The 144,179-nt window shown below is 37.1% G+C and overlaps 1 protein-coding gene across 13 annotated transcripts; it reads left to right on the plus strand.

The window, feature by feature from the left end:
* Positions 1-2,276: 2,276 nt before the first annotated feature.
* adgrl2a (adhesion G protein-coupled receptor L2a) lies at positions 2,277-115,814 on the plus strand. Of its 13 annotated transcripts, XM_036522912.1 has the most exons (26): positions 2,277-2,929; positions 23,537-23,714; positions 50,758-50,971; positions 64,337-64,446; positions 74,719-74,733; positions 75,758-76,558; positions 85,902-86,195; positions 87,723-87,826; positions 88,220-88,405; positions 89,383-89,421; positions 92,470-92,653; positions 93,899-94,021; positions 94,452-94,657; positions 95,362-95,535; positions 95,929-96,138; positions 96,966-97,186; positions 97,700-97,766; positions 102,291-102,382; positions 105,465-105,509; positions 105,818-105,844; positions 106,588-106,756; positions 108,888-109,016; positions 109,375-109,471; positions 111,163-111,291; positions 112,012-112,029; positions 114,423-115,814. In XM_036522912.1, the coding sequence occupies exons 2-26, from the start codon at positions 23,612-23,614 to the stop codon at positions 115,172-115,174; spliced, it is 4,509 nt and encodes a 1,502-aa protein (XP_036378805.1). In that variant the 5' UTR covers positions 2,277-2,929; positions 23,537-23,611; the 3' UTR covers positions 115,175-115,814. The 13 variants fall into 13 exon arrangements, with proteins under 13 accessions (XP_036378805.1, XP_036378800.1, XP_036378801.1 ...); XM_036522907.1 differs by lacking the exons at positions 105,465-105,509; positions 105,818-105,844 and adding an exon at positions 113,767-113,819 and having other exon boundaries at positions 114,423-114,489; XM_036522908.1 differs by lacking the exons at positions 105,465-105,509; positions 105,818-105,844 and adding an exon at positions 113,767-113,805 and having other exon boundaries at positions 114,423-114,485.
* The last annotated feature ends 28,365 nt before the right edge of the window (positions 115,815-144,179 follow it).

The following is a 144,179-nucleotide window of genomic DNA, read 5'->3' on the forward strand; positions in this document are numbered from 1 at the left end:
ACGCACGCCTTATGGTGAAATTTTGCCTATACACAAAATGAGGCCCCTGTTCTGCATCAACAAATTCTAGCTACACAGAAGCTAAAGAACCGATGCATGTGTACAACACATGCTGCAAATTTAATTCATTTAATTAAAGATTAATTAAACAATTAATTTCATTTTTTAGAATATGTCATGTATGAATACTAAAACGGAAGGCTGGCATTTCAAAAACTTACCTTACCTTAGACTTGTTGTTAAACAGGCACTGGTAGTGAGGTGGGACCTATTGAACACTATAGATAACAGTGTTGAGTGTCAAAGGAACTGTGTTTCTTACTAATGATGACTTTATCTAGGGCAACTTATATCACTTCATTTTTTGCATACGATCTATTTATACAACAGTCACCCTCAGGGACCCCTTTCCAACCTTATGGGTACAAGCTGAGAACCTTAAACACTGCTTCGCTCTGCCACCCACAAACACATTTGCCTACATGATTCATCTGTTGCAATGACTAGCTGTATTCCCTATCTACATCTTCTACTTGTCATATCCTGCCACCAGGGAAGTTATTGTGAAAAGCTAAAGCTACAAACCACCTGAAATACTAGTATCAGGCTGGATTGTGCAGTGCTCAATACTTCAAACCTGAGCTGCTTTTTCGTTTCATATACAGTAATGTTGACTTCAGCCTTGCTGTAAACCACAACATGGTCATAAGGCTTAGCTTAGTTATAGGTTAGTTAATGATGTTAGATATAATAGTTTTAACATTTTTTAGAGAGAGAGTGAGGGAGATAAAGTCACACAGACACAGAGAGAGATGCATGTTTTTGACTTGTAGTTGTGATTTCTTTTCTTAGGCCAATTGTATTTCTCATTTATCCCTAAAATCTATTAAACTTACCTCTATAGTGCTTTCAAGTAATCAAGAAGAACCATATGCACTGTATTTTTGTCAAATATCATGAAATATTCACACAGAAAATTATTTTTAGGTGTTTCCCATAGATATATGAAAGAAAGAAATGATGTGTATGAATTAAACATACAAAATTTTGGCCCTTAAAGGTTGATTTGATGAGACCACACGTGTTTTTACTTTCAGTAGTACTTATGCATAAACATTATTTCTCCAAATATGAATATCTGCCATTGAATGACCTTTATTACATCTGTTTTCTCTTATTGTGTTGAAAAAATGGCTCTATTATTATGTAAAATTATGCTTATGAAAACACAAGCATGCCCCACTCCTCCGCTCACCTTCACCTGGTGAATTTGTCTCAAATTCACATTTCCCCTCCACAGTTGCATGTCGCTTTTTATTAAAGCCAGGTGTACGCCAGCCTACCAACCTGGCATTGTTTGAGGATATAAAGATGAGAAGTTTTGATCAGCCTGTTAATCTTTATGTTGATGATATTTTGTAACTCCACTGGTGAAGAAAAGGGGAAATTGTTTTTTCCCCATTTCTCTTTGGCAAAATTGTCTGGTCATCAGAGCACACGAGTATCTCTTCGGGTGATCACATCTATTGTCTGTTATAGTCCGAGGAGAAAGAACAATGGTCAAGGTTAAGCATTAAAAAAAGACCAAATTATTTTCTAATTAAATTCTGATAAAATCTGAAAAAAAGTCTACATACATTATTTCCATTCATCTCAATTTTAAGAAAAAATGTCTTTTGTTTCAAATGAGAGCCTCCTTAGTCTGCAACATATGGTGTACTTGAATGCAAATGTAAAGAGAAAAAAAAGTTATAGCTAAACTGAGAACACAGATTCAGTAGCCAATCTAAGGTCCAGCTCCTCAATGGTAACTTGGTTTTACTCTCAGCATTGCTGCAAAGGCTTTTCTGAATTTATTGAGGCCAGCTGGAGAATTAGGTGTCTACACTTTTCCCCTCTCTTCAGTTCTCTCTAGTACTACTGTAAGAATGGGTCTCCAGTCATTGGTTGACTAGGCTGGACTGCCTACTGTGAGAGGGGTTGAGCAGCTGAAACCCAAAAGAAGGGCATGCATAAGTTCAAATGGAGTGGAAAATGGCCAACAGTGGCATATATTTATAGATAATCTACTTCACTTTTGCTCAGTTGTCTATAATCTTCTTTTTTCCAGCAGCGGGGCTAAAAAGCAGAGCTTTAGGCTTGCTGTACATGATAATATGTTTATATGATTAGTTGCTTTGGAGCTGGAGAAAGGAAAGCTCATAGTCTCTGTGTGTGACGGAGGAATCCATGTCAGGTTTTGACAGTAGCCCATTCAAAGGCAGCTCATGCAGAAGGCAGCCTGCACACGACTCACTGCACTGGCTCTGTTTACTGGGAGCCTGTTCCTCCGTTTCGAGCCATTCTCCGAATGCTGTGAGCAGGATCTTCTCCAAAAGCAAGCAGCTTGAAACTTAGCAGACAGTCTGAAGGCCACACTGTCATTCGGGGATAGCCAGAGTGGATTGACATCAGCGGTGAAGAGGTCTTTCCTCCATCCCCCCTCCCCATCCCATTTTCCTGCCATTTCAGACTAGAGCTGAACACAGCTCTCTGATTTTGCCTTTTTTTTCTTCTCTCTCCCCTCACGTTGCCGTGTGCTCTGCCTTTTCAGTGTGTTTTGACTTAAGCGGAAGAGGGGAGAAAACTCATCTGTAAACAGGACTGTTGATGAGTTTGGACTGAGTAGCAGCTCGCCATGGAGCAGTTTGTCCGGTCTACGGGAATGTGTGGACTCAAAGAAAGACCTGCTGTCTGATAAAGCACTATCTGTCCCAGATAAGTGGAGCATGCATCAGAACTGCAGAGCTTCTCTTTATGCTGCCTGCTGTGCGCTGAGCTGCAGAGGAGTTCTCATTACAAGCCTGCCTGCTTTCTGCTTTACTTCCATTGTATGATTGATTTTTCCATCGCCGTCAAAATATTTCCCGTGACCGTTTTCTCAAGAAAGGTAAGGATCCAAACAGCAACGTTCATTCTTCCCCGCCATGTGTGTTTAACTCAGTTTTCTGTCTGTGCCTTGTCCTAACAAGTTCGTTTTTAGTATCTGAAGTTGACGGTAAAGTCTGGTAACTCTGCACACTAGTACAGGAAATGGTCCGGCTAATTTATACGCGTTTTTCACCTAGCCACCTACATTTTTTTCGGTGAAAGCCATTAATTATTCCTAAAAGTTGTATATTTTTGTTTCCCGGAGACTTATCAACTTGAAAAAAAGAGAAAACATATAAAGCACCAATAAGCAGATTTCAGCATGAATTACACATTAAACGAACAGAACTGGACTGTTTGGAGTAATTTAATTGATCGAAAGGGTGCCATGTTTAATTGAAAAATGGTTAATCAAACACTACCAGATGTGGGTTGCCGTCTCTTTCAGAACTGGAATGAATGGAAACTATTAGTGTGTGTTGGCGGGGGTTAACTTTCACATGAACCAAAACAAGTAAAGCACAATTTAATTGGAATGCATACATTTAAATATATGTGTTGAATAGTTTGGGGGAAAATAACTGTTCATTTTCGGAATATTATAATGACTTTGTTGGAGAATGGGACTGTCTGTTAGCTAGAACCTGCGAACGGTGGATTTCTCGGTTTGCAAGTGTGGATGCGTTTTTAAAGAGCAATGAAGCATATCTACTTCATCCATTGCGACGTGAGGGCCTAGAATAAATTTTCTGCGTAAAACAGGTTTCAGGGTATAAGCAACGAATCATTTTGTTGGAAATACAGCCAAACGTACAAGGAAGAAAAACAAAGCTATTGTTATATGCTGACCGAAAGGATTTATCTTGATTTCTTCAATTCTCTCTACAATGTACATAGAAGAGGGGAAAACAGTAACAAAAAAAAAAAAAAAAAAAAATCAGGGTCACTGCGGGTTTGTCTCCTATGATACACTATAGCATGCGGTAGCAGTAAAATTAGATCCTTTTACTAGATATGCATTATTTACAATTATCCAAGCCTGCATGTCAACCATGTGTTAACGACTGAGGAAAAGGCACAGAGGCGTAGCGGGACTGTGCCATTGACTCGGTGAGATTAGCGTCCCCACGGCTGTTGAGAAGCAGGTTTGTGGTGCAGAGGGGCTTGTCGGTGGCTCAATTGATCGATCATTTGAAAGGATAAATTTAGCTTCAGTCAATGTCTTTCTCTGCTACTAGTGCGGCAGCACACCACGATACCTGGGACTTTCGTGAAATGCGCTGCTCACTATAAACGGCCATAGGAAATTCCTGATTGGATTTATTCTGAATGAGGCTTGATCATTAGCATTTGCTCTTATGTGCGACCATTGATTCTTTCATAATCCAATGACCTTTTAAAGGGAAATGCATCTCGGTAAAGATATAGAAATCGGATTTGAGATCAATTTCGTTATTGATTGATTAGTCAATATATTTAACCCCAGTGATGTTTCAGCGTAGACATATTTCCATTTATACGAATAAACAAACCCACAGAATACCTCAATTTGGCATATAGAATAGAATTTGTAATCTGTAAGGATGGAAGCATAGACTGGAGACAACTAGTAAAGTTTCTGAGTGGTTGCTACTCCATTCATTGATGCATGTGTAACTTGGAATAAAAGAGCAACAGCTTTCATTTCCAGCTTAAACAATTAAATGTCTTTGATATTAATAAATTGTGCCTTGTGAAATGTACATTTTTATTAACTTAAAAATTGATTGTGAAATGATTTCACATTAGATGGGTGTATATTGCACTCAGAATCATTGTAGATTTATTTAAAATTTGTGCCAAGTAACAGCAGTATTTTGTTTTAATGTGGCCAGTTGTGACTGAAAGGAGGAATTCAGCAGAACAAATGTGCCGTTGTTTGATTTCCTTGGCCACACTGTGATACACTCCTTTTGTTCTGCTTCTCTTAAAAGAGATGCCATTTCACATCATTCTGCACAAATTGTTTGAATTAATGCAAGTGCAAATTCTTACTGTTTGAAGGCATGGATTAGCATATCAAAGTAGTCACAGCTCCAGCTCAATGGAGGGAACTTCAGCCCTGTCCCCCATTTGTTTTGGCTCAGGCCAAAAGGGCAGGGAGAATGTGAAGGAGTAAAATGGGGAGGTGGACTTGGAGCCTGTCTCCACACTTTTTTGTGTTTCTGTGTGAAAACACACACAACATGTTGTCCTTTGCTTGCCAGCAGAACTACTTTTTAGATGCAAAGTTATTCAGCCGCCTCATTCCAAAGCAATTTCTTCCATTTTTTTTTCAAGGAACAGTTTCTCCCTTTCCACATTTTGGCATATTTTCATAAAACACATCTTTATATAAATACAACTGTATGCTTTCAAAAAAATGTGTCATGGTGTGACAATGTGTGGAATAATTATACTGAGAAACTTGAGCAATGTACCAAGTTGACTGCTTGCTTTGTGCTGTACTTAGAATTGATTTTGAGAGTAGTGTTCATTTTGGAAAAAAATAGAACTAATATCTTACCAAGTTGCTGCACGTTTCACAATATGGTACCTGAACTACATGTTTTATATCACAGTTTAAAGAAGTCCGTAAGTCAAAATGTTTGTACTCGTAACCTCCGTGCAGGTGGAAAAAAAAACCCTTTCATGTGCTCTTGGCTCATTGTTAAGTGCTGTAGAAGCTTACTTTAGATCTGCATCACAAATGATCTCATAAAACTCCTCTATTGCAAGATTATGGCTGGTGTCTTTTTTGGTACAAAAATAAAGCCACCAAATGACATCAACTTTGGTTTTTGCAAACCATTGTGATAATGAAAGCTATGTTCTCCATGCAGCAGTTGTGCTGGTGACGATATTTGAATTTAACACAGGCCTACATTTTCCCCTTTATGAGGGATTGAGGGCTTTTATCTTTGAGATTTATTTTTTGAGTGGACTTGTCTTTTTCTGCCGCTGCTATTAGCTGTTATTAGACTCAAAGAAACATATTACTTTTTCCTAGTCTTAAGCTGTTATGTGGCGAGAGAGATAACATGTTTATTTTCTGTGAACTGCAGCTGTTGTTTATCTGTCAGAACAAGGGATTGCTTCGCTTCTCTGTTCATTTCCACTCACAGATCAATAGCTCAATGCAGCACAGCATGGATTTTGGAGAAAACACAGATATAGCCTATATGATTAGTTTGGCTCTCTTATGGATGGCAGATGGTCACCAGATTTAACTTTGTTAGTCTAACAGATATTTGAATACAATATCCAAGACACATTTTCATTTAGTTATTCATGTGTTTTGTTCACAAAACTACAAATACGTCAAGATTTTTTTCCTCATCTCATGCACATTTATATGCAAGTCATATTCTTTAAAAGCCTGTAAAAGTACAGTGACGAACTGGAGGAATATGGCAAGGACAAAATAGTAGGTGGTTCCTTATAAGTTTGTTTTTATAGATTTAGGTGTATCTTCTCTCTTTTAGGATTTTCAAATAATTGGAAATTGAGAATTTTAGAGCTTCTAGTAAATTTGTTGGGACTGTAGAGAGTGGTTGTGGTGTCATAAGAACATGCATCATAATTACCATTATTGCACCAAAGCTTCAATTAACTGATCATCTCCGAAGTCAGAGTGCTGGTGAGAAACTACGTTAGCCGCTGTGCTCTCTGAGCTTTTCTGTTGCTTGTCCTGAAATTCTTGTGAATTTGGTCACACACAATGTTGACGCACTGCTAGAAGGTATATATTCAGGTGAGTGGAAAATTAAACCCGATGAGCGCTTCTCCTGACATACATAATTAGGACAGGTTGATTTTTCAGTTGTCTCTCTTTTAAAATCAGCCAAAGCGGCAGACAGTTCTGATGTGGAGAGAGATGATGAAATCAAATAAATGGCTTATTTTCCCAACAACAGGAGTGATGGTAGACAAGTGTGTTCAAATCGGCTAATTTTCATTGGCTTCCTTTTTTCCTCCACAATATTTCGGTGCCATGCTGTGCAGATAACTGCTTGTCGTCTTAGAGAATAAACAAGCTTGTTAAAAAAGGTCTATGGTAAATTTGGAATAATTCATCCACGGTACACGTCTTTGGTAGACCAAAATGCTGTTTTTACAATAAGAGTTTTACAGTTGTTAATCAGTGAAACACTGGGAGTCTGGGTTTTTCCTCAGAGCCATTTTGTGAAACATTTGTTTCCACTTGCCAAAGGCTTCTGTAGCAGTAGGGGGAATCCATGCCTCTTCAAATGGCAGATCAAACTTTCTGTGTATTAATTTCCCACTGGGACATTAAAGACTAGAGATAGGGACTCAGAAGGGCCATTTCTTCATTTTGCAGAAGACAAAGTGAGAGTATTTTACAAATTACTTGTATTTCTTGACCTTTCTTTACTCCTTTATTATGCTTATTTGTAATCACTCTTGGCTTGGCATTTGGATTAGCAAATAACCACCTCCAGTGTGGAAAAAGGCAGAAGCTAGTGTACAGTATAAATCTGTTTACTGTCAAAAGTGCACAACACACAATACAGCTGGCGACAAGAATGAATATTTCAAGGTGACTCTGTAAATAGCATGGGACTACATTTATTTTACTGTTTCTTTACACTGGAAAACAAAAAAATAAAAGGCCGTAGGTATGTGTGTGGTGTCTGCAGTTTAATTTTTAAACACATATCACCGGAGACATTAATCCCATGTGATGAATTGTCTGCAATCATATTAACATATATCTCAAGATTTGCAATCACCTATGAAATGTTCAGGTTTCCCTCAAAACATATTCACACCAGTGGCCTGTCACTAACGAGAGTGGTAACTGCCCGAGACTTGTGGAAAAGAAAGACGGCAATTCTTTTTTTTATAAGATTGAAATTTTTATTATTATTATAACGTTGATTTTTACTCTCATCAGATTTTCTGTGTTTAATAATGAGGTGTTTCTAATATTTACCATTTTGACAATTTAAATTAAAACATTTTGTTATTTTGCTGCGCCATTATTTTCTCTTGTACATTTTTTTTATGAGTATTTAATTTAAAATGTAATCATTTATTGTATATGTTTATTGTAAATCCAGACTTATTGTCACTGAAACTAACAATAAATGTTTTGATGGATAGGAATAATGCATAATTTTTCATTATAAAGTAATATCAGTATATTGTTCTTTATTAATGTGGGATGAGAGAGAAGGGAAATATGAGTATGTGAACTAAGAAACCAGCCACATAAACACATGCATGCACACACACACTCGCACACGCACACAAACATGTGAATGAGTCGCACCTTATCAGCGCATGGTGGAATCAGTGTTTGGGAAAATATTCTATTTCACTGCCGTAGAAGTCAGCCACGGTGGCAAGGCTTAAAATAAACGCCAGTGACTGCGCACCAGCCGTGGCAGCACAGAGAGGAGCCTTGCTTGAGAATGAGGATCTGCCAGGGAAACATCCATTCTCCACTGGATTATGAGTGAGTGTGGCGCGTCACCGCTTAAAAGGTCCGTTTTCAATGAGACAGGCCTGAAATTTTGCCATGGTATGAAGAGAACTTAGTGTGCAATTGCTCCTTGAAACAAGGTCACTCTCTTTTGCCAAAAAAAACAGTCATGGCCCAGGGCAAGTGAATAATAATTTAAAATAATTATGCATACCATAGTTGCAGTTTATTTTTCTATTGCCACACCTTTTTGTCAAGTCACAATATGGGATACATGATAGCCAAATTTCCATAATACCTTTGTATTTGAGATGTATGCATGTAGCAGTTTATCTGGCATTTGATAGGTGCAGTATTTCACAGCAAAAGTGTATACTGGTATCAGTTTGACACAAACTGATACAATCCATTTTTATCCAAGAAAGGTAAGAGATTGTACCTCATTTATCATTTATATATTTATATAACTTATAAATCACTCTAACACTTCATAAGCCATAAAAGGCTTTCAAGTCTGCTGACAGGTGATTGGTATAATATGACAGTCAGGAATGCTTTCTCCTAGTAATGTGCTGCACTGAATTCTTTTTTATTATTAGCTACTCCTGCTTAAACTTTGTGTGTGGTCTTTATGTAGTGACTTGTTTTTGTTTCCCTTAAGGCGAAATCAGAAGGTTAAGGTGTATTCTTGAAATGTAGAAATGAACTGTTTCTGGATGAAGGAAAATGCAGTATATAAACAAGTTTGTTCAGGTTTACAAATTATTTCTTTAATATAACAGTATAATCATGATGTTCCCGTCATATTTGTTGGCTTTTTGGCAAAGGATTTTCTATAACGGCATTCTCATCCTGTTTCACATCAGAACTGTACTATAGAGTGCTCTGAACAGTGGACCAAGACTTTGAAATCATTATATCGCTGTCTAGGGCACACAATAAGTTTGTATTTGCATAATGGTTTATAGCAGGATAGCAGGGACACCTTTGGCAGTTACTAAATAATTATTTTCAAGGTACTATAAGGCTGAGGGCTACGCATGATTAGATGTCCACACAATGACTCCCACCTGCAGGTGAAATACAGCCCACAGCGACACAACATTGATTTCTTTGGAGGCACGCAGCTAGCTTTGCATATAAAATTACACATAATTACCAACAAAAGTAGTTTGATAAACAAATGCAATCACTATTTATAGTGAAATGCAAAGCGAATTCCCACAGACCTTGTGGATTTGTGTTGATTTGTGCAATTACAAACATTGCTGAATAAAGAGCTCCTTTGTGTAAAAGTAAATACTAATAAGAGATGGGGAAATTATTGCTAAGATTTCTTAATTCAGCCATTGTGATTTTTATTTACTTATTACTCTCATCTAATGTCTCTCTTACGTGTTTACAGAGTTACTTGGCTTAACACTTAAGGTCACAGTTTAATATTTTAAAGTATCTGAGCATGTGTGATCAGACTGTCTTTTTGGTGCACCGTGTCATACTACAAATATTCATACGGAAATGGCCTGAGGGAAAGCTGCTCTGGACAAAGATGCTTTGTTCATGGAAGCCTATAAACCATTGCGCTGAATGGCTACATCTGTGATTTTCATCTCAACTACTGTGAGGGCCAGTAACAACACAGCAACTGGCACTGCTGCACCTGCTGGTGCCTCAGCAAGAGGTTCTCTGCAGAGCCCAGCGCAATATCGCTCTCCCGATCCTGACAAGTCAGAAGCAGTGGGCTGCGCTTGGGTCACACAGTCAACTTGAAGGAATTTGTGGAGAACGTATACCAAAACAGAGGACAAATGTCAGTCCAAATAGAGATGTTTAAATCAGATTTCTGCCCTTGGGGTGAAATTTAGTTCCATTTGAGCCTTGATATAATGTCTCCCTCTACAGAGTGCAGCATTAATCACAGACTGACAAGGGGACCGAGGACCTGGTAAAACGGGCCCCCTTTGGTCTTGTCATTGGTTTTCACAATCTGTTAGGGGCGCATTATTATCTTGAATGCTCACACCCTGGGATTGAGACCAAGACTTTAAAAGGGTGGGGGGATGGGGTGAGGTGGGAAGCTCAGGTTGTGTCGGTTTAATATGAGGGGTCTTGAGGGATACTTGTGATGGTCGCTTCGCTTCACGGCATTCCTTGCACAGCTGCTTGTGACTTGGCAGTCAGGTCACTCTGTTCATAAAATGCTGTTTTTGGCCACCTCTGTTGCCTGGTTTTTGGACAGTCAGCAGTGTTTTTCAACATTTCACCCGAGCTGTGACAGTTGATGTGTTGATACTTAATGTGAGCATAGACTTATTTAGATACTTCTGGAATGAGGCAGGAGGATTTTTAGAATTTTTGCTTGTATTCGTCTTAATGTACTTCCTTATTGTTGTTTGCAATGTTTGTATTGAATGACATTAAGTACACTCACACATGCACATTAACAAAACTGTGCTTACACACTGTATTTACAGATTTTAATTTTTTAATGTTTTGTTTTTAGGAAATCCTACACTTGTAGCTTTGGCTCTGTACTGCTACATTTTGTATTTTGGTGTTTATAATTTTTTATTTGTTTATACTTTTTATGTTTACATGACATTAGTTAAACATATATGTGTGTGTGTGTGTGTGTGTGTGTGTGTGTGTGTGTATGTTTATCATGTATTTGTGCATTAATGTGTGCAACACTGAAGTTATGTTATACATTAAAGCACATAACATGTCCATTTGAGAATCACAGTAATGGTTCATCATTTTTTTTTCCAAGAAGGAATTTGTCTGCCTTTGGTTAACTTTTTGGTTTGCCATGTGCAAATCATGTAGCTGATGTGCATTAACCTGTCTGACTCAATTTTGACTCAAATGCACCCTGAGTCATTTGATTAAAAAATAGCCTCCAAGTCATCATAAAACTTCATAAACCATAATGTGGTTTCAGGTCTACAGACAGGTGGTTTACATAATGTTATTCAGGAATGCTCTGTTCTGGTAATATGCACCATAACTTCACATTTCTATGCCTTAACTCATGTTTTTTTTAAATAAATAAATAAATTAAATAAACAGTGTAAAATTTGGAGGAGGCATTTTACAAAATATTTTTGTCTTAACCAAATAGCTTGAGTGATGCCATTTGTACCGTTACATTAAGTAGGGGTAAGGGAAACAAGCTACGAAGTTTTTGTTCAGATCCAAAAAGAACAACTACGTTATTGTAATTGTTCAGTTAAAGCCCAGCTATAAAAACACAGCCCCCTCACAAATATAACCACACAATTTGCACAACAAAGTGTAATGTAATGCAATACATCATTTTTAGCCTGCAGTTTTGTATTGTACAAATTAAAGTACAGCACTAATGCCACTTGTGATGATTTTTTTAAAAACAGTTAAAATTTAAACATGGTGTCAAAGATTTTTCTTCTCAAAATCGGCCATGAAGAGAGCTGGTAAATGTAAAAATCCTGTTGCATTGTTGAAAAACGTAAAAGATGTCAGTGCAGTTTCAAAAGCAAAGCTATTGTATTTCCTGTGGAAATGAAAAAAGTGCTAAAAAGGACAATAGGTTTAGCATTTTTGTCCTTGCAGAGCTGTGCTGGCTGCTTATAGCATTTCCATCATTCAGCACCTCGAGCTGATTACTACTGAATCTGGACCTAGCTGACAGGATACTACTCTAACACCCATTACCATCAGAAATAAGTCCAGCCAGCCCGAAGGCAGCCAAGGAGCCACAGTGGGAAAAAAAGTGTTCAAAGCATTTAATAGTTGCTTTGTTGTTCCTGATAACATCTAGCTGGATTTTAGCCTTTTTTCCCTTCCTAGTTTAGCTTAAAAATCTTCCTGTCGCCTGCCCTGCAATCCAAGTTCAGTTAAGGGTGATGGAGGCAAACCCTCCAGCATCAGGGTGCTCACTATTAAGGAAAGATGTGAAAACTTGTATCTCGTGCAAAACTGACACCTCTTTTCCAGTAAATTAGGCATGTCACCAATACAAATATGCAAGAAATTTCCAATCATCAAGCACAGGCCCCAGCATTGGTATTCACAAATGTTTTACCATTTTTTTTTCTTTTCGCACATGGTTATCGTTTGTGTTGTTTTGCTTGGGCATCTAAAAAATGTCCTATGAAATCTTTTTTTAATTGATAGTATGAACTAAACTGTGGCCTTCGCAGAGGGATTTTTACATGTTATAGTGAATATGAGATCTTTACGCTGAGAAAATGGTGCGTTTTTGTTCTTCAGATGGAAAAGATTTGTGCAGTGTTTGCTTCGGTATGGTCTAACATTTCAGCATGTTGCTGCAGCCTGCAACACAAGTGTTAATTGGAGTGTCACAGCATCAACTGACCTGCTGGCCTCTGAGGGAGGTGAGGGCACTTTTTAGAGCTATGCTCATTAATATCTTAACAAAAACAGAGGAGGCTTTGTCATAATTATTTTATTTTGTGTTGGTAAGAAGAGCTTTAGGATGGTCTCTCCAGACTTCACCATTCTTCACTTCATACCTGTAGGGGGAGCCTGTGACGTGAACTCAAAAGCCTGCAGATCAGATCCGACTACACAATGTACGCCTACACATTTACATTGCAATTTCCTTTCCACCTTGTTTCCAAAGGCAATATCTGCATTGATGTAATGTAATGCACACATCTCGCTAGGAATTTATAACCATCCAAGATGTGTAGTGATTATATGGTGCCAAATAATTTGTGTTAAAGCTGAATATCTCTACATATAAATGTATTCACGATACAACCCAGATACAACAGCCTTTGTTCACAGTTCTGTATTAACTATCATGTGAGAGTGAGATTATGATTTTTAAATTGCAATGGCTTTAATTAGAAAAGTCATGTTGCCTTTCTTGTATGTGCGCATGGTTGACAATCATACATGCTTGAGTGAATGATTTATTATTTTAGCCTGTGGTTAAATTGTAATAAAAGCGCTGTCTGTGCTTTTATATGCACAGTGAAGCTAAGAAGTTGTTTCTGATTCAAAGTTTATTTCTGTGCAGAATGTGACATTATTTATTTGCTAATATCAGCATATATCGGCTAACCTAGGCAATGTTAATACCTGCGCGCGCACACAGAGTTTTATGCTGGTGGATTTGAATAGCTTTGTTTTGCCATCTCAGGAATCCTGGATTGGCCATATTCTAAGAAATTACCTTTCCTAAAGCCACATTAGTCCTGTAATAAGATAATCTTCTCCTGCCTAGGCTCAGTGCATTCTGTGGCTCTGAATGGTTTCCCGTGTCAAGAAACAGTTAAGTAGATATCTTGGAGAGAGGCTGTTGTCTTACAAGGAGATTTCCTCCATCAACAAGAGCTATTGTCAAGGTATTACCTTCTCTCACAGCATGGTGCTGTGTTATCTGAATTGCTCCATATTCATTTTGAGTTTCTTACTCCTACTATTATTATTTTTCATATAACTTAGAGCATGTATTAGCTGCACCAATTACACTTTAGTGGATTACCTCGAAAGAGATAAATAGATGGAAATCTTTGCTTTGTGCTGGCTCCCACTATCAACTAAAATGTTATCAATTTATAGAACACAGTCTTGGTCAGCCTTTTAGGATTTGCTTGGGGATTGAAAATCTTTTGAAATTAAAAACAAAGGGTTATGACTGTGAGATAAAATGTTCAGCAACAAATTATCTCAGTTCCCTGACAGTTGCTATATCATCCTGTGTGTCTTTGACAAACTCTGTTCTGATTACTTCCCAATTTTTTTTTTTTTTTTGAAGTTATCAAAATGGAGCATCCGGTCCTCAGCATACACAAGGGGCTGAGGTAGTGATTGCTATATCTGTTGTCTTGCTCTGGGTGGAAGAAGCCGATAACATTTCCACTAATCCATTTGCATATGCATTTTTTTGCTGCAAGTCTCTGATTCTTTAAAATATTCACAGGGTTGTGAATTTAAAAGAGGTAAGTCTCAGGAAGGGAGGGGTTTGGTATGACTTTTGTTGCTGCAAAATGAAATGTAAGCTCAAAAAGTGTTGTTCAGTCATTTTTTGGGGAAATAAATAGGCCAGGGTACTGTTATCGTTTATGAATACTGCCGTTCTTGTGATCAGACAGTAATATGTATTTTTTCATTTGTGTTTATCCGTGACAATTAAAAGCAGTTGCACTCAGATGAGATAGTGAGATTTTTTTTCCAATTCACAGTGTGTTTATAACAGTCTTCACAACAATCACAATTTTTGTGATTTATGTTCATAAACAGTGTTTTTTCATGCCAGTCTAGTGTAAGTCTGACTAGAGACAGGAAGCACTGCGACAATGCCTTGTCTGCTTTTGTCTTGCAATGATTGTTTTTAACACTATCAATAATGGGAAGACAGTAGCAACACAATTGGGCTCCAGTGGCATGCTCTAACGGAGATGGGCGTGCTCAATGAGGCGATCCAAGGACATTCACATCACAATGATTCTGATAACACTAGTGCTTAACACATGTTAATGATCATGTAACAATCCAGGCAAGAGCACAGAATGGAGCTCTCTTGTGTGTCCTGAGACTCTGCACCTTTGGTATGGGAGCACTGTAATGCATTGAAGGAGGATCTAATTGAACTAAGCCAAGGAGAACTTCCATGCATTTCTGCATCGACCGCTGATTTCACATTTCCGTTATTACACACGGAAACCTTAATTGCTGTCCTTGGTATTCGTTTGAATTTTAGTTTGATGCTCATCACATGAAGTCGGAAAGCCAAAGCAGCACTACTGCAGGCTTAGAAGGAAATAAGATTATCGTGGTGCCATCACATCCCTGGCAGCTTTCTTGCTAGAGTCACACTGCATGGTTTCAGCTAGATTTATGCCAGATTTCTAATTTCACTAGTGTCATGTTGATTAGGAAAAATAGCTGTACATGCAGAAGAGTATTTATATAGTAGTTTTAGATTTAGCACACTGTAGGCAAAATGTGCCATTTTTTTCTGTTATTCTATTTGTATGTGTCATGATTATTTAAAGGATGATGTATTCCGAAACGTGTTTAAGGTTCACTGCACTTTAGGTGTTGTCCCGTTTAGGGTGAGGGGAAAGACATACAATTTGCCAGACTTACCAAATGTATTTGTCATTTGGCTAATAAGAACAAATGTAGACAACTGCTTTTAGAAAAAAAGGGATTACACCTGCTACTTTTGTCTACATCTCATTTGTTGCAGTTTCATAAGTCAAGGTAAATTGGGATGACATACTTTCTTAGATATAAGAATACACTGAAAAGGTGTTGTGATTCGTGGTGTGTATCATAGTTTATAAAGCAGCTAGAAATGTGGAGGCTTTGATGTTTGATGTGGGCTATGTCAATGACAAGTGTCCAGAGCTGCCAGGGCAGAATTTAGACTACACAGGCTTCCTTTGTGTGCGCTACCACTGGTGTCAGTTAAGGGATTATTTTCTAGCATTTGTTGAAAGTTTCATGTCAAGGTTGTGATCATATTATGCCAGCCTGAAACTTCCAAAATACCCAACTACTCACATAAATATATATATATATAACATATTTTTATTATATATATTTGTGTTGCCTTATCGCTAATCTGTTTTGAGGTTAAATGGGTCAGTTAATTAGTGAAACGATAAGACAAAAACAATAAGAGAAAATACATACATTGGAACATATGTGTATATATATATATATATATATATATATATATACACATACACATATGCAACATGGAGGAGTTACACTATGTATTGAGAATATTGTGAAATATACATATGCCAGAGAACAAGTGCCTTGTCTCTGCAGAGTATCTTGTCACAAATTGTTGGTAAAATTCTCTTTATTTTCTCTCCTTCTGCTTGAAATGCTGCTCTTACAAGTTGCCTCCTGTGGTACCTATTCTGTGTTTTGTGTTGCCACCCGCTATCTTAAAAATTAATCATCCTATTGAATAACGCCTCACGATCTTAGTGAATTATTGATGGACTGGTGCTTAATAGAGGGACAGAGCTGGCTATTTACTAGTACAGCTGCTGTTTTTTTTTTTTATTTCTGTTATAATGAGACATTACATCGCCACCCACTGGAACAATTTGGTGAAAAGGTGCCACACTTCAGGAGATTTGGCGGCAAAAAAATACAAGTGCTTAATGCTGTTGTGAAATAAGGGAGCGCCAATCTGTACCAACACCAAACACCTTGGAATGGCTGTAAGGTGACAATCTAGGGAGGTGACTCTGGTAAAGTGGCAAATTAAGTGCAGTGTGTACGCTGTGCTTGGGTTAATGACTCATGAAAGCAGTAAGCCGTTTTAAGAAACCCCTTTGGTTTTTAGCTGTGGCCCACAGGACTTTCAGACCAGGATATCTGTGGAATAATGCAGGGGTACGGCAGTGGGGGAAATGGAATACAGACCCTAGGGTACGTATGAATTTGAGAAGTGCGAAGACAGAAGGCCATTGATGCTCTGGCTTTTTAGTCCATGTGTCCGCTCCGTTTCTGTGGCAGCCCCGCTTTGTGTACCGTGCGAATGAAAAGCAACATTGATGCACTCTGTTGAAATTGAGACGATGAGCTTTAGAGAGCTTGTCAGACCAACTGCACTGCTTCATTTGCGATTCCTGATACGTTATGACCAATTTCGGCCCAGCATGGAAAAATCAGGATACTGTGTATGCTTCATATATGTATATATATATATATATATGTATATGTATATGTGTGTGTGTGTATATATATATATATATATATATATATATATATAATTTTTTTTTTTTTCATAATCTGTGTTCGTAATATTCACTTAGAAAATTTCTTCTAGAACATTGTCTTTTTTAATTTCTTTTTGGCTACAAATGGTTATAAAATACAGTACGTCAATTAATGACTGTATTGAGGAAATCAATATGAATGTGCTATATTTTTTGCAACTCGAAATTAATTCAATTCTTTCTTGTTTATTCTAGGGAGGAAAATGAATTATTCACTAATTCATATATCATTGAAGTCTTGCAGTTTGTAAAATCTCATGTACTTCTCTGTCAGTTATTGGTGTATATCAAGGACACAATGAGGTTTTCATCAATTGATGTATTTTTATGTATCTATTTAGTTCGCTGTTCTAATGAGTTAATTACCATAACAAGGTATATGTGTCATACTCCAGCGAGTAGGCTGGAAACAATGTAATTTAGTATTTCCATATTGACCAATAACATTTATATCACTAATATAATAAATACAAGTGACAGCACAGTTAATTCTATACAGAGAAGCAGAAGTGTATTCTGTGTCCTATCAGCCTGATTTCAAGGAGAATTGTAAACCGTGTCAAGGACTAATGTCAGAAGTTATATCAGTTGATTGGCAGGTACTGTCAGAGTGAGATGGTCATGTAATGGTGGTCCTTGCATTTTTTCTGACCTTCTTATACATCTGCCTGTATTAATGTCAGCCTATTTCTTCCTAAGCTGAGAAGAATTTGGTGAAGGCACCATTTACAGCTGTGGCAGAATTATTCTTATCGTCCGAGACTTGAAACGAATCGTTTTGTGTTATCAGTAAATGGAAATGGCATTTCAAATTTCATTTGCGATAATCCACTTCACTTCCACTAAAACATCAGGATTATTGCTAACAATGTATAAAACCTGTATTAAAACTTTGCTACCTTACAAATCAGTCCCCTTCTAATCCACATTGAGAGACAGGTACACTGTGGGTTTTCTGCAGTTTTAATATGATTTCTACTGAATGGCTAATGTGATTATGAAGGTAGCAATTTCTAGTTATATATATATATAAATGTATATGTATGTATATATAGTGTGTGTGTGTGCGTGACTATATATAAATAAAGTATGCCAATAAGTTTGCTTGTACAAAGTTGTGCAGGAATCCGCCTGGATTTTTTTAATGACCATTTTTATTATTTTCTTGATTTAAACATTTTATCAGTGCTGAAATAATTTATTTTGCAATTTATTTTTGAAATTTTGGTTGTTGTTTCTTGATATTTCACAGATTGAGTTCTACAACATGTATTAATCTCATGATTGAAAGTCCCTAATTTACTTCTCTTGAAAAATGTGTCTGTGTGTTTGTGCATATATATGCGAGTATGTGAATGTATACAGATATGAACACACGTACATACTGTCACACTTTGGCATCAACTTTTCTTTTTTTTGAAAAGCATAATTAACAAAATGCCTCTAAAAAAGATGAAAATCTTAACTTTAACTTTCCTTTTCCTTTTATTGATGGCCTACGGCATGACAGCTCGCAGGCCATAATTGTTTCATTTAGTCGCCATATGTTTGAGCCATTGGGGAATACAAGAATCGATTAATTGAATGGCTAGTAAAAATGATTTATGAGGAGCACATTTAGAGCAATGAGTGAAACATGCTTCAGCTTACAAATTGTTTCACTGTCTGTGTCTCAATATTGCTCTCCTGGAGGGGGTTATGTGGAGCAAGAGGGAAAGCCTGTGTCATTCTCCAGACTTCCTTTAAAGGTCCTTTTCTCCAAAAACTCACTGGGAAAATTTGGCACTGATGTTCCCATTCTGAAACGGTCCGGTTCAATTCAATTATGTACCTACGTTATGCAAGTTTTAGTCTTGGAGTATACAAAAACACCATCATTTTTGTTCCAAATTAATCAAATTTGGACTAGTCTGGACAAGAGACTATGACAGATGTAGAATAACATTTGCTTATGCAAATTTCAGTCTTATGCAAGTTTCAATCAGTATTTCAGTCTTGTTCATGTCTACACAGCTAAATATGGTTGTGTCTGGTCAGAAAAATGCTTTTGGCTGTGAAGATTGCAAAATTTTTACTACATGAAGGTGAAGTACAAATTGTCAATACTGGAATAGTATCTTACTTCATAACTGAAAAAATGGCATTTTCGGTTCAGTTTAGAGTCTCACAGGAATGTTTGTTATTATACAGAAAATCCTTGAATACAACATCAATTGGATTTTGCATTTAACAATGCACCCCTGTAAATACAAATTTACCAGTTAAGGTATGGCACCTTTTTCCTTTGTAGTTTCAAGAGCCAGCTCAGCCCAGAGTAGAGAAACTGTCCTTATTTTGTGTGCCAGTGTGTTGTTTTTTTTTTTTTTTTTTTTTTTTGTATTTGACCTTTTATGTCCAGGGTCACAGGCTGCACTGAAGATGGCAGCTGTCTCACTTTGTCAGTTGGTCGTGTAAGACTTGCTCTTCGTTCATTCCATGCTCTGTGCTCTTGTGTTGCTCTCCTTCACCTGGTCAGGGAAGGTCATAATCTGTGCCAGCGATCGGAACACAGTACGGTACACGAATCGGTAACCTCTCTCCGGTACATCTGTCCCTGTGAAATGCCAGCGCCTGGTCAGAGACCAGTCTCAGTGTGTCTTCTTCCTCGAGTTTTTAATTTTAATCATGTGGCACCCAGGGATGGGTGTCACAGAGTGTACAATGAGAGTGAAGAGGTGGTTTCTTTGGAGACAGGTTAAGTTTGCGAAACTGTACCCTTGTGCTAAACGGATATGCCATGAATTTCTAACATGTCTGACAATGTTACTTTAGAATAAAAATGCCTGGACTTGTTACTTTGAATGTCTACTTTGTACACCATTTCAGATTTGCTTTGTAAAATTCGTGCTGTGAAGTTTTTTTTTTTTTTTTGTGTGTAAATGTTTTGCTGTTTTGCAATGAAATGTTGACCCTTTTTCCGTCCTTGTGATGTGCTTTGAAAATTAACGTCGCAGTTCTTTCTTTAAGTCCGTTGAAAGCTTGGGGGCTAATTCAGAGGTCAGGCAAGGCTTGCAGGCTGTCAATCTTTTATAGTTACCTCCCCACCCTTCCCCCATTTAGTTCCTTTCTCTTGTCTCTTTCCTATTCATTCTGTCCCTCCCTTAATAGAATGGCCAGCTCTTCCTCTATTCTCTGGTGGCCCACTCACCAGCTTGAGAGGAACAACCGCAAGCTTTGGAGAAAGAATTCAGCGTACTTTCACATCTGCCTCAGATTTTACTCTAATTGTAAACTCTCTTTCTGGGTTTTTTTTAATAGCTCCTCTTCCTTTAAATAGTTTTCTTTTGTGCTTTTGACAGAAACAACAATTGTTCATTGCCATTTACCTTTTTCTAGCCTTAACACTGATTTGATGATAAATCCGTCCTCCATCTCTTCTGCAGAATACAGCAGATGTATGTAGTGTATATATGTTTTAACCCTTTTGGTCCATTCCCCCGTGGCTTTCTGTTTTTCACTTGTACTTGAACATCTGTCTGTACTGGGTTCACATTTAGTCAAACAGTGGTGTGCCTGCTGACATTTAGCAATCTGGTCTTAACATATACAGACCATAAGTACAGATTATGTTTCTCATAAAATATAAAAAGCTTACATGAGAGGCTGCAACTGTACAAGGGTTAAGAAATATGTACATATTCTCATTAATTTTGGAAAAAAATACCAATATTTTGGAATAGTGGTAATAACAAATGCATGTCCAGCTTTTCACTTACAATGCATCTGTCATCTTTTCAAATGCTCTTTGTTAATCGACAAAAACTTTGTCTTAAGTATGATCAAATCCGGTCGAAATCCATTAAAGAAAACAGTTTACAGATGATAATCAGTGGTTCATGTACAGGCTTAGGAGAAAAAAGTCTCCCACAGAGAAGGGAGACCCAACAATGTTTAATGAGGAGAATGGCAGTCAGGCAGCCTTTCCTTACTCTTTGCCTTTGGTGTCTGGAATGATCAGCATGTTAAACACTCCCAGCATGATACAAAGATATTAAAGTTTATAACTGTTATCATTGATTTTCAGAACACCCATCTCTATGTAGTGGAGATTAATTTATTTATTTTCTGTGCGGGGGAGCCAGCTGTCTCTGTGGTTTTACTGCTGTCAACGTTTCTGCCTTTTTCTACTGTGTATGTGAAGTGGAGGCTTGGGGTGGGGTAGGGTGCTAAATTACTACTTCAGTGTTGACTGAAATGAGACCAAGGACTAATGCAGCCAGAAGAAATGTATGCTTTTGGATTTTTTGGATCTTGTAAGATTAAAAGAAAATCCAAAACTGTGGATCCTCTGGTTTCTTTTTATTTTCTACTGTTGTGCTTTTGTTTTTCTTTCGCGATTGCACTTTCTCCTTTTTTTGGAATCTTGTCTGACAGTTTTTTTCCAAAATGGGATTTCACAGAGAGTTATTCAAGGAATACCACTTTAAATGAAGCGCTAAATTATTACATGCATGCGCACTTCTACACGAACACACACACACACACACACACAAACAATTTAAATTCTCCCTGTTTAAAATGTTAATTACCATTGAAATTTAAGTTATTTACCCTAAGTTATTTACAACTCACATTGTACTACCTCCAGATCGGAGGACATAATTCACTTTGAAGACTTAAACTGTAAAATAATTCACGTTTGGACAGCAGTACAATGATAGCAGGGTCTAGGGGACTTGTAATACTGATCAAATGCAAATTTGTTGCCATATTACAGGTGTTAGGTCAAAGAGAATGTGAAAAAAAAAAAAAAAAAGAAACTTACTTATGCCTCCTTCAGGTTATTCCCAATCATATATCAATGTGTACTGGGAAAACAGTCACACATGCATATTTCCTTGTTACAATCCAGTCATTTCCCACAAATAGGCATTGTTGAGTATGCCTTATTGGAAAAATGTTGTGATAACACCCATGCTATTGTGAGAACATTATCATGCTATTTTCAGTTGTTTTTTTGCCATTGCAAAAAGGACTGCTTCAGCAACTGTGACTTTTTATAGAAACAAGGTCTTTGGGTCAATTCCTAGGTGCATTGTGCTGTACTGCTTTTGACCTGTTTTAAATGCCTCGGAAATTTAAAAGTCTGAAAGTCCACTGAGGCATAATGTCATTTCAAATGAGTTTATTATACCAAGCTTAATTGTGGCTTTTTCTGCAAATGTGGAAGCTCCTTGTGTTTTCTGAATGATCAATGTGACAAGCAGTTGGTTAGTCAGACATGTGCTTTTGCATTAGTGCTTAGTGCTTACAATCTTAAGTGTATTCCTGAAATTACAAAATAATCAGGAAGTCTGACAACAGATACACTTCAAGCACAGCAGAGACACAATCATTTTTTGGAAAAGATTTTTAACTAAGGAATGTGGCAGAACTGGGGGAAAAAATAACCAGAGCGTAAAGTTTTGGGCTTAAGATTTTCTTTAGTTTCATCAGTGAACTGACGTCTTTTTTCAGGATTTGACAGTTCTTAAAAAGACTACAGAACAGATTTACAGCAGATTTTTATATAACGTGTGTCTGACAGCAACCTTTAACACAGACAAATCAGTCTGAGTTGTTTTTCTTCCCCTGAGTTAAGGACAAGACAGAGAGAAACACACAAAATGTCTTTAATGGTGTCCTGTGTGACTCGTTGCCAGAGTGACTGTGTTTTCCTGTGTGGATGTGATAATGGTTCATGCAGAGGAAAGTGTGGGTGCAGCTAGTCCGTGTAAACATGGAGACAAAGCAAGGCAGTACGGAGTGAGAAATACATTCCTGAGCTTGAAGGTAGATATCGGATTTCAACAGTAGCCCTGCCAGTTGTACGTTGTCTTATTGACCCTGCGCTTTTTCTACCGCAATTAAAGAAGGAAAAAAAAAAAAAGAAACGACACTAGTGAAGCAGGTATGAATGAAAAGTGTGGGTATAGGTGTGAGAATGTGGGTGGTACAGGTGATGTGGGTGTGTGATCATTCAGAACAGCTTATTTAGCTGCCCTGTGTTTATTTGAAGAAGATGCCTTTGTAAGCATCGGAGGCTCAGTTATGTGGCAGTGCAGGTCAGCCGTTCGGCAGTAGGTGGGGTGCTCTAAGCTCTGCTGCATGAGACTGCCAACATTTGCCTCCATTAAGGGATCTCTCCTCTTCAGCATTATTAACCTTCTGGCGTTTTAGGGATTTGTGGCATTTTGCAGTTTGTTGGAAGGATATTTTTTTCAAATTCCAACTTGGATGACAATATAAAAAGCAACACCAGCACCGCAACAGCAAACATTTTAAGAAACCATAACTGCAAAAATGAGAAAGAGATAAAGGATGAACATAGGTGTATCTTCAGTTTATCATACATGACCTGCTCTTTTCAATTGCCTTTCAGGTAAGAAGATCAATGATGAAGATCTTTGAGACCTGCAAGTTTGGACTTTTTTAACTACAGTCAACATTACCAGGCATGCAAAGACCATCCAAGCAAAGCACAATGGCAAGCTGTGTGTGGAAACTACCAACCTTCTGCTGGCTGTTGTTCGTAATAGCTCATTTACAGTGTTCTGATGGTAAGTTATCATTTACAAAGTATTACACTACAGTTGAAAAATGTAATGCGTTGAAGAATGTGTTAGGAATATAAGAAATATATTTTTGTACTGAGAAACAATTTTGTCTTCTTCAGTGAGATCTTCCCATAGAAATGGGTTTGTCTTCTTTGTATTAGTATGGATGAATAATTTCAGTATAGGGTTTTATCTCTGATCAGCATTTATTAGACTTTTTTGTATCCTCCACCAACAACATGCAGTAAGAGATAAACAAAGGTAAACCTTTAGGGTGAATCTCTCAGAGGGATTTAACTTAGCCAAAACAGCTCCTATGAGCGCATGCATTTCTTGCAAGTGAGAGAGCAGCTTTGAAGACCATGGCCTCTGAGGAGTGGGCTAATCTTGAGTGGTTTCATTAGTTGGTAAATTGTGATTCGTTAGAGATTTTATGCTTCTGTGCATTCTTAGCCTCTGGTGGCTTTAGATGTGGATACATATTTAGCTAGTTTTATTGAGAAGATCAGTTGGAAAAACAAAGAACATGGATAAAGGACGTGTTTAAAACATATTTTTCTTTAACTTTTGCCTTAAATACTTTGTCCATCATGTCTATATCTGCTAATACCACACAAAATTACTAAATATTTCTTATAAAATCCTTTGTCTATATTCAAGTGTAATAATGGCATTTCTGCATTTTGTTTTTTGTGTACTGTCATAAAAACCTCACTTTAATTATACAGTAGCATGCCAGACCTTGGCATTTATAACACATGGATGGATTTCTTTTTAAGTAAGATTTAGGTATTATTTAGATACATAATTGTTTTGTGTTGTTTTAGTTTTACTTAATGGAGTGGTTCAATCTTGTAAAGCCCTTAATTAAAGATGCGTATAAACATGGTGCTCCATGGACAGCAGTTGGCAGGTTTCCCATCCATGTTATGTACTACTCATAAAAAATGTATTTGATTGTATTCTCTGTATTTCTGTACTTTAGAAATTCAGAGGATCTTCCTAAAATGCCCCTTTGTGTTTATCAGAAACTGAAAGATTCATCCCTTTTGAAGTTCTGTGGCATGCTGAACATAATCGTTGATTTTTACAAAAATAAGAAAAACACATAGATTTACTCTACATACTGACACAGATGTCAAGTACAGAAGACTGTACTGTACAGGTTTTGCAAATCTGGTCCATGATGAGGTTAATGCATTTACTATGCAAAATAGTGTTTTGTATCAGTTCACCTGCAGTAAAAAATGTTTGAGCAGTTATTTTCTTTATCATCCTGTTTTAACTACAGCATTCACCCCAGAAAGGACTCACTATAAGCAGAATCCCTGCATAAACATGGTTCATTAAACTGCATCCTGTCTGTAATATCTTTTTAATGCATTTTTGTAATTGAATTAAATGGGTTACTGGCATGCTATAAATGGCTAGAAGTTTTCGTTTTGTTGAAGCTTGGCTTGAGATTGATGGCTTCAGGCTTTTCCCCCTCCTATTTCCACTGAAACTTCACATCTCATCTATCCTTTATTATCTTGTGGTCAGAGACATATTTTTTAGCATACGTTTAATTAGTCTCTGCTTTAAAATGTCGACTACCGCTTTTTGCAATGTCTTCATGATTATTTTTTTATTATTCTGCATGATAAAACACAGACTTATTTTTCTTTGGCTAGATATTTTGAAAGATGTTCTGTTAGCATGAAAGTAACAAAATAATAGAACGGCTTCTGGAGGGCATTTCTGTATATGAAAGCGGAGAATCATAGGAAATCTTAGGGGGTCTTTGTCAGATATAAGATTGACAATGTGGTATTTGTGACCAAAGGTGCATTGTGATTTTTTTAATGAAATTGAAATTGTTGTGATGTTTCACTGACCTTCCATCCCGTATTTTTCCTGTAGATGTGTGTGTATGTATATATATATATACATATATATATATATATATATATATATATATATGTATGTGTGTGTGTGTGTGTATAGTGTATAGTTACATTACATGACATTACGTTACGTCACTTCTTAGACGTTCTTACCCAGAGTGACTTCCCAAAAAGTGCATCACAATGCTAAGAGTAGTTGTCGAAAAGTACTACAAGAGGCCAGTAAAATACTGAATTTTATGTATGGATATATATATATATATATATATATATATATATATATATATAATGTGTATGCATATTTGGTTCAATATGTCTTAAAGAACATATTACATTTAAAAATATTTACAAATATATATGCAAACATTTTTTCACAAGGTTGAAGTTACACGGGAAAATGTACACGGGCAGTGTAAGAATATTATCCTTTCCCTTGAATAGTGGAACCTGTATGAACAAGCCTGCCATAGACAAATCCTTTTTATCCTTGTATCCTGAAACTACCACATTGTTCTCCTGTGAAGCTTAGCAAGTTTGGAGCACTTGTCACATCACAAGGGCAACACAGAGAAATGCCCTGTAATTTGCATGTTTTGTAGATTTTGTGACAAAACCTGATTGTCTCATTAGAATACAACATTCAGTTGAGAGATTTGCATGTTTTGTATAAGAACAGGGATGTATTATTTCCAGTGTATTAAATAGGCATTACATTGTTTCAGGTAGAGCATGCTTAATATAAGCACTGCTGCAGCAAAGGTGATAGTCTATGCTTTCCCATTGAAAAAGATTTCTCCCTTCTAAGGGTCTGTTAAAAACACCCTTGGATGCAGTATTCTTCTCATTGAAGGTGTTGTAAGGGCAGTGAATGAAGACGAGGGAAAGGCGTGTTCTTTTTCACACCTTTCAGTAAAGCTTTTCAGCTGGTTTCAGCGTTTGCCTCCCTGCAAGTTCTGACGTCGTGCTGGTATCGGTGGTAGACTGAAGAAACCAACTTCCCGTGGAGCTAAGCATGGGGAGGGCACTGTTTGGAGACTGGCTGTACTGCCCCGGCTTGTCATCAAATGTTGGCCCTGAGAGATGAGCAGATAAGAGCACAATGGCCTGACAACACGCAGCTGTAAGGTGTGACTGCATCCCAGGGACCCCACCCTGCCGAGTACTTTTAATCCCCATTAGGATTTTCAGTAAGGAAGGAGGGATTTAGATGGATTAAAGCTCATCACAGCTGGCTCCAGGTTTGTGTTTGTAATGCAAGAATCTGAATGACCGGAGTGCATGAATAACAATTCTCCCCAGTTCCTCTTGAAGTATTTTCATCTTGACTGATACTCTTAAAGTAAAGTCTTAACAACGGAGATAAGAGAATAGTGCCATGCAGACTGTGTTGTCACTCTGTGCTCTCAAATACCCCCTTTCCACCAACGTGAACTAGGTGCTAGTTCTGGGCTGGTGCTAGTGTTGATTGAGAGTTGATTCAACCTGCGGACCTTCTAAGAACCAATTTGCTTTTCCATGGGCTAGAAAGCCACCATAGAGCCACGTCATTATGTCACTGTATATGTCTCCGCTTGGGAACAAACAACACCAACAAAAACAAGAGAACAGTGCTTTAAAAAACAAACTTGTCCACTAAACTTTATACAATGTTAGACTTTTGTGAAGCCAAATGTTAAGTGACGTTGGTAGGTGAGTCAGTGGCAATGTTAGAAAGTAGCATACTAATGTTATCTACTGTTACCAAGGTTATGGTAGCTGGCTAGCTAGCTGTTGGTCAGCTAACATTACCCAAGCAAGCATAGCTACTAACATTCGTAACATTGATGTGAGAAATTAGTAGCTGGTTAAACAGCTAAGAAATACATAGCTGGCTGGCAACAAGACGAAACATTCGAAAAATAAAACTCTGGTGTTTCTTCTTCTTCTTTTTAGGCAGACTAGATGCTACACTAGCTGTGTTTTTTTTTTTTTTTTTTTTTAAATGGCAGTCACAAAGTTTTAGCTGGTGTTGTTGGTCACGATAATCCCGCCCCCAGCCCCTAACGTAAGCGGTTCTTGACCAGCAAAGTATTGGTGTTGCTCTCAAACCAGTTTGCCTGGCCGGGAGCCAGTTCTTTGGCTGTCGAAACACAAAGAACTGGTTCGAGAATAGGCACCAGCTCCAAACAAGTCCTCGAACTGCCTTGGTGGAAAAGGGGCAAAAGATTGTTAGAATTTCAGAATTGGGAATTTTTGGTGGCATCTCTTGCTTTATGAATAGTAATAGTAAACAGTTGCCTATGAAGCACACCACTAATAAAAATGGAGGCTTTGCTGCTTGATGGAAGATAACCAATGATTGTTTGAAGTTATTATTGTTGAATAGCTAATATCTCATTAAGATTTGTCAAGATGTCTGATGACCAAGGTGTTACATTCAAACGGTCAGAGGTTTTTTGTGAGATTTGAGTAGGGGTTCCTTATGCCCCCCATTTTCTAATTAAGGAGCAAAAGGAACGAAAAAAAAGTTGCTATGTTAGGACTATGTTTAAGGTTACAATCCCTACAGTGGCTACAAATAATGGACTTTTTGTCCAACAGATTAAAAAAAGACAGGATAGCCACCAGTTAAAGCTGTGGTTAGAGTCAGAAAATGCTCACATTTTTATTTGACACCTTGTTCCCTCTCACCCTTTTCATCTGGATCATTCCAATTTCTGCTTGCTATTCAACCTCTGCAGTCTCCCTTGATTGGTTTTCACATGCATTTTATTAATGCATAGCATTCTGTTTTTTTGTACTACATATATTTTCTTTTTAAATGCCTATTACATGTTTATCTTAATGTCAGTCAAGTACAGGTAAATCAGTGGTGCGTACTGTACACAGGGGAGCTGAAAAAACATTGACGTGCAGGATAGAAACCATGCAGAAAGATTAGTCATTCACCTCTGTCCTGTCTGTCTTGTTCCTCATCCTTTTATGCTTTGTCTTATTTGTTCTTGCTTTGACTGAATTATGAGGGCCTCAGACAACACTATCATGAATTATCAGCACAACATTGGGAGATAGATTGCAGCAATGTCTGGCTACCAAGAAAAAGTAAAGATATGACTTATCAACCTTTTGTACAGAAAGCCAAAAGGGAAATTATTCCTGGAACAATGTTTTTTCTTTCTTTTTTTTCCGTACACAATGCAGGTAGGCAGTAATCTGGCCACTACAGACATGTTGAAATGAGGGCACACTATGAGAACAATTCTTAATCTCTCTTAGACTTTATCAGTTTTGAGACACCATACTCTCATTTTGTGTTTCTTTTTTTTCTTCAATTCCATTGCTTTTCTTATTTATGTTTCACACTCACAGACATCTTAGTTTGAAAGTTTAGCGTGAAGGGGTATCCAGGCTCACTGTCACCTGTTTCATAGGTTTTGAAAAATGGCACATTTATCAAGGTTATGGCTGAGAAAGGATGTCTGTGTCAGTGTATAAAGCATGAAGGACTACTGCCTGAATGTAGTGCTTCTGATGAATCAGTGTGAGACAGTGGGGCCCTAGCAGACTATTGTTCACTTGAGAATTTTAAACTTACTGAAGGTAAAAAATGTATGCTCCTGTTCATACAACTGTCTGTCTGTATACAGCAGTCAAATGGGGAGGGGTCAAAGGGTAACTACAGAGCAGCTTCCTGTTTTCAACACTAATATTATGGAATTTTAAGGTGATTAGCCAGTCCAGGATTAGCGCTATATAAGCATTAACATTAATTTCATGTGACTTGTCTAGGCTTGCAGATGTCCACTCTATGCCATAGGGAAGCAAAAAAAAATTAAACCACTATGTAAATCACCTTAAAAATGCCAAAACTGTCAGAATTTCCTGGAAACAAACTGTACCTTTTTTAATTTTTTTCATTAATTCCTCCCCTAAAAGAACATATATAATGTATAATTTTACTCAAACTTGCATACATGCAAACATTCATGGCATGAATTTCAGAATTCATAAATTGGCAGAATTGCATACTGAATTATGACAGCTAGAACGGGGGCTGTTTGTTTTCACCAGCGCTGCCCCAGTGTGACAGTTTCTTTTCCACTGTTGCCAGGTATCGCTTCATTAGGCCCTTACAACTGCTGTTTAGAAGTAAATGGTCCACACGTTTTAAGACTGTGTCATTGGACAACAGAAAACCAGGTTCTTGTGTGCAGAATTCTCCACAGTCAAGAGGATTGTAACACTAGAGGTACATGCAATTTAAGCAGTAATTGAATTACCTTAAAACCCACTAATGGACAGACAAAGGCATTAGTGTGTTTGGTGTGTATTAGTGGTGTCTTTTTATCAGTTGTAAATGTTGGACTTGCTAACATTTGGAGGACAAGTTAACATGCTCACAAACCTGTGGGACCACATTTGAATCTTACAAGAGCCTCAGTTCACCACAAAAGACATTGTAAAATTATTGTTGAAAGGAATTATAGAAACACTTTTGTGGTTTTGCAACACTTCAGTGCAGTTCTTTAACATCTAGCCTGCCGCTCACTAGGAAGGAAATGTTAAAATGAAAGCAGCAGCTTAGTGATTTTCCATAGTTATGTTTATGTGCTCAAAATTAAGACATAAGGCATCTTATGTCTGCTGATATTACGCAAATGTGTGTTTGTATTTTTGTCACAAGAATAGCATAGAATGTCATGACAATATGCCCCCTACAGTGCTAAATATATACACAAAAGTGTTTTTATATCTGAAACAGACAAACCATTCATATTGGTTGTGAATCCTCTGCTGGCCTTTTAAGCTAATAAGTGACTGAGTCAGGAACACAATATTTCTTGGACTACATTTTCCTTGTTGCTGTTAAAACTCTCTCAGCAAAATATGAAAATAACTTTTTTCATGCTAAGGTTTTTTATTGTGATTTAGTGACCTTTAAAATGCAGAAGTAATGTTCTGCAGAAGAAATTAATCACCCATAATTTCAGAAATCATTAAGTCATTCTGTAAACATTTTAAAATATGATACAGTACGATAGAAGATACAGACTCTTCATCAGCAAACTAGAACTGAGCATCACAATTCACTGAATACCAGTCACAAAGGAATTATCAACATGAAGCTTACATACATACAAATTTTTGTCTTGTGTGTTCATCAGTGATAGATGTGAGTGTGTAAATTTGACACATTTGAAGGTCTGGCTGTTATTTTGAAGAAAGTGTGTAAGTAATAAAGTTTTATTTCTAGGTAACCCAAAGAGTAAACAGCACATTTACATTACATTATTGGCATTTAGCAGATACTCTTATCCAGAGTGACTTAGTGTTTTTACAGTGTTATCCATTTATACAGCTGGATATTTACTGAGGCAATTGTGGGTTAAGTACCTTGTCCAAGGGTACAGCAGCAGCGCTCCTATGGGGAACCGAACCAGCAACTTTTCGGTTACAAGTCCTGCTCCTTAACCACAATGCAACACTGCCGCACATTTAATCATACCAATAAATTAAATGAAATACAGTAATGAAGTACAGTAATTATCTCTTGACTATGATTAAGACTGAAATCCATGAAATTTATATCATTTGTTTTTGCTCAAACACTTTATATTATGTCAAGGACATTGGTTTATTCAGACAGACATTGCATTACTACATGGAGGACAATGAAATAAATAAAATAAAAACATGAATAAAATTATAGGCAAAAAACATGTGAAGACCTCATTTATAAACATGGTTCCAGTTTGTGGCAGATTGAACAGTTCAAATAGACAGAACTCTAAAGAGTAATATGCTGTATTGTAGGCTGAGGAATCGTGCCTGACAGCAATATAGTTTTAAGGCTCAATTTCTGATAGAGAAAACAAGAAATTCTGTAAAGAAGAGAATTGGTTAGGTCTGGGCCTTTTGTTTTCACTGATGATTTAGAGCAAGACATATTTCCAGAAGATGGTCGAGTAAACTAAACATAGTGATGGTGTTCTCATAAATATTGAGAATTTAGTAGGAGGGACTAACTTCCACGGCCTGCTTTGAGAGAGATATTTCAGACTTAGTGTTTGATTCCATTTTCCCAGGATTACCTCCTGCCAATGAAGAGCCTTCCACTTTACCTTGGCTTATTTTAGCAGTGATTAGTTACTTACAGACAACATCTTTAACAATGTTTAGTTTTATTTATTAAGCTCACATGTACTAAACAGGTTTCTGGCTCAGTGAAAAAATTGTAGCCAGACGCTCCCCTGTTGCATCAAGAAATCATCATGACCTCATCTTCTGACTCAATGACTGACCTTGTGTGAGTAATCTGACCTCTCTGTGCCTAGTCTGTCAGGGGTTTGAATAGAAGCTGGGGCCCATGTAGAACTTGGAATGGTCAAGAGTAAATTATTTCCAAGCAAACAATCATTAAGGAGTATATGCCTAATATCCCCAGTGGAAAGACACTGCCAATCAATATGAAAGCCTGAAACCCTTTAAAAACTTGCCATGTAATATAAGGCTCCTGACTGTTTGTGTATTGACTTCTCACAGCTGACAAACAGGGGCAAGGTATTGGTGACAATATGCCTTCATCACCAAACATTCAAGAGTAATTTGGAGATTACTAGAACTGTGGAGTTTGAGACAGTTCACAGTCACTAACAAAAAATGCATGTATAACCAGCATCTTATATTTTTACAAACTAATTCCATGTTTGTAGCCAGTAAGGTGTTATACACTATATACAGACAAAACCAATCCATTGTTTATTTTTAAAAAAAGAATAGTGTATTATATGAATGGCATCTCTCATAGTTAGTCTTTTTTATTTGTATCTGCGTAAATCATCAAGTAACTTGAGCTCTTTTTTGTGCCCCAGCTCACCATCCATTATCTCCTGTCAAACCCAAAAAAGCATTCCATGTTGTAGTCTTAACCCCACTGACTTGAAGATCAACGTGTGAAATCAAGTTTGTTTTAAAGTAGTTCCCTTCATTCGTTTGCATTGTTAAACTACACCTAGGTATTTAGCTCAACAGGATGAATGTTAGGCCTTTCATGTGAAACACTGATTTTGAATTTATTTGAGCTGTTTTTGAATTGATTTGAGCTTTCTTTGACAAACTGGAAGACCTGCTTAAGGTTCTGTTCCACATATACCTCAGCCTAAACTACAAGCACATGCACAGAAGCATGAATGTAGACACACACAAACCCACACAGACACACACAAACTCAGTCTCTGTGCCTTCAAAGGAATGCTAAGTAATCTACATGTGAGGTATGAATCCCAGAAAATATTCCCCCTCAAGTCAACAGCTAAGGAGTTTCACAGAAAACAGCTCTGACAGTTATGATCAACAGCATAATGCCACACAACAATTTCCAAAAACAAGACTTTGTCTCGCTTTTACAGCTTTGTTATGTGTACATCTGCTTGGATAAAGGATTCAGCTTATTCACTGGTGTCATCAAGCATGATTACCCCGTTGGTTCTGTAGATGCCACAGCAGGACGGGGTAGTGGGGTCAGTTCCTGCAAAGTCAGAGTAACCTATTTCAGATGTATACACATAAAATAAGGGGAACTTTTTTTGATCCAGAAGAAATAGAGGGGCCTGTGGAAAAAGTCTAGACGGAGCATAAAGATTACTTTGTTTGCTGCAGCTACCATCATTGACCCTTGTAGAATTGGCTGTTATTGAATTAGGAGCACAACAGCTTCTTGGGCAGAGATGGAAGTATTCTCTTTCCAAGGTCTTCAAATCAGTTTTTTATCAGTTGGCTCACTCCTCTCATTGACTGCTCTGCCAAATCCCACGGACACAGGAGTTGAGGAATGGCAAGGTCAGCACAGCAACTCAGACAAAACGCACTCTATTGCAATGACATTGTTGATGTATTCTCTTTGAGTTTGTTGATCACACCATTGATAGACAGTGGTTGAAAAGTAAAAGTTTGATTTTAAGCACTGATCGCAGTGTTAAATGTCATGAACTGGTAACCTTTAACCATTAAAATCAAAATAACAAAATAACATCAAAATAACATCCTTGGTTATGAAATGTTATGAAGCCATCATATTACACATTATACACAGGAACAGGAATTATTTGAAAAATAGTATTTCTTTTCACTGTGTTCCACAATTGGTATTGTAGAGTTTATAAATATGCATAATATTATTATTTTATTTCTTTTGCTTTTTATATATTGGATACATAATATTAGATAAAATAAGCAAATAGAAAGAAGGTTCATATATCTGAAACCTATCAAATTATATTTTAATCCATAATTTACAGTGTTGTAATCACACTGTTAGTTATATCAGTAATAAATTATTTTTTTAATGAAATTATACTGTTAGCTTTCCTATAGATTCAGCTGGTCTGAAAATAATCAATCGAGCATCTTTGTCCAACATTGTGCTGTTGATTGAATGACAGCATATCATAAACTCAAGGACGTAATTACTTTCCAGTCTTCATAATGGTAGGGTGTAATTATCCTTTGTCAATGATAACCCTCTGGTACGATTACACCTCTAGGGCTTATGGCTTAAAAAGTGCACTTGTGTAACCTCACGAAGTGTAATTAGAAAAAGTTGATCACATCTGAGCTCTGGTCAGTGGCAATTAAAGATTTCCTTTTAAAGCTGTAATGAAAGTTTTTTCTTATAGTCACTTAATGTGTCTGTCTTATGAGTATATTCCACTATTAGTAGTGGTACATCTTATAGTTTTTACTTTGTTATCCAAAGGTGTTATCTTTCCTTGTAAGTGGATCCCTTTGATTCATTGATGTGTTAAATTGAGGGTGGGACATGCTGCATAGATGCACACTGACGATGGAACTGGGTGATGTCATTTGAGGGCCAGCAGAGAAGGGTTCAGGGTCAAAAGTGGAATTCCTCTATACTGGTTAGCTGTACGTTAGTGTGAGTGCTAATACGTCAGTCTTAGAAGAAATCATCTGTCAGACAATTGAATTTATCAGGATGACTTACTTTAGAGAAGCTGTCTGCTCCCTTCCACTGTTTAAAGGATGATTTATGAAACTTTGCACCAGGTTAAGTTTTGAGAAATTCAAATCGAGTAAGAACAGTTCCCTCTTCTGGAAAAAGATGTACTTTCAATAATCACAACATTTCATGAGTTTGGTGGGTTGCTTGCATCAATAAAAAATGATGTGTAAGAAATAAGATTGACTCTGGCCTGCAGTGCTTTTCTCAGGTCTCCACAGCAAATGATTTTTCTTCTAGTTACTGGTGGAGAAAGTGGTTCACACCCTAGATCCTACTAACATCATTGTGAGAAAATGCAGAGTTGATACTATTCATCCTTTGAGTATTACTCTTCCCTAAGTATTTAGTGTTTGCAATGGTATGTTTATACAAGTATGCACGATTAACCTAGGGCAGCCTAACAGAAATGAAGCCTTTCTATGTATAGTATCAGGTAATTTTTTTTCATTGTGTTTCTGGTTTTTCTTTGGTTTATTCAACTGTTCAGACTTTTTCCTTATCAAAGAAGCAACAGCAAAACAAAGCAAAAATGTGTTTTACAAATGCTAAATCATAAATCATATAATGGTATAGTAAATTGTATTTGATTTCATTTTTTTTTTAAAATTGTCAACTTAAATTCACTCTTGGTAAATCTCAAAACAGAGACCACTGGGACTGTTAAGGTTCTTTTCAAGTAATGAACCAATTCTGCCATTAGGCTTTTCTTTGTGTGTGAGGGGTTTTTGTACTCTCCGATAAATGCACTGTATTCTAAATACAAAGCCCAAGTGAGGACTATTTTTATGGTGTTATAAAAAAGACTATTCATTTAGTGGCATGCGGGCCATGGTAGGATGTCCTTGCTTCTCTCTGTCCCCAAAATATGTCCCCCCAGGTTATCAGATATTGGACTGGGGTTGACATTGTTACTCTCTAAAGGCAGTCTACTAACATTTGGAGAAGACGTTTAGTCAATAATTTATATTAAAAAACTTGATGACCTTGATGACGCCCCACTGTGTTTAATTAGGCTTAAAGGCTGATCTGCATATAAGGAGGTGGGCAGACATATGAGATTGTATCTTTTCACACCGCATTCTCTGTACTCACACCTTAGCTTCTGTTTTCCAGAGTCATTTGAATGGTTTACATCATTTGGTTATTTCTTGTGTCATATGTTATATGTTCTTATACAGTGGGTTTGCCACATGATATTGAAATACTTGATTACTTGCTTTTGAAAAAGGAGTATGATTCTCTGTTAAATATTTCCACTTTGTAGTTGCAGCTACAACTTGCTGTCTCACTACTGGTTGACATTAGTGTTAATAATTTATAAACCTACTCGAAATGCACAAATGTATAGTTCTCCAACATAATATATGTATATGCACAATATATGTGCCTTTATCTGGGTGCTTGCACATGTTTCTGTGTGTGTGTGTGTGTGTGTGTGTGTGTGTGTGTGTGTGTTTGCGCATCTACAAGTGGGTTGATGTTGCAATTGCAGCATGCAGATGACATCTAAATATTCACTGTGACAAGCTAAATTTCTGTTTAAAGGGACCCACCTGAACAGTCAGAGCAAAACAGTGGGTTTTTTTTATGATGTCTATCCTGAGCTAAATGACAAGAAATTTTTTTGAGGCATGTACCTATATCAAAGATGCTCCTGATAGCCCACCCGCTGTTGCTATGGAAGGAAAAGATGTAAATGAACTGGAGCGAACTGTATGGTTGTGAATACAAATGAGGTTGAGAACCTGGTGCCCCAGTCTCACACAGAGTGTCTGGGAATAATGCAGCATGGAGAGGAACAGTACTGAGCCTTGCTTTCTCTACAGTTTTTCTTGAACCACAATGCATACTTGATTCTAAGATTTTAATAGAGCAGACTGGAGATAAATTTGCTTGAGCCTTTATTGTTGGTTTTGATCTCCATCCAGAATGATGGAACAGAATGGAAGGATACATGTAACTCCTAAAATCAGTATTTCTGTGTCCTCTTTGTTCAGATGTATATTTAATAACAGCTTGATATTTTTTAAAATGAATAGACTGTTCAGTATATTCCAATGGATTAAGTAGAGCTGCCTTTACTGTTGCAGTTTGACCAAAATATGTGTATTTTGCTGTTTGAACCAAATAGCATTTGCTTTTGAGAAGGACCTATTTTTCATCTCTCCAATCAAGCAATCATGCAATATTTGCCATTGAAATGTCATTGATTTGAACTTGGAACAAATGGTCTTCAGAAATTCAGAGAGATATCAGAACACTTTTGCAAGGAGTAAAGCAAACTTTTTATTTGTCTCTGGTCTATTGAAGGAGCATACTGCAAAACAGTTTGTCTATTTTCTTACAGTCTGATTTTTTTTTTCAAACTGAGGTATACAGATGTCTGATAGCACAGTAACCATGAAAAAAGGTAGATACATTGTAGTGTAAATGCTCTGGTGGCCCTTTCCTTTTGAAAGCATGCAATTCTAACATTTCATTCAATTCTGTTTTAGGTAGCATATAGTGAATAGATTCAACATACAACATAAAACACAAATTGGCATAATTAAGAAAAAAATTATCATTAGATCTTTGTTAGATTTTATTCTTCCTTTCAGATTAGCATGTGGTAAAATTGGAAAATGACCTTTTCCAGATATATTCTGATTCTTTGAAAATCTGTGTATAGTAGTGTGTTGTAAGGAACAATATTTTCACATCAGAATTTCTGGAGAAATTCAGATCTCTTAGTAACCTTTCTTTGAGTGCTTTTATGATGTTATTTAGGTGCCAAAATGGATGGTATTCCAGTAGCAACAAAGCAATGCTTCTTGGTGTTTCGGCCTCATGAGCATGTTACACATTGAAATATGCTTTCATTTTTTCCTTTTTTCCTTCCCCTGTGAAAACCTGACTTCTTAAGACAACATGCTCTTGTAAAGGATATCACCGGATTATAGCATCAGCGCTGTGGGAAGAAGCTTGACTTAAAGGTTCCTTTTCCCTCCTTAGACTTCCTCGACTACGGCTAAACAAAACAAAAAAAATGAAGGTCTCAAGCTGCGTTTCCTGCGGTTCCAATCTAATTCTATAGGCCACGCTCTCCTCTCCCCCCCAGATCCCCTCAGCAAGCGACCTTGTCAACCGAGAGTGCAGGATAATGGCAGCCAACCTAGGGACCATAGCTCATTTACAAGCAGCTGTTTGCCTTTGTCAGTACAAAGGCAAATCAAAGCTGTATTAACATTGGAAGACAAGCGTCATGAGCGTCGGTGCCCCCTTTTTAGCCTCTCCTGCAAAATTATCTGGTTTCAGATCAGAATAACTTAACAGCACTTTTGTACTGAAACTTCAATGGACATGGTTTGTATGGTTAAATGAGCCTTTGCATTGATTTTAAACTTTTGATCAGGTGGATCTTGTTATGGTCCATCATGGAAAATTTACAGATATTCCTTTGGCCTTGTACACAAAAAAAAATCCTTTTTTGTACAAAGCTCTGAAAATATCTGATGCATTCATTCAGTCAGTTTATTTAAAATGTAGTTAAAAACATTTTTAAAACTGGTTTTGCATTTCCAGTTATCGTGGTTAAATTCTATTCTAGTAGAGAATCAGCAGGAGTAATTTTTTGTAATTTCTATTGTTGATAGCTAGCTATCTATCAGATTGTACCACCAAAAAAATCTATTTTACAAGCAAGCACTAAGAGGTTACAGTTGAGTTACCTAGCTGGCTAGTCATCATGTGTTGTTTACACTTGAAGAAAGCAGTGTCTTACAGCTGCTTAAAATAGTCGTAGGTAGGTAGTTTTGTTGTGGCCCTGCGTGAGGATGCCCTTGTTTTAGATTTCATTGACCCAGAACGTTTTGGACTGGCCCTTCTGTTCCTTTACAGCACTTCATTGTTCCAGTAAGCTTTTGCCAGGTGCCAACTCAAGCAAGTAATGTGGGTTTTATATGCCTCCAGTGACAAATCAAATAATTAGAAGAAAAGCGTGTCATTGATATGGTAAAAAATTGCTGTTGAGAATGTTAATATAGTTACCACTATAAAGTGTTCTTAATTCTTTTTAAGATATAATTGTGTACTTTTTATGATGGGGCATGGTCTTACTGTCCCTTTATTATGAGCTTCAACAGTGTGTTCTTTTATGATACAGTACATTCTTTGAAACGTTGCCATAAACCAAATTATGAATTGATTCCTATTTTTCCATAGCTGCAATAAATCTGTTATAAATCAGCAGATCAGTATTATGTGTTGTAAAACAAAATGATTATTATGGCGGCATTTTGAAATAAACGTAGATCATTCTAAACTGGAAGTGTGCATGCACACATACAGACGCACACATGCATATACATACATATGCATGCTAGTTATGAATTCAGAATGCTTCACCTCTGTATGGTAATCATATTACTCTCCAGTAGTTTGTGACCAAGAAAGCTCATGCATTAATGCTGCTGATGTTAATGACTGTGTTAATGAGGAGGACATTTTGTTCATTACCCCCACTTCAATGGTATACACATTCCAGCAGATGGTCAGTTTCCAACTGGTTTGCCTTGTAGAAGAAATTGAAATATTATAGCACCAGGGAGACTATAATATACCCTTTTTGATTCAGCTGTTTTTTTCTTAAACCACTGCTTGTATATCCACAGAATATCTCATACAAAACTTGAACTTCAATGTAAAAAGCACCAAAGGAATCTGTAAACAAACACATTCCTATCAACCTTTACCTGTGTGAGCAACTTTTTAGAGGATTTGAACATTTTTTATAGCTATTATGTAGTCATTAAGCATAAATCAACCCGTTACATGTGAATGGTTCTACATATAGTCTGAACATTCCTGAATAATCAAAGTTCTTTATCTGATTTGATGTAACATAAACAGTTGTTGTAATCTTTTTGAATGCTCCCATGGGCAGAGTTCTCTCTCTGATGTAGTGGTCTTCATAGAAATATGCTATGTTTTATTCACTGGGGATTACAAGTTAATTACATTCTGCAATCCAGAAAAGGAGAGTTCTGAATGCTGTGTATTGTGCAGTGGCATGGGTCTCTTCACTTGAGTTTAATGCTGGCTACATGGCTGCCTGAGAGGAATATAAAAGCTACTTTCTCAGTTGCTGACCAGAATGCCTGATAAGGTGCAGTGTCAACAAGGCCAGGATGGGGATCACAGCAATTATGGTACTGTTGGACGAGTTGCCATGGAGATGGGATTGAGCATTCCTTGTAATATATTATTTACCACCTCAGATCCTCATTCCATCATTTAATTAGAAAGAGAAAAAAAATCTTTGGAGCCTTGTCACTTTCATATGTAGGACTGACGCCGCTTTGCTTTTTATATTAGCTTTTTTGTAGTGCTTCTGGCACATTATCACAAGCCTGGACGACCACACTGCAACATTTTAAGAATCAACCAAAGCAATGAATGAGAGATAAAACTGGCATAGTGCGCTCTAGAAACAAAAGCATTCTAGATTAAAGAAAAACAACACTTTTCATAGTGTTAGTTCACGCCAAGAAGTTAAGTACATCACAGCTCCCTTGGATCTTACCAAGGTCTGGGTTTGTTTTCTCTATTCCTTTACGCCAACTGAAAGGCCACACAAAGGCTCTGATAAAGTCTGGTTAAAAAAACATAAGCTTCATGACACAAATTATGGAAACAAGTACCACTAAAATTGTAAATATGTCACTGAAACCAAATCTCCACTACTACTCTTTTCAGGATAATGTAATTTCATGTAAATTTGTGTGTGTTGTGAATGCTAGTACCAACATACATTGTTTTTTTTTTTCTTCAATCTCACATGATCCACACTTTTATAATATGCTTTATATGCACATCATTGAATGGAATCCTTGGACTTTTTCAATGTATGAGTCAGATTATCCTCTGGTTACTTAATGTACAGTTACATTGAGTTTCAGTTACATTGGTTAACATACTTAATATTCAGCTCATGGGAACAAAATAAGCAAAACAATTTTTTGTGATGCAATAATTATCTGAAAAGATACGCTGAAAGCTAATGGGATGTTTTGCTCATTTACAGTTATATTTTCAGCTACAGATGATGCTGATACACATTTGGGGAAATATTATTTTTTGTTTACAAACATCGGGCCTAGATCCAGATTTGGCCTGGCAGAACCCGATCCTGAAACTGATCCAGCTGGTTACTGCAGATGATCTAGATTGCGTGAAAATGAAAGAAATATGGAAATCGTTTGTAATAATGGAAGAAGTTAGACTATCCCTTTGCTTGGATGAAAGTGAGTGGGTAAAATCTCAAATTCATGTACAACTCTATAGCAAAAAGTTGGCTAACATGACTCACATGGTCTGTGTCCTTTTATGGTGTTAGCAGACTAGGTGCTACCTGGTGATTCGAAGGCATGCAAAATATGAAAACAAAGCAAACCTGAACCACTGAAAGACAATGGTAATTTTTTTTTTTATTTTACCAGATTTCTTAGTTTATCCCCAGTGGTGACATATCTTGTAATGATTGAACCCATTCTTCTGTAGAAAGTCAATTGAGATGAATTCTGTTAAATTGACAGCACTGAAGACTCATATTGGCCTTAAATGGGCTTGTTGGCCTGTCCAGATATACCCTTCCATGTATTGATTTGCTAGTGTCACTCACCCCCTCGTCCTGAAAGATCATCCAACACTGGGGTGAGAAAGTAGTTCAGCCCCAGGCTTAATCAATTGAGAGGCTTCTGACAGTTGTTTACGAACAAGCCACTGCTCTGTGATGTATGAACTGAGCTGGTCGACATTTGGGGGAGTGCAGATGAGATCTTTCCATTCTTTTCCAGAAATCAGAGAAAAAAAACAGCATGCATTATAAACTTGTCATCCTAGCAATGGAAAAAAGGAGGAGTTGTTCATTAATCTTTGCAATGAAGTGGTGGGGAAATATTTTTTTTCTTTTTCCAAGTTGTACTGGTTTTTGTTTCAGAAGTGAGAGCGGGAATTGATGGTGGCCCAAATGAGAAAACCAGAAGCACGATTTTAGGGCTGTAGCACACAGCGGTTTCCACACACGCACAGACATGCACACACAAATGCAAAATAGACAAAAACCACAAGTCAGTTTTTCATTTATGTCTGCAGTTTTCATAAAACACAGATCATAGATGTTTTGGCATAACATTGGTAATTAAATTGTTGACAGCTGTGTGGATCCTCTGAATTAGACACACAACATCAAAGTGGGGCAGTGCAGACTAATGCAACCCAGTCAAATGTATGTGGCTGCAGCCTAATTGATCCATGCAAAGTCAATGTGTCCGTGCCTACCGAGTAACATGGAGATGTAAAATGTAGGCCACAGGAAGACTAAAACTGAAATCGCTTAAATGTTTTAAGGGGTAGTTCAGCAGAATTGTACTGTTCTGCTTACAAACCATGAAACTGAAAAGCAAAGAATTCATGTCTTGATTTCATTTGCCTCAGAGGAGCATATGTCTCAGAAAAATATATAATAAATGAATTGATTGGTGTTTTGCATAGTTTTTTTTGGTTTGTTACAGAGTGTGCATGACACTTGACTGAGCAGTACACGGATGCACTGACATTAAAATGAGATTGGCTGTCAAAACCTGCTCGTTTCATGCCGTGTTTTCATTCTTTCACTAAAGATTCTCTGACTAGCCAACTCCTGTGATGAATTGTGGATCTGCCAAAGAACACACTTTCATACTGCAAACTAAAAAATTACCCCTGTGTGTTTTTGTGGTGTGTACGTTTGTATAACATATCATATATAATGTATAATACACAGTATACAATATATAAATGATATAGTGAATATAAATGAATAGTGAGTGCAGGGTTTTGTACACATTTGGGGCTGGGGACCCTTATTAAGCGGTTTGTGTCTGTCCTGTGTTCCTCCATCCCCTTGTAATGTCCTGCATGTTTATTGGAGAAGTTTTACGGAGAGAGTATTAGTCCTGTAGTTTACTGAAACGGCATTTCTTTAGAATCTGCAGTTTACGTGCAAGTGGCCAGGTTCCAAATCTGATAAGGAATTAGGTTAGCTGCAGGGTTTGTATATGCAGCAGAAAATAAAACTTTTTAAGGAATTCTCAGGAACCTGCATTCTGTAACATTAAGCAAAATCAGCAGTACAATATAAGTATAATATGCGATTCACAAATAGCAAGCTAGTAATTTGTATGGCGTGGAGTTACCACAAATTATGATACGGACGTTAACATTGATATCAATGTTTATGTCCATTGACATATTCTTTACTAATGCAGGCAATGTGTACATAAATTAAATGTTCACCAGTAACTTGTATACAAAATAGTTTTCTTTACCTGAAGGGGTAGCAAGGTATTGATTTTAGAAAATTAGTGCTGTGACATCTTAACCTGCATTAGCATATAAAATGAAGTTCAGAGCAAAAGAGCAAGTGAAATAAATAAATAAAAACAAATAAAAGGGACACATTAATGTCACATATACAATATAGTGGAAAACTCCAGTGTTCAAAATTTGTGATTACATTTGATAATTGTAATTTGGTTTACAAAGTTTTATTTCATGAAATGACAATAATGTGACACCTTGCCCATTCAAAGACATACTTTTCAGCATTCACAATGCATCCTGTGATTGGTCTTGTCCAATGTTTTAATATATTGGCAGTTTATTTTTATGCCTGTGGCCCCATCCATATATGGTGTAAAAATCTGCTTCCCGATCAAGTAAATTGGATTGCTGTCTGATCAGGACCCCAAACATCCACACCTACTATAAACATGTGTACCATATCTGTCTCCTGTATCCACATTGTGATCAGATTTCACTTTCCCTTGCCATATGCAACTAAGTTATCTGTTCTGAGAGACTGTGACCACGGGAGCACAGGAGATTGTGGTTCTTCCCTTAATAAAGTACATTATATGTAATTGGAAGGGCTGTCTTAGACAAGTGTGACAATGGAGACAACAGTGTAAACTTGGTGTTCTCAGCAATGACCCATCACAGCTCGCAACCAAACTGACCACAGGGCCGTGTTGGCCTGGGATAAAAGCTGGGGCTGTCTTGAGAATTTTCACATGTGGAGGCACACGTCTAAACATATTTGTTAGCAGCTGCAACCTTACCTCATGCAGAAACACGCATTTGCGCACTCCGATATCTGGGCGTAGCGAGGAAATTGTAGATGACGTTCAATTGTATGCCCTTTTGATAGCCAGATGTGTCTGCACTCGGCAACATGGGCAAAATGCGTGCTTGTCCACTGCTGGAAGTGGTCACCAAGGTGCGATCACAGCCTGATCTCAATGTGTTTTTTGTGTCTGCGCCTGACCAGATCCGTGCAATCTCACTGTATGTGGCCCCAGTCTGATCTCAGGTGTAGATGGAGTAGGTAGTGCATCCGTTGAGCCAGTGCTCGATAGTCAGTTGTCAACCCCTCAAACGTAATGGAGGTTTTGTGGATTCTGATGTCATTCTGGCCATTTTAAAATCAGCTTCAAATACATTTAAACATTTCAAGATGCCATCTGCCCCTGAAGAATAATTCACATAGATAAGAGTCTCCATAAGAGACTTAATTCTTCAGTGACTAGATACGTTCTCACATGTCTTGATCAGTTCTTTGATTTTGACTTCATGCAACACAGTGGGCTGCAGCAGAGGCGCCTTGCAAAGTGGCTGATGTAATTGCTGCACCATTTATTACATGCTTGTTTAAAATGCACATAATTTTGGTTTATCCACGTTTTCAAGTGGAATATTTGCACAGGTGAACGCATCTGTCAGATGAACGGAAATGATCAACCAGTCTCTGACTTTGGTCCCTAATTTTGTGCTGGCACAATTTTAGGATGCAAGTGAGTTGCTAAACTTCTGTGTGAAAAATGCCTGCATTGAATCAAGTTACTACTTTCCGTCTCCAAAAATCATTGCACTTGCATGATGTCAGAGGAGAGGGGATACTGAACAAAAACAACTGCATGGTCAGTTGAAAGGGACCTAATCTGAGCCCTATTGCAAAGCACAAGCGATTTACTAATTTTGTGCTGCAAAAACTGGTGGTATGTGAGAAATGCCTCGCTTGGGCACAGCTGGTGATTTCCCTCTCCAAAATAATAGTGTTTGCACTGTGTGAGAGGGAAGGGAATGTCTGGTGCAAACGAATGTCTGGTCTGGTAAAAAGTGGTATATTCTTGCCAGCCTTGCGCTTGAGGCATAAAACCCTCAACAACCACCTCCTGGCACAAGCGCAACATTTTGATGCAAAAATGACAGCACAAAGCACTTTGTGAAATTACTACTAACATACTGTATTGCCAGCAGGAGAACATATGCACTGTCAATAATCACGTGTTTTGTGTTCATATTCCACTTCCCAAAGGAGTAAGGTAGTGAACAGCATCACTTTATTATTTTGTAAACCTTACATCATTCTACATTTTTATGAGGATCAACATGCAGTAGGCCCTGATGCGCCACCACAGGCAAAACTGGCAGCTGCGAGTGTAACTACCAAGATCCTCTTACCTCAACCTGTCGTCTTGAATTGCACCTGTCCCGATAGGTCGTGGTTGACATCTGTCATCTGATTGCAGTAGAGTGGGAGGCTGGTACAAAAGGTCCCTGCACTCTCCCTGTTGCAGTGAAATTCATACCTCTTCTTAGCTCTAGTTCTGCCTTATTCTCTCATTCCCTGTGGCTCTACTCACCCAGCAAACCTTTAACCACATACCCAGGTACCCAACCTACATCCATAGAATGAGTGTGTTTATGAGTGTGTTTAGATAAGTAATATAGAAATACACTAATAATAAGGATGGTACTGTTGCAGTTTATCAAAAGCTGACACGTTTGTCATTTCTTCATCATAAATAGCTAATTCAGTAGGTAGCTTCTCAGCAAAATTCAATACTTACTACAAACTCACACTCTAATCCACCAACTTTTCATTCAGCATTGTTAAATTAAGATGCCAAAGTTAATGATTTCATACCACCATTAGGAGCTATGCGAATTGGTTTGCATTACATTCATTTAGCAGACACTCTAATCCAGAGTGACTTCCAACACAAAAGAACTGTATCCATTCAAGGTGAATGGTTTGGTTTGAATTGAATGGCTTGTCACAGTATGCACAGCACTTGGGTGGACATTCACTCTCAGTGGAAGTAAAACAATATTTGATGTATGATGGGTATATTCTAGTGACAGGTCATTGTTTTCTTCTTGGCGGAGTGCTGAACTCTTACCCTTTGCTTATCTGTGTTTTGAACCAAACCGTAGCTGAAGAGTTTATTGCTTGGAAAGTGACATTATGTTAACTAACCAGCTCTTAAGTGCCACATGTTCTTTTCAGACTGTCCCCCATATGAACTATATGAAGCAAATGCACAAACTTGCATTGCCAGGACATCCATGCTAATACTGTTTGTGCAGCTGTTTGTTAAACAGAAATCACATTTGTAGGCACTAAAATCCCTATGCAACTATCTAACATTAGCCTCTTTGCTAGGTAGGTACATGCTTGGAAAGGGCCATTGAGGGACCGGTCAGCAACTTACCAAGAACAGGCACGGGTCTGCAGACTTGAGATTACGAAACACTGCTGCACATTGTTTATTCTTGATACTTTGTGTACCATGTTTACAGGAGCATTAGCAGGGACATATGTCATAATACATGTAAAATGTTTATTTGGAACATGACTGTAACCAGGACACATAACATACTTGGAATGCTATGTGCATATAAAAGTAGTCATTTTCCATGCCTGGACATATCCCATTTGTAAACTAACACAGTGAATCTAGTCAAACAGTGCCTCTTCCATGCTGAAAACTCAAATGGGGAATATATGAGGAAATTGGTCTTCACAATGTTCAGTCTTGAACATCCTGAGGAAGCTGAGTGGCCTGGCCAATGCAAAGGGTCAGACAATTGATTGAGGATAAAAGGGAGCCATTCTCCAAATCGCTCCGTAGGCTAAGACCACCACAAGCCGTCCCTGGTAGCCAGTGAAGGGAGATCAGGATTGGTGTTACATGGAGAAGAATGGAGTGAAGAGTGAGGGACATTGTGGACCAACTGAGCAGCAGTATTCTGTTGCTGTATGGTCCACATGTGTTAGATCAGTGTCAAGTGTCACCCCGAGGGTCTTGATAGTCCGAGAGGCTGACAATATAGTGTTTTCCAGATGGTCAAATCTGTGAATGGGGAAGAGTTGTATACAAAAGCTCACTCTTAGCCAAACTGAGTCTCAGGTGATGGTTAGGTATCCACAGGGTACCAAAATGGAATTACTTTTTTTTAAGTATATTATTGACATTTTAGCAGCCACTCTTATCCAGAGCAACTATCATCAGTTAACTGATGATAACCTGGATAACCCCAGAACACCTGATGTGTGACAAATCAGACTAGGACTATCAGATAGGGAAAAAGAGAGAAACAGTTGGGTGTCATTGGCATGGCAGTAATATGAAAAGCTATTGGAAAAAATGGCAGAGCCAAGAGATCCTGTATACAAGGAGAGCAGAATGGGGCCGTGGACCTAACCATGAGGGACTCCTATAGAGCAGTTGATGCGGCACCTCTTCAGGAAAACTGATAGGTGCTCCCTGAGAGGTAAGAGAACGGACCCTGAGATGCCCATTACTATCAAGAAAGACAAGAGAATATGGTGATTTACTATGTCAAAGGCTGTAAAAAGGTCTAGAGGTGTCAAGACAGCAGATTCAGAGACAGTCCTTGAGATTGAAAGGCGTTTGTAACAGAGAGAAGAGCCATTTCAGTGGAATGGCCTTGAACCCAGATTGATTGGGGTCATTAAGGTCATTCTGCATGTGAAAGTGTGAAAATTGATTAAAAAGCAGCACGTTCAATGGTTCTGGAAAGGAATGGGAGGAGGGAGACAGGGTGATAGTCTTGGGCAGCAGAAGGTCCGGTGTTGTTTTCTTGAACAGAGGTTTGACACAAGCCTGCTTGAAGACAGAGGGGCTACAGCTAGTGGTCAGGGAGTTGTTAAGTGACATAATGAGTGGGAGAATGTCAGATGAGATCTTCTGGAGAAGGGGATGGTTTAAGGAGCAGGTAGCTGGACATTGAATTAGTCTGGCATTTCTAGCTAGGTAAATATAACATTGACAAGGAACGAGGAATGCAATAAACACAGTAAACCAAAACTTTGCTGCAAATTGCACTTAACAGCACTTTAGGTGTGACTGCATTCACTGTATACCACAGCCTCTCTTGCCTTGTTGCTTTATTAACTGCCACATTACATCATCAAAATAAAAAAAAAAAATAGTATAAATCAGTAGTATAAATGTTTTTCAACAGACACTGTTCAGACAGGTTTTTCAAATTTCATTCTCTGTGTCAGTTGATACATAATGAAACTGAATCCAATTCCCTGTAATCTTGTGCCTCCCAGTTTGAGAAGCATTGGTTTACCGCATTGAATGGAATTGTAAGAGATTCAAATAAAACATTCTGAACTTGAAGTCTCTACACAGCAGGGTAACTTTTCTGATGTCTGTCATGATCGTAGTTGTGAGTATAGAGACAACCAACAAAAGACAATTTTGGGACAATAAGCAAGGAGTGTGCTATATGCAAACAATGAATCCTGGAATTCCCTTTTACACGGAAGCAGACCTGAGGATTGATGTGGTTGGACCCAGCTCTGGAACTGGGTAGCATTTCCAGGTCCAGTACCCTGGGAAGATCCATTCACACCAAAGGCAAACCCAGAAAATCCCTGACCCAGATTCCCAGGCCTGTGTGAAACAGGTCTGAAGAATATGCTGGTTAAGTCAGTATGTAGCTGGTTAACTTGTGAGCTAGCTACATCAATGGTCTGACTAGCTTGTTAGCCACATAAGCAGACCACCCAGTTTTGTACAGTGTACTTTGAACTTTTAAAACTTGTCAGCTAAGTTACTACTTAGTGGTGGAAAATATCTAGAAATGGGCAAAAAAGCAATTTCAACATACAGAAACATCAAGTTACTCACACTTATGAGGTACTTATTTAAAGTCAATAGAAACACTTGTAAAAATACGTACACTTTATCTGGGACACATTTTCTCACACAAACAGATCAAGCAGTTAACAATTAATAAGATATGAACGTAGTTCACTGTGAGCTTCAGACATTGTGAAAGAACAGTTGACTTGTGTAGTGACTGGTGTAAAAGGTCTTCAAAAATATGGAATAATGTTATTAAAGAGTGTCATGTTATACCTCTTGTGTTTCTTAAGAATTGAATTAATTTTGGAGAAGAGTAACCTCAGTTGTCCTTACTAGATGAAGCATCTAACAGGCAAAATTATCTCTGCATCACAACCCATTTTAAGAGGGTTTCAGGTAATCGGTCTGAGCAGTGTGCACTTGTACTTTTAGAAGTACAAACAATGTCATCCATGACAGTCAAAGGTTTGAGGTAATTAGCAAGAAAAGCACAAGAGGATCAGGCAGTGTTTTCAAGTGCCAATCTTACAAAACAAATTAGAGTATGAAAAGGAGTAATGAATTTTTTTCCAAGGCACCAGACTGTGAACATACTCATTAAGAAAGCACAGCACTGTAAACAGAAATGGCCTGCGCCTCTGCCAAGACAGAAATTTGCTGCTAACAACAGTGATTATTGACATTGCAGTGGAAGCGGTGCTCTTTTCACCATACAAATTTTGGCTGCTGTGTCTATGATCTATAAATGATGACTGCTTTGTGCCACAGATCTCTCTCTATGCGCAGGGACTGTCCGCTTTAAAAAGCGAATTTTAATATTGCAAACCAAAGCTGATGTGCCTGCTGCACCAATGGTTTTTCTCTTTTTTTTCCTTGCTTTTTTCTTTCATTTCCCTCTCTTTCTTTTTCTTCGTATAGTTTGACATTTTGCAGTGGAAAAAAGCTGTGTTTTTAAAATCATTTGTTGAGAGAGGAGAAAATGGAGCAAAATAGTTCATTTTACCCTAAGCGCAGCTATTTGGCAGTGTTCACATTTGCAGAGCACAAAGCCACAGTATTGATTTTTTTTTTTCTAGCTCAGCCTCCTGCCAGTCCTCTCTTCGATTGTCAGGGCTGTAAGATGGATTAAATTACACTTCATGTTGTTGAGATGCTTGTATTGTTGTTTCTTTACTGATAGAAAAAGATTGTAAATAAACCTAGTGATACCAATGATAGCTAGTTATTGCAAAATGTTTTGATTGTAGAACCATTTCATTTGTTTAAATATAAAAAGGCATGTCTGAAATGTTGAATAAGACCTATCCCTGAATGTTTCATAAAGTTAGAAAATAAATAACCAAACAAGCAGAAATGGAAAAATATAGGAAACAGTTTGGGACATAATCACTTCGCGAGACTGCAGATATAGTTGGGTAGGCAGTTGTAATGTGTTGCCGTCTTGCTCAAAAACAATCAAACTTTTAAGCTAAGAATAATAGCCATTGTTCACTTGCAGTAGGTAAGGAGAGGCAGTGTAATGGATGTTGTTTGTTGTTTAGCTGAATATTGATCTCAATCCATCTGAGTGCATTTCTATTGTGTTGCATTTTGTTTTCAGATAGTGCAATTCATGATGAAACAAAGCTATTGGTTTCCCCTCTCTCAGATGTTCACACTCTCAGATGTCCTCACAGTAAATGTACGAAGGTCACCTACAACTGTTCGTGGTTAACAGAGCCACATTAATTATCTAGACAGTGCATGAAATGTATCCTCACAGATCTGAGCACTACCTGAAGAACACAGAACTTAGTCAAACTTGGAACGACTGTAGACTACAAAGAGCAAAAACTACAAAGCAGAAATGTAGAGTTTCTCCTTTTCATGAATGCATTTAACTTCGTTTTCGATGTGCAAGAATAAGAGAGGGCCATTTCACAAAAAAAAGAAATGAGAAAAGATTGAGAAAAGAGGCCAAGAGTATGGAACAATTCCTCTGCGGGTACATAATATCCATGTCACATACAGTAAAAGTATGCTATGGATTTCCTTTCACTGATCAGAGTCAGTTCTCTGCATCCCTTGAAAATGACAATTACTATCCTACTTCTCTCTTCTCCCTTATGCTCCTTGTCAGAACAGTTAGGTTTTTTGTTCCCCTGTACTGATACAAGGTCTTCTTTCTCCCTCAGGGTTTAGCCGTGCAGCGCTGCCGTTTGGCTTGGTAAGGAGAGAGCTGTCTTGTGATGGCTACCCAATCGACCTACGCTGTCCGGGAAGTGATGTCATCATGATCGAGAGCGCCAACTACGGCCGGACAGATGACAAGATCTGCGATGCTGACCCCTTCCAGATGGAAAACATTAACTGCTACCTCCCTGATGCCTACAAAATTATGTCACAAAGGTAAACAAAGTAAAACAGCCTATTAAAATTTACTCAGTGCTTGAAGTGGAAGAAAAAGTGCCGGTACTCCCCTTATTCACATGTTGGCGTGTGTATCGGCTGGTATCAGCATTAAGTATTACATTCTGAATTTCTACAGTGAATAAAAGATACTAAGAGATATCGCTGATGTTCACAACATAAATGTATTTACTCAAAGGGACAACTATTTGCCAAATTATTAATTTTATAACATATAATAATAATTTATAATAATTTAATAATGTAATATCTGTATGATACTATATATTATGTGTGTGTGTGTGTGTGTGTGTCAGTGGTGGCTGGTGAGCTGGAAACAGGGGAAGCCCAAACAATACCTTTAAATCTATCATTACTTTCAACGTGTTCCCCTTTATCTTCCTTGATTAACAATAAAACAAATAATTCACAGAATAATCGACACCAATCGCATAATTAGAATAAATGATTATGCTCGTGAAACACCGTAGATTGTCTGAAATTTGTGTGCTATTGCGAAAGCTGCAGCATGAGATTGTTTAATTAACAAGGATGGCAATTTGAATAATTAAGTGGTAAGTAAACCCAAAGCTTTCTCTTAAATGTTTCACATTATAGCTTTCTTGTGTTACAAAATTCAAATTACAAAATGGAGCTAAATTTAGTTAAATCGATGTAAACTACTGAGAATAAACTTTTAGGTTAGGAGTGCAATGAACAGTAACGTTTAGAACACAGACCTCACAAAAGCTGTGATGTGTCATGAGCATTTAACATAATTTAAATCGCAAAATGCCATCCTTGGCATTGCCAGATGTATGATAATTATTGTATTTGTAATTGTATTATTGTATTAATAAAAAATTATTTGTATTAATAATTTTCCTCAAAATACGATAATTACCCACATAGTGCCCCCTGGGTAATGCAGTTTATATAGGGTCATTATGAAATGCCCACAACCTGATATGGAGAGGGCAGAAAAGGGTACCGGCAGCTTGTGAGAAGTGCCGGTACGTAAGAAAAAGTCACGGCACGCCAAAGAGTAAAATGTGCCGGTACTGTGTACCGGTGAGTACCGGCCCACTTCGAGCACTGAACTTACTGAATTGTTCCAGTTATGTAATCATTCACACTTTAGCACAAAATTTTACTTTTTTTAATAAATTAACATCAGGGAATTTACTGATATTGTCTTTAGCTGTGACTTCACATTGTCACATTGTACATCACGTGGAAAACACTCCTTCGTAAAAGAGATTACTCCGTAACAGAGTGATGAGTTCCTGCTGAGACTGGCAGCATTTTCATGTGTATACAGGTATACCTTGCTTAAAAGTCTAGATTTTTAAGAATTAAACCAAAAAGGTTTTTGATTTTTTAATCATGGAAGTCAGTTCAAAACAGTGAATACCCCCTCACCTTTAAAAAGTAAAATGTTGTTTACTGATGGGCTATTAATAATGTAGATAGAGATTTGCCTTTTCACTTTTAAAAGACAGCCGCTGTCTTACTTCTCCTTTCATCATTTCTCTTAGGTGGCAGTGATTAAGTAAATATAGCATGGAAATGGCCAGCTAAGTCATAAGGATCATAAAAAGGATACAATCAGGAGAAAAGTCAAGTGTTGCATTCAGTTTAGTTATCATAGTTGACATTGAAGACCATTTCAATTCAAGCAGAAAAGGTGACAACATCAATCCAACAGAATTAGCACACACGCAAAGAGGCGTTATGAATAAAATGTGAAGTATTCAGTTAGAATATATAGCACAGCACCTACAAGCAATCTCCTCTAGCTTCTGCAACGTATTTTCCCTTCAGTAGGAGGCAGTAATGATTACTGTGCCTGCTGTGAGTTTGTAAATTATCATTTGTAAATTATCATTTTCATTTGTCCATGCCAAATGATGGCTGTTCACCTCCAAACAAACGTGTAGATTAGGCTCTGATGTCTCCATCCTGTACAGTATGGGAGCTGCTCTGCTCATGGCAATGTCTAAGTGACTGTGCAGCAGTTTGGGATGTAGCAATATGTGGATCCTGGAGATCTCTCAATCAGCCATACTGTTCCTTTGCATGGTTCTCCTGTCCTTTTTCAGTGACAAGTCGAACTCCTCGTATGTGATGACATGTTTGATATTGTTGAACAAAGCACCAGACAGTGTCTGGCAACCATATACCCTAAGCATACCAGTCATCTCTTACCTGCTGGCAGAGATTATGCTTTGGTTCAGTGATAATTTTAGTGTAATTTTATCTCAGCTTTTCTATAACTATGGCTAGAGATACAGACACACGTTCACATAAGTGTTTGCATGCATGACAGAGATGAAAGTGTTGGCAAATTGATTGTTCCGAAATGAAGAAATGGTGAATTTGTGCATTGGATGTTGTAATTTAGAATGATAACTGTTCTTTGTATTGATGTTGCATGCTTCTCTGTCCCTTGCCTTGTTTTTTTATTAAATACGACTGAATTATAATTTGTGTTCTAGACTGTTATCAGCACATAGTAGTATTTAGAGAGGATATGCTGCATCAAGGATGTGATTGTGATACTGGACGTAGGCTTGTTTTGTTTTAAAATCACCAACATTTAATCTTGCTTGAAATCTGAGAAATTAATTGAAGAATTTGAGTTTTTTTCTTTTTTAATGTTTTTTTCTTTCAAGTTTATACAATGTTTTATTAATATCACTGATCATGTGATTTCCAGTTAGTATCAAAACCAAATAACACCTGCCTAAATTCATTACTTGAAGTGAAGGTGCAGTGTAGTAAGACTGAAATTGGGCCAATGTTGGAGGGTGGCAGTGTTTCAGCATTGACACAGCAGGAGAATCAGGAGAATTTCTTGGCAAAACAAGGAAATTGGATGATATAAGGCTGTCAGCAACTCTTGGTGTCTGTCTGGGGAAATAAGAAAATATTAAATAAAACTGCACACCTGCAACATCTGATGTATTCAGGAGGACATGTCAACCACTGTTTGATTGGATGGCAGACTTTTTTGGTTCTTGATTCCTCTTCTAATGATCCTTAATAACTTCTGCATGCTGTCTAATTTAACTTAAAAAAAATGCATTTCATTCAGAAGATGGTTGTGTATTTTTATTTATACAGATAGCAAGGTATATGTATACAGTTAGGCAATATATGGTATTCTACACATTTCAGAGACATGCATAAATAAATATAACCTTGAAGAAATAGTATTATAATCAAATGTAGATTTGAGATGATCCGTATGTCAGTACTGTAGTAGTGTACGTTTGATAGATTAATTTATCTTTATTTGTCTTAATAATTGGTCAGCCACTTGATGCAGTAAACATAAAGTTTGAGCACAGGAATGTGATAGTTATGTTCTTATGTGCAAAAACAAGAACAGCCTGTTCCTGTAGCATGCCATCAGTCTTAACAGAACTATGCTTTCAATGTGAATGGTACTACAAACCACAGTAGTCACACTAATTTTATATGTAAAACTCAGTTTACAGCGTAAAGAGTAAGCTGTGGGCACATGCTTCAACACTAGTCATTTACACTTTCAGCACGTAACCTAAAGAAAGGGCTGCATTTATAATAATTTCTGAGAAGTCATGACCTGCTTATTAAGCACTGACAAAATGTGAACTCTCACAACTAATTTGATTAGAAAGGTCCTCAATAAGCTCTCCACATTTTATTGATTCATGATCACAGTGCGTAAGGGGTATAGAGACAATAATGAGTTCATGTACCTCACTGGAATTGCTTGCATCCCTATGCAGTAGATATTAACAAGGCTGAACGAGCAGCAGGTAGTCAGCAATGGTGAAGAGCTTGCTCTGTCTGCAAGCAGATGTAATGCACTGGCTGTCATCAGTGCTACATTGTGGAACATGGGGATTATGGGGATTCATCAGGGCTGTCAGGTGTCTATCTATGGCGTTTATAACAAGCCAAGGGAAGGCCTTCAACTTCATTTAGATTTCATTCACCTCTCGGTTAATTTGCAGTAGATGCAGTAATGGATTCGTGCTAATGAAAGCTGTATAATTCTTCCCATGAAAGAAAAAAAATATGATGCCTATTGTACTGGCTTAATTTACCTATTTGGCCTTGTCCTTATCAGTCAAATGGCACGAACAAGTTAATTTCCTGGGCAACCCTACTTGTCCCCTCTTTTGCTGTCCAATAATGGTTCAAATTGAATCTTATACATAGTAGCAAGTGCTCACTAGATAATTTAAACTATTTATATATACGTTGATGAATCTAAATCATTCATAAATGAACTCCTCTGGACTTGTATGATATTTCCTCTTCCTCTTTTTTTAAAATACACAAAACTCATCAAGATCACTAAAGAATTGTTTCATATTCAAATAAGAAATTTTTTTTTTCTTATTGCTTTTCTCTTTGGACCTATATCTAAAAGGTTTTCCGATGTGGGACTATGCAACATTAAATATTGCTTGCAAATTTGCACAATGGAAGTATAAATTCGGAGTTGCTAAATTGTACAAGAGACATCAGATATGACAAAAACTTTGTTTTGACAGATTTTTTCATGGCAATCATCTTATCACAGATTTGAAAGCCCGTTGTGTACAGGGATTCGTTTTCGATCAGTTGATTTATGACACACCTTATTTCCTAAAATGATCCTTTTTTGTAGAAAAAAAGGCAATTTAATATTCATTTGCGAAATTTCTAGATCTGGTCAGCTTTATAAATAGTTTTATTTTCCCTTGCATGTTATATGAGCTCTGTGATTTTACGAAAATAGCCCTAGGACAACTGTGGCTCAATTAGGCATTTCAGCTGCAAGCAATTAGTCGTCTTGAGCAGGTGATAAACTGTACAGGAACTTATCAGGGGCACCCTTCCTAATGTTTTCATAAGAGCAAATGTGAAACTTCATTCTGGAAAAATAAATGGGATATTGTAGAAATAATGATGTTGACTGGAGAAATTTCCAAAAAAAGCTTTGATTGAGAGAAAGTGGAGAGAAGCACACTTTCCTCTATAATGGTATGTCTATTAACAAAGATGTGGATGCGGGACAAGTTCAGAGTAAAGCATCTCGATAATTGTCTTGTAGATTCCCATTAAATTCATTTGATTAATGGGGATTAGTATAATTATTTAAACCATTGGTATTGATTCATCTAACATAATAGTAACACAGTCTTGGCTGCCCTGTGCTGTATGTGTTTCCAGACGAATGCATCAATAGGAAGGATGAACAATATTTGCAGTCTAGAACAGACTAAAGCTGTATATGTGAACATAGAGGAATGAGAGCATATTGCGTAACCATAATACACTGCCACAATTTAAATGAAAAAATTCATAAAAAATAAATGTGAACAGTTTGGGTACCTTAAACACATTACCATTTTACTGCTGTGATAAGTTTTCACACAGGTAGGTTCTTATTAACATCCTAGTGATCCTCCATGATCATGGTGATGCTGTTGTTTCCTTTGCCTTTTTAAATAAGGAGCCTGGATTAAAATTGCATTGCAAAGGTAAAATGTCCTTTATATCTTGAGCAGTGAATAATGCTTTCTGCTTACACTATTTATATCAGTGACAGAAGTGCTTGCATGGCTCTCTGAAGACTTCCATTGCTGCCACCTGACAGCACACAGCCGTGTACTTCCCTGCTGTACATATGGTGTTAGTACATATTTTAAACTCTCCAGATTAACATTTTATAAGTCATGATGACGTTGGTCTTCAGAACATTGGGTGGACTTGGATTAAAAAATGGATGGAGGCCAGTATGATTTTCTTTGTCATTCACAAAAGAAAAAAAAACATTTTGGCAAAGACAAAATAACTTACACGGTCAGACAAAGATGTCTCTGAATTCTGAGATTTGCATGAATAGTTCATGGTTGCTGGACTCGAAATGAATAGGGAATCAATACCTACTACTACAAGAGATTGTTGCCAGACTCTTTCAAGCACTGAAAACCCTTTTTTTGCTGTGCAGTTTTTAAAGATAACTACCACAGATTACCCTCAGATTAACCACAACACATTATCTTAACCATTGAATTAAGAAAATAATATATTTTGTTTGTCACTCAAATCGCAGTGTCAGTCAGTTTGATTAAAAATTGAGTAAGAAAGCAAAAAAATGAACTCTTAATTTTCACTGTAAAGCTTATGTGCATTCAGATATATGACAAAATGTTTAATTCCTAGCAAAAACAAAAAAAAAGCAAGATAACTGTCAGGTCAGTTCTTTGACCTGGCCAGTCAAATAAGTAAATAAACTATATATTCTGAGATTTTTAGACACATCTATTTTTAGATTTAACCCACCCATGTCCTGGCTCTTGTAATATAAGAATCATAATTGATATGATAGATAATCTGTAAATAAAACTTATGTCATATTAATTCAGTTAAAGGCACAGGCATTCTAATCAAAAACACAAACATACAACATATTAATGACGACTATATGGCTAAAAAAGACAACTAGCTAACTAGCCAGTTACCACTTTCTTAAAAAAAAAACTAGCTTGATGCCTGCCTGGGTAGCGATAAGGCTTTAACTACCTTAACACATCTAAATATGTTTTTGTTCATCTGTGCTAATGAACTTAGCTACTGGATTTCACATCCAGCCATGTTGGCAGAAATTTGTGTTGTTCTGTCTCAAAGGACAGACATTAAGTTTAGCTAGTTAGCCAGCTAGTTATGTTTATACATGAGTGCAACTCCAACTCCACTCCACTATTCATTAACTGAAGGTGATAGGTATTAGCAGGTAAGCTATCTGCCACAACTACTAAGTCTCTCCCATGGCAAAGCTTAGCTTCAGAGAGCGTATTTACTGCTTTGTTCATGCCAGTTGCTTGTGAGTTGATTTGGCACAGTCCGTCAATCGATTGCACAGTGCTAGTTCCCCATATGCATTTAAATAGCAACAGCATCTAGCTAGTCCCAGTGGCACATTAGCTTCATTGCCTTTGAAACAATTTTGCATTACTAGTCCAGTTTACCAATAGATTGTCCATTTTAATGAAATTTAGAATGCTCTTTTGACATACTGTATGACTGATTATTGTTAATTTGAGTGTTTAGCTAATAGCACCACTCTGTCCAGTTGTTGCTCTTCCAACTACAGTAAGGCTGAGGTCAAAAGTCATCGTGATATGAACATGCACGATAAACACACCACAAAAGACTGCCTGAAATGCGATGAATAAGAAAAATAATTTTATTTACATGAGCCATGCATTCACACTCAGCATGCGAACAGTTGACCTATCACAGGGTTACCCAATTTGGGGCCCACGGGCCACGTTTGTGGGTAAGGTGACGTGCCCCTTAAATCTGATGTTCCACCAATGACCTGAAAGGGGCAGGGGCGTAGCGAATGCTGGTTGAATAGGAAATAGAATGCACTAAAGAAGTGTGTCTTTGTGGTAAACTACAGCCTTTTCAACAGGGCTGCCAGTCTGATTTCAAGTGACGTCACATAAAAAGCTGAAGTCATGTTACACGCACTAAAACACCACTCTGCCAAGTGTTTACTTACAATAAACTGCTAACCATGGAAACAAACCATGGCTATCTCTGCGCAGGAACGAGTGTTGAAATTGATGGCTAAAATGCATGTTTTATTTTTGTTAAGTTGACGCCATCTCAATAAGGAAACCAAACTATTGCCATTTCAGTCACGCAAGTCAGTGCGAAATCACTACCAATTAGGCAAAATATTTATGCCAAACAGCCTGGGTTAGTGGATTCAGTTGTATTTATGACCAGTAATCTGTTGTTGGTGTTATTAGTTAGCCAACATTACTATAAAATGAAATTACCAAATCGTTCTGAGTGACCCTGTGAATGAGAAGCTAATTTTCGTTAATACATTTTAATATTGTGGCTCATTAGCTACCATATGGGGGCATTTTGTGATGATGTGTAACTTAAACATTGCTCAATGTAAACTTAATATCCAATATTGATTTGTTATTCAGTGTTGTCACTATGATGTTTAACTTTACATTTTTATCAATTTTTCAAGCTTTAACTGGGACAGCTTACATTCTATGTTTTGAATTAATTCAGATTAAATAGCTAGCTCAAGAATGCAACAGCAAAGCTTAAGACCTGCATCCTTATTTTGCAAAACCTCCTTAGCCACTATGCCTGTGTGCTGATCTGTTGTGGACAAATCATTCATTTTTAACTGCCTATCTTGTTCCACCAGCTCCTGAACTGCCAGTGTAAGGGCACCAACATAAAGAAAACTGTTGGTAGGATTTATATTCCTTGTCTGCAGTCTGACTGGTTTATGTAGCTTTGGGAGTGCTTTAGTTTTTCCAATGGCCACCATGATCAGCAGGTCATCCTTTAAAATGGGAAGTCTGCCTTCATAATTGGGCATGAACCACATCAGAATTTCAGATGAAATTAAGCTAGATGGGTCATGCTGAGTTTAACGGACTTAAATTCAATAAAAATTCAAAGTAGAAGTTCCGCAAAGTAAATTGTCCTGTTCTGTGTGGCACTTCATGCCATCACCTTCTCTCATGCTTTGTGCATAAAGATATGCAGACTTTATTTTGCGTTTAGTTCTAAATTATGTGATCATGTAATTATTTGATCAGTTGTTACAGCTGGTTAAGGCTTCTGTGAAAATTAAAGAACAGTAATGACTTTATCAGTTTTACAAGCATTTTTTTATTGAAATAGGATATCCATTGATTAATCATACATTAATAGCTCCCTGCCCCACATATTATGTGCACTCTAGCAATGAATGCAATTACCAATAAACTGCTGAACTGTGACATAATCAGGTCTAACATCTGCCAATGAGAGGTGAACACTCCAGGAAATTGAGCTCTGAGATGTGTTGTATAGCTGTAGGGTATTTGTAGCAGGTAAATATGATCGTAAAGGGAATTTTAAAATTCTGTTAAAAAATGGAAAGCACTTCATACATATGGCATGCAATTGCATATAATTTTATTTTGGAGCATTATTGGGCAGTATTAACTTGTCATTGCTATATTATTATGTCATTGCTAAAATACGACTAAGTGTGACCTTTAACCCAGCTTTAAATCTGATTGAGAGGCGGTTGCTAAATGAGTAAGAATCACAGAATTCTTGCAAAAGGAGCAAGTGTTGTGGGGAATTTTGTAGCATAGATGACTGCTGCTAGCGTGAATATCATGAACAGCACATTTGTGCTGGATGTCACACCTGCAGGAAATTGCATATGAATTATTTTTGCTCAAAGACACATCACCTCAGAATTTTACACTTCACACCTTATTCTTTCTTGTATTTCCATTTGAGTTTGCAATTCTTGCTGTTACTTAGTGTTCTGTACCATTTTTTGTTACTTTGTCAATTGGAAAAAGCTACTGTCAGCAGAGAAGTTAAAGGTTAAAATGGATGTGTGGTACTTCCCCCTGCTATCCTGAGTGACATCATTTCTGCCTTACTGGTGTGTAACCGGACTCTTCCTATTGTCAGCCTGGTGCTGATTTCAGTGGCAAGAGGTTCTCATCAAATCTGTGCAGTATTGTATGGTGCTTAATTGTGCTGGTTTCTGGATTTTGTGAAAGGTCAGGACTGAGATGGGATTAGAGGTGGAATATTTTGCTGTGATTAAGAAGCCAGTTTATGGAAAACTGAAGTTATAAGGCAATTTCCTCTGCTAACTTGGTAGAACTGGGTAAGACCCTTGATACTGACTGAGGATGATTTACCTTGGGAGTGTAGCTGAACTGTGATTCATTTCACTCGGGCTGGTCAATTTATTCCTGACAGTAAATGGGAAAGCACATCAATCATGAAAATGATTTCCCCCAATACAAAGAAGTTTTTTACAGGGTCTTTGAATGTGAGGGGGGGAAGATGTACAGGGGGCCATTTTCAGCTCCAGAAGCAAGAGGCAGAAACAAATATATATTATGCCTTTTTTCTTCAATTTGTTTCTTGATTTGATGAAAGAAGATTGGATGCAAGTGTATTAATATTAAAGAAATGTGTATAACCCATATATTATTTATTTAAATTGAATTTTATGAGTAGTCTTCACACATCTTGATGTGAAGCATAATCATTAACACATCCGAAATAATTTTTTGCAGCTCTGTGTTTGTATTTGATTCTCTGAGATTTACAAATGAGACAGTGTCACAACCTCACAGATCAGGCTGTACCAATGCAGAAAAGCAAACTCTGAAGGCAAAATAGGACAAAACATAGGTCATCGTTGGGAAATTAACCTTTTATTTCTCTGACATAAGCAGAAATGTAATTATGAATGTTTTTTTCCTCTATTTTTCTATGTTAGTTCTGTCATTGGGAAAAAAGTGTACATGTTGTACAAATATGTGATACCTGAAATCAGTATCACAGGCATATGATTTTTTTGTGTGTAGGTTCATATTTATTACATTACTGTGGTGTTTGTGAAAATGTACACATAGTGTAGGCCGTACAGTATAGACTTCAAGTCAAGAGTGATTGTAGCTAATCATTTAGCTTAGCAATGTTGTAAAAACATCATATATCTGCAAGACAAAAGACACATTTTGCATTTTGGGTGCAACATGCAGTATTTGTTTATTCCAAAGCCATTTTTTTTCTATTTTAAGTACAGATGTTCTGGTATTCTCATGTGTCTATGCACAGGAAGGCTGTTAGCAAACCTGTGCCACAAAACAGTGGTGTTATCTCAGTATGGAAAATGTGTTTGGTTGCTACTGCATCTGTCTTAGGGTGAAACCAAGAGAGAATACACATGTCTCATGACACTGTTTGAATTAGATTAGGTTGTGGGTGTGGTTACTGCTGGCAAAAAAACAAGTTTTTCAAGCTGCAGTTTTTGACCAAAATTAAACATTTGCTAAATGAACATGCTATACATGCTATATATATGCTATATATATTTAAACATATTGTCACTTTTGCTGACATAGAGTTTTAGAGAGACTAATTGCCTGAATGCGTGGACAGAAAATTCTACAGGCTAATTTTTCCTCCTGCTATAATATTATGGTGGCCTTTTCATTAACACAAGGTTATTCTGCTCAGGCTCTATTCTTCCCTTTTTCACCAATAGTGAAAAGTGCCCCTTTGCTTGAGACAGTGAGATGCACTTGTGTTTTATTCAAATGTATAGTTTCTGTCAGAATCAGTACTTGGATGTGACATGAAGACTCAGAGATGTAGTAGACATGCTACCATACAGTCTACCTTACAGCAGGTCTCTTGTAATAGTATTATCCAGCTAGCAGGAGCGAATGAAAGGGAGTGAAGACGTCAGATGTACCAAATCTTTACGATTTCATTCCCAATCATCTGTTGAAGATATGCTTTCTGGTGCATGACAACAGAGGCAAAATGTTATCCAGTCTCTAAATCAGCAGAACAGAACTATTGATTAGAGAGCACCACACACTGCAGAATGCATGCAGATCTCCCCTCCAGGCTGTGCTGCTTTGAAAATTGTAACCTAGGATGGCAAAATGTCAATGACCAAGGAATGAAAAATGATGTATTCATATCACTGATGAGGCGATTCTGAGTTGTATAATGATGCCAAGATTCTAGTTTGATTTCAGGTTATCAAAGAGATCTGAACATGTGGGCTAGGGAGCTTCTGATGCACGTTGTACAGCAACAGTTGTTTTGTCTAATTAACATTTGGTAAATAGAGCTCCTGCTAAGCAACATGCACTGTGATACCAACAAAGTCATTAAGATTCATTCATTTGGTTTAGCAGATATCAGGGAAGTAAATATAAGTCTATGTAAATGTAAGTATATGTTAGAAATCTTTAAATCACTATGCTTTTAACATATCCATATGCGTGGAAGTCAGTACTGAATATAAATTTGAAATGTTGACACAAAACAAATTATATGCATGGTAAAAGGAACAGAAAAAAATGGGACGATTTCCACCCAGCCACTAATTGTTTTCTGTCCTGAGAAATTTGAATTTGTGGCTTCAGGCTCATTTTGCTGTCTCTGTCACAGTTGTGGTTCTGATGACTGCAAAGTGGGAATGCATGACCACTTGCAGTTCTAATACCTGTGGACACACTATTGCTGCAATTTAAGGAGTTACGCTATGAAATATGACAATGTGAAAGATGGATTTGGGGGGGGGGGGGAAAGTCTCACAGAAATGGAGAAGAGGCCCCTCTCCTCTTGGTTTAAGTAAAACATCAGGTGATGGTGATTTGAAGCCCGGTAAACAAAGCAGTGCTCGGGCACCTCTGTGAGGATATCCATGAGGGATTGTTCGCTTCCAATGGTGGCGGCCTGACAAACAAAAACAAACGGTAGCGCAGCTCCCACTAATCAGGCTGTCATCTCCTATACAGGGACAATTTGTAATTGGATTGCACATGTCTTTAATGATTAAACAATTAATTTTGATGTGTAATAATTTGCTGGTAAATTACTATCTTTGCCAGCAAATGACAAACTTATTGCTGTGCTGATGTTTTTGAAAGTGTTACGAATTGCTCCAGACTGTTTTTCTTTTTTTTTTTCCTTACCAACTATCAGTCATCAGGCGGGAAATTCTTTAAGATGATCTTTCATCAGAACAGGTATCTGTTTGCCACAGTAAATGTTATCATTTGTCCAGCTCAGACAGTGTTGCAGAAGTGGATAGGATTTCATCTTTATTTTTCAAATGGAAAAATAAACAGGTGCATAAACGTGCTTGGGCGAATATTTTCAGTACTAAAACTATCTGCTGTGGTCAAAGTAAAGTGAAGCAAATTATAACTCCCATAGCAAAGCATATGTATTGTTCCTCTTGACAAAGTAGGGTTCTCTGTAATGAAGTAACATGAGATTATTAAAACAGCAAGACTTTCAGAACAACCATTCTTAGGTACAATTAACATTGTTCCAAAGGTATATAGCACTGTATGCTTGAACCAGCATGTCTAAGTGTGAAATGAAGCCACAAAGTAGGGTTTTCATATTTTTCATTTGATTTAACTTGCAGGGATTCAGATGTGGAATTCACATTTACATGGGAGAATGTGCTGCACTAATTCTCTTTCCATAAAACTGTTCTGCTAAGTATCGACATTGCTCTCAACAAGACCACGGTCCTTAGCTTTGTGTTAGTCTTTGCTTTGTTTGCAAATATTGATTGCTGTAATATTAATTAACTGTGCCACATTATTGATTCTTGTAAGTCTGTGCACGCGCACGTCTCTGTGTGCGTGGATGCGTGCGGGGAAGGGAGGGAGGGTGGTAGTCAGCACTGTGTTATTCTAAAGCTATGTTAGCATCAAATTAAAGTCCATGTTTGAATTAATTATCTCACGCTTGTTCATATGCCTCTGTTTCTTCCAGGTGCAACAATCGAACGCAGTGTGTTGTGATCACTGGGTCAGATGTCTTCCCTGACCCCTGTCCAGGGACTTACAAATACCTAGAGGTCCAGTATGAGTGTGTTCCCTACAGTAAGTATAGACTCTCATTCCAGCTTCTACATTTCTATTTGTGTGGGTGATGAGAAAGTGATGATTCTAATGACGACATCCTCCAGTGATCTATGCATGCCCAGCAGTTGGTCTCATCGGAGTCTTACTGAGCCACCCTTTTTTGATCGCTTACCAAAAAAAATAATATTCTTTAGTGGTTTTTACCACTTCATTTTATCTCCTTCCACTGTTGTAGTGTTTCCACCTTTTTAATGTATTTTTACAGGCCCAGTTTAAGCGGGCCAGATCATAGCTAGGGGGTAGTATGGAACTTACAACAGAGCTGTGGGACATTTGAAATAGAAATGGGGCTTTTATTAGGAAGCTCAGTGGCAAAACTTAGCAACATCATCATTTTTAACTATTTCTGTTCACCATTTTTTTGGTGGCCTGGGCTATTTAGATGTATACATAAGTTCAGCATAAGTAGCTGACAATGTGTTTTCCAGTGTTGTCTCATGGCTAGTAGTAGTAGCGTTGAAACCTTTAGTAGTTGACAAGATTTATTTCGTCTCTGGTTCCAAAGTGTGACATTTTGAGGTGCTGTGATTTCAGAAAATAATGCACCTGTATGAATGGGTAATTTGTAAAAATACAAGCTGTGTGAGTCAACCTAGATAAGTGTGTCTGTCAAGTAATAAATAATTCTGCCACTACTTATAGTTGCAGTATTAATAAATTATAGTATGTTTTAAATTATACTATAATTGGTGAAATATAATGTGTAGGGCTGGGTATTGGCACAGATGCCCCGATTCGATTTGATATTGATTCGATAGGAATGAGATATGAAATACTATATAGCAGCTTTCCATATTTGGAGAGATGTTTAAAAACCTCTAAAGGGAACACAAATATGCAAATGCAGAGTCACTGGAAACAAATTGTGAAAACCACTAAAGAAAAGGCCATAGGCTCGTATACAAAAATCTTTTTATTTGAGGAACACATGGGTATAGTACCTTAAAAACAAAACCAACCTGTATCATTGCCTACTTATTAATGACACGAAGCAGCAGTGGGTTTGCATTAGTTAGCTCAGGGAAAGCTGGTTTGTAAGGTAGCTACAATGACTGACGAAATGTAGCTGACTGCCAGTAGAAACTTTGTAATTGTGAACGTTTTCTTGCTAGTGTTATATGAACAACTTGCTAGCTAGCTACCTAGCAAACGAACATGAACAACTACGATTCTCTTGAATTGCAATAAATTACATTGCATTCTTCTCATACCAAGCATCTCCACAATTTCGGGCACCCTTCTCCACGCATAACTTTTTTTAATCTAATGGGGACGGGGGGGACTAGTTAATGCCTTTAATATGACGGTTAGGCTATGTCAGAGCCCGTCTACTTAATTCCCTGGCTATGTTTAACCATTGCAGAAATGAACCTAGAAAACCTAGAAAAATACATAGTAGGTACCTAGTACAGTACTAGTACCTAGTACATACCTAGTCTAAAAGATTGGTCCACAAGTTTTACAGATCGATATCGAATCGGGAAAAAAAACAATTAATCGAAAAATTATATTTTTGCACACCCCTAATAATGTGATGCTGAAATTATGAACATTAGTAATCACACTTTAATAGATAATAGAAAATTCCACAGCTATAGTTGCCCTGCATTGGGGTTCATATTCTTCTGTTCTTTGTTCCTTGACCTCACTGACCTATGAATTTAACCTGACAGAAACAAGAGCAACAGAGGCTCCAGCTATTGGAGTTTGACTGGGGTTGGTATTCATGGCTGTACTACCTGCCTGAAATTTAGGACAGGCAAGTTTGCTGTAAAATAATGATGTTGGAAGGAGTTAAACTGAACAAAGACTTCTTCCAAAAATATGAAAAATATTTCGACTTTCCCTTAGAAGGAATGTTGTTGGGAAAACTGTCACCACATAATATGCACATGAATGACATTTTGTAAAGTGTCTTTTGAAGCTTTGCTTTTATGCTGTCTGACAGCCACAGCACTTTTGACGCTCAACAACCTGCTATTAAGAGAAAAATGGAAAAAGTTGTCATGAATTTACTTGGATCACTCAGGGACCATGGTATCCATTTGCTATTAGATATTCTTCATGCACTGGAAAAAGTACACATTAATTGCGGCTGAAGCATCATGCCGACTATTATTGAGATTATACCTTTTCACTTCCATTTGCTTTATTTCTTCTGTTTCTCTCTGTGTCATAATCCACCTGGGGAAATGATGAACCGATTATATTTTGGTTTATAGAATGTTGTCCTCATGCTTGGTTACAGATACTTAGGATACTGGTTTTGGATTTATGTATAGAACCAGTGCTGGGCGGTATACTGGTTTTAACTTCCCATACGGTATGGATTTTTCATATACCGCCATACCGTAGCATAGCTGAAACAACAGCTGTGACGCTTCAGTAGGCAGCAAATTATATAATATTGTTCGCCGCTAGAAGCGCTACGGAGCACTGTGCAGGGTGTATTTAGGGGGGGGGGGGCACCTATTAACTGTGCGTACCCTTCTTACTAACGGTTATAACTTTATAACACAACAGTTATTTCCCCACAACTTACTCTCTAACAGGGCAAAACACCATGGCACACAACAATTTGTGACACATAAACAATTTGTAACACCAGTGGCAGCTGGTGAGCTGGAAACAGGGGAAGACCAAACACTACCTTTAAACTATCATAACTTTCAATGTTACCCTTTTTCATCCTTGATTAACAATTAAACAAATAATTCACAGAATAATCGACACCAATCACGTAAAAAGAGTAAATGAATACGCTTGTGAAACAGCGCAGATTGTCTGTAGTTTGTATGCTTGCGAAAGCTACAACATGAGATTGTTTAATTAACAAGGATGGCATTTATCGATTTAAATTAGGTTAAATGCTCATGACACGCCACAGCTTTTGTGAGGTCTGTGTTCTAAACGTTATTGTTTATTGCACGCAACCTAACCTAAAAGTTTATTCTCAGTAAATTAAATCGATTTAACTAAATTTAGCTCCATTTTTGTAACACAAGAAAGCTATAATGTGAAACATTTAAGAGAAAGCTTTGGGATTACTTTCCAGTTAATTATTCAAATTGCCATCCTTGTTAATTAGAATAAAGGGGAACAGGTTGAAAGTAATGATAGATTTAAAAGGTAGTGTTTCCGCTTCCCCTGTTTCCAGCTCACCAGCCACCACTGTGTAACACCAATAATTGTATGTTTACAAAATTACACCGCTGAACAGCATACTGGGTACAGCTTGCTAGCTAGCCAGGTAGCATAACAGTCTGTTAACAGCTGGGAGAGGCTCTGTTGCTATGGTAGATTAAATAACAGAAAAAGGAGATGGAGGATGCTACATTTTTTTAGTACATTATATGTACTCCTGACAGTAGCATAAGCCACAAACCTATATGAAGGCCCAGTCATGCAAAAAAAAAAAAAATTCCATGTTATACCGTGAAACTGCCAGAATATGAAAAAATACCGTGATACAAATTTTTGGTCATACCGCCCAGCACTATATAGAACCAGTAAAATTGGATTGTGCTTCAGCTGGAAAAAAATACCTACTAGCAGGATTACTATTTTGTGCACAGCTGCCAGAGCAATTAGAGACAGAATTATAAGAAAGTTTGATCCCATGTTTCTTATTAGTCCACCCTATGGCATAATGTTTAGGTATATGATAATGACACAATTCATCTTGTGAGCACCAATTTTAGTGTGCAAATTAACTAGTTGCTTGTTTCATAATGATTTAACATCAAGTCTATCTAACATTCATAAGCACTACATATACCTGATGTAACAGTCACATAAAGCATTATAAAAGCCATACAGTATATTAGACATAGCTCCTCATAGTTGTGTTGTCACACATGCTAAATAACACATTCATAAATCATAAGTCATAATTATTGAATGCTTTGTTGTGCATTCATAAATCTGTCAATCAGTATCTTGTTCAGGGTGGCAAGGTAGCGTACTGGTAAGGAGCAGGGCTCATAACCTAAAGGTTGCTGGTTTGATTCCCTCCGTGAATTAGTAAATACAGTTAGGGAGTGCTGCTAATCCCAAAATCAAACTAAAATTACTTTTAACATCTTTCTGCCATCTGATAGTGAATGCATGTATTCTGTATCATGACGAAAGAAATTCCATTGAAATATTATTGTGATCCAGCTATATATCCATAGCATAGTCCATCAAAGAAATTGATCTAGCTACTTAACTATGAAATGATATCCTCTGATTGGTCACTGTTCACAATCTGTTTACCTAAGAGATTAACTTCTGTTGGAGTATTCATTAATATGAGGAAAACATCCAGGTTTTGTCGTGTTTACAAATATTTAAGTCATGATTTGGCATGTCATTTTCATCAATCTAGTTAGAACTGAAAGAAAGTAATTGAGTCTGCAAAATTAATAAATGTAAATGATCAAACAGTGATCAAACAATGTGCGTTTCCTATACATATATAGAAAAGAGTAAAGAACTTATATTTGCAGCAAATGATCATATTATGGAAAGCATTATACATGTCCCCTTACAGCTGTCTTGCACATCTTTTTATACTACTCATTAATATGTGTGTACACATGTTGTAGAAAATGAATGAATGCACATAATGTAATAATACATTTGGACATGAGTAATCAAGATGATTTAACTAAGATGATTTAATAGTGTTTACTCAAGACACTCTTAATGGAATAATATGTATGAATGCTTCAAGCTAAACATGGAATCACTCTTGAACAAAGACAAAGAATAGCTCTGTTTCTTTTTTACTCAGAGGGTCCCAGGGATGTGCAAAACCTTAAAGGTAGCGTGAAGGTCGATCAGACTCATGCTGTTTGACTAGATGAGTCAATTCACAGTAAGGGAACACCTAAGATATCAGAGAAAATGGATTTTTTTTTTTGGGATTTTTCCAGCTCAGCGTCTTACACGTCTTTATATTGAATTGGGGATATTCGTACACATAGCGAACCACTTGCCTTAATTGCTTTTTATTGTCTGAAGGAATGTGCACCTCATGGAGGAGCTCCATACAAGGGGTCCTTCATGTTCCTCACTTTGATTTTCAGATGAGAAAAATTCTGCCCGTGTACATGTAGATGTCTGTGTCTATACAAATATTCAGAAGCCTCCAAAACGCTGTATAAAAACAACCTGTCTTAGTCATTTGCGGATTGAAATGTGTTCTGTACTGTATTCATGGCTCTTATCTGGACCGTCATATCTTACTAGTAGCTTAGCTTTTAACGTGAACCTCAATATACATGTTCCCATGATCCTCTTGTACTCTGCCCCTTGATCTAAAGTGGCTTAAGCTGAGAGATGTCCTCATTTGACAGTTTTATATCCATGTTAAGGCAGTGGATATAAACCATTAGCTTTTGCATTTGCCTGTCATCTAATAACCCCCTGAATATGCCACACTGATTGCGTTAAAACATGAAACATAAGAGTGAGGGAGTGCTTTCATCAGCATTATTCTGTGCATATTCAAACAAATTGTAAGACTTTTTTTTAACTGTTATGCCATCTCATAAAAATGTAGAGATATGCTAAGATATGCTAACTGCTTTCTGAAGCAATCAGATGTTATTTTATTTCCAGCCATATATTGCAGCACTCAGCCATGTTCCAAACTGCTCTATAGAAAAGCTTTGTATCTATCAGGAAAAAGCAACACTGTTTTGCCAATAGTAATCAATGTCCATTCAAACAAGTGGATTTTTACTCCTACAGTTCTGTGAAATTATTTGCAAAGTGAATTCCTGCCCAGCTGTCTACATGTGAAAAAAATAACAAAGTGTGCTTTTTTGAGCAACTGATTGTGTCTGTAGCCCTCTCATGCCAGATGAGGACATAACTTTCTCTGCAGCTGTAGTCAGCTGCCAGTGTCCTCACTGACTACAGTACAGTATGTGCATGATTAAGACGTTGGAAGCCTTCTACATTACTGAACACTTACAGTATTAAATGTTAATTTACAGTCAGGATCAGTGATAACTAAAACGGTAGTAATCATTATTTCAGTGGGAACAAAATTGCCTCTCAAAGGAAAGACATTACAATACATTAATATGAAGAATACAATTAATGGGTAAATAGTAGCACAATGTCAAATTTTGTTGACTGTTTGAGACAGTATGGTTGGGGGGGGGGGTATTGGCTGTCTTGTTTGAATGTTGTTTTGAATGTTTTAACTCTTTTCTTTCCTTGTACAGTCTGCAAGAAGTCTCCTCCACAAACTGATTTATATAATGTACCTCTTCTGTCTAGAACTGCTTACTGAGTGCAAGCTTTCTCACTAACATCTACTCAGGTCAACTCTCTTGTCTCTTTTCCTTTCCAGATTTTCTCCTCCTCTTTCCTCTAATCAGCAGTTCATAAAACTCTGCAGTTTTTCAAAGCTGTTTCACTCTATGTTTGATTTCTTCAGCAGTCAGAATGCAGCTCACCCATAACCACACCTCTCATTGAGCATGCACAATGGCATTTTACATGGGCGGGTAGCAGGCTTTTTTTTTACCATTACACATTTCTGATGCTGAGACCCAGCCTCTCAGAGTTTGCATGAAAAATAGTGACTCAAGCAATGTATATGCAGCTAATATGTTTGTATTTCTAATGCTTTACAGAGTAACTGTTTTTGTTTTAACCAGTTTGTTTCCAATTTGTTTTAGATTCACAGCTAGCAGTGGATCAGTGGCATAGTTGTAGTGTTGAGTGACGATAAAAAATATGGTAGATGGGGTGTCTTTGAATCGATTTTTTAAGGATGGTTGTATGGTCATGGATTTCAGTCTTGATCCGTGCTTTTAATCATGCCTTCACATTATGGCCCAGATTCAATCTTACCACCCAAATCAACACTTTAGTGCAATTCAAGCCATTGAGTGTTAATCTTGATTAGGTTAGGTATGGTTTTCAGTGAAGAATGCAGCAGTCAGCCTTTCTGTATATAGGTAAAGTCTCTGGGAGCTGGGAATCATTTATGGCAGTGTGCTAGTTAGATAATGACATATCACACAACTAGCTATACTTAAGTTACCTTTAGTTAGCTAGGGTCTACATTTCAACATCACTACACATCAACCCCCTGTGGTTTTGAGAAAATGTACGGATTTAATCCCCAAAACTAAGAGTTTTATCTACACAGGAAAACACCTGGCTACATCATTAAAACACACTTTGATCAAAGATATTAGCAGATTTTTTACTTTCTTTTAATTTGTTTGATTTGCTTCATGAATGATATTATGACGATTGTTTATTATTTTTTTTAATTGCAGTCATCAGAATTGCACTTACATACACAAAAGTAATTGAACCAGCATAAAATCCAATAAAAATAGCCTATAATGTATAACTGACTTTCAATATGTATATGCTCTTGTACCACGCTGGGAGAAGCCTGAATGTAAAGGTGCATTACCAAATGCTCTGTACACAGCATTTATGAATGTTTCAATTATATATTTTAATTAATTTTAATTGTTATTTTTAAAACTCCAAGTAGCTATGTCTCTTGGAAATTGATACTAATAACAATCATCAATTTTTACTTACTGTACTGTATAATTACTTGAAATATATGAGAAAATATACTGTGTGGGAAATCATTTTCAAGCAGTATTTGTCAAGATAAAACTCGCATCCAGTTGCCACATCCATGGATTGCTGGTTCCCAAGCATCCACTTCCATTTGAATAATTTTTCATGTTATCTGCTCTGGCACTGGCATAAATATAGCATTAAAAATACAAAAACGTAGCATATGCTTTTGCAAATGTTGCACCATTCTGCTTAAAGTTTTTTGCTACTGAAGCATTGGAATCCATGCCGTTGCTCTGTTTACCTTTAATAACCTCCAAAGGAATCATGAGCTGCTCTGGAAAGAAAACAGAGCCCTGATTACCACCCATGAAGATATACCTAGAGACAAAGGCTGGGCATGTCTTATAATCCATTTTTGGCTGCATATTGGATGCCAAAACAAATTTTAAATTGTTTCACAAAGTTGCGTAGGAAAGACAAAACTACTACATTTTGAGAATAAAAAATGATACAATATCTATGCAAATCCTCTCCATGGATTTGCTGAAACAGTAATGAAATGCGAGTAATGCAAAACTTCATTTTTTGCCTACATTATGTACAGTATATGACTAGATCAATTTACTGGTGTAATTTCTAAAAAAGGAAAAAAAAGATTAAACTGATATACTTTGGGGTATAGTTATTTATTTTATTTGTAAGGGACCATGTACAATATTAAACATAAATGTTACCATTTGATGCATTGTACCAGAGTTAGCCTAAGGCTAATTTTCATCTGCAGTCCCATGGCAGGTCACAATTAAAACATATATATACACTTTAATATACTTTATATACTGTAATTATATACATATACATTATATACTTTAATTAGACATTTTCCATAGTAGTTCTTAAAGGAAAAGGCTATCTTGAATGAAACATTCAGCTGTACAGTTTGATTATACTGTCCTTGTAAAAATTCTATATGCAATTTATTATAATTTGTAGTAGTAGTATTAATTTAACTTTTAAATATGGAGTACATACTCCAAAAATCTCCTAGGGATTCATATCCATCATTGTGTAGCTAAAATGTTTATCTTATGGGAGTAAGTCAGTGTATCAATATCTGTATGAACAGGGCAAGGCTGGGCTATGAGAATAACATGCTTTCTGAAAAAACCTAAGCTGTCAATCAGATTTCTTTGTCATGAGGAGGAATATCATCATAGGCTACAAGATGCTACACACATAAATACAGCGAGGTGTGATGACTTTAAATCAGGAACGAATCCTGACAGTGCATGCAAAGCGCAAATTTGTTCCAGCAAGGCACATCGAATGGTAAAGATATGGCTATATTCAATGTTCTAGGAATGAATCTGGGCCATTGTTGCTTTAAAAACTCAGGCTATGTATTATTTTGGAAATGCACTGGCACAGATTTCTTAGTATCGACATGTATTGCATTTGAATGGATTGTTCTTTTCCAAGTTGCAAATAATAATCCATTAGTTTTGAAGATGGCTGAATAATTTGGCGGTAAGTGACTTTTTAAGTGAGCCATTTTTTTTCCTCTTAAACACCATAAAAATATACAAGTGAACAGAAGAACTTTTTTAAAGTGTTGTTTTCAGGAAAGTATTATGTCGATACCACAGCCACGGTAGGGCTGTAATTTACAACCTCAGATTTACACAAGCAATCAAGTCATGTTTAGCTTGGACCTCTGTGTAAATTAAGAGTTAGACAAATATTATCTGATTTGAGTAAACAGGTTGACTCTTAGGCCAGGATCTTTGTGTGTTACTAAAAAAGGCTAACCTGTGGTCCAGCACTCATTGCGACTCTCTTTACTGAAAGATAAATAGGACACAGTGAACACACACAAGCAAGTAAATTGAACTGCTGCATTCCACAAAAATCAGCTTAATGTACTGTGGCTCTAATGTGTGAATGGCATTAATTTTAAGGTTTTGAAATATACTGCTTCAAAACATGGCTTGTGTCTGAATGATCAAATATGTCACAATTAATGTGTAATAATGTACCGTGATATAACTGAATAATAAATATGGCCATATATTAAAATTACAATACAGAAAAGTATTATGGCATATGAACTCTTCAGTTGTTCCTTTGTTAAACATTTTTGTTAAACATGTCTTAACTAAATTTAATACAAATTGAAAATGTGAAATTTAGATTTTATGTAGGCAAAGTGAACATTTCTTGTCAGTTCTTATGCCTTTATTTTTTATTTGTACTGTATGTTCACTGATCAGAATGGTCTAAAGAGATAATGTTCTGTGTCTATTGTATTAATAACCTCTTACAGCCCCTTTTAAAGCATGTATAAATGCTTTGGCAAGCTCCTAATAGAGAGGTGTATCATTGCTCATCTCTTGTCCCTGTTAACACCAGCATTAAGCTCTGTCCAGATGTCACGACATTGTCTATGTATACCACTATGAGTCTCCTAACCTGATCCTTTCTCCATGTCAAGGGTTTCCTGCTGTGTCTAATGTTAATTTTCTTTCTCTTTTTTTTCCCTTGCCAAAATAGGTATCTTTTTCCTTGTCTCATAACATTTGTTACTGAGTGTGTAACCGTAGCGATGATAGTTAATTCATGTTAATCTCTTTTTTTCCTTGCACCCCTTTTCATTCTCTCTTCCAACGCTTAAAATAGAAGTGGAGCAAAAAGGTAAATAACTGACGCGATCCAAACCCTAGCTCCTTGTTTTGTGGCATATGGTTGTAAACCTTCCTATCCCCACTCTGGTGTTCCAATCCTAGCAGGCAGTAGAAAAACCTCCTCATAACTGTAAAGGTCAGTAAACTGTAACCATGGAAGTAAAATTATTAAGAATCTGATAATGCACTGGCAGCATAAAGAAGTAAATGGGGTGTAGTGGCTGGACTCCTTAGGGGTTCTTTTTCCATACCCCTGGGTGCTTTCTCTTGTTAGCACAATCTCATTTTGCCTGGCTTCCCAAACCCTCTCCATAGCATGTCATGGTAACAGGGTTTTCTCAGTCTTTTAAAACTCACTGCTTCTACTGTCTTTCTCTCTTTGCCCTCTCCCTCCCCCTTTCCCTCCACTTATTGTTCTCTCCACCTTTCTTAGTTTTGTGTTCCTGAAAAGAAAAAAAAGTATAAAGATTTGTTTTTATTAATTTATTTAAATTTTAAAGGATGTGACATTTGCACCACTTGTAACAAGCCTGTCTGCTACCAGATAAAAGGTGGTGTAATCGACAGTCACACAACCCACATTTACAGACGTCCTGAATCGTGCTCTTATACTGCCCTTCTGTTACCAAGTGTCTTTATTTGGCTGTTTTTTATTTACAGGATAATTGTTTTGTTTATTTTCTATTTTCACCTCCTTTTAGTTTCTGTGTCTGTACATATGTTCAAGAAGCAAGGCCTCAGACATTGTCTCAGACATTTCAGACAAATATTATTTTATATAATATCCATTGTTTAACAACTCTATTATTCCTTTTTCCACACACAAAATAAAACTCCCTATATTGCTTGAGAATATGTTATTTGTAGTCCATTGGCCATTGAAATGATTTTTTCGTTCCACTTTTCTTGGACAGCCCATTTACCAAGACATTCTAAAAAAATAGAGCTCCAAACCACCTGTGCTAATATCTGAATGTTAATTAGTGTTTTGTTTACTTAAATCTGTTTCTTGTTTTACTCTCCCCCATTACTAGTTTTTGTTTGTCCTGGAACACTGAAAGCAGTCGGAGATTCTTCCTTTCTCTTCGAGGCGGAGCAGCAAGCAGGGGCATGGTGCAAAGACCCCCTTCAAGCAGGCGACAAAATATATTTCATGCCCTGGACTCCTTACCGCACTGATACACTCATTGAGTATGCTTCACTTGAAGATTTCCAAAATGCCCGACAAACCACAACATATAAGCTTCCTCACCGGGTGGACGGCACTGGATTTGTGGTGTATGATGGAGCAGTGTTTTTTAACAAGGAGCGGACCCGAAACATAGTCAAGTTTGACCTGAGGACCAGGATCAAAAGTGGCGAGGCCATCATCAACAATGCCAACTATCATGACACCTCACCTTACAAGTGGGGTGGAAAAACTGATATTGACTTGGCTGTGGACGAGAACGGCCTGTGGGTGATTTATGCCACTGAGCAAAACAATGGGATGATGGTTATCAGCCAGCTGAACCCTTACACCCTCCGTTTCGAGGCGACCTGGGAGACGATGTATGACAAGCGCTCTGCGTCCAATGCCTTCATGATCTGCGGAGTGCTCTATGTAGTGAGGTCCACATATGAGGACAATGAGAGTGAAGTCAGCAAAAGCCTGATCGATTACATTTACAACACCAAACAGAACAGAGGTGAATTTGTGGATATTCACTTTCCTAACCAGTACCAGTATATCGCAGCTGTGGATTACAACCCCAGAGATAACCAGTTATATGTGTGGAATAATTTTTACATATTGAGGTATAATCTGGAGTTTGGACCACCTGATCCCGCCCAAGGTAAGCAGTGTTTTAACCTTTTCCCTCTTGCATACCATATGGAAAATGTGATTTGACCTTGCAATTTCGACAGGATTTGAATGTGTCTGCACCCCTTTTGTATTCCACCTCCCGTGTGTAACAGGTAACAGATGACTGATTTTTAATTTAGAATCTAATATGTGTCAGATGCATAACAATATCGTGTTGAGTGTGTGACGCCTCACGGAGTAAGGTAGTACAGCTTGGCAGTAAACAAAACCGCAAACTCGGTTACCATTTCATAGGGAATCAGTGCCCTGGGATTTCTGCAGGTTAGCAGTGTTTACAGTGCCCCCCACATCCCTTGTGCTAATACCCACAGGGCGCGGCTATGAGCTCCTCTCCAAGTGAGAAAGGAGATTTAAACTCATCAGTTGAGTCGTACCTGCCTGGGCAGGTGCACTGTCTGCCTTAGGGCAACAATAGATCTCTCCCACTGGAGCAGAACCTGAAGTCCCCTTAGGCCTTTAAACAAACAGTTAGCACTCACAGGGTGGTGTTAAGCGCAGCGTGTCCTAAGGAAGAAGCACCAGACTGCACAGAGAAACAAGATCAATCAGGGTCATGTCAGAGGAGAGCTTTTTAATTTAGCTGTCAAGAACTGAAATGAGGCAGACTTAACGTCAGATAGTCTCTATACCGAGGGTATAATAACCATAATTACTATATGTAATCCCTCCTCACCCTGAGGCCTAAGCTCAAGGAATACCCTCTGATGAGTCTGGAGGTCAAGCGACTATCTGCAGATTACTATGGTTCAACATTTTTTTTCATTTATTTGCTTGCTCACTTTTGTGTTCCTGGTGAAAAAATCTCCAAATGAGACAGAAGGGCCTGAGCAGTGGAGCAGCTCGAGACAAGGTTTATTGTAACCTATGAACATACATGGAACTGAGCAGGAGAACTCTGGGGAGAATTAGTATTCCAGGGGTGCAGCAGTTAGAACCACAGTCGTCAGTGGCAGGATTTGATAACTCACAATTTTTCCTTTTCTTTTTTCCCATCCAAGAGCAACATGTTTGAAGTTTCTTTCTGCCAATAAAATGCATTAGGGGATTTTAATTAAATATTTGCTGCATTACTGGAAATGAAAGTCAAGGAGCTAAGAATACGTTAAGATAAAATGTATCCTATCCATATATCCAGCACACAAACAGTACACTGCATGGTCTTGGATATGGTATGCTTCTGAAATGCTATATTTACAAAGCAATGGAACTGATGTTTACTGAAAAATGTGCCAACTGCAGGGATTAAAACCCTCATCATCTTCTATTGTTCTGTTGTAGAATTTAAAGCACTACAACATTTGCATACAAACCACCTGGCCTTCTGTTTTGCTTTGAGATGTCATTACACAGTCACATACACTTACATTTGTGGACAAAACAATGAAAACTAGTGTACATTATAACAATTTGGAGGCAGATTTAATCCATGAAATGTTTCTGGTTTTGTCAATCAGCTCTGTTTCAAAGATACACATTATTCAGCAATACAAAAATTAAGTTGATTTTTCAGTGTAATTTGTATTCAATATTGTATATTTTCAGGTTTGTGGGTTTCTTAATTAATGATCTTCATAAAACTATTGTAGCTGTAATAACTCTCCAACTGAATATATCTGTTTTATAACAATCGGTGCTCAGCCGTAGTAGGTGAATCTTGGTTGTGAAGTGCGTCGACTAGACTGAACAAATGATGGATGTCTGAAAACAAATTTGCTTAAATACCACCAAAGATAAACACCAAGTTACAGTAGTTCAAAGGCCTTCATGATGATTACATAGGCTGAAACTGATTTTAAAAGTACATTTAAAAGAAATGTACCTGATAAGAGCAATAACAGTGCATTTTTATTTTTATTTATGACTTGGAAAATGTTGTACAGGGTGCTCTACGGAACATCGCTTAATGCCCCTGCATTTCCAATAAAAGGGTCGTCAATAAACTTAAAAGTTAATTAAAAAAATGGCGTATACTGACAGACGGAAACAGAGACGAAGGCTAAACTGAGCTAGCAATACTTGGGCCGACTTTTCCAACAACACAGTTGTATAATCAGCAGGGACTATTCTCACATTTTTGGTTGCTTAAATGCTCATTCTTTCTCCTGTTAGTGCAATACTTTATAAGATGAACTATGGAAAACAAGTAGCCTATGTAACAAACAAACCTTTTGCATGTGATCTTGGATGGATAGAGCAGGTCAATATGAGTAAATAGAGCACAATTCACAGTCAATAGTAGGTGTCTTTTAGTGACATTTCCCTTGAGTCTTGGTGACAGAGCAAATAAGCTTTTACATTGACAATTATGTCTTGAGAAGAGAAGATTAATACTTTTTTCAAGGATATATTTTAGAGATATTTTCAGGACTACTGAAGTACATAATGATTTCAATTACAGTATTTGAGATTATTTTTTGCTTATTATACAAAGTATGGTAAGCCGTTCTTACCAGTCCCAGTCAGCCAACCCTTGTAAGTAATAAGGAGGGGACCAAAGTTGAACCCTGTGATATAGATTCAGTTTAATATGTTTGTACTATCATGGCTTTATTTGATATATGTGGTGTTGAAATACGAAACAGAAACATTAACTTAATATCTTAATTATTATGCATTATTAATTTCATCACTACCATATTATGAATGATTTTAGAAAGCACCACCTAGGTGCATGTAACTGAAAATTTAGCAGATTCTTTTCTTGAATTTCAGCAGGTTATATTCCTTTTATATACCTAAAAACACCTGTTTTGCATAGTTGTAAAATGTACGCATGAAAATTGAAAAGTACTTAGTTTTTGATTTTGGTTTGTTTTTGTTTTATATGGTTTCACATTGGAAGGCCTAGAATTCCTTAAAATTCCTGATATACCTGTCCCCTGGGTAATATGTACAATTTTCTACCACCTTGACCCCTTTTCAAAAACACTACTATATGTATAATCACTAATACCAAAAACTCTCCTCTTTTATTGCATTTGTATGTCCTAATTATAGATCTGTTTCAAGCAAATGCATTGGGGTGAAAAAATGAAAATCACATGCTGCATATACGCGTATCCAATGTACCAGGAATAGAAATAAAACAGAGAGAGAGAGGCCAAATTGAATATGTATAACAAAGCCTGCAGTGGTCCAAGGTGCTCTGAATCGGAATTGTAAATGCCTCTCTGTACATGCCCCAAGTTATGCAGGATCAAAGATCAAGGTGCTGGGGAAAATGTTAAAGATAGCACTGTTTGTATGAACAATATTAAGTGAATGTGCAATGCATCCAAGTGGATAAAACCTGAAAGAAACGTACTGATGTGGAAAATTACCATTGTTATTTTTTTTTCTTCTCCTCCTCTCTCTGGTGTGTATGTGTACGTGGGCTTGTGTCACTGCAATTGCTGATCGCAACCTCCATTGTTCTCTGTAGTCATCAGTCCTTGTCCCTATAGATGGATACTTGTGTGTTTGGCAGGGATTTGTGTCTGGCCCCTGATCAAGGTAGACTTTAGGGTACTCTCAGTACCTACAGACTGTTGTGTGCTGTTGTTTACTATTCAGTATGGAACTCAGCAGCAGTCCTCTGGTGTTTCTCTTCTATATTCATTATGAAGGAATTAATTACTTCTCATCCTCGGCATTCCACACTGATAGGAAGAACATGGTAATCCTGTGATGAATACAGCTCCAGTGTGATATCCACTTCTCAGCATTTTTTTTTTTTCATGCTCTTGTGTCTAATCATCCATGAACGCAACGCTTATGCAGTTTTGAGAGCCTTAACATGAGCTTATTCATGGAATTGGGTTTTCTTTTTTTCTCAGGAGGTTGAAGACTGGATGAGTAGAGATGCGTATCATGATCTGACAAAGAACTGTATCGAGATTTCACTGGATCAAAATATGAATTCAGCCAAATATGGACCTGTGTTGTGTTTTACTGTTGTAGCAGTTCCTTGAAAATGCTTCATAAGCTTAGATTTAGAAATAATATTTTGAAATTCAGTAGATAAACACTCCTTTGAAGAGATTAAGAAACTCAAATAATCCTCGCATTGAAATGACACCAGCATTTTCATTGACCCAATTAAGAGATACCTTTTGACGTACAGATAACTTTTCTACGCTATGAATTAAAAGTACTTTCATTTCATGTGCATTTTTTTTCTTAATTGAGAGTATGACTTTGCCAGTGGATTATCAAGAGGAGCATAGCATTGAAACAGGTATCATGTTTTAATGATCTGTTGGGACCCAACATTGTTGCTTCCAGTGGTGTATTCACACAAAATGGGCTAAACACCCTTACATACAAATAATTACCTATTCTGACAAAAAAATTTAGTCAAGTGAATCATAAACCTTTGGCATCTAATGTAGCAAATGCCTTTACCCATAGTTATTAATTAAGGATCACTGTTGCCATGCAGTGTCATTTAATGGAATCATGAATTGTGTATTTACTTAAGGCACTGTGTGCTGTATGCTGACAGCAATGGTTTCAAAAGAGGCTTGAGCAAATAATTACATGTGAAGACTAAAAGTATTCTTAAGATTGAGCTTGTTCCCAAGCTTTAGAGCTGGCCTATTTCACATCCAAAGAAAGATAGCTCTGAGGTGTCTGCATACTTGCTGACATGAACGCACAGTGTCCGTGGAACACACAACTGCAATTCTGTACACTCAGAGTTGCTGTTTGTGATGTGAGGCACGTACAGAAATCCCACATAAAAAAGCAGACAAGATACTAGAGGCTGCAGTGGTGGCTCTCTGGTGTTCTTTTGCTGTTTGCTATTCAAAGGATTAACCTTAAAAAGTTATAAGCTAATTGTTTCTTTTGTTTCTTTTTATGTATCATTTTGTGCAGACAGACCCATTTTGGCTCGATGTGGCTGGACCTGGATAAAATGATAGATGCATTTTGATGAGAAAATAGATAGTTTTTCCTTTTTCACAATGCAGTGATACTCCTTATCTTTAATTTTGGGGGGTTGCTGAACATGATGAGACTCTGTTGAATGAAAGAAATATTTTAAAGTTATAAGTATCACTATGCAGGGAATCACTTTACCTTCTTCTCATATTGGCAAGTTGTGAAATCAGAAGGAATTTTAGAACTCTCTAGCAAACATAATGATATGAAACCAAGATTCAAATGGAAGCATGCATTGGTAGTGGAGGAATCCATCTTATATGTGGCATGTGGAGCAAATGGCAGCGCTGCTCCCAGCACATTTAGTAGTCAGGTACTCATTTAGTTCTCACGTAACTAGTTTTTACAGAAGTATACTCACTGTATTACTGCAACAGATTTATGTTAGTTACGTAAGTACTATTTTTAATTTCTATTGTGGATAGGACTTTTCATGCCATTCCGGAGTCTACTCACACTTTCCATAATCAGTTATTTATTCACGTTCCACTAATACAGTATTGCACTGCATGTTTTTTGTGTAATTTTATAGAGGAGTAATCAAAAACTTCAGATTTATACCTCATTAACTGCTTTTGCTGTGAATTACTTCTAGAGCAGATACCTTATTTATTTCTCTGCTTGCTTATTATTATTATTATTATTTTTTTTTGCTTCCCTACAGAGATTTTACTTGGCTCCATTTTGATCTAAAGAACAGGGTTTTAATTGTTTGAGCTCTTATTGACTTATTCTGTTCGCTATTACTCTTCCATTAATGGGTGATTACCATCTGGAACACGTATTACACAACTGATAACGGCCTTGTTTAACTGTTCCCTGAAAGTTTGCATTGGAAAGGTAACCTCTTTTGTGGAAAATCTTTTTTGATGGATTGGTCTGCTGCCCCTGTCAAAGCTATCATAGTGACGTCAGTACTAGAACCAGTAAAATTAGATCTCTTTTTCAGTAAATGGTCTAAAATAACTGAGTAATTTTCATATGACCATACAGTTTTTCAAAATAATGTAATACATTTTCTGGTAGTTTCAAATAGCTCATGCAAAACATTCCTCATCTGAGCACCAATGCATCATACTTGGTAATACAGACATTAAGCGTAATATAAAGAATATACTGGCTGTCATTATTAATTTCTTTACTTCACCTTAAGTGCCAAGGCTTACTGAAGTGCAGTCATTGTTTTTAGCCTGCTGAATACATGAGAACGCTGTTCCCAGTGATCATTGTGTTGTTTTTAACTATAACAAAGACATATACGAACCTACGCATGAAGCCTGTTTTTTGTTTAGCAAGTGGGAGGTGATCATATAAAAAGGATATTAATATAGCTGTTGTGACTATTCTCTGTACTTTAGCCTCTCATTCCATGACACCTAATTGAAGGTCCCTCTTGAATTGAGTGCCAGACAGATGTATTAATCTAAGATGCTGTGTTTTTACAGGACTAAAGATTTCTTCACATGGAATCAAAATAGATGTTTTGGGTTGGGGTGTGAAGCCAGAATTGTTAGACAGAAGCACAAATAATAGGCATTGAACAGGTTTGAATAGGAATATGCTGTATTGTTGCATGCAGTCAGGCATAATGCATGCATAATGAGTTGGTTTAGATTTGTGACAATCACCAAAGCGTATCTCTTAAACCTGAGGCAGGTGCTCAGGACCAACCTGACGGCAGTAGTTATGCAAGAAACATCTGTCTAAAGGTAATGAGATTATAAGGTTGTTGGGGTTTTTTTCATGAACACAGACGTTCATAGAACAGAACTCGATGTTGTGTGTCTGACTACAATAGTCCAGAAATTGTTGGAATAATAGTTATTATGAAGCAAGATCAATTCAGGGAAATAGACTTCTTATGTATGTATATACTCAAAAAGAACTCATCTAGATTCCTGTCATGTAGTTCTCTCACTTTATGATACAGAATTGGATTGCCTTTCGTTCAAGGGTTTTGCCATTTGAATAATATTTGTTAATAATTTATTCATAAACCAAGATAAACGCCTAAAACAGCCATTGCCAACCACTTGGGCAGCCGAAGAAAAATATCTATTCAGTGGTATCTTCTCTTCTCCAAAAATAATTTATTGTGCTTTATTTCATGAAAATAAAGTCTAGGGAATATGGTAAAATAAGCCAAATAAAACAGTGACGGAAATAATTAGTTGAGCAAATCACTGCATTGGCCTAGCTGTAACACTTACAAAGTTTCTTCACTGCTATGCTGTTTACCTGTAAATAGTTGTTTTTTGTCACAAACTAATTCAATACACTGCAGTAGTCTGATGAAAATATTTGTTAAAGAACATACATGATGATCACCCAGAAATTTATCAGTTCAACATACTTTCATACATATGTGTTTTCTGTGACTAGAAGCCAATTCTTTGTCATTTTTCCATGTTACAAGCAGTTACAGCATGCTATAACAAGAGTTATTCTCTTTTTTCTTTGTTTAATTATATTTGAATCGGACATGCAATTGTTACAGGATATACTACTGGCAGAGTGCAGTCCTATTAAACATGCACACTTAAAGTCATTCATTTTTCCAATCAGTTAGGATTTCATATGAGATGCTTGGAAATGTCAAAGGTGGCAAAAGCCTTATCAGCATGTGGCTGTTCTCTGCTTTTACATAATAAGGTCACTCCTTCTGCCAAGATGTGAATTTAGTTGCACAACAGAACAGTATGCACATCATCACATTGTTGTGAAGGGAACATACAGTAGATATTGATAGAGTTGTCAAAGCGCAGACAAGTATTTTCCTAGCTGGCCTCAGAGTGACTGTGTGGATAGGACACAGAGCACTGTAGTCTTTCAGCCACCATGACAGTGTAACTCCAGCCAGGAAATTATGCATGCTGAAAAGGGTGGGAGGCATGGGGGGGTTAAGGTGAACGTAACAAAATCTAACGTCAGCTCAATGTCGAGAAGATCCATTAAGCTGAAACTCTTCCGTTTTAAATCAAAAGACAGATTGTGTCTCCTGAAACATTTGCCGCCGCCAAGGCAGCCCCCACAGGGAGCGTGCTGAGTGGTCTCTGCTGGTCAGTTGAGACTGATTCACAACAGATAGTTGCCTTCCCATCCTCAACATGCTGAAATGTTACATCGACACCATAGGGGTACTTTGGGACAACTGCCAAGCTCCAACTGTTTTATCAGACAGTCACATTATCCAATGAGGAAGAACTGGTATTTTACAGATGTCTGAATGTCTTCCCACCCCTCAAATTAGAAGCCCCCTCCTTTCAACCCCCTCTTATTTCACTGTAATTCAGTCTTTTTTTTAAGTGTGGGAAGTCTGCAAAGAGGGCTTATTTCTGTCTGAAATTACTTCAGTTAAAATACAGATAAAGGCTTTTAATCCAGTGGTTATGCAAGCCTGTGCCATAGTAATGGTGCAGTCACAGCAGTCAAATGCACTTGAAACCATCAAACAGGCAGTTCATTCGTGTGTCCTGCCCCCTACCTCTCAGAAAAAATATTGATAATGAGTGACCCAGCATGCTTTGACACCTTTAGGCAAAAAAGGAGAACTCCAGCTGTCTTTGTGTGATCCCTTAAGGAGGGCGATATTTCAAAATATTAATCTCATTTTGCTATGATATCCATATCAAACATCCTCTGCACGGAGGGTTGTTACCAGTTATAACAAAAAAGGAGAGGCACTCGTCTGTATTTTGCTCATATTTTTCTGAAGGGTGAGTTAAAAAAGAGAGTGCATCTGTTATTTAAAAAAAGAAAATCTACCTTTTAAAAAGGGCTGCTTTGCCTCTCATTGTGAATATAGATTTAGATGGACTTGAATTTTTTATTAAATGGAGTATTAAAATAGCAAATAGTAAATAAATAGTGTGCAATTGTCAATATTTGAAGTTCTCATCAAAACGGTCGTGTTCCAGATCTTGTTGGTTAGAATGCAGATTTACACCTTAGAGTCTTACGATCTAACACAAGATCGATTTATCAAAAAGTTGCAAAAGAAAACATTTTTAAAAAGAATGTTCAGACAATAAAACAACAAATATGGGCTGTGTCTTTCCCTGTTGAAATTTAATCAGGCATGCTTCAAAATCTCTCAAGCATGAATTACTGCTTGGTGGGAAGATGTTATTGTAATTCTTTTTTGCACAGTGCAGATGGAATGCTTGGAAGAACAGTTCAAGAGAAAGCATCCATTAGTTCACTGCATTTTTCTCTTTGCTTGCTGTTGTATGTATTTAGCTAATTCACTGATTTTCTTCAGGTATTTGTGCAGCTTGAACACAGCAATCTTGCTTTCAGGGGGCAAATCCCATAGTGGTTTGGAAAAGGCTGTAGGACCACAAGGGAAATAACTGAGCTAACTTCACCTTTTTTCAATTCTGTTTCAGTGCCAACTTTATCAGGAGCAACTATTACCCCTGAGCTCCCCAAAACAACTGCCACCACCACAACCACTACTTCACAGAAAGGCTTGGTGAACACTACAACCACGGTTGGCCCAAGGGAAGGAAACAAAGGGCCAAGACCACCACCGGAAGTTCTGGAAACCACTGCCCCACCATCTCCAGACTCTTTCCCTTTACCGGAGCGGTTCTGTGAGGGTACGGAGAAAAGGGACATATCATGGCCTCAGACACAGAGAGGAATGCTGGTGGAGAGGCCATGCCCCAAGGGAACCAGGGGTAAGCATATTTACCTTCCACCTATATCTTTCCCAGTTTCTCATGGAGTTCTACTCAGGTCTCAGGTGATAATCACATTTTTATATTAATATATTGGTACTCAATAAATAATATTGACATGTTGAAAGTCCTGAAGCTGATTAGCATTGGATTTCAGTAGTTAATCAGTTTTTATTTATTTTGATTTTAATAAAAAAGAAATGAAAAATATTCTATGCACCATCATAGTGACCTAGATATAGTATCTGGGTAATAACTCAATGTTGCAGTAATTTACAACTTACTGCTTGCTAAAAAAAAAAAATATCAATGAAAATGCCCACAGTTGTCCAATATTCATGACAAATTCTTTTAAACATTTGGTGGCATCTACCTGTTCTACTGACATTACTGGAAGAGCAACATGTTTTTTGTAAGCATACAAGAAAATGCTCACCAGCTGAACTTAAAAGCTTTTTATGGTTAATTGTGTTCAGCAAATAGTGAGCCAGTGATACTGTACCATTATGTGGCTTTTGAAACATAATGTGGGTATGAAATGAGGCTTAATGATGTTTCTGCACCACTTGAAAGTAAAGGCGTTTACAAGATTGCATTAATATCATACAGTAATTGGTTGCTTTAACAGATAGCCAAATGTAGTATTTTGTGGGCCCCGGTCTGTTCTACAGCCAATGCCTGTGAAGTTCAAGCATGCTTTGTGTGAACACTAAAGAAATTATTTAACAAATGAAGTCACAATTCAGCAAGAATTCAGTATTGTCTAAAATTCACCAAGTTAGGTGATAACTTATTAACTCATACTGGCTCAGCACAAGTTAAGAACCCATTGGCATGAGGCTTACCATATAAAAGCTATTGTACTAGTAAAGCGAGTAGACAGATTGGTATGGTTGCGTATACTATTGCTTGCATGGTTTGTTATTTTTCAGTCATAATCCAAAAAGTCCATCCTCTCAGTAATCCTCTTGCTCAGAATGCAGCATGTCATGATAATCACTGTTTTGAATAAAGCAGATATTTTTACCTAAGACCAAGACTCAAGACCACTAATTTATGGAGTAGTTTACACTATGACATATGTAAATGCACTACAGCATGCCCAACACAATGCAAACTTCACAGTTTATTTAATATAACTGACATTCACGATTTTAATCATTGTGTTCAGCATAATAATTAAGGACGTTTGGATATGATTCTTATGGGGCACCAAGAGTACATATGAAATTGTTACCTTTTTAGTAAGTAGATAAAGAGGACAAATAATTCTAGTACAATTCTAGAAATATTTTCACAATCCTGCACAAATTATAAAGTAAAGAGCTGGATCATTGTCAATGAATATTAATCACAATTGCTTGCTGACAGGTTGTTCAGTGAACAGTTAGCATTATCAATTAGCACCAGTTGTATAAAATTTTTCTAATAAGCGATTTTAAAAAAACGTGGCATTAGGGGATAGGTAGGACATTGAGTGAGGAATACTAACAGGGATCAACTATCATTTCTTCCCCTATCTCACAGGCACGGCCTCCTATCTGTGTGTGCTTTCCACTGGGGCTTGGCACCCAAAAGGACCTGATCTCAGCAACTGCACCTCACACTGGGTTAATCAAGTTGCACAGAAGGTTCGTCTGAACGTCCTTTGTTTCCTTTGCACCTCTCTTTCACTTTCTTATTCATTCATACGTTATTACGTAATAACATTATTATTCAGTATTTTCTTCCCCAAACATGAACAATAATGTATTCCTTAAAACACCAGAGCTGACCATTATATGTAGCTTACTGTTTTGTTTTTTTTTTTCCACTGATGTGAGTTAGCATACTTTTAGTGAGGAATCTTGGCTAATAAACCCAAGGAATGTTATCAGCTTTAATTAGTCACTGTTGTCTCATGTGTGGTGGTGTAAAGGAATATTTCATCACAGCATGGGTATGTCGTAATGAGAGGGGAGAGTCTCATAGTCTACAGCAATATTTTCTGAACCATGCTGAGATGATAATTTATATCACTCCAGATCAGAAGCGGTGAAAATGCAGCTAACCTTGCAAATGAGCTGGCCAAGCATACCAAAGGACCCATCTTTGCTGGCGATGTGAGTTCGTCGGTGAGATTGATGGAGCAGCTGGTTGATATCTTAGACGCTCAGCTGCAGGAGTTGAGGCCCAGTGAGAAGGACTCCGCAGGCCGAAGTTTTAATAAGGTATTTTGTTTTCCATTGCCCCCCAATGGTTGTTTCTGCCCCTCACCCCTTATCAAGTATTCTGCATTGCTAAGCCTTAATGGTACTTCCCTGTGACTACATTTTTGGGTTTCTAGCAACTTTTAAAGAACTTCAGAGTGAGCTTCAAATTAACAAATTATTGCTTTTTTGGAGATATCCTAGAAATACTATTCTCCGTGAAGAAAAAGAAAAATACTAAAATGTTTTTTTCAAAATAATCTTGTTGGTGTCATTCTCTTTCCGTATCAATACTAAGGTGTCAGTGGCTCATTTCCTCTGAATTTTTAAAGTCAGACAAAACAGATGAAAAGTAGTCTGAGAAATGGATTTGTTGTGAAGGATGCCATAATCAAATACGATAAGATGCCTTTATGCGTGGAGTAAGCTGCTCTTTAATGAAATATTAACACGACCATGGGTGATTTCACAACAGTATTTTCAGAGGTGAAAGCGCATAAAAATGCCCTTAACAATGTGGAATGTTTTTGCCAGGTTTGAATCTGATTAAATGACCAAAGAGGAACATTTCCATGTTCTATAAATGCAATCTGTATACTGTAAATAAAATGCAGAGTCCTTTAAGATCTAGAATGCTGCAAGACAGCCATCAGAAAATGTGTTAACCGTCATCATAAAGATGAGAATGCTTACTTATTTTATAATGAGCATAATAATCATGTTTACCTAATGTGTTTCAAAGACAGCTTTTTTTGGGGAGGTCTTGTCTGGCTTTGAAAGAAAGTCTGCATGCTATGATTGAAAGTAAATGCAGGCTGTTTTTCAATGTGCAGTTGGCTCATAGAAAAGGAGAAGGAATGCAGGAAAAAAATGACAGTGTAGAAACAAGTTTTAAGCCTTGGTTAAAGCCTTGGTCACTTGTGCTGAAGCTCCTAAATTTACTAATTGTGTGTTTCTTTGTTTGATCTGTTTTTTTGTTTTTCTTTCTAATGAAAAAGCTTCAAAAACGAGAAAGGACATGCAGGGCATACATGAAGGTATCTCAGCTATGCTACTGTATCACTCTGCTTCTCCGCAACCCCTCCCTGCCCCTGCTCAGCAGCATGTGCCTTTTGTATTGCCATGTAGCCTCTCTCCTCTTTCTGTGCTTTAAACATTTTATGAGTAATTGCCTTCCCACAGCTGTAATTGTACTTCTGTCCTGACAGTCAGATTTGTGATCTAAGTGGCAAGGAAATCAACTGCAATTTCAAACATTTTTATGGCAATTTCTATATTCCCACGGGTTTTACTTTTCCCTCTATTGTTGGACTTTTGAATATTTTTTGTGCGTACTCACCTTTCCATGGTCTGTTGATATTATTTGTTTGCTCACTTTTCTTTTTTTCCCCCTTTCTCCAGTGTCTCATTTTTAATATTTTGAAGTGTATTACTGAGTCCACACATGTAGGCCTTCCAAGAACTCTTGTGTTGTACTCTTAATAATTCACACACCATTTGATATACTACGAACATTCAGTAGCTGAGAGAACTTGCATTGGGTTAGCCATGTTATACTATGGGGTTTTGCTGTACCACTGTATCACTTCAATTAATGGAACTGGCTCAAGCTAACTTGACAGGTCTTAGCAAGATTTTTTTTCTCCCAGTATTGCAGATGATACCTGGGTTGATTTTATTTTGTTAACCCATGAAATATGAACACCTAGATATTACTGACCAAGTTATGACCTCCTCCATGCAAGATAAGAAAGTTCATTCGTCAGGACAGATATTTTCATTTGTGCCGTAAAATAGAAGCACAAATCCACCGTTCCCTGTGACTAATAAGGCCGTCCAGGGTGAAGCAATTTGTGTCCTCCTCCATTTAATGGCTTCAGCACCATCGTTGTGAGAATGTGACGATTCCCTCTCCCATTAGAGACATCTACATGTCTTCCACCTGTTTCCAAGGTCAAGACATCTTCCCATCTAGGCAGTGAGAAGGTATTAAAATGGAATAGCCTAATTGCTGTAATCCTATGCTGGTAGTACGTATTGAAGGGATTTTGTAATTGTTAACCCAAGCATTGTATTTTCAAAATATATTTGTTATTTTAATTTTACGTGTTTCAGTTTGCATTCAGACTTTGCCCCAATAAATGATGAAAGTTATATTTATGGGCCTAATGACACATTATGACTGCAATGATGGGATTTAGGCAAAAGCGGTGAATCAGCAGTATTTGACATATTTAATGTGAGGCTACATTATCCCTGCATTAGTAGAAGAGCAGGATGCTCATTGATTAGCTGATTAGTCTGATTGATTTGATTATTTTCTAAGGAGATTTCAGTGTTGTCTCATTGAATTTCTGTATTTATTTACTGCCTGGCTGATACTCAGCAAAGCAAGCTAAACAGATTTGATTAGAAATGTGCAAATGAATAAATAACGACTTAATATAGCCATCTTATGTTGTAGTCAATATTTTTAAAAATTCCAAAGAAATGTATACCTCCTATATTTTTCTTCAAATTGACCTGACTGGGCCATTGCTGGGCTATGCAGCAGTGTCATGACATAAGGAGTTAGATGTTGCTATTGAAATTACCACAGTTTTATAGTTTTATTTTTGATTTATTTTTATAACAATCAGGTGTTAAACCTATTGGAAATTTATAGCTGCTGGAAAAAGTACCCTTTTCTAGATTTTTTCACTGCACACTGTACACTCCTACATCCTTACTAGTATTTCCTCATTTATTGTGAACTACGTCTTTAACATACCCAGTTTCAGTGACTGGATTAACAAGACTAGGGCTGGCCTTGTGTCAACCTTTTGCATCAGTGGTGAGAAGCAGGGAATAAACGCTTTGACAGCTAGATATTGTGCTTTATGCAGCAATGCCAGTTGGCCATGAACTAACATGGTAGAATCTTGATTGGCTGTCAGCATGTACCCATAACCATCCACCCAATAAGAGAGCAGGATAGTGCAACTTGAGGACCATTTTAGCCTCTGAGTGAGGTAGACATACAAGCAGAAAAAGCACAGACAGTGTTTTCAGCATACAGTCTCCAAAAAATAAAGCCAAGTAAATGTTAAATATGCCAGAAACCAAGTGAAGCAAATTTGCAGGGCTTACACATGAATGCTCAAATACAAATGGGCACATAGTTAGACCCATATTTAAAATTATACCATTAAACAGACCTTTTCCAATTAAATTCCTAAATACCACTATGACCAATTTGCAGCCTCCATTTACCATTACCATTATCATTATGTCTGTTGTTTACAGAGTATGTAATATGAACTAAATTTGAGATAAACTGGTTTATTTACCTTGGATTCTAAAGATGGAAGGGAAAAGAGCCACTTCACTGCCATCTGAAGTGACCACTTTGTTCCCATGCTTAGAGCAGATTCAAGAAAGGATTGTCCTGTGTGCCCTGGTTGTGTTTTGTGCTGTGAAGAGTGATATTTGTTCACAGCTTTCACCAAGAATCGTCTGGGTAGCTTCAGCCATCAGTACGGTGTGTGGTGGACTTAACAAGCACATAAGTTGTATTGAGCCAAACTGGAAATAAATTTTACTCACCGTCTTGATCTGTGAATTGGAGCCTTCAATATTTTAATAATCACAAAACCATGTAGTGAAATGAATGTAAATTCACTAGGAGTTAAATTTGCCAGTATCAATCCTTGTAGGACACCAGCATTTTGTTTTTCCTTTAGTTCTCTTTCTCATGTTTTAACATGTTTAATTAAGTACTTGAACGCACAGGTACACATACAGACATAATTATGAAGTACTTAATAAGGAAGAGACTTGTTTGTTGGTTATGTTTGTTTTGACTGGCATTGTAAGCAGAAATATTTGTAAATTAAGCATATTTCTGGATAAATTGAAAGCTTTTTTCATATTTCAGTGAAAGTGCTCGTGTATTATTATTATTTTTTTTGTATACTTTCTTCTTATTTTGTCCGATGTGTCATTGCTGTCATTGGAATGGGCTGTACCAATTGTACTTTGCTGAAATGCTGGAAGGCCACTAGTATATTTACTGAGGTGCTGACATATGTCTCATTTTGGTGCAGGCTATTGTAGATACGGTTGACAATCTTCTGAGACCTGAAGCCTTGAAATCCTGGCAAGATATGAACTCCACGGAGCAAACACATGCTGCAACAATGTTACTGGATACCTTGGAGGAAGGAGCCTTTGTCCTTGCTGACAATCTAATGGAACCAGCCATAGTGAAAGTACCTGCAGAGAATATAAGTAAGTGGTTTCATTACCAATAAAAGAGCATATTTAGAAAGAAATATATATATATATATATATATATATATATATATATATATATATATTTATATATATATATATATATATATATATATATGCGGTGTTCATTGTTTTCTTGTATATCACATTTGATGTAAAATGGAAAACATGGACTTTTTTGAGCAGTATTAATCTCAAAACATTTTTGTTTTGGTTTTTTCCTGTTGCCCATGGTAATACCCAGTGTGAGTCACCAGGACTGTAGGGAGTGAAAAGAGACTTTGGGGAAAGCATGTCTGTTTTGCTCAAGGTGATAGATTTTAGGAAGTGAGAGATGCAAGTCAGAATGGAGGAAATCTGTTGTTAAATTGGTACTTATTTAATGTCATATTTAATGATGCTGTGAACGTAGTAGTGAAGTTGTCCGAAGCAGTAAGAGGGACAAGGATTTAATGCTCTGTGATACTGAAAATTAATCGAAACTCACTATTGATGGAATGCCATCCTGAGGTCATGTTCACGTTCATAAAAATTTTCAAGACCAGTGTCCAATTTTTGAGGAACGTGTGAAATATGTCAGCTTGGTTCTGTCATTCTTGATTTGAATTCATTGCATGTGTGTTTTGTTGCCACAACAGCATCTTCTATGAAATCAAATGCCCTGAGATGGTATCTGAGTAATAGGAAGATATGTACATCCTGTTTGGTCCTTGAATTTTCTTAGATTCTGTTCTTTCACTATTACAATCTTGTCTGATGACACAAACAGAAAATGAGACTATGTTGAGCTTTATCAGACCTTTTAGAGAGAAATTCATCACAAAAACAGTGTAGGCTTGTTTACTTGTAGTGTTATGAAATAAATGTTTTCAGTTAAAGTGCCTTATATTTAGATGTATGGGGTTCACTTTTTTAAATTTCACTTTTTTTTTAAATTATAGGCAGTCTTTGGTGCATTTTCCATAATCTGTAACCACATTGTACTGTACTTTGTTTTGTGATTTAATTTAAGAAGGTGTTTAAGCCTACACAGCAGGTTTTTGTTCTTGACATGCAAACCGTAATCTGTCCTGTTTTTTCCCCTCTATAAAAGCATGCCTTTGTATGATCTACACCAGGACATGTTAAAGCTAGTATTGTCTCTTTTTTTTTCATTGACCTCTTGTCTTTGTAACTCTAACACACTGAAATGTCTGGTATCCTGCTGTCCTCTCTTTCCCCTCCACCACTGGGTCCTGCCAGTCCTGGATGTTTACGTGCTCAGCACAGATGGCCAGGTGCAGGATTTCAGATTTCCCCAGACCAGTAAAGGTGGTATTTCTATCCAGCTGTCCTCTAATACAGTCAAGCTCAACAGTCGAAACGGTAAGCACAAGACACAGAGAGCCACAAATTCGCACATTTACCAGGACAGCATTTCCTTTGCAGTGTTTGCTTTTGACTTTTGTTTCCTCCCACCTCTGTGAAGAGGTGAGAACTCTGTATACCAGGGCTGTCAATGCTGCTTGTCAAATCTGACAATACACTGTGATTACTCGTCAACACTTTCATACAGGACTGCCGCTAAGGACATGAACTTCAAACCCAGAACTTTGACAGACGAGGCTTTAAAATGAAATTCATAAGTTTCTGCTTTTGTTCTCTAGTCCAAAGTTTAATTTCAGCTCTTTTTCTTGTTTTTATGCTGCCAACGATTTTCAGTGGGGTTTTGCTGTCAAGATTTTGCCTTTGAAAGAGTGTTATTGTGTCTGCACTTTATTTATTGTTTGTTTATTCTGTTTTTTTTTTCCTTCAGGTGTTGCCAAGTTGGTCTTTGTTCTTTACAAAAACCTGGGGCAGTTTCTTAGCACCGAAAATGCCACAATTAAATTTGGCAATGAAGCTAACGGACGGAACCATTCTGTAGCAGTAAACTCACACATCATTGCGGCCTCGATCAACAAAGAATCCAGTCGTGTGTTTATTACAGATCCTGTGATTTTCACCCTGGAGCACATTGACGTGAGTCCTCCTGATGAATAAATGCAGAGGTCATAAAACCAGTGGGAGAGAACAGCCAGGCAGACAGAATCTCTCCATTTGCATTGTAAATGCCTGGCTAGGTCACAGAAGAGTTTATTTAAGTCATTGAACATAAAATTAAATAAGTCTGCACCAATGGTTATTAGAACTTAAGTGAATTCTTAATGAAAACTAATTCTCTAATCAACATTAGGATGTAAATGATGCCATTTTCTTTTATAGTGGAAAATTAACTCCTAGATTAGCCATACAATGCAGGATGAAATTGCTTGAAGACCAATTATCTTCTGTCTTTTAAAGTTGTCAAGAGTGATCCCAGAGGGCCCTGGCTTGATTCTGTTCTTTATCAAGGAAATAATGCAATTCTAAAGACATGCCATCAAACAATTATCTAACCCTTAAAGAGTCTCATATAATCAGTGAAGCCATGGGATAGTTTTTCAAGCATTTCAAACAGAATGAAAGACAAGCATCAAAGTGAGAACAAATGTTCATAGAAAATATGACCACTTCTCTGTTTGTAGGAGTTTCAAACCGATTAAAATGTTTGACAAAACACACCAATTGCATGACCCTGTATCAGTGATATGAGATGTAGAAGCATTATTCTGGTCGTGACTAGTGGTGTTTCTATACTAAGCAACATGTTCTTATCAAATCATGTTAAATATGCCCAATTTCAGACTGAACACTACTTCAACTCAAACTGCTCCTTCTGGAATTATTCGGAGAGGAGCATGATGGGATACTGGTCCACTCAGGGCTGCAGACGCTTAGATGCCAATAAAACTCACACGACCTGTTCTTGTAGCCACCTGACAAACTTTGCTATTCTCATGGCACATCGTGAAGTTGTGGTGAGTTGACACTATACTTTGTTTGTCTCATATTTGTCTTTGTCCAAGGCTTTTTAAACCTCAAAATTTATCACCTTATCTGTGGCAATTCAGTAGTATTACATCATTTAAAAGCAGAAAAGGAAATTGCACGAGCTTGAAGCACACTCTGGCTTGCAGTTCAGAAACAAGACTGCAATAGCTGGCCATCTTCATTGGCATAATCATTCTGTATCAACATGCTCAGCCTTTGATTGATGGAAGTTGAACACTTATTTACATGTGTCACCTATGAAACAGACAAGTAATTTTCCAGCCACTACTTACTGGAATGATGAATGGGAGCATGCACTGTCCTCTGTTTTTATTGACAGACAACAAGCATATTAATTTGCTCCATCCTTCATTTCTCAGGGCAAAGACGGAGTGCACAAGTTGCTCTTAACTGTCATCACCCGGGTGGGGATTGTCGTCTCTCTGGTTTGCTTGGCCATCAGCATCTTCACCTTCTGCTTTTTCCGGGGCTTGCAGAGTGATCGCAACACCATCCACAAGAACTTATGCATCAATCTCTTCATTGCTGAGTTAATTTTCCTAATTGGTATCGATATGACAGAACCCAGGGTAAGCCAAGAGATTTCAGTATTGATTTTGTGATCCATTTCCTTGCGCCTCACCAAAAAGGAAAAAAGAAAACCTTCCATCTAAGATTGACAAGTTTAAACATGACTCTGTTCTCAACCTTTAGTGCTATTTACTGACACAGCAAGTGTCAGGCAGCACCATTAATATGGATTAACGAAGTCAGAGCAGAGTCTTCTATGTCACCTGAAGCCATAGCTAAGTTGTTGACTTGCAAAAACGGTGGAACTAATCAAAGGAATTGATTTTCTGTTTTAATTATTTCATTTCCTCAAATTAATTGCATTGAATCTTCACCATTTTCCTGTTATTTTTTAGAGAGGTTGATGTCCTTTGTTTAGTCAATGCACATTTATGCTTTTCCATTTACTACTCACTGAAATAGCAAGGTTATGATAGTTTCAGAAAAAGGAAACTCTTTAGTCTTCTACTGTTAACATGCTCACTGTTTTCCAGGAGTCTGTTACGTATTAGTTGCACTTTACAATACAATATTTACAAAAACTGATAGCTACGAAGTCAGAGCAGAACAGGAAGGAGTGTGAGGTTTGTATATTTTACAGAATAGGAATGCAGTCTGTCACACACCATGCAAATCAGTACCATTTCTTGAAATGGAGTGTAAAAATGTAAACTGTTCCTGTACCAAATCAATATGATACATTAATGATTTTAAGCAGTACTTCAAATGTTGTTGTCATTTGACACCTTTGTCTTTTGCATTTTTCATAAGATTATATTATTATTGTGAATCTCTTAAGCTAAGACAGTCTTTTCTAAATCATTTTCTTTCTTGTTATCCATTTTAGATTGGTTGCTCAATCATTGCTGGAATATTGCATTTTTTCTTCCTGGCTGCATTTGCTTGGATGTGTCTGGAAGGTGTGCAGCTTTATCTCATGCTAGTGGAAGTTTTTGAGAGTGAATATTCCCGCAAAAAGTATTACTACCTTTCGGGCTACCTTATTCCTGCTATAGTCGTGGGTGTCTCTGCAGCAATTGACTACCGGAGCTATGGGACAAAGAAAGCGTAAGTGAAGGCAACAGATTGAATTTTTTTTCCATCTTATTTTTTTAATGACCCAGATAGGTATGCAGACAAAAATGCCTCGTGTTAAATATAAAGATGACATCAGAGATGACTGTTCTGCTAAAATTAGTTGAATTGATAATTTTGTGCACAGACTATTTATCAGTACCATGACTTTGTAATTCCCATCTCATTTTCCCCACCCATAAGCATCTCAAAAGTCAAAGTAGTAAGTATTTACATGCACACTGTTTACTATGAATTGTATTTATTTTCTCCTATATGTAATCACATTAACATGAAAAGTGCTGTTCCTTCCATAAAATGAATATGGGGATGTTAATTTATTTGGAGACAATGTGTTGTCTTGTTATCAATGGAAAGACTTTTCACCAGTATGTTTTTATACTGCATTAACAAGTTGCTCATAGAAGCAGGGTAAGGACCTCTTGTGTCAGTCCACTCTGATATTCCTTTTTTTAGACTATATTTTTAAGTGTTTTTGTTTTACAGGTGTTGGCTAAGAGTGGACAACCATTTCATATGGAGCTTCATAGGCCCGGTTACCTTCATCATAATGGTATGTTGTCCTTCCTACACTGTGTGTTGGTATGTGCTCTCCTGATCAAATGGGTGGGAATGTGAGCATTGCTGTCCACAATTGGCCACAATCATGTGGATCACAGCTTAGTGGGAAATCGACCTCACTGTGCAGGATGCAGGACAGGCACTGTGACAATGACAATTCAAGTAAGAAAACATATATTTTGTAATTCTTTCTTTTCCCTCAACAGTTTGGTGCCAAAACTAGTTTCCAACAGTTTTGAATGCTCATATCTATTGATAGGCAACACAGTTATTTCTGGTACTTGGGAAAATTGTTTCTATTAACTTATTATGTTCAAAGATTTGGAGAATAATTTTGTTGGTGGGAATACATAGAAAATAACAGCATACACTGATTTCTTCAGCTTATTCAGTTCCTTTTAGCCCATTTTCAAACATTAGTAAATCATAAGCAGTTGTTATTATGGATAACATGCTGTTCAACTGGGAGTTCTTTTAGTATGTTTGTCTTTTATGCCTATACACTGTTACTGACCGCTGACTGTTGCTATTACCTTTTTTGTAAAAAAAAAAAAAAAAAAAAGGATTTTTTCTTTGGAGAACCTTGGGTGAAGCAGTCATGGTAGCAATTTAATACACCAGATCCATGGCAATTTAGAAAGCCTACACAATGGTGCACCTGGGGTTGATGTACAGGCACATCTAATGTGTCTTTGCAAGATTTATTTTTTGTGTGTATTTGCACACAAAAGTGCTTGCAAGTCCATTGGAAAATTAGCTCATAACTGAGAACTGAAGCCAAAAAAACACCTTTCTGTTTGGTCAAGGAGCATCTAAGGTGAAGGACGTATAGCATATTATATTGACATATGTGCTGTTCGACACTGCAGTTATTTACTGGTCATGGCATTATTATCTCCAACTAGATCATTGAGACTCAGAACTAAGAGGCCTGGGGGAGCTGTACCCTCTACTTCAAAAAATGAAATAGCAGGTGGCATTCCTTGGACAGGCCCTTGGAGCCCTAGTACCGTCTATTGCTTTGCCCTCTAATCTTTCACTGGCAGATGAGTAACTGTTCAAAACGATCTCTCGCAAAGTTGAGGGAGGAAAGGCAATATTTGCTCAGCGGTGTGTTGATTATCTCTTTTATAGTTGTATCCACAAACGCAGTGACCTCCCTGAACCTTTATGTATGGTCTGAACATTACTTAGGTAGCTCCCCTTGCAGGGTCCTATCATCTAATTTGACCTTGCTTGGGTAGACATAACACATCACTCCCTCAGTAAAAACTATTACTCTTATAGCAAACTGTAGCTGAAAATTGCCATATTTCCTCACACAGTTTTAACGATGTATGAACATCTCTAAAGGGCATTTACACTGTTGATGAAAACTGGATGAAATTATGACGGCACTGTTCACAGTCTTGATCTTAAGGTGAAATCATGTTGTGCATATTAATCTGGACCTGCTAATACCCAGACTGCCTCTTAGTTCAAAATACTGCATTGCATGGTAAAATTCACGCTTGTACACACTGGCTTACTTTTAGTTGCATTTTGACCATTTGTTGTAATGATACTTATTACATAGGCAAATGAAAAACATTTCATTGGTGGAAGATGAAATTGAAAACAGTCAGAGTAGTCAGTCACCGAGTTCCAAAGACAGTCTTTCATGCGAGGAGAACTTACTGTTTTCCATTGTTCTGGTACATGTAGCAGTTCCATAGCTTTGCATTCATTATATGTTGAATATGAAATTTGCTATTGCTTCCCATTATTTTCAGTAGTGCTTTCCAATTGTTCTTAATATTTCAGTTTCTGTGTGTGTGTGGGTTCATAAATTTAAGCATGTGAATCACCTGCCGCATGCAATTTTCACTTCATTAAGTTCAGCATTCCTCTCTTAGATCATACAGTGATGGTATAGTGAGCCTATATACCCTGGCTCCAACCTTGTTCAGTAGCTTATGTTTAAGAATAGGATTACATACTGTAGAGAAATCCAATCCTAGTGAAGGGAATAGGGTCTCTCTCCAGTTTAAATGTCACCCCACTGGTCAAACACATGTATAATGTCTACTGTAAAATAAAACTTGTACAGAAGTAATTGGTTATGAAAAATTTAAACAATGACAAAATGATTTTGACTATTTTCCAAATATGTGATATGAAAAATAAACAACTGGTTGGCTATATAGTGTTTAGATGGACTGTGAAATCCCTGATGATAAGGCAGACATTGGGAGTTTCAGCACTAAGAGAATTGTCTCAGTCTAGTTCCCCATTCATGGTAACTGACCAGAATAAAGCAGAGGTGAAATTTCCCAAGGGTCCTGTCTGGAAGCTTCATGCAACCTGTGACCCCGATTCCTCCACAAATCGGTCTACAGTAGACACAAAATATTGTTTTTGAGGTGGGGGTGGGGGGGGGGGGGGGGCATCTTCCAATCGCTGGCTGAAGCCGCAGGTCCTGTTTTGAGTGGACTATATACCTTGAGAAAAAAACATACATAACACTTTTTTCCTTTCCTCTTAAACTCGCCATGAAGCCCAGTTTAGAGTCTTGAGGAAGCACTTTCTGCTTGTATGCAGGCTGAGGTTGCCCTTCCTTTGGGCACAAGGGGTATTAGATCGATGGAAAAGGAACATGGAAGTAATGAGTGGTGGGAAGCCATTAGTATGCCTGAAATGCTTTAACGCAAGCTTGGATCATGACACGTTGCGAGCTGCTGTTATCATCTGGACAGCTCCATCTGCACCTTTAATATTTCATCCAGTTCATTTGGAGTTCACTGTGTGCAAACTCACTCAAAAGCTTTCTCCTCAGTCCCAGAGTGGCACCGGCTTCTGCATGGCTAACAGTGAGGATTCAGGGAGGCAAGTGTAGCTCTAGAACTGCTCTTGCAAGGTAACGGAGGCCCCAGGGAGAACAAAGAGGTGGGGGTAGAGAGCATGTGCTACTCAGCGAGGTTACTTTAGAGTACTGTTTCACATTCGTCTGTCTCATCAGATCCATGTCACCACTGCAGGCTGTGTGAAATGCATTTCAAGCCACTCGACTCATGCAGACGTGATAAAAATGACTGGTCTGATGGCAAAAAAAAAAACAAAACGCAACATTACTGTAATCCATGATCTAAAAGCCCTCTTCTGTTTTTTCCCCTCCTCTCCTCTCTGCTGATCTTGTTTTGTGGCTCCCTGGCTGATTGCAGGAGAAGGGGGTATTGATTAACCCACTGTTTAGACGGCAGTCCACCGAGTATAGGGGCACAAGATTGAATGATAGGGCGGAGAGTCTCGTCATTCTGAAACACACAAAGGCCACCACCTATCTCATGCCAGCATCTCAGTCTTGTTTGTTCATCCTAGCTGGCTTTGTCTTTAACATTTAGACAAACAACAAAAGAGATAGCGAGGCTGCTTTGTGCATTTTCTTTGTTCAAGGGGGAGGAACACAGGGTGGTAGTTATCTTTGTATTTTGAAATGTATAACGATGAATAAAAGATCAAAAGAGAATAAAAGTCCACCAATTTTTATTAGACCACACCTGTATCTGTCAAGAAAGAAAGGCCTAACTTGCAAACATGTTCTTAAAAACAGTCCATTAATGCACTTATTTTTCATTTCAATGTCTCCTGTATATAAGCAAGATAAGCAATTATCTGGTTTTTGTGCCCTTTGTTTCTGTTGTAGTACTTAAATAACCTAGGTTTAGAATTTGTTGCCACTTCATGCAAAATTTAAAATCAACATTGTGAGTACACATTTAGTGTGTATATCTTGTCTGAGAAGACCAATTTTATTTTAACATTCTCCCCTCCAGCCTCCTGTCTTTTACACGTAGCAGCTTGTGTAATTATGAGGATTTTCCACATAGACTGGTTGGGTTTCAGAATGAATAAGTCGTAGAGTATATTATGTTGAGCACTGCCCAGCAGTCACAGTTAGCCCGTCCAGCTTTTACGTCTCTGAATCATGATATTGATTCATAAGGGGTGAAATAAATGCCCAGAAACGCGGCATGTCGTAACCTTGTCTGAACTTGATATCCGCAGCTGAAGAATTACTGTAGTATTAAAATGAGCAAACCAAATTGATGCAAATCTCAAAGGAAAAGAGCCTGTGCAATCCATGGAGAGAATATCCTGAATTCCTTGGTGCTTTTTATAGTTTGGTATATATTATTGTTTTCACCTGGTTCCAGACTTTTGTTTTGTACAATATCATGAGCTCAGATTTCTTTGTACTTTCCTTTCTGTCAGTGCTATGCCTTTATAGTGACTTTTTTTGTCTGCATTGGATTTTAATGCATTTTCATGCTCTTATTGATATAGAATGACACTAAATTTGGCGCCAGTCTGCCTGTCTGAGTCTTGCAGCAGGATAGATGTATATTACATTAGGCACAAAGAGGGAGAGCCTTTGAAGGCAGCTCTTTTTAATCGTTATAGACAAATTAACAGCTCTCTTCTTTAATTCTGCCATTTATTTCAGTGTGCTAACTATGCCATTATTCTGTTTTGACAGCTAAATCTCATCTTCCTGGTTATTACCATGTACAAAATGGTGAAGCACTCCACTTCATTAAAACCTGACTCCAGCAGGTTGGAGAATATCAAGTAAGTGCAATTGTTCAATGTCCCAATTGTTTATGATTCTTCTTTTTATCTCTTTGGCATATATAACATGAGAATGGCAATTAATGAGATCTGGATTTCCCCGTCTTCTTTGATAATGGTCATTCACCAAATGTCCAAATCTAGATCATATTCAATACAAATTTAGATCATGTTCATGTCATTATCATTAAGGGAAATGATGAACAATAACTGTAAGTGATTTTGTTTTGTACAGGTGCCCTTTTGTTTTGAGATTATCAATGATAAAATGTGTTATTTTTACTTTCATTTTTAAATACAGCCTAACATGATCTGACTTGCATTTTTTTCTGTCTGCCCTCTGTTGCATATCTAAATTGTCCAGAAATCCAGAAATAACATTTACCAAAGGAATGCAAATTGACTCCAGATAGACTGTATTTTATATAGAGAATGATTTTAAATTTAATTTATAGTAAGACCTACCCGTGATGATGACAACATTTATTCTTTGAAAGATGTTTTTTTTTTTTCTTCTTAGCCCCATTTTATTCTTTGTTATATTCCTCTGTGTCAGTGACCACAAAACTCTGCTGGCAATTGCACAGCATTTAAAGTCTCTCTGGAACACTGATTCAAACACGTTGGCAGCATTTTAGGGTGGGGCAAGGGAAAGCGCTGCCATGTGTTTTTGATGGAAAGAATACATTTTTATGGATGAACTCAGGCACACAGGCAAAAAAAAAAAAAAACTTTTGTTTAATTTTCCTCCAATAGGTTTTCATACTGGGTGTTCTGTCATGGCATTCTGATGCAAAAGAGTTCTTTGTGGGAACAAATGGCTTGCATGTGCCTTAATAGATTATTCGCCTATTCTGTCTATTTTGTTTTGTTTTTGTTGGTGTGTACAATGATGTTGTCAGTATTTATTATTCATATCCCGTATACCATGTTGTATGAAGTAACTTTTTATTTGAATAACTACCGGTATATAAAGACAAGAAACTAGGTTTGTTTGTGTATGTATTCAACCCTCGATCCAATCTAAACAAATACCTTAGCACATATACACACACTTACACTTTAGAAAGAATCAAATTCCAAGCTGTTTTAAATGTAACATTGTTTGTGCTGTACTTCATTATTTGTTGGGACTTCTTAAGCGATGTATACAGTATATACATTTGAAAGCTGAAATATTGGTAAGCGTATATTATTGGGCCTGCAGATTCATCCTACATGAGACAGCTTGTCATTTAGCAATATTTTAACATATTTCTAAAGTGTATAGGGTCTGCATATACATGCTACTTGTACAATGTTACTACTAGCTACCTTACCTGGCTGCCAGCCTACATCACTGGCATGGATGATGCAATAAAACATAATGTGAACTATGGCAAGAAATACACACTTAGCAGTGACATATGTTAAATTTATAGCAAGATGTCAAATTCTATACTAAATTGAACTAATTGGAAATCCATGTCATATTCTGTCAAGGATAATCTGTCAATTTATTGAAAGGTGTTTCTAACAGTTAGATTACAGCCTAGTTACATATTCACAAAGGCAGAATTTTTGGTAATAATGACTGAAAAATACCAAACCAATTGGGATTCCAACTTTCTTTGCTACAAGAACCACATGTACTACCCAGGACTATTCAGTAGTAACATATAGATTATATATATATATATATATATATATAATCTATAAAATATAGAATTACTTAATAACAGAATTGCTTACTAATTTTTAAAATGAAGGGTTATGACTGGTTTCTTCTAACTGGATATGTTCTAGGCTAATATAGGATTATGCGGTGGGCCACCAGTAAGAAATGGAGAAAATAAGAGGAATGAATTCTGGAAACTGTGAAAAAATAAAATTGTAAAATCAATATGCACATTAGAGCAAAGGATGTGACTACTTAAATTACTTTTGTAAACACAAAATAAAAGGGAAAAATTGAGAGGCTTTATAGTATTTGGAAAAAAAGCAGTTGGATTTTCTGAGACACAACTGGGATGCAATGTAAAATAAAACTGAATATGGAAAGAAAAAATTGTTTGACATATTTCCACTATTTCATTTTTTACTTTTTAAAAATGTTTTCCAATGTTTATTTCCTTTTCTTTTTTGAATTTATATTTAAGTGTTTTATTCCCTATCACCATAAGGCTTTCTCTGTTTGGCTTGCTGTTAACTATCTCAAGTAATCTCAAAATGTTGTTGTAGTGTCATTAATGCTAGAGGTGTAATTGTAATGAATCCAAAATCTGAACTGTCCCCCAGATATATAACATAAAACGTAACCCCAGACCTAACCCTAACCTTTTACAGAATTATCCATGTTTCAAAATAGGTGGAAAGTGTTTGCTTGCAGCAAGACATATGTGGCATGTACTGTGCATTTCTTCTCTGAAAAACAGAAAATGTAGAAAATGTATTTGGTTTGACCTATGAAATAATGATGAATGCATTGCTATAGCTTTCTACTGATGCATGTTTGGTAATCTTAAGAAAACACTGAGTTCCATTTTCTTTTTTAAGCTGTTCCAGAGAATTTCTATTTTCAAAATAAAATGTGTTCTACTTATATAAGTGTAAACGTGGTGTAGTTGTGGCAGTGACCGTAGGTGCACTTATAGCAATTACTTTGCCTTTTAAGAGTACTGTTCACTATATATATTCAGTAAATATGGAGAGATTCAAATTCTGAGTTCACAGTGATGATTACCTATCCATATATTGAAATAATTCTACTAAAAAAGGGTGCCATACTGAATAAAATTGTTTCGATTGAATAGCCAAGCATCAAAACCTGAATGAATACAAGTTTTCCTCGCAGTATTCTCCTACAGAGAGAAATTAAAGGATCATAAATGAAGTGGTATTTCATAGGCACTTTTTCTTTTGTCTTTTTGGTGTCATGTTGTCTACACGGGTCTTCTAAGGCATGGGGTCAAGAGGGGCCAAGAGACACAGCGTAATGCCAGTCTCATTGCATGCTTCATGTGGAGAGAGAGCTAATCTGTAGCATCTCTCTTCTCTCTTCTCGTTTTTCCTCCTCTTCCTATCTTCTTCTCATCCACACCAGTAATTACCGTGTTTGTGATGGCTACTATAATACCGATTTGCCTGGGTAAGCTTTAACCCCACCTTCACAACTGATTCTTCTTTTATTCTAAATCCAAAATTGCTCAGTCAAAAAAAAATGACCAAAGAAAATTGATCTGACTGAGTTGTTTATGGCATTGAAATATTTAATTGTAAATGCCCTTTTAAATAAATCAAAGAGAAGAGACTATAAAAATGCATTAGCCACTTTATTTTGTTATTTTTTTAGTTTTTAAGAACCTAGCCTGCATTTGTGACTCAATGCTTACTAACAGCTTTGTGATCCTCTTGGTCTAATTTGTGTTTCTCTTTCCTGCTTATCATGCTTTCTAGCTATGAAGATAATAAGCCATTTATCAAGTAAGAACTAGCGAGAAGTCCGGTTTTGTTCTTCAGCTTGTAGTTTACCCTCTTTTCCTTTTTCTGTTTCCTGTTGGTTCCTTTGACACCATCAGTTCCAGGGCTCCTCATTCATTGTTACATGTGTTCACAGTCATATCTGTTCTCATTCCAGTTTACTGTTGTGCATCTGATCTATTAAGGTGTTTTAAGGCTCTGTGGGGCCTTCAGACATCTTGCGTTTGTTTCCTTTCCTCTAACTATCTCTTTAGTTCCCTAGCTGTCCAAGATAGACGTGTTGTCAGCGTTCCCTCAACCAAATGATGTGGTGAACAGCACACTAATGAACAATGAAATACCTTGGACTTTCTCCCTTCTTTTTTGGACATGCAGCCCAAACTCATACTGCATAGCATATGTTGACATACTAGTGTGGCATGCAGCAGTGTTTCCACCCTCTCATTAGCACATGAAAAAAACAAAGACTCTCTTATTACTATAGATCAATATCTGTTTCCTTTTATTTATTTATTTTATTTATTTAATTTGTTTTGATGTCTTGCGTCCCCCGGCTGTGATGCAAAATCTAGCTTGGGTGTGCTATGAGTGTTGTATGACTTTTTTGTGTTTTTTTTTCCCTTGTTTCTTCTGCTGTTGTTAATATGCCCCCTTCCCCAGTGCTTAAAAAACAGCCTTTATCTTGGGATTCTTTATGATATTGAAGTCCTCATACAGTTTTGCTTTGTTATGTTTTGTTTTTTCAGATCCTGGGCCCTTGGTGCTTTTGCATTACTTTGCCTGCTGGGGTTGACGTGGTCATTTGGTTTATTTTTCATCAATGAGTCCTCAGTGGTGATGGCTTATCTCTTCACAATATTCAACACATTTCAAGGGATGTTCATCTTCATATTCCACTGTTTACTGCAGAAAAAAGTAAGTAGGCCGGAATTCCACTTAGTGATACAGGAACACAGAAGGAGCTGTTAGTAGAAAGTGGCCTTACATTTTGTAGTGCTTAGCTTGTAAACCTTACAAGGTCCATATTTTAACCTCTGTGAGTACCATTTCACACTGGTTCAGACAGGTTATGATCATGTGTCTTGTAATTTGCATCTAGCTACGAACTTAATGGAGAGTTCAGCACCATCACTGCCATCACAGGCTGTTCTCCAACGTCAGCATTATCAGCAAAGGAAATAATGAAACACTACCTAGGTGTGAGAGAACTTAACATATTTATATCCAGCACTGTTTCTGGGGCTTAAATAATGTTCATGTCTTTATAGCAGGGTTGCGTACCATTACAGGCTTCACAAAATCCCTTCAGGCTAGCCACTAATTAAAACCAGTTAGGGAAAATAAGTCCAAAGGAAATCCAAGGGAAAAAAAAACAAACTATGAAGATGGATCCAACAAAATATCATTAAAAATGACAAGAGGGACAACTGAGTTACAGCAGCCTTTCCTTGTTTGTACTACAGCTTGTTACATGACTTTGTAGTGTGATAATTTCCCATTTAATTAGTAGACACATTGTTCAAAAATGTAGTCCTTTCAAACTCTTTGTATTTGTACTCAATAATTCTATATGGTGAGCTATAATACTCTTTTGCTTCAGTTATACTCCCCGACCTACTTTAACAGATTGTGTAAAACTCAGCCATGAAAAATGACACCTGTTTATATTTCCATTGACAAATATTTTTCTGTGCTTAACCTCAAAGTAGTTTGTCATCAGTTGATGATGTATGGAGCCCAGCTCCCAGGCTCTTCCATGGCCAGCCCTTTGCATAGTTGCTTAGTAACTTGAGGAACAGTCCCTGTGGTAGTTCAAATGCCTTACTGTGGTTTGGAAATTGAAACGCTGAAGTAAATTAATGTCAAAACTCACTGATAACATGACCAAAGATAAGAGATATCTCACACATCAACACGGAAAGTTCTTGATTTTAACAGACTCGAACAATAAAATATGTAGGAAAAGTGTGATCTTCGAAGGTGACTGTTTTCATGAAGTAGCGTACGGTTTGTTGCTCTGCATGATAATGTGTATGTTGACACAGATTTTTGCAGTATTTATTGATTCCTATAAAATCTGTGCAGTGTTCTTCATGTTCTTCATGTACTTTACTGATACTTCAGATGTAGTGCCACAATCTGAAACTGAATTTTTCTTGTCTGAACCACAATAAAGTATTAGTGTGGAGTTGTGGTAGGGAAATTTGGACTTGAATGGCTTGGTACATTTTCAACAACCAAAATTGCAAACACCTGTTAATATGAACAATGTTTATTTCTTAGCACTGTAGATATCTATAAGTTGTCAATGTGACATAGTTCCTCATGCTAGCTAAATATCAAAATTAAGCTGACCAGACCCCATATTCCAAACTGCGTCATGTGAGCTTTCTGCATATTAATTTGTACTGAAGGCTCACATTCAGCATGCTCATCAGTGTTTGGAAAACAAAAGCAGCAGCAGGTGTTGCTAAATTAACCAGCAAATGTGTCCCGTCCTCAGTGAAAAATAATGAAAAGAATAATAAGGGAGTCAAAGCAAAACGGACAAAGGAACAAACTATATCTTGCTGTGCAATCAAACAGCCTGCTTATTGGGATGGAGCCTGGGGTCTGTGTTGAAAACAGGTATCTTAGGAACCTATCACATATATTACCTGAGAGATTTTGAACACATAGTGGCAGAGATTGGCAAGATTTTATAGGCAGAGACCAGTCATACCTGCAGTGATATACTCCAGGCATGCTGCAAGACTATATCTGCCAGCTGAGCTACACTGAATATTATTGTCACTCCAATCCAAATTGTTTTTATCTTGTATTTTGAGTTGGGATTGTCATTAGTCCCCAGATTGTCTGAAATATCCAATTAGCTTTGATTTCTCATGTTGCATTCCACACATACTGATCAGTGAAAAATTTTCACAGAAGAGATCCACAGAATGTGAGTTTTTTCATGGATTGGGATGGTAGCTACTGAGAATTTGAATAATACAGTTTCTAATTCTACTCTGTACATGTCATTTTCTACTCTTTACTCTGACAGGTCCGTAAAGAGTACAGTAAATGTTTCCGCCATACCTACTGTTGTGGTGGTTTGCCAACGGAGAGTTCCCACAGTTCAGCAAAGACTGCTACAACCAGGACTAGCGCACGCTACTCCTCTGGCACACAGGTACATGAAAATGAACGAATAAAACATGTGATTTACCTGCTTTACAGAACGATTCCTTTTAATTGAAAGAGCAGACTCAGGCTGAGTCTGTTGTCCATGTGTCTTGTTTTGTCATAGTCCTTGTAGCCATGGTCCTTGTACCCTGCTGTGATGTCCAAGGACAATGTCTGTGGCCGGTTGACCTCTGAGTTATGATGGGTGATAAAATGCATGCTGAATGCAGTATTATATCGTGCTCAGCCAGCAAACTGGGTCAGATAAAGAAAGAGCACACAACAAGTTTAATGAAATGACCACAAAATAAAGTGAAGCGGTAAAGCACTGCAAAGTCCTAATAACTCTTTCTGTGTTCAAATAGAGCCGTATCAGGAGAATGTGGAATGACACTGTAAGAAAGCAATCTGAGTCCTCCTTTATCTCAGGTGACATCAACAGCACCTCAACCCTCAACCAAGGTCAGTTTTCCTTCCTTGTTCTCTTGCCACTTCTTTTAAAAATCCTGATGACTTTTAAATGTGGTATAGTAGGCCCTTTGTTCTGAGTAATTTTTGTAATTTACAATAAGAGTTGTGGAGGAACTATCCATTGCTTTGTGAAATTTCTATTATTTGTAGAAGGATGCCAGGGTTAGCATGGTACTTCTGCTTTCACTTTTGATTAACTGATCGAATCTTTAGTATGTCTCTCACCGGAGGCAACAAAGCTGAACAGAACATGGCGGAAAATAGCTAAAAGCCCGCCCCTTGATTCATTAAATACAAAGAGTGCCAGGAAGCTCAAAATAAAGTTACATTTGAAATCCTTGTTTGCTTGGCTTGAAAAAGTACATTAATTAGTTGGTAGTCTATGTACAGAGACAGGTACTATTTATAGGATTTCAGAAAATAGACTTCATTTATTTTTTAGTATGAGCAGAAATATGATGATGATGAGAAGATGATGTTAAACTCTGGGTGACCCTCACTGGTTGGTGTGTGATGTTCAGCTTTGCTGCACCAGCATGCACTAAAATGGTTTTCAGAGCATGCAAGAAAAGAAAGGTTACCATGAGGCTTATGAAATGTTTTTTTCTTTCCTTCTTTTGCAAACATCCTTTTTAGTTTCAGCAAAGTGAAACTAACATGGTGACACATTCTTTTGAATTCATGGTATGTTCTTTTGGGAAATAGGCATTTCAGTGTTTCAGTTAGATGTAGGTTAGATGATAACTTGGAGGTTAAGTATCAGTAATTTTTTCAGAGATGTACACTAGGTGCCCTTGAACAAACTGAAGATGAACCACACTGGAAATGCTTAGTTCCAAACTTTTTTTTTATTATTATTATTTTTCTGGACTGAATCAACGTGCATGGAATCCCACTCTGAATATTAGAGTGGGGTGAAATTAAAGATAAAGTATCCATTTTTAACATTTAATAATTTTTTCTCACAACATTGGGTTGGGCAGTAATATTAAAGTAAACCCATCCCCCATGATAAGATTTTAAGATGAGGGGAGTCATGAGTTATTTATATTTTACCATACATGCATAAGTAGTAGAGAGAGAGAGAATTTCAACAGAGGATACTCTCTTATTGTACTGCTGCTTATCATGTAAAACATAGTTCCTCTGTGAAATGGAAACAGTCCCGTATGAGGTTGACTGGTTGCTTGTATTGAAATATATGCTTTTTCTTTCACATGGGAAATCCTTCCTTCAGAACCTTCCCATTTGCAAACCAGCCAAGCAAAAGCATATTTTTCTTTTTTTTTCTCTTTACTAAGCAGTATTTTGGATTTTCTGTGCTCCAATTGCCTTGTCTCAAATAAGAAAAAGCATTTTCATTTCCTTTTCTGTCTTACGATACATTTTAAATGCAAAAATATTATCTGCAAGATCCCACTCAATTCTTTGCTAGAGACATGGTAATCAGCGATGTCATGTTAACTCATACTAACATGGTTGCTTGTTAAAAAAGTATATATATATTCTGTTTGCTGTGGTATACTATTAAGAAACTGTCATAATGAAGCTGCGTACATAAAGCCATAATAAATCTGAAAATTTAGGCTTTTGTTTTAGGTCATAAGAGGGAATCTTTTACTTGAACAACCACTGTACAAATGGAGAAACCTTATTTGTCTTCTTCTGTCTGGCTGCTCTAGGGATGACGGGCAATTATCTACTAACAAACCCGCTTCTTCGACCGCAAGGCACTAACAACCCTTATAACACCTTACTTGCTGAAACGGTCGTATGTAACACCCCCTCGGCTCCAGTGTTTAACTCTCCAGGTGTGCTTACTTACCACTTCAGAAAAAGCATCTTTCCTTTTATTACTTGCTTGTTCCCTGTATTTTTTTAGACATTGATTTATAGAGGCCTTATCACTGCATCAAGAATAGAATGCAATGTAGTATGCCCACTCTTCTGGCTTACCAGTTTCCTACTATTCACCTACAGTAGATAGATGAAGGAATTTGGTGAATTTCTGCAGTATTTTACAAAGCACATTTGATTGTGATTCACCTAAACTATGATCTAGTATTAAAACTCTACTGTCATATTTTCGACAGTGAGATCCTATATATGATTTCTTTTGGACAGTCTTAATTTATGTGGCTATCACTGTGGGAAAAGATACTACATTTTCTTTCTTGATGAATGCATTCAAAGAGTGATATATTTTCTATTGTGTTCTTGGTGATTTTTGGGATGAAGGTACTTGAATTTATTTTTTGTATTAATGTCAAACAAAATGTACCTTCTTTAGTTTATGTCAAAACAAAACAATTTCTTTATTTTTAAAATCATGCTTTGTTGGCTCAGTGTAAATGCTGTGCTGAGCTGATGAATAAAAGAATCCATACTTGCAGTGCATAATAATTATATTAAATTATAATGAAGCAGTGATTTTTTTTTTATAAGAGGAGTGACTGTATAAATAATATTGCAGTTTGGAAATTGAATTGTCTATATATTTTTGTTTGCTTTTTCCTTATGCTTTCCTCTAGTGACCTACAGAGAGACAAGTATGGGAGTAAAACTTAACTTTGCCTATCAAATGTAAATTTTTTTCAGCATGATTATTAAAAAACAAACCCTGGCACAATCAATGGTTACTTCAGGTCATTGACTTACACTCAGTGGGCAAGTGGTTCACAAAACTTTTTCTAAAATGTAGCTCTGTAAATATGAAATTAATCTTTCATATTTCACTTTACTGTTAATCCCAAACTGATTTTTCATTATTTTAACCCAAACCTTTTTACCCCTGATTGTATGATGACAAACTAAAAACAAATAGTCATTAATTAATAAACAGCCTGCAGTGCAGTTTCTTGTGCTGTTCCCAGAAAGTGCAAATTCTAAATTGTTCCGAGAGCGGATCTGAATGCTGCACTTGCATTGACACCATTTCTTACAGTTTTGCTTAAGGCTGAGGGATGTCTGCTTTTAGAATTACTTCCAGAAGGTTGTCCTTTAAACTCTGCATTTCAAGATGCCTTGAACAAAAAAGTAATAATTAAAGCTGCAGTGTAAAATACATTACACTTTCCTCCTTTATTATTAATTTTTTCTACAATTTTTATACAACTAATCATAAACAATATTTTGAGAATATGTGTGGCACACATCACACTGGAAAGAAGTATTAATTATTCATACCAGAAAAAACTTATGTATTGTACTCTGAAAACGATTGTATAATCTGGGCAGTGCTAAACTGCATCCACACAGGACATTTTCCATCCCCTCTGATTCATATTTTTTGTATAATTTCCCTTTCAAATTTGTGTAATCGTTTTGCCGTATTACACTGCAGTTTTAATTGTGACAATGGTGGCAATGAAAGTCTTGAAACTGATGGAGAGAATGAATTATTTGTAGAGGAGTTTTGTTCCCTCAAGCTGTCTGTCACAAAGCAGCAGTTTCACAGTGTCCAGTTTCATTCCGCTCACATCAGTTACCCCTGTCTCCAGACGTTACCTGTCTGGATCAAAATTATTTTATGGCCATGAATAAACAAATCGCATGATCGTCACAGTAACAGCTGTTCATAATCTTTCTTTTTTTACCCTTTTTCTTCCCTCTTTTTTCCCCCTTTCTTCCCTCGCTGATAAGCTCTGTGATGTCTCTTTTACATTTTTGTGTGTCTACAAAATAGGAACTGCTTATCAGAACAACAACATGTCACCATAAAATAGCCAATCTCTTAATCTCTCGCACATATCTCTAGCAGGAATTTAACTTAACCTTATGTCTTGCTTTGGATGAGCAGAGTTAGCCATAGCTGATAGCACTCCTCTCCTCCTCCCACTCCTCCCCCTTTACACTGCTAATATTTACTCTTTCGAACCTGATTCCTGTGAACTGTGCTTACAGAAATTCCTAACATTGTTGTATCTGACCTCCCCGGCTGAAGTTTTTTTTTTTTTTTTTTTGCCTGGGCCACATTTGTAATAACCGGGGTTATACTGGGAGCTGTCACTGTGACTGATGCAAGCTGCAGGACTGAGGCTAACTCTGACCTTTTCAAGCCTGGGGCACTGGCTGCCAGAGAGAAATTGTAAAAGCAGACACATACTCAATTAACAACATGAAGAAATAAAAAATGTAATTGCTTGTTAATTTAATTTGCTGAACCCTTGCTCTGACTAAGTTGCTAAGTTGTTTTTTTTTCTTTTGGCTGTTTTTTATCTTTTTTGTTATTTCAGTGATTATTCATCATGTTACAATAAATCATTTTATTTTCTTTTGTACATCAGCTACTCTTAGGCCAGATAGCCTGAGCAGACAGACATGATGTGAGTTGTCCAAAGTGAGTCATTCCACCTGCTGTCTGTCGTGCTGTTGGATGGTGCTTGTGAGCTCTTGTAGTGAGAGAGATGGCTGTCTGTGTTGAACATGACTCTCTTTTTGTATTTGTTCATATTTCCCATTGTTTTTTCCTCTACCATCTCAAAAAAGAGTTTTTAGAACTCATATGAATGTAGCAGCTTGCCCGTGTGTGGCCACACATTTGTATATTTATCTATATTTTGTGTATGTGATGTATATATTTTTTTTTCCTTTACAACTTTTAATGTTGTTTAGGACAAAATGCATTTCTTTAGTCTGAGCTGAGAATGTGAAGCTAAAGGAAGATGACTTGAATTAGTTCCTTCATCTGGGACTACAAGACATCTTGTCAACACTGTCATAAGATGCTGTAAAATGTATACTTAAACATCTTATACTTCTTTTCTGTAATCTTTTAAATTTTCCTCTAAATTGCAGACTTTTCATATATGAAATCTTGCCTACAAATTGAATTAATTGACAGCAGTGTCCTGAACAGCATTACCTTTTTATATTATTTTAACATATGTAGGGCAAATGGTGGTAACTAATGTAAATCCCCTCACATGTTTTCTCATTGCAGGACACTCACTGAACAATGCCAGGGATACAAATGCAATGGATACTCTACCGCTAAATGGTAATTTTAATAATAGCTACTCACTTCGGAATGGGGACTATGGCGACAGTGTGCAGGTAGTGGACTGTGGACTCAGCCTAGACGATGCAGCCTTTGAGAAAATGATCATCTCCGAACTGGTGCACAACAACCTCAGGGCCTGCAGCAAAAACCACAACATGGAGAGAAGTACTACCAAAGTGGCCGTGGGCGGGAGCAGTAGCGAAGATGATGCCATTGTGGCTGACGCTTCATCTTTGGTGCACGGGGACAACCCGGGCCTGGACCTACACCACAAGGAGCTGGAGGCCCCACTCATCCCCCAACGGACTCACTCGCTTCTGTACCACCCGCAGAAGAAAGTGAAGGCTGAGGGCATGGACAGTTATGTCTCTCAGCTCACAGGTGAGGCTGAGGACAACCTCCAGTCACCAAACAGAGACTCCCTGTACACTAGTATGCCAAACCTAAGAGACTCTCCCTACCCCGAGAGTAGCCCCGATGTAGAGGAGGACCTTTCACCTTCTAAGAGGAGTGAGAATGAGGATGTTTATTACAAGAGCATGCCTAACCTTGGAGCTGGAAACCAGCTTCAGGCCTACTACCAGATTAGCAGAGGCAATAGCGATGGATATATTATTCCTATTAACAAAGAAGGCTGCATCCCTGAAGGAGATGTGAGGGAAGGACAAATGCAGTTGGTTACGAGCCTTTAAGTGTATTTAGATACCCGCCCCCGAACCAATTCTCCTGGCCAAACTGACTTAAGTGGTATGGGAAGACTGAATAGGGCCAGGTATTCACTTCACTCCACCTCCCATCCCTGTTTTCACAGAAAGACGGACGGCAGTGCATTGGATTTGCACTGCGTTGCCATTAAGATCGCTGTGAAGTTTTAAAATGACTGTGTAAATACTATACAGAAAATAAAGACAAGCCAACTATGTATTTAAATGTGCTGCTGCTGCTGTTGAACAACTGAAAAAAGAGAAAAAAAAGTACTTGCCATTCCAATTCAGCAGTTTCTGAGCAGGTTGTACATACACTTACATCATCCTTGTCAAAGCCTGTTTTGTATTATATACAAAATCGAGCTCCAGAACCAGGACTGGAACTATGGGACTATTCTGAGAGGTTCCTGATGAGACTGTCAGATCAGGAATATAAAGGTCCTGGAATATAGAACTGAGTCATCCCCATCCTGGTGAAGATTGGATCTTATAACCACTAGCAATCAAGCCCCAGGCCTTATATTTTCTCAATTGTACATTGAACTATTGTCAAGGATAATGGTGAAAAAATATATTTTGTTGTATTGCTAGTGTAAAATAAAATTCATGGCTACCATAAATATAAAAGAAGACATTTTAATTAAAATTTTAAAGTTTGAAGAGACTATTGTGTAAAAGTTGCACATATGCTATAAAATGTGTTTATTCTTCCTACACTTTCATTCATTCATTGTAGTATGTTTGAAGACTATAGAAATGAAAAGATTTTCAAAAAAAACAAGATCGACTCATACTCACTTTTTTCCACTCGTGAACAGTGTTTTTGCTTACATAAATCATAAATTTTGTCCATTAAAACAAACTCAAGTTAATATTGCCAAATTTTATTTTAGTACAGTTTGAAAGAAATACTCTATTTCAGCCAATAAAACCATGCCTTGCACAAATCCGGTCTGAATCAGATGATAGAAATGAGACTTTGGTAAATTATGTGATTTAAAAAATGGGCACTAGGCACTTCAAACCAACTTTTTGACAACAATGAAGTTTTTAATCCCTTCCAAATATATTTTATTTGACTGGGTTTTGACATTTTATTTATTTAAATATTTTAAAACCAAGAAAAATGGAGAAGAAAGCTAAAAGGTGTATGATTTTTCAGCACTGGTATGCTTATTTCATTCTTTTCTGTAAACATGAATAATAAAGAGCCCATCACTAAAAAAAAGAAACTGATGTAAAGTTCAACACTTGTTTAACAATAAATAAATGTGAGATTTTTGTCAAACGCTTGCTAGCTCTTTTTTTATCAACAACTTTCAAATAGAAGTATGAGAATGAATTGATCTGCAAAGGAGAGAAGATGCTTTTTTAGCTCATGTTCCAATTAGGCTACACCCAGGGAATGGGGATGAGTGACCTTTCTGAAATATTTGTTTTACTGAATCCTGTGGGTTGGTCAGACCCAATTACCATGTTTGCATAAGATAGCCAAATCTGTTCATATGACTCAAACTAATGATGAGAACCTCAGGTGGGGGAAATTACATTGTAAATGTTCCTCAATCTACATGTTTGTAGCACTCCAATAAAAGCCCTGAAATGTCACTTGTTCATTACTTTGTCCAGGTAGTTTATTATTGAGCATTTGTTTCATGCATCAATAGAGCAGAGCTCTAAAATGCCATTGGAGAGTGATCATTATAATTAGGATATGACAGCATGCTGATAAATTTGCTTTTTTTTCCCCCATAATTTTATCAATAGATTGTTTCCTCATACTCATACCAGTACACTGATTATAAAATCACAAAAGATTTTCACTGCTACAAGGTTTACAGTTCGAGTGCTCCAGTGATTGTCTTTTTGATTCTTAGGTACAAACACAACTTATTGATACAGATATAAATGTGAAACCTCTCTTCAGATTTTACAAAGCATTTCCACATAATTGTTTCCACCTGTGATTTATCTTAGTTCCTCTATTCATAATTAATGCACAGACTGTGTCCAAAAACGTAAATGCTTACATGTATCGATTTTTCATTGATTGATAATTTAGGCACACTTATGGCCGCACACTTCATGGTACGTTGATTTGTCCCCAATGGGCATCATTAGATGAAATTCAATTTTGTTGCAGTGCCCTTGGAATATTTTTAGCAACAATTTTCCAAATAAACTGAGCTAAATTGAGCAGTATTACTAATGTTTTTAAAGACCTTTTCTTTGTCAGAAATGTATGCATTTTGTTAAAATAATTCAAAAAAGACAACGATTAAAGGAAAGTGGTTAAGCCTGTGCTAATCAAGATTAACACAGGCAAAGGTCACTTTACTTTAGAGTGAGTGGTAAGAGAAATGCATCACAGTTAACATGTCTATTTCTGACACACATCTGGACCAATTAATGTCTAACCATGCTGACGACCACAGCCAACCCCTAGCTTGTGCCGCAGGTACTGGTAATTTATGAAGTTTTTTTTTTTTTTTTTTTTTTTTAAATAACACACCAGATAGAATGGGATGACAGTACTGTGGGGAATGTTGTAATTGTGCTGCATACCAAGTGCTATTGAGGGAAATGACTCATAGCCCAGTGCTGCAAAGCTATGCATGCTGTCAGGGAAATTTTGCCTAATGCTGTGTCTTCATATTAAATTTAGAATTACATATTGATGTATGGGCATGAGAGAAAAGTTTGCTGTGGTAGCCAGAAGCTTAATCTTGTATCTTGCAAGTGTCTGCACGGAGCAGTTGGAGCATCTTTAAGTATCACAATGTCACAGTTTAGACCAGGTTTTCAAAGTTAAGTCTGAGAACAGTCATTATCACTGAATTAAGCCTTTCTGTTTCACCACGTTAAAAGCATTTACTTCCATTTGCATAATGGAACAGCAAGATGTGATTGGTTTGAAAACCAAATGAGGATTTTTTTTTTCCCTTAAGTTTTCATTAGATTTGATTTTAGATAATTCTGATCATATTCATTTAAGTCTTGGAAAAAAGTATCTGACTCAAATGTGGTAATCATTTTATATTCTTGGTGTCTGTTTCTGGGAATAAATATTAGAGTGTGCTTTTTCAGTTTAAAGTCATACCTCCTGGTAGCCTGTGTGTTTTATTTTTTAAGGACGTCTTACAATTTGATAATCATTTGTGCAATATTTTATCTACGTGTTGAAATGAAAATGCTACCCTTGTGAAAAAACTGAATTATACACTCTTACATTTCAGCCAGTATTCATCTCCTTGAATGGTGTACGGTGAATGGCATAAAATATAAACGGCACATTTGCAGTATGAACTGGCACTAAACTGGTATTTCTCTTTGAAGTATGGGTGCTACCTCATTTATACATGTGCCTCACACAAACTGGCTTATTATGTGGGGTTATGTAGTCTCAGGAAAAGAAGCATGAATGATGGAATGATGGAACAAACATTCAGAACTGAGATGGCAATGGAACACTCATAGTCTGGGAAGAGAATAAAATCATTTTGAGAGGACTTGCTGGAGCACATGAGAGGCTGATGAATTGGCCTTAAACAGTGTAAAAAAAAGTGTGTAAATTGTTTGAATGACAGCACATAGAATAAACCCACAATAGCTGGCATGTTACAAAAGACTCAAGAATTCCAAGACTCATCACCTCAGTACATAGACAATGTAGTGGTTAAAATAATTAATAGGGTGAGTGAATAAGTGGAACCATTATAGACATAGTATATCCATTACATTTTTATTATGAAAATTACAGCTGTCCAACTTATTGGTTTCCACAGGGTGCCAGCCCCTCAGCAGAATATTTAGCTGGTGTAGTTTAGAGCAACCCAAGTGAAGGACAAATGTCTGACAGACACATGGCCCATTGTGTTGAAAATATTGTATTAGTCCACAGGGGCAGATGACCTAAGTAACAAACTTTAAATTGCTTTATGGGAAAGAGTTTTAAGGAATCTGCGTTCACTGATGCACAGATGGAGAGCACACTTTTCTATGGTGCAGTTTGAATTTGAAGCAGATATTACTTTAATCTGAAGTTTCATCCTAACCTATGTGCTCCACTTGAATTAAAAATATGATACATTTTCACCGTTGCAATGTTCATATCCTTTCATTTCTTAGCATTATCTGTTTCTATGACAATGCACCAAAAGAAATATGAGAACCTTTTTTGCCCTTGTGAAGAAATGAAAACAAACTGTGGTACACTTATGAGCCTCTCACACACACCACTCATTGTCAAGAGCATTAATACTTACTCATCAGACCAGAATGAAGAAAATGTTTGACCAAATTAGAGATGATTTATTTCCCCTTCTGACACAAACTTAACTGCATTTGCAAAGTGAAATCCCCCTATATCAAATAAGAGCAAAGAAATCTGCTATGCATTTGGTATGGTCTGGGTAATAGAATATGGCAGATTTTCATTTCAGTGAGTGGGGAGGTGTATGCCAACAACAGGTACACCAGTGTAATTATGACATTAATGCTACCATAGCTGGCAACTTTCAGTTTCAAATTAAATATAATATTCTAATTATTCCAACACAAACATAATAGTGAAGCAGAAACAGTACTACTAAGGTCTAATTTGTGATTGTTTGGATGTTACTGGCAAACAATTTGTAATAAGTGCAATTTAATAGGATCATGTTCTTCACAAATGGAACAATTTTCCTACACAGTATTGCTAAAAACTCAAAGAATGTTAACATTTTTGCCGTATGAACAACTGCTTTTGAATATTTTTATGTGCTTTATGTTCTGTATGCTTTGAAAGATAAATATAAGCAGGTTTATCTTTTACACAATATTCCCACGGTTGTCCAAACTAATGAATAACATGATGTAAAAAGTGAAAAATACAAAAATGCACTACCAATTAATAATGAGCCATAGTGTTCTGTTTTCACAGCACACACTGCTAAAAATGGCCATAATTCTTCTGTACACAGGTTGACATGCGTGCGCTTCCTCCACAAATCATAGACCTACCATATCTTACTCTCAGCTAATGCAAACAACAAATGGAGCATTTATACAGTCTGAAAATATGTTTTATCATCTATGGAGGTAGGAGGACATTTCTCAATGATAATAATAATTATTTAGTTTGTGTATCTACCCTTTTACTCTAATCAGATAACCTAAAAAAACCACACCCTGTCACTGAAGGCCTTCTTTTGGAGAAAAAAAAAGCAAATTAACTTCTCACCTCTCGTTGCATTTTTGTTTACCTTAAGTCATATCCACATGCCTGGTGTAAGTTGGGCTGGAAGGCCAGTTTATTTTCTTTCTGCAGCCAACGTGATTTTGGACTGGCTACAAAACACCAAGTTCTGGCTCAACCCCCAAGCCATGTGTGTGGCCTTCTCAGCATCTAAGAGCCCCAATAACTCCCACTTCAGCAGCAGGGGAGGCTCACTCTTTGTCAAACATTGATTTAGAAGTAGGCCAGGAGCCATGGGGCTCATAGATCAGCTGCTCCCAGCAAAGAAGGCATGGTTCTCATAGACAGAGCTGGTGAAGCAGGGAGAGCGGGAAAAGATCATTGTCAGCAAAACAGAGAGAAACACATTAATATCCAGGATTAGTATCCTGGATAATCAGAGAAAATGGAGGGCATGAAGTGACACACTCACACAGATGATACGGGTGATATTAATCAATAGATCATTTGTTTCTCCATCTTCTTGAACCATTTACTGCAATACTGCCAAGAAATATGTCCATAAATTAAGAAACAAACATGACGATTTTGGCACTTGTGAGACATATGTCTAAATGTATCACCCCCACAGCACACACACCCCTTTGTTTCTTGCATGTATATTAATTTTATTTTGGGGGAATTCTTGAGGGCATAGGTTAATTACACTTTTTAATAAGAGGAGGGTTTTTAACAACAAGAGAAAGACCTGATGTTTTCATAATTTGTTCAGTTGCTTGAGTCTGTTGGTGAAAATGTATAGTGGTCAAACTTTCCATGGTTGAGTTCTACAATGTATAATGTAACTGAGTTGCAGTTAAGCATCTCAAAATGCAGGAAATACAGTCTGAATAGCAGGAAACAGTCTATTGGAATTGCCCTGCATTTTGGTACATCAGGGGAAGATAGCAAACTGAAACTGCACATGTACCTTCAGATGATTTGAGTGTATGACACACTTTTTACAAGTATGGAACTTGTGATAATTCATTAATTAGTTATTAGTTAATTAGATATACACTCACACTCACTGGTCTGGGAGTGTTGTATAGCCTAGTCTGACACTATTGCTTATTCAACTTGAATGGATACATATGTTCTATTGCACTGGCAGTCACTCTGGATAAGAGTGTCTGCTAAATGAATGTAATGTAATGTAAATAAATGTGTTGTATATGCAGATTGCCTTATCAGGACAATGCATCCTGGAAAATGTATTTCAGGTTTTCACTTGTGCTTTAGAATGCTTTAAAAAAAAAAAAACTTGATTGGTTTATTTAAAAGCATTGATTGATTGGCCTGGATTGGCCTGGAAAAATTTAGCCAGAGGTAACACTATACACTTTCTGAACTAACCCACAGTCATGAGCAAGCTAAGTTAGTTGTTTAACTAGAAACTAAAGTTTCTGCCCATCAGCCAACATTAATGATTACATGAACAACTATTATGCTTTTTTCAACTGCAGCACAATACCAGTCTGTCTCTTCTGCTCACCCAGCTGAATATTCGGACCTTTATCTATGTTCCCCTGTTAAGCTCCTCTCCCAGAACATACCAACTAAGGGAAAATCAATCACTATTATCAATTATATTATTTGCAATGTTTACACAAATTTTATTTAACAAAAATATTACCCACTTTACAATCAATAATTGCACTGTGACACGCCATTTCCTAGTAATCCTCCCCCCAATATTAGTTCTACTTTTGTCAGGCTCCCCTAGATCAATAAGGTTTTCGTGGAAGACAACATCCCATCTTTCCCGTCATCTGCTGGCAGCGCCACACCAAACCCGCCAAACAATGGGGTAAGTTATACATTTACAAAATTCACTTAGCTGTACACATTTTCCCCAAAATATTCTCATGTCCATTTAACCAATGTTTCAGTCCCTTGCTTTAATTCATCAATATAGTCACATTATTTGTAATGGTACACGTAGTTAGCATACTTGTGGAACATAGACCGTAGCGCTCCAGCTATGAGCCTGCATGCTAACTTTGGTGCTGCTTTTGTGGGTCTCACTCCCTTTATGGCAGAAGTACAGGAGTAATCCCACAACAGTTCATTTCCATTTACAGTGCAGTCATAAATGAAACAACAACAACAAACATTGTATACACTGTTACAGTTTATCATATCCAGCCCAGGAATGGAGGACTCACTCCATTACAAACAAGAGGAGAAGATTGTAAGGCATCAAAACAAGCTTGCTTGGAGAATGTGGCCCTGTACTCCACCTCTTCAAGTTCAGAGGCATAGACATCTTTTAAATACAGAATTGCCATTGTTTTTTCACACTCCATCACAATAGGTGGTGATATGTGCATTTAAGGTCAGGTTAGACCTGCCAATATGAGAATGATAGAAGAACACAGCGTAGTAATACAGAAACGCATTACACTGCAATCCATTTTGGCTAAGTACGTGGGCAACATTGTTTTCAATGAGTTTGCTAGCAAGGTAAAATGATGAAGAAGTTTAAAGCATCTGGCTATGAATCACATGTATGTTTTAATGAACAAGCTCTCTCTTGTTAAAGATATTTTTGATCTCAATGGGACTCCCTGGTAAAATAAAGGTAAATTAAATAAAATTAAATTAAACCAAGTTACCTCTGTCAGTGTTGCTGTTTGTCAGATGTTTCTTTTCATATGAGCTAAGGATAGCCAGTATCAGTGATGTTAAGTTAGCATACTAATGTACAATAAGTTGATTGTTCACAGGATAGCTTTCACATTCAGCTAGCTAAAAGCTAGCCCCATTTGCTAAAATACTGTATTTTTTCAATGCTGTAATCCCCATTTAAAAAATCCCAGTAGTAGAGCAAGAACAGATACCAAGGGCAGTGAGGGGGAAATGCCTGCATTATACCTGAATTTCATCTGCCATTTGTAATGTAGCGTGACTGAAGTGCAAGGAATGTCAAAATGCACAAACTGGTCACCTAAAAGCCATTTAAAAACCTGTATGGATGCTACACGCTATGTGCCCCCACTCTTGATTACAGAATTATGCCACTGCTCAAGAACCTCTTCAGAAACCCACCACACTGGTGCTACCACCCCAAAACGTAACCTTACAGCCTTGCATGTGGAGGAAATGGAGATTGGTATTTTAACCATGAATGAAAAGATATTATTTTGTAATTCAATATCCTGTGACTTTATTGCTGAACAGCTTTGTAAGTGGACATTTCATTTCATGCAAGGTCTTTTCTTCCTTCCATCACATTTCAGACCACTTGGACCCACTTATAAAATCCAGCACCCCTGGCAGCTAGCCAGATAAATCTATCTTGCAAACAGTACAGTGTACCATTTACAAACAACAAACTTGTCATGAATCATCAATAAGTCATCAATATGCGTCTTTCTATCTTTTCTGCACTGCAGCATTGTCAAAAGAAATATGGAAATACTGTTGGATCTGAGCTGATGGTTTTGTTTTTATGAAGAATGTTAGCTAGTTCAAGAGGATTAAATAAATAGTAAAACAAATCATATTATGTATAGACAAAACAAAAAGGATTAACTGAGAGCTCACAGCCCAAATCAGGTACCATAGTGAAATGAAAGAGTATCTAAGCTTTTATCTTATTTTGAAAGGTGCTTGCTGTTCAATAAATTCTTTAAGAGCTACAGATTAGCAGGAACAAACAATACAAAAAGACATAAATTTACATAATACATAGTCTGCCAAATCAGCTTTCAATTTATATATATGAGCAGGTGGGATGAATGTCCCCTGGTGCTGGTGTGTTGGTCACACAGTTTATTCAAACCAGATGTGCTCTCACTCTGGCCACCTGGGTGATAGATGATGCTGTAGATCATGTGATGTGAGCTGTGCAATTTCTCTCATTCTCTGGCATATTTGACAGTGAGCTCACAGCGATGCATTCAGAGCCTCTGTGTTTGTGTGATTGTGTCATGTTCAGATACGCCGCAGCGACAAGGAAAACCTTGACAAAGTGTGAAGTGACACAATGCACAGATGAGTCACCGAGCATGCTAATATACTTGTGAGATTGGAGGTGAGTAACGAGACGGATGGAATCAGGCAAGTGTAGGGAAAATAATGTGAAGCTGACAAAAAATGCTGTGTCCATATTGTATATTCAACTAATATAGATAATCTGCAAAACTGAATGTTCATAAATCCTTAAAATGGAACATGAAAACAATATATGCCCTTGCTGTGCTCCTTCCAGGTCCAACTGCACACGTTGTAGTGTTCCCCAGTGTCCTGGCCAAATTCCCAATGTAATCATCCCCCAGTTTAATTGGCTAAATAAACCTTTCCCTCTCCACTTCATTTGATGGGTCATGAGTGTTCTGATGCAAAATGGTTGTCATACATCATGCAGGTGGATGCTTCACATTGATGGCGGTTGAAGTAACCATCATCACTGTAAAGCACTTTGAGTTCTTGGTAGAGTGTTATATAAATGCAAGCATTTAGAAGTACCTGTGTTGATTATGACATCCCGACCAATCTTTCATTTTTAATAACAGCACATATTTACTTCTTTTTTGTTTACCATTTGGCATGATTAAAAGTTTTTCCTAACATTTCATATATTCTTTAATTAATCATATCTCAGTGTTTAAAATAGCAAGGAACACATGAATTTGACTACTTCAAATCCTGGCAAAGTATGGTCTGCTGTGGTTTTTGAACTTGTGGAGTGAGAGAATAAATACTAGTGGCAGGGGTGAAAAGGAAAAATAGACAGGGTGCTTTTCCCTCTTGATTTCAAAGGGGCCCCCCTGATTTCAGGGTGAGGGTCAGGGGCACACCTCTGCTCCGGCCAGCTGAAAAATAAGAGTGTGCTTTCCATTACTCCTAATTTCATTGCTTTAACTTTCCATCCATGTCATTATTTAATCAGCCCATTGCGGCACGGCAGAGTTTACTACTCTTTATCTGATTCAAAAAGGATGAAAAAATTGTGTTTCATAAACCTTTTTTATACAAATGCATTATGCAGCTGGGCTGTAAGTAACTTCTACCAAATAATTCATCTTTCACAATGCCCAAGACTATAACAACTGAATAGTCTTCTGAAGATTTTTAGATAGATTGACATCTACTGAGCAAAAAATGTTTGCTCAAGGTTGATCTTTAAAACATTCTGTAGGAAAAGAATAGTCATGCAGATTGAACGTTATGAACAATATGCTCTGGTGTTCTAAGGAAAGGACAAATACAGACGAGGCTGGTTAATATAATTTGCTCAATATCAGAATCCTTTCAGTGTCACCTTTTTTTGTTTTTTTTTCCATCCCCAAAATGACTCACCATTGGATTTTAACCCATTGAATGTCACTTCCAGGTGTAGATTTAAGATAAATCATTACAGCATGGCCATGGTTGCGCTGTAGTATAATTAAAAAAAAACAAAAAAAAAACAGTTTTGCATTAAAACTAGTAAAATTCAATCAAATACCTCAGGAATCTCATTTCATTGAAATTCGTGCCAAGATTAGAGTATTCAGTCTAGAGTATTTCAGTCACTTCATTTAGTTCACCGAGTCGTATTATTTGTAATAATACAAGTAGTCGTATTACTTGTAATAATACAAGTGGTACTTGCCGAACATAGACTATGGCGCCCCAGCTATGAACCTGCATTCTAACTTCGGTGCAGATTCTGCCTTGTGCTGGTCTGGCTCCCCTTATGGCAGAACTACAGCAGCAATCCAACAACAGCTCACCATTTCCATTACGGTGAAGTCATAAACAAAAGTTTTCTTTAACTACAAATTGTCGCAAGTTTACCACAGCAAACCCCGTACATGTACAATGTACCATGGTTTTCCGCTTGTGTTGTACTTCACCTCACTTGTAAGTCGCTTTGGATAAAAGCGCCTGCCAAATGAATAAATGTAAATGTATCATGTTAAGGACCGGATGACTCTCTGAAACAACAAACGTACAGTCCTGAGAGGAATAAAGGAAATAACTGTTTTTACTGTATGTATTTATACATTAGTTATTATATATAATTTACCTATTATGTGGATTGATACGTATCTACAAACTGCAGTTTAATTAAATTGATTTATTTTACTTTTATTTTTAAAAGCATGTATAAACACAATTATAATGCTGTTCTTCGTTCACCAGTGTGGCAGTGCCATTGATTACTTTAGATCAAAAACCACACCCTGCTTAAATATTAATTATATATTAATATATCACAATATATTTACTCTGTACAGCAGAGGGGATTTTAAGCAGGTTAGGCTGTATTATTGTATTGTCACAGTTGACTCTTCACCATCCAGAAGTTTTCCTTTGTTCAGGTTTTGATACTTATTTCAGCCATATTCTAGCAATATTTGAGCTTGACCTGTGTTTTCAACACAAAGTGATGTACAATCAGTAAGTACATTTATGACAATATGTGCACACACACAACACACACACGTGTTTGTGTGTGTTATTGTAATTCAATCATGACTGTGCTTTAAAGGTAAGTTACGAATGGAAGCTCAACACTGTATAACAATAGCTAATTAAAACAACCAAAATGAAATTATTATGGCTGAGCCAAGTCTCAAAAAACTATTGCATGTTTGGGGCAGCATTATTTAACCTCTATCTGTCTGTGATTCTAATTAGTGGCCTTTAAGAGTACATGAAGACATTTAAGTGGATCTGCAATGGTAATGTTGAGGCTACTGAATTGGGTCCTCAGGCATCAGTGTGTGCACGCTTTGGCTGAGCACCTGGAGAGATCTATCTATGAAACTCATCAACAAGTGAGCGAGAATATCTCCAGATAGCGTTACTGTCTTCCATGGTTGACTCACAAGTCACAGGAAAATGGAAAAAGTCACTTTGAAACTATTTGTGATGTTGGAGAAAAAATATCACCATCCAGCCTTTTCTTCTCCTCACTCTTTTTTCCTGGTCCAGCTTCAAACAGTTGTATTTGCGACCTGCGCAAGACTTAGATCCAGTCCCACAGAGGCGAAAAACCTAATTAACCTATTGCTCCAGCAGCTCTCATGATAATCCCTGCTCATAATTAAGAAATTACCCAATGCTGGATTTCAAATAAAAAAGACTGAGAGTGCCTTTCACTCTGCAGAGGATGACAATTAAATATTTGTAGGCAAGCTGTTGAACAGCCTGATATTTACCTCAAATCATTTCACTAATTGAAGAGTGGTTATTTTTTATTACTAATGGCAAAGGTGCAGTTAGTTGGGCAGTATGTCAGTCTAAAGGTCACAACCAAAAATTGGACATGGTTCTGAAAGACCTTTATTGGGATATCCGTGGGGGCTACTGCAACGTTTCCTGAATATATTTCATTGAAAGGAAAGTCGTACAGCTAGAATGAATTCTGTGTCAGAAGGTTGTTGCTTGACCAAAGGAAAGTGATGTAAGTTTGCTTGGACATACACTTATCAGAGGACACACAGGGACATGCAGGGAACACAGTTCTTTCACATATTTTATTGAAATAAAATTCAGCAAATTAGGAGAACCTTGACATCACGAAAAATCTCTCGTTGCTTTTAGCTTTATCCAAATTTCACTCCTATTCTCGTGAAATGTCACATGTTCAATAGAAAAGGAAACAGGAATGATTAAATTAATCCAGATGTCCAGGGTAATTTTCAGGGAGACTCTGAACATCAGCTCTGCCACCGCTATACATAGTTATATTTTTTGCCAGGCACTCAGCAGGAAACCTCACATCCACTTGATAATCTCATTGGCACTGGCTGCAAGGAAGCCCCAGGCAACCTCTGCTCCTTCTCCTGCAACAGAAGGTCTCTGCTGAGCAAAGTGAATACTTCACTTTTTTACCAGCAAACAGAAACCTGACTGATCAATCTTCGCGTGGGTCTCAGTTCCAGTCTGAAGTCTACTATCCTACAGGTAAGCACCACATCAGGGTCCAGTGGTGGGGGGAGGAGTCTGGATTCAGAATATGGTTTCATACTTTAGTTGTATGGTAAATTGCATGAAAAAAATAGTACACAGTGTGATGACTGATTTTAAATAGGCCTGTAATAAAACATGTTGCACTGGGGAAAAATAACACATAACATCTGGTTGTGTCAAAAAAATGACTGCGCAAGCTATATCCAAAGAAAGAGAAAAATATTTCTTTATATATATGGTGAAGATTCAAACATACAGAAAAATTATCTGGAGTTATCTCTGTGACAACACGCACATAGCTGAAACTGGCTCGTTGTTTGGGTCTGATAGCTTTTATTCATTCTACACTGAACATCATCATACCTTCTTTACGCATGTACAAGTTATTCAGCTTTTTGCCTGTAATAGAATTTCCCAACAGGGGAACGGTAGCTAAGGTTTTCTGCTGGGTATTGTTCTATAAAGCTATCATGGCCTTACTTCATTATTTGAATTAAGTTATGCAGTGGTCATAAAATACCCACAACTGTCACACTGTCCCCCTGGTAGTCCCAGCAGAGTAGCAGCTATCCTCCAATGAGCGCCTACTCTGCTACAGTGCATTATATGACTTGCAGTGTGAAAAATAGATGCTGGTTGCCAGGGAGTGTATTGGTGGATTACATTCATCTCGCCCCGGTGCGCTTCAGCAGGTGCACAGGTTGTCATGGTGACTAGCCTAGAATGCAATCCGTGATTCTGAATTAGGGTTTCATAAAGGGGGAAAAGTATAAAAATAAATACGCATTAATACTACTTATCAATTACATTAAACTAAAAAATTGTGACATTATATACAGTTTTTGTCCCTGCAAAACTAATTAGCTACAGCTTCCAGAGTTCTCTACTGCTTTGGCCCTCTTATTGGTATCTTTTTTTTTTCTGTGGCACCACTGAATTGAAGGATGATCTTATTTATGGTCAATAAATACTTTCCTTTCAACATTCTTGTATGACAAAAGGTTGATTTCTATATATAACACATTTTGTTTCCCACTATACTTAATAATCTCTCAGCATTCTTTATGTACTGCATTGTTGCAGTTGTAAATAGCACACTCTCACAATTTTTAGCAACGCTTGCTCACTTGACGTGTTGGATAGCATTAATATAGAGTAGTATGCTATGCCATTAACAGGCATTATATTCAAAGGATGTGGTACCCAGCACAAAGCAGAAGGTCTGCATTGCCCCTCAGTCATGTGTAAACAGTTGCTAGTAAATCAGAAATATAAAGTGCCACTGATACAGGTAAAACAACAGCTCAAAGTAGCTAGCAAGATGATACCTTTACTTCTAGCTTCCGGTCCACAAACAGTCAGTAGCCCATGGTTGAAATTCAGTGCAGGAAAACAGGCTGAAAGTGTTCAGTCACACATTTGACCAGTCCTGGTCTAAGCATGAGACGTATATTTGAATGGAATAGCTTAAAGGGAAAGAATACATAAAGGATAGTAGCTTTTAACTTCAAACCACCATCCATGAAATGTATGAAATATAGAGGCCAGTTCTTCCTTCCTCAAGAAAATGACATGTAGTGATTGACATGTCTGCACTGCACAACCACTTGTGTGTTTATAAAGGATAGCCTTCTCCAGAGAATTATTGGTTTTAGACTCTGCTAGACAATACTATGAACTGTAAATTAAGATAAGAAATAGCATTTATTTTAAAATAAATTACTCTCTGTTGACAAAATGCATTTTATCTGAATAGGGAACCTCCTAGTTGCTTTTCCTTTTACCGATATATGTTATTGACTTGACTGTTGGAAGTTTTTCATTCACCATCATTCTCCTTACAAAGTGCCAGCACATCAGGGGCCTTTAAAGTTTAAACTAATCATTCTGAAGGCCGTTCTTAAAATTTAGGGCTGTATTTTAAAATCTCTTAAGACTGATGTTTCTTTCAGTACATATATTTAAGAAAAGCTTTAATAAAAGAGAATGTTTCATAATTTGATCAATTTTTAAAACCTCCTGGTGAGCAGTTGCAATATTGCCATAAATTATTAGCACCATATAGAATTTAGAGCTCAGGTTTTTGTGTTCTCTATGAATGTGTAACAGTCTGATTTATGAGACTATTTCATGAACCAAATCTGAATGCTAAATGTCCCTAACATTGCAAAATGAACTGTACAGCTGGCAAATTATTATTTTCAAATAAGAAAATAACCATCTTCCTCAGTATCAAATTTAAATGGTCATTTTTAGAAGCTGATGATGATCACATATCCTGCCTTAGAACAAAAAAAACCCACACCTGCAAGAAGAAAAAATCAATCCATAAAAATATCAGGCATTACACCACTTTTTTAAATTAATGAGTACTAAAAAACAGGTTTTAACCTTGAGTGTAGGTATGCATTGCAACTGAATATTGATTTTGAATTTCCTTGCTGATGGCTAAGGTGCAAGGTGACTGAGAACAGAAGCAATAAAATATATTATAAATGTCTCTGAAGTATTGTCGTCTTACATTAAGATTCAAGGTGGAACGTGCATACAGAGGGTTGTTGTCATGCTCTTGACGAACTGAAGAGTTAGTTCTAGAGGGAAAACACTAATTTAGCTGCCAAAGCTGTTAATAAATGTTAATAATTGTTTATATGAAATAAAATGTTTGGCATTTGCCATACAGAACACTTTAATATGAAATTTAAAAAATGTTTGCTCAAACTACTGTTGACGGGGTTCAAATTCCATACACAGTTTAAGAAAGCATGCCACACCAGGAAATTGCATTGAAACAAAGTCTTTTTTTTCTCCAAAATGTTTTTTATTTCCTCAAGCACTTCACTAAGCCTCCTTTAGACAGAAACATACAGTGTGCTCATTAAGATAGATAGGCTTTGCAGAGAGCTAGCATTAAGAAAAACAAGTCAGATACTTACTGTTGTTCTCAATGTGTCTGAAATCTGTAGACAACAGTTTTATGTTGCTGTTACAATAACTTTGCAGATATCACACAGTTTCAGTCACTCTTCCTACAACCAGCATGTTCTCACTGTTGTCCAAAAGCTCTTCATTGTCAACAAATAGTCTCTCTGGTGGGTAAAGATAAAATTGATTTAATAAACTGCAGTTGTACCAATGACATAGAGGTGCATTAAGACCTCAATATACATTGCATACATTTGTACACAATATATATTTTATCACAACACGTAATGTACAAATCACTATCCTTGCAGGTCCTCCAAACAACAAATAAAAAAACTAAATGCACCTTAAAATTAATCACACCACTGTATAATGTACTGGAATCATAATAACATATTATGGATTCTATTGAATCATTTCATTTCATTGTTTATTCATGATAATGCCAAGGTTTCTTAATCCATGATAAGTCCACATCAAAGATGTTTATGTATATTTCGTGGTTATGATGCAAGTTGGGTGTTGTAATTCGTTAAAGTAATATTTGCCGCCATTTGGACTGTGGTCCATATGACCTTGTAAATTAAATTTAATTTGAATCCATGTCAGTTCTGTAATGTATTGCACTTTGTCATTTAGTTCACACGCAGAAATACAATTAAATGAGGCAGATATAAAAGAATAAATGATAAACCTATTTGAGGTGCTTGTGAGAAATTCACCCACTATAATTTAATGTCTTTTGAACTCAGGGTCAGTTTCAATATAGAATGAGTGAAGTGTAGCGAGATCTAATCTAATTTCAGTTTATTAAAATAAGAATGTAAGAATGTATTTCAAGAAATCAATGAATGAAATGTGTGTGTGTGTGTGTGTGTGTGTGTGTGTGTGTTTGTGTGTGTGTGTGTGTGTGTGTGTGTGTGTGTATGTGTGTGTGTGTATATCATTCATTGATATATATACTCTTTTAATTTACCTATATGGATCGTGATTTTGTAACGGAGCTCTTTTTTTGTAGTTCATCTGATTCTGGACATATCACATACACATACAGTTCCATCTCCATGCATTTGCTGCTCACATTGATGCTCATATAATAATATTTAAAGAACAATTCTATAACATGACAAAACCTGTTAGAACCTTGTCATGACAGTAATCACCTGCAATGCCTACCTTCAAAACAATCAAACACATGTAGTAACCATGTGACTACCAAAATGTCTCAACACAGCACAACAGTGAATGGAGTGAGACAAAGAAAGAAAATGGAATTCATACGCACAGCTGATTAGGTTCCAGATGTGGAACAGTAGGAAATAAAAGATACCTAAAGGCATGTTTCATGAGTGTTTGCATATCATTGTTTGATCATTGTAGCAAATCTGTTAAAAATCATGGAAACCATTGGAATGACCCTCTTGGAAGCTACCATATCCTGAGGGTATGAGTCTTGTGTTTTCTAATTCAGGATAGTACTGCTGCGCCAAAGCTGGAACATTGTCACAGTGGAAGGAATAAAAGAAACAAGTGTTCAATTTCAGAATGTTGAATTGTTAAGAAACATTTACATACTCATCCCCATGTTGTGAACCAACTTTTTCTCTCTCAACCATGTACACAGTGTTTCAAAGAAAATGGCTTCGAGCTGATTTGTAATAATCTCACAAACGGACTCACGCTGTAATGAATGGCTCCTATTACTCTTTCTTGTAATGCAGGGATGGAGAGTGGTGGTTTAAGGTGGCCCTGGCAGACAGATTGATTTGTTTCACTTTATTCCTGCATGATCCTGGTATGTTTCATATTTCCTGACTTAGGCAGCATATCAGACATGAAAGTCGTGTGCATTGTAAACCAATGAGTACAGAGAATGCAAATGAAAATTCCAGCATTACAGACTCTGTCCTTATTATGCCTTTAATCCATATTACGTCAGTTGCTGAACCAGACTCAAGGAGTCTAATACAGTTCACATCCTCACTCCATCATATTTAACACCATAATCAAGAAGCGACCTTGAAACCACCACTGGAACAGACCTGGTTTCAAAGCTGATCTCATCAGTTAACGCAGTATTTGAGGTGATCCTGCATGCCATTTTGCCCAGTTCACCCTCCATCAACTGTTTGCATGTGATGCAAGCGAAGAGTTATTTTCAAAATGGTACTTGACAATAATGTCTTGTCTCTGTAATTACTAAATGTAGTCATTGATACTGGAACAATAGGGTTCACAAAAATGCCCCTATTAAAATGAATACATGATTGGTAGTTGTTATCAGTGTTATGCTTGTCATGCTTAACGAGCTTTCTGGTCATGTTACTCATTGGTAAAGATGTGAACAGTGTACACATTACTATAGGGTCCACAAAGAGGCTTAAATAATGTTAATGTAACATTAGTTAATGCTTAACAAGTTCTTGTGCCACATTAGTAAAAGTGTGAAGACATTTGATAGGAATGTACTATTATGAGGCAAAACAACACCACTGATGAATATTATCTCTTGGGTCCTTCACTTTCAAACACCACTGACATTTATTTGTTAGCACCTTGACATCACAGGACCTTCCAAACCTTACACAAGTCATGCCAACAGACTGTTTTCTTTACCACCTGCCTCAGATGGGAGAATGGATGAAGGTTATTAAGTAAGTGATCAGGGGATTCCTGACAACCTCTAAGAAAAATTGTTTAATTTAGCAATTTTTTTTTTATTTTTCAACACTTTACATTTACAGAATGCTGACCCAGTGTTCACCTGTACTTTGTGATGGTGGAATTGGAGTTCACAGGGACATGGACTGTCACTGTGATGCACAACTTGTTACAGCTCAGATGGATGTGGTTAGGGTAAAATATGCTAGCCACAGAGATTGCAAAAAAGGAAACTTTATCAGTAGCTTATCTTTTTCAGCTTCTCAAAAAGATCACAAACTCATCTTTAGCTAGCCAATGACATGGCAGAACATGACAAAGCTAAAGAAGCTAGCATTCACTGGGTTTCTGGGGGACATCATCCTAGATGATGGTTCAGTTGGACTAGCTAAATTCATGGTTTAGGTGCATGGTTTAGACTAAATTCAAGGGTCAGCAACCTTTGGCTCCAGAACCATATGTGGCTCTTTTGCTGTTCCACTGTAAATGTGAACAAATGGCTACAAAATTGCCAATTATCACACTTTTACAATAAGCTCTATACTTGCAATTGAACATATAAATTAACAGAACAATAACAGAAAAAGCAATCAAAACTGGCAACATACCGGCAACCAAAGACACTGATGACTTATAAGTGCTTTCACATTCAGTGTAAATGTAATGTTAAATGTTAATGTTATATGCTGTCAACTAAAATATAGCTAGACTAAGTAGTAACTTTGCTAAGTTCCCTTCTAACATTTTCGCAGTGATTATCTGATGAGGAAATTATTGTGTTGTGTCTTAACTTTTGTACAGTACAGAGATATACACTCAGTGACCACTTTATTAGGTACACCTGTACATCTACTCGTTAATGCAAATATCTAATCAGCCAATCATCTGGCAGAAACTCAAGGCATAAAATCACGAAGACATAGTCAAGAGGTTCAGTTGCTGTTCAGACCAAACATCAGAATGGGTAGAAAATCTGATTTAAGTGACTTTGATCGTGGGATGATTGTTGGTGCCAGATGGGGTCATTTGAGTAACTCAGGAACTGCTGATCTCCTGGGATTTTCATGCGCAACAGTCTCTAGAGTATATAGAGAATAGTGCGAAAAACAAAAAACATCCAGCAAGTGGCAGTTCTGTGGGCGAAAATGCCTTGTTAATGACAGAGGTCAAAGGAGAATGGCCAGACTGGTCTAAGCTGACAGGATGGCGACAGTAACCACACGTTACAACAGAAAAGCATTTCTGATCATACAACACGTCGAACATTGAGGTGGATGAGGCGGCAGCAACAGCAGAAGACCCTTCCGGGTACCACTCCTGTCAGCTAAGAACAGGAAACTGAGGCTACAGTGGGCACAGGCTCACCAAAAGTGGATAGTATATGACTGGAAAAACATTGCTTGGTCTGACAAATCTCGATTTCTGCTGTGACATGCAGATGGCACGGTCAGAATTTGGCGTAAACAATATGAATCCATGGATCCATCCTGCATTGTGTCAACTGTTCAGGCTGGAGGTGGTGGTGTAATGGTGTGGGGAACATATTCTTGGCACACTTTAGGCACCTTAATACCAATTGAGCATTGTTTAAATGCCACAGCCAACAAGTATTGTTGCTGACCATGTGCATCCCTTTATGACCACGGTCTACCCATCTTCTAATGGCTATTTCCAGCAGGATAACGCCCCATGCCACAAAGCTCACGTCATCTCAAACTGGTTCTAGGAACATGACAATGAGTTCAGTGGCCTCCACAGTCACCAGATCTCCATCCAATAGAGCACCTTTGGGATGTGGTGGAACGGGACATTCGCAGCATGAATGTGCAGCTGACAAATCTGCAGCAACTGCGTGATGCTATCACGTCAGAATGGAGCAGAATCTCTAAGGAATGTTTCCAGCACCTTGTTGAATCCATGCCACAAAGAATTCAGGCTGTTCTGGGGGCAAAAGGGGGGGCGGGTCCTACCCAGTATTAGAGAGGTGTACCTAATAAAGTAGTCACTGAGTGTAACTGTTCGCTACTGCATTTAGACTAGAATGACTTGCAATGGACGACCATTCAATATCTCACAACCCTTTTAGTATGACTGACACAGCCCCTGGGCAGGTTTATTTGAAGATGTAAAAGCTGTCTGGGCTGGAAAGGTTACAGACAGGTCCAGGCAGGTTTTAGTCACAATAAAAACAGTTACATTTTGTCAGATAGTCCAGAGTCAGTCTGCAACCTGACCAGTCAAGATGATGCATATGCGGAGTGGAGGGATGAATAAGACAAGGAACACAACAGAATTGTGAGAAAATTAAAATAGGGGTCTTTAGATATTAATGTTTTACAGAGAGCATTGACTCTTGATGGAGCTGAATAAGGAATGGCCACCCTCTGATTTAGATTAGAAACAAATCAGTTCTAAGTGATTGTAAACCTACTGCATCTATGGGAAAACTGCAAAAGTAGTGGGAAAATAATGCAAAATGTTCTATTCCAGTTTATTGAATTGCCTAATAAAATCCATCCTGTCAACCACTTATTAGAGCAAATGATTATGAGCAGGAAATTTTCCACTAGATGCTGAGAAGCATGAATACATACTTAAATCTTGACAAATATAACTACCCAGTTCATTATTCTAACAACAATGATAGAATAGAGCTATAAATGATTGTTCTTTTGATCCCTTAATAGGTTCTGCACTGAATCACCATTGGAGTCTGAAAAAAGAAAATTCAGTGATCATCATAACTTTACACATCCATTAAGATGTCAAACACACAATCATCTACAGCTTTCAAATGCAATAGCACAGAACTAATCAGACATAAAGCTGTTTGGTGGTTACAAGTCAATGTATTTAAATGTATCTATTTAAAGTTATCAAAATCGTGGGTTTATGGATATTATGAATAGCATGTTCACTGTGAGATTTTAAGTGTAGATTTTATTACTCAGAAAGACTCTAACTTTGCTGCTCTGTTCAACGCTAGAGATTAGTCCAAATCACATTGGCATTCTGAGACCTTCCACCTGCAGGGCCTCTCTCTTTGAATTCTATTTCTAGAGAGTTCACAGGACATGCACTCATAAAAAATCACAGTGATGTTTAGGCACCAGTATATCAGAATATGTCATCAGAAAAGAGATGTCAATTTAAGGGTGACTTGGCCCATGCAAAATGTAATGTGTGAGCCTTGAGCAATATTTTCTGCATTAATTTCATGTTCTGCAGTTCAAAGTCTTTGTCACCCAATGTCAGTTATATCACTTTCTCACCGCTGCTCCAGGGCCCCTGGGTGCTGGCTGAAAATGTGTTCGTCTTAACGGTACACCGTGTCACTCAATCGATGGTGTTAGAGGGCCTTTGGGGTCATCCATGCTGACATGGACTGGTGCTGTCACTGACGTCCTGCTGCCACTGCCCGCTGATGTAATACACAGAGGATTTCTCACCACGAATACCACAGCGTTCCAAACAAAGAGACAGACTGTTCAAGCCCAACATTCTTGGCTTTTCAGACTGAAGTCTTGTGACTTAATCAATAGTAAGTCATGATCGCAAGGGACAAGCCAGAAAGCACACTGTGTAAGGGCAACGCTCCTAATTCATTTTCCTCTGTATCTCTCTCTCTTTGTTCACTTTATTGAGCACCATTATGATCAACAGTCAAGAGGCTAATCTAAATAAGGCGCAAAAACAATGAACACTGATGATCCCTTGTCATCACTAATTGTGACAGCAATTTCTGCTGTTTGTGATTATCAGTATGAGAACATCAACATTGATTAATCTATGCACTTCACTTGTCAGTGTTAATTGCACAATTTAACTTGATAATTTACTTGTGATTTGAGTGTGATACAAGGAAGTTCATGGTGAGACACAATGACATTTTATGGACAAATATATATTCCCCTGTCACTCTCCTATGGCTTGAAATCTAATTAAAACATCTCATCTGGTTGCAGAATGGTTCATTGATCATAACTGACTAGGCCTAACCTTGTCCACTTTCTATTTTCAGATGAACTGTGCAGCTTTATCTCATCTATTCAAGCAGGAAAACTGCAAAATATCACTTCTCAATTTCACAGTAGTTGGCTGTTGAGCTGCCTTGATATATCTGTCCAAGTCCAACAGATATTCCTACCCAATCACTTAATCAGAGTTTGCCTACATTTCCCTCTGTACCCCAACCCTGAAGTTTAAATTGAGTGAAAAATCTAATAAATGAGGGGAAAGATGTTCAGAAAAGTTTGTTTGTTTAAAACGATTTGTGTAACAGTTTTTCAATTTACTTTTAAAATCAGTTGTGTTGAATTGGTTTGTTCATATTTTTTTTTCAGTTTTTCTGGACACTGTTTTTGTCCTAAGCCATTAACCATGTAAATATTACCCTCTCTGCATTACATGTGTATAAAATGTGGGCACTATTGACACACAAGGCTGTCACTGTTCCTGTGTACTCAAATACCTCATCTCACTGTAAAACATATACTATTGCAACAGGCCTCTTCTTCTCAAACACAATACAAATATTTTTCAGCTTTTCATCCACATGATGCATAATGTTTCAGAAAATACTTTAAATATTTTCTGTTTTTACCCATGGTGCTATTGGCTCAGCTCTGTTTGCTGTAAGTTTGCCTGTCACCTGCCCATTAGTCACACAGGTTTCAGTGCTGACACTACACCACATGCTGAATTCTTTTGGCACAAAAGCTAAATAAAAGGTACCTTTATGTATACAAGAATTCTCTCCTTTTTAAACACTCACCATTGTCCTCTGATGAAAACAGAAATACATATATGATACATTATGTGCTGGGTTAATGCTGTACGTAAACTGCATATCATTGCAACATACACTGCCTACAACATACTTTTGAAAAAGTATATTGCTCAAAGAAATCAAGGATAAATGCAATAATAACCCTACAATATTTCTCTCCCTCTGACACCAGTGCAATAATAAAGGAGCTGTAATTTTTCACATGGTGTAATTGTCCTCATACATATATATTGGTTTATTAGGTTTAAACCAATCTCAGATTTTCACCTTTGAATCTAATTAACACCTCCAGGAACAACACATTGATGTAAAATTACTGCTCAGTGAAAATGCTGACATATTCTTCCGTGATCATATCACTTTCTTCCACAGTGTAGCGGTGCATTTTTAAGTGTAGGCCTAATTTCCGCATGCATTTTGATTTTTTAGGAATCTCATATTGTATTTCTTATTTTGTCTGTCTCTCAGTGATACCTAAAATATAGTGGCAAGATGTAAAGAGGTATTTTAAAATGGCTACAAAATGGATGGCAAAGTATGGTATTTTGAGTGGCCAAATTATATAATATCTTTAATTTTTTTTAGTGAATTATCTTGCTGGCACATCAAAGACCAGACTAAAGAGGTATCTTTGAAAGCAATGGACATTTGGATCAGCAGACTGGAAAGAGAGGAGGAGTGGCACTTATGAATATAGTTATAAGCTTATTAACACAAATGCTGAATTCTATGTGTTGCATTTTACTGTATTTTACTCCTTAGTATAATGGTTTTTTGAGATCTTGAAAGGAGCTGCCACGATTTGAAGAAATAATGCTTGAAAGGAGCACACAGGTTTGCACTATGCATGAAATACACAGTATCAAATACAGAATACATTATCAAGCACTCTTTTACAAAAAAAAAAGCATTAGCAATGTTTTTTGCATTACCTTGCACCCCCTAAATACAGTCATTTATATCACCAAAATCTTTGACCAGAAATGTCAGCCTGGTTGAACATGTGCTCTGTGTAATCATGATACAGTTATCAATTTTGTGAGGATCTCCGCATGTAATAGCACAATAATATTTTACCACATAATAATAATCTATCATGCAATTATTTTTTATCACATAATGACATGGTCTTATTATGTAATACTATGATTTTAGTTTTCCAGCAAAAATATTTCCTGGGGAAACTCTTCATTTTATTTTTTATTCAGATTTAAAGTGGATTGTTATTAGAATGGGTAATACATTCTTTGAAGAGTCTCACATAAAAACTACTTCATTGGAACTATGCAGCACCTGTATAAACACTAAATAAGCATTCATGGAACACAATGCATTCATTTGACACAGGCTGTCATAGAGTGCGCACAATCTGTCACAATCTGTGTTGTGAGCTGTGTGTTGTGTTCATTCATTGGTAAAGCCATATTTGAATATTGAGTCTTGATACACCTGTCTCATGCACTCAGGCCTATGTCCTCTTACTCCTCCAATGTAGCAAATCCCGGTGACAATGAATGAAACACTCACAACTATAGTGACAGAGTCACTATCATTCAGCATGGTGAATAGCTGCTGTGAATCATGAGGGACCAGTTTTCAAGTTTAAAGTTAAAAGCATTGAAAAGTGTCCCCCTAGCCAAACCAATGCTTGAAATGCATGTGCCCTTGTAAGGGAATGAGTGGATGAAAGTGGGCCCTGCATGGCATGATAAAAGCTGGTGATACAGGAAAAAGCAGAAAGGAGCAAAACGGTAATGTTTCCATTTGTAAGATAAATTACAGTCAGTTCTAGTCTGTAAAATGCAAAAAACAAAAACACATAATGCTTAAGCCACACATGCAATGGGAGTGCAATGGGAACATTGGAAATTAAGTACACACCAGCTAAATCCCCTATATTATTTCCATGTGCTATTGGTTTGGAAAGTTCAACCTTTTAATAAAGAACATCAAATGGAATTACACATGATTCCCCTGAATTCTGTTAAAACCATCATGTTATCTTAAATTAGAGAGCTGTTCGATATGTATTGTATGTGTGCATACATAATCTATAACAGTAGATACATGTACAATCTAGTTACCCACATATACAAATCTTGAATCAATAAATACACATTTGCAAAAGTAGGTCTTCCACTCAGTTTTTGTATATACATTATAACAAAGAAATTATTCAAAGAATTGGTCTTTTTTATTTGAACAATATGTTTTCCAGTGTTCCTTGTGGTAAGATATGTAGCTAAAGCTGAGGATGGTAAGGAAATACCATTCAGCTCCTTAGAGTAGAGCTGACTGTTGTTGAAGACCTACTGAATTGCAAACAACATTCTAAATTCTCCTATTATTACACAGAGTGAACACTGCATTTATGTTATTAATATACAGGCCCATAAAATCTTTACAGTAAGCCTTGTAATCAAACAAGGTGCTGAGGACAAGAATTGTTCTTAGCTATAGAAAATTACTGGTGCCAAGATCTACCCTTGCTGTTTCCTCGTTATTACTGGGACTGTCTTTTGTTTTTAGTGGGTTGTTGCTCTGAATGGGGTGGGACAGTCTTGCACCACCTTCATGGCTGTGGTGCCTAACTATACTGTTTATGGGGTCTCCTTGTCTCTGGCTTGACCAGGGGGAAAGGCATTGTTGACTAACTGCATGGGTATAAAAGAGATGCAGTCATCTTCTTGTCCCACAGTTTTAAAAAGGCATGTATCGGGTATCGGGTATACAGTATCGGGTCCTTGCAAGTATAACTGAGGAGTTGTTTAGAACTAGTGAGGTCAATGATTAGATCCACAATCAGGGTTCTGACACAAACAGATTGTTCTAAACTGTTCTCTGTGTCCTCTGAGCAAAAAATTCTCATCAAGCCCCACCTCTCACAGCTTAACATCTACCTTTCCTCAAATGACCAGATGTTTAGCTGTTATGAACAAATGCACTTGCTATATTATTGTCTTTTCAACAACACAATTTAGAGCTGTGAAAAAACTGCAATATGTTTAACAACCATTTTAATGCAGCATAAATTATGCTGCACTGTTTTTATTCATTCCAAGAGCATTTAGATGAACTGATATTTTATTGCCGTGGATGAAGGCAAACTCAGTGATGGTATATTGTAGCATTACTGCCACAGCCACGGTGAATCTGTAATTGGTATTGCCCGCAATGTTTTGTAATAGGCTAAAATGAATAAATCTTGCTCTAGTCTAAATGGGCCATTCAGGCAGGACAGACCAATGTTGTGAAGTATTATGAAGGGTACTGGAGGAATTTTGATTATGTAATACAGAGGTAAAACTAAGATGGAGAAGAAGCAAAAGGAGAAGATGATAAGGAGGAAACTGTACATATGGGCAATTATTGAGTGGCCACATGAAAATGAGGGTAAAATGAAGAAGTAAAATTCTGTTCTGAATTGGACCTTAACGGTATTGTGGCTATTGCTGTCTGAAGCCCCAAAAAGGGCTTGTGGAGGTTACAATCATGGGGTATGACCCCCCCATCACCACTGCCCGTAACTTGGTGGATGGTATATCTGGCATTTTAATGTATTGTACGAGTGCCTTAAAAATTAATATGCTGAATAAAGTTTCCACTTCTGCCTGCCATGACTTAACTGTGCAGTCATTTAAAACCTTCTGTAAGACAGGCATACTGATTGTAAGACAGGCAGTGAAGTTGAGTTTGATTTCTTTGCAGTTCAGCTAACCTGAGATGTTCATTTGACAGGTTAGTTGCCTTGGGGGCCATTGTTCTGTTTCGGTCTACCCAGTGTGGAAGTGCAGGGCTGAGAAGAATAGTTGATGAATTAGAATACCACAGGGATGATAATTAATTTTCCCTTCACTCCAATTACTTCTGCTGTAGACCACAGAATGTTTTAATGCACAATAACTGCCAAAATTATTGCCACTCCTTGCTTTAGACTGCATTCAGTCGTGTTCCATGTAGAACACTAACAACAGCTTTTCAAAAGTAGGAAAATTAAAGTTTCTCATGGTGCTGAGTAGGAAGCTAGATATTCCATGCTTTAGCCCTAGAACACTTTCGCTCTTGATGGATGTATTTTATATAATTGTAATGATGTTCATAATAACTTTATCAACATGGAGTGATTCACCCATTTATTTGTTTATCTGAGAAGGGGCTTCAGGTGAAGTGGACAAGATTAGAGGGGGATATGAAACATAGGAAATGATGCAGTAATTTCCTACCCACATATTTTAGTTTTTGTTTATTTCATTTCATTGTGCTTTATGAGACACATTTATGTTTATAACAGGCTTGTTTGACATGTATGATGAACTATCTGGACTGTTGGCAATTATGACAAGCTGATGCAGGGCATGCCATTTTAATGCAGGCAGTATACACCTTTATTTGTTACATTCCTGTCAGCTTCTTAAAATGTTTTTAAGTCATTTTAAAATCTCTAAGTCATTTATAAGTCTTTTAAATGGAAATTGATATAGCAATGTAGAAAAAAGCAACTTAAATACATTTATACAATATAGTTTTCTCTTAAAAATATGAAATTAACATTAAAGGTTGGGTTTCAGGGGTTGACAAAACAGATCACATGGAATAAAACAAACTATTTATCTAATTGTCTAATTATCTAAACATTTTTCTCATCACTGTTTTTTTATATGTTACCAAAAATAAGATGCTCATGTCCTGATTAAAATTTCGATTATGTGATACTTACATTTAGGTTTGAATAACTAGGTTGCACAGTTCAGTTAATTGTTCTTGTAAAACATCAATGGCAAAGAATTCCAACTTTTTTGGGTTGCCTCTGACTGTAGTATCCCAATAATATAATAAAATGATAATAAATAATACAACTTGGACAAGCAAAACTACAACATGTTTCTGGACAAAATTCCCATACAAAGGAACTTACCAATTTTATAAATATCAGTTAAACATGCCTTAGATTTTGGCTAGAAATAAAATCTGCAGGCCCTAAAGCATTCTGAAAGCAGTAATTGTCAATTAGACCATGGGAACAGTACTAAACCCATGATGAGCATTACAAAAAGCATAGCCTCTTGCTGAAAGACAAAAATCTGTTGAAAACAAATAGGTTAACTTGGAACACTGGCAAATGAGCTGGGATTGCCATGAAAGGATTTTTCTTGTCTGGAACTGATGGGAATAGGGAGAAGGGAATATGTCATAATATTACACACAGCATGTGTTTTTAGTTTTGAAAGTTGTTTGTAATTATAGAGCCAAAGTTGCTTTTGAATGAAATAGATGGGTGTCCAGTCATAATGGGGTTTATTGATGACTCCAGAAAATTAAAATCAAAGGAGACACCCCAGTAAGAGACTTGTGATAAAATATATAACTGCCACATGTTTGTACAGGGAAAGAATATTTAACTCAGAAATGCGCCCTGCAACAACTGTTTATATCAGCACATAATAAATAATAAAATGTGCTGTCCAGAGACATTATTTAGAAGAATC

This window comes from Megalops cyprinoides, chromosome 2 (assembly GCF_013368585.1).
Source record: "Megalops cyprinoides isolate fMegCyp1 chromosome 2, fMegCyp1.pri, whole genome shotgun sequence".
NCBI lineage: Eukaryota > Metazoa > Chordata > Actinopteri > Elopiformes > Megalopidae > Megalops > Megalops cyprinoides.

Bases quoted from the DNA above. Each gene is read 5' to 3' on its own strand.
- adgrl2a (XM_036522912.1), top strand. From the start codon at position 23,612: ATGCAAAGACCATCCAAGCAAAGCACAATGGCAAGCTGTGTGTGGAAA. The intron at 76,559-85,901 runs GTAAGCAGTGTT...ATTCTGTTTCAG, and splicing joins ACCACCTGATCCCGCCCAAG to TGCCAACTTTATCAGGAGCA. The intron at 92,654-93,898 runs GTAAGTGGTTTC...GGGTCCTGCCAG, and splicing joins AGTACCTGCAGAGAATATAA to TCCTGGATGTTTACGTGCTC.